The sequence below is a fragment of the Lepus europaeus genome, chromosome 20 (genome assembly GCF_033115175.1).
Source record: "Lepus europaeus isolate LE1 chromosome 20, mLepTim1.pri, whole genome shotgun sequence".
NCBI classification, from domain to species: domain Eukaryota; kingdom Metazoa; phylum Chordata; class Mammalia; order Lagomorpha; family Leporidae; genus Lepus; species Lepus europaeus.
Genome location: NC_084846.1, coordinates 2,234,267 through 2,360,075, shown reverse-complemented (window position 1 = coordinate 2,360,075; position 125,809 = coordinate 2,234,267). Strand labels below are relative to the sequence as shown.

Sequence of the window (125,809 nt, the reverse complement as noted above, 5' to 3'; positions counted from 1 at the left end):
ACAAAGTGTATTAAAATGTTGTAAATAATGTCAGACCTATGTTGTACTCATGTTTTTGCTTTCCAGCTAAAGTGGTCTTACAAGTCTTTACATGTCCTTAATATGCTTTAAACTTGTTTCTTTCACATACATGTTTTTGCAAAAACTATAGCGTCTCTTTTTAACAGTGTCCACTTAATTGGTTACTCTGCTGTTTTAAAGTTCTCTTTTTACCTCTGTTAAATAGTTCTGAGTTATGTGTGGATTTTGTGTGCTAACTCTTTTTTTTAATTAAACATTTATTTAATGAATATAAATTTCCAAAGTACAGCTTATGGGCTAAAATGGCTTCCCCCTACCAAAACTTCCCTCCCACCCACAACCCTCCCCTTTCCCGCTCCCTCGCCCCTTCCAATCACATCATGATTCATTTTCAATTCTCTTTATATACAAAAGATCAGTTTAGTATATATTAGGTAACGATTTCAACAGTTTGCCCCGATATAGCAACACAAAGTGAAAAAAAAGTACTGTTGGAGTACTAGTTATAGCATTAAATAAGAGTGTACAGCACATTAAAGACAGAGATCCTACATAATTTTTTAAAAAAATTAATTAATTTTCTATGCCATTTCCAATTTAACACCAGGTTTTTATTTTTTTCATTTCCAATTATCTTTATATACAGAAGATCGATTCAGTATATAATTAGTAAAGATCTCATCAGTTTGTCCCCACGCAGAAACACAAAGTGTAAAAATACTGTTTCAGGCTGGCGCCGTGGCTCACTAGGCTAATCCTCCGCCTTGCGGCGCCGGCACACCGGGTTCTAGTCCCGGTCGGGGCACCAGTCCTGTCCCGGTTGCCCCTCTTCCAGGCCAGCTCTCTGCTGTGGCCCGGGAGTGCAGTGGAGGATGGCCCAAGTGCTTGGGCCCTGCACCCCATGGGAGACCAGGAGAAGCACCTGGCTCCTGCCATCGGATCAGCGCGGTGCGCCGGCTGCAGCGCGCCAACTGCGGCGGCCATTGGAGGGTGAACCAACAGCAAAAGGAAGACCTTTCTCTCTGTCTCTCTCTCACTGTCCACTCTGCCTGTCAAAAACAAAAACAAAAACAAAAAAGTTAAAAAAAAATACTGTTTCAGTACTAGTTATAGCATCACTGCACATTAGACAACACATTAAGGACAGATCCCACATGGGATGTAAGTACACAGTGACTCCTGTTGCTGACTTAACAATTTGACACTCCTGTTCATGGCGTCAGTAATCTCCCTAGGCTCTAGTCATGAGTTGCCAGGGCTATGGAAGCCTTTAGAGTTTGCTGACTTTGATCTTATTCCGATAGGGTCACAGTCAAAGTGGAAGTTCTCTCCTCCCTTCAGAGAAAGGTACCTCCTTCTTTGATGGCCCTGTTCTTTCCACTGGGATCTCACTCACAGAGATCTTTCCTTTAGGTCTTATTTTTTTTTCTTTTCCATGGTATCTTGGCTTTCCATGCCTACAATACTCTCATGGGCTCTTCAGCCAGATCCGAATGCCTTAAGGGCTGATTCTGAGGCCAGAGTGCTGTTAGGACATCTGCCATTCTATGAGTCTGCTGTGTATCTCACTTCCCATGTTGGATCCTTCTCTCCCTTTTTGATTCTATCGGTATTAGCAGACACTTGTCTTGTTTGTGTGATCCCTTTGGCTCTTAGACCTATCACAGCCATCAATTGTGAACTGAAATTGATCACTTGGACTAGTGCGATGGCATTGGTACATGCCACCTTGATGGGATTGTATTGGAATCCCCTGGCACATTTCTAACTCAACTATTTGGGGCAAGTCTGATTGAGCATGTCCCAAATTGTACATCTCCCTCTCTTTTTCCACTTTTATATTTAACAGGGACACTTTTCAGTTAAAATTTAAACACCTAAGAATAATTGTGTGTTAATTACAGAGTTCAACCACTACTACTAGAACAACAACAACAACAAAAACAACAACAAATACTAAAAAGGATAAAGTATTACATTGTACATCTAGAGTCAGGACAAGAGCTGATCAGGTCATTGTTTCTTATAGTGTCCATTACACTTCAACGTGTTTCCCCTTTGGTGTTCAGCTGTCACCAATCAGGGAAAACAAATATTTGTCTCTTTGGGACTGGCTTAATTCACTCAGCATGATGTTTTCCAGATTCCTCCATCTTGTTGTAAATGACCGTGTTTCATTGTTTCTTACTGCTGTATAGTATTCTATAGAGTACATGTCCTATAATTTCTTTATCCAGTCTACTGTTGCTGGGCATTTGGGTTGGTTCCAGGTCTCAGCTATTGTGAATTGAGCTGCAATAAACATTAATGTGCAGATGGCTTTTTTGTTTGCCAAATTAATTTCCTTTGGGTAAATTCCAAGGAGTGGGATGGCTGGGTTGAATGGTAGGGTTATGTTCAGGTTTCTGAGGAATCTCCAGACTGACTTCCATAGTGGCTTAACCAGTTTGCATTCTGGGAGGGTCTTTATTAATGTTTCAATTTCTGTCTCGGTTATGGGTCTGTTTAGATTTTCTATGTCTTCCTGGCTCAATTTAGGTAGGTTGTATGTGTCCAAGAATCTGTGCATTTCTGATAGATTTCCCTGTTTGCTGGCATACAAGTCCTTGTAGTAATTTCTGATGATTCTTTTATTTCTGTGGTGTCTGTTGTTATGTTTCCATTTTCATCTCTGATTTTATTGATATGGATCTTTTCTCTTCTTTTTTTAGTTAGTTGGGCCAATGGGGTGTCAATTTTGTTTATTTTTTCAAAAAACCAGCTCCTCGTTTGGCTGATTTTTTGTAATGTTTTTTTGGATTCAATCCTGTTGATTTCTTCTTTGATTTTAATTATTTCTCTTCTCCTACTGGGTTTGGGTTTGGTTTGCTGCAGATTTTCTAGATCCTTGAGATGACTTGAAAGCTCATCTATTTGGTGCCTTTCCAATTTCTTGATGTAGGCACCTATTGATATAAACTTTCCTCTTAACACTGCTTTTGTTGCATCCCATAGGTTTTGGTATGTTGTGCTGTTAACCTCATTTACTTCCAGAAAATTTTTGATTTCTCTTTTAATTTCTTCTATGACCCATTGTTCATTCAGGAGCATGTTGTTCAATCTCCATGTGTTTGCACGTGCTCTAGGGATTTCCGAGTTGCTAATTTCCAATTTCATTCCTTTGTGGTCTGAGAAGCTGCATGGTTTGATTCTAATTCTTTTGAATTTGCTGAGACTTGCTTTATGGCCTAGTATGTGGTCAATCCTAGAGAAGGTTCCATGTACTGCTGAGAAGAATGTAAAGTCCTTAGATGTAGGATGAAATGTTCTGTAGATATCTGTTAGATCCATTTGGGCTGTAGTGTCATTTAAATTTACTGTCTCCTTGTTGATGTTCTGTCCTGTTGATCTGTCTATCTCTGAGAGTGGAGTATTGAAGTCCCCCAGTACTATTGTATTGGGGTCTAATTCTCCCTTTAAGTCCCTTAACAAGTCTTTTAAATAAGCTGGTGCCTTGTAATTAGGTGTATATACATTGATAATCGTTATATCTTCCTGTTGAATGGATCCCTTAATCATTATATAGTGCCCCTCTTTGTCTCTCCTAACAGTTTTTGTGGTAAAGTTTATGTTGTCCGATATTAAGATGGCTATGCCCGCTCTTTTTTCATTTCTGTTGGCATGGTATATCTTTTTCCAGCCTTTCACTTTCAGCCTGTATGCATCATTGTTGGAAAGATGAGTTTCTTGTGAGCAGCAAAAAGATGGGTTTTGTTCCTTAACCCAATCAGCAAGTCGGTGTCTTTTAACTGGACAGTCAGGCCATTAACATTCAATTTGACTATTGAGAAGGAGTAACTTTGCCCTGTCGTTTGCCAAAGATAGTTTCTAATATATGGTTTGAGATTCCTGTGATCTTTTGCTGTGAGGTTTCCTTCCTTTACCTTCTTTCATATTGGTGACTGTGTTTCTGCGTTTCTGTGTAAACACATCTTCAAGCATCTTTGCAGGGCTGGACAAGTGGCAACAAATTCTTTCAATTTCTGTTTGCTGTGAAAGGTCTTTATTTCACATTCATTCACAAATGAGAGCTTTGTAGGATATAATATTCTGGGCTGGCAGTTTTTCTCTCTTAGTACCTGGGCTATATCTCGCCATTCTCTCCTAGCTTGTAGGGTTTCTGATGAGAAGACAGCTGTGAGTGTATTTGGAGATCCTCTGAGAGTAATCTGGCGTTTCTCTCTGGCACATTTTAGGATCTTTTCTTTATGTTTCACTGTGGTGAGTTTGATTACGACGTGTCATGGTGAAGATCTCTTTTGATCATGTTTATTAGGGGTTCTATGAGCTTCCTGTACTAGGATGTCTCTTTCTCCATACCTGGGAAATTTTCTGCTAGTATCTCACTGAAAATGCCTTCTAATCCTTTCTCCCTCTCCATGCCTTCAGGAACTCCTAGAACCTGAATGTTGGGTTTTTAATAGTATCCTGTAGATTCCTGACAGTATTTTTTAGATTTCTGATTTCTTCTTCTTTTCTTTGATTTGACTGTTTCCTTTCCTGTTCTCTGTCTTCTAATTCTGATATTCTCTCTTCTGCTTCACCCATTCTGTTTTTAGGCTTTCTAATGTGTTTGTCATTTGATCTATTGAGTTCTTCATTTATTGTGGTTTTTGTCACTATCACAGTTTCCTGTTCTACTAGTTGTTTCATTTCATTTTGATTCCTCCTTAATGTTTCATTTTCACGAGAGAGATTTTCTATCTTGTCCATTAAGGATTTCTGTAGTTCAAGAATTTGTTTTTGAGAACTTCTTAATGTTCTTATCAATTTTTTGAGATCCGCTTCTTGCATTTCCTCTACCTCTTCATCTTCATAATCTTGCATTGGGGTGTCTTGTTCATTTGGGGGCCTCATAGTGTCTTCCTTGCTCTTGTTACCTCAGTTTCTACGTTTGTTGTTTGGCATGTTGGAGATAATTTATTTATTTATTTTATTTTATTTTATTTTTTTTTGCTGTGGTGTTTTTTCTCGTTATACTATGCCTCTACATGGGATGTCTGCTTTGATGGATCCTTAGAGGCTGTGATGGGTGTGGCCAGAGAGCTCTGCTTGATTCTTCAGATTTAAGACTGTGCAAAAAGTGACTCACCCAGATTTTTCTCTCCCTTACTCCTTGCTCGATCTCTCTCTCTCTCTCTCTCTCTCTCTCTCTCTCTTTTTTTTACTCAGTTGGGAAGTAATTCCACACAGCTGAGTGGAATTGAGGGTAGTTGAAATCTGGCCTCTGTGAGTATTCGTTTGATCTACCCCTGGGACCACACAAAGAGTTTATGCAGCCCTCAATGTGTTCTCAAGTTTCGCCACAGTCTCAAGGTTACTGAGTTTGTGTACTCGGTGAGTTCGCTCACCCCCGCTCGGATTTTCACAGAGGCAGATAGTTAGCTTCAGCTGTTTTCACTATTTCTAACCTCCTGTTATTTCTCCTGACCAGAATCAAGTTTTACTGCCTGGCTACTCGCGGTTGCCACTTTACATATGTAAAAAGGCGCCTGCTCTTTGCTTTGCTCGGCTTTGTTAGGTGAGTGGAGAGAGAGTCTATTGTCCGAGCTGGTTCCCCTGATTTATTCGTGTTTTTTTTTTTCTCTCCTCCAGTCAGCCTGGTGATCTTTTCCCAGTGGGGCCTCAGGCCTCTGCCTTTCCCCACCAATATCTCAGGTTTCTGAGGTTTTTGTCTTACCTCCCGTTCTCGCGCCGGCGACATTCTGTGGCTTGAATCCCGCGGCTGGGCTTCCACATGGTGGGTTCCCTGTAGGTCCTCTGTGTCACATCCACTAGATCCGGAAGCGTTTACTCTGCGGTTTTTTTTCTTGAGTCTTTTCCTGAGGCTACAGTAATTCCACTTTTATTAAACTAAATTTTCCCAGACTATCGGTGCACATCCTCACTATCCGCCATATTGGCTCAGCCCCAATTTATTTTTCAATTATATTTTTGTTGACAATTTGGGTTACTTCCAGTCTTTGGCTATTCTGTATACTGCTTTATGAAAATGTCTTTTGTAGGACATAAAGACATTCCTGTTGGGTATATATATCTAGGAAAGAGATTACTGGCATATAAAGTACATATTTAGTTTCTAGTAGCTGACAGCAATTTTTCTAGGGTATCTGTAAAGCATTGTAGTTTATATTCCTACAAACAGTTTATAGGAGTTGCAGTTGTTTAGCCTTCTTACCAACAGTAGGAATTACTTGTCTTTCTTCTTTCAGATGTTTTCTTGGTTGTGCAGTGGAATCACATCCTGTTTTAAATTTGCATATCTGGAGCGGCTTCTGCAGCTCAAGGCGAACTCTAGAGGTCCTGAGAGCCCCGAGGAACACCAGAATGGCAGTTTCCTAAACAGCACTCTAGCCTCAGAATCAAACCTAAGGCATTCAGATCTGGCTAAAAATCCCATGAGAGTATTTCAGGCATGGAAAGCCAAGACACTCTGGCAAAAAAAAATGAGCTAAATGAAAGATCTCTGTGAGTGAGATCCCAGCGGAAAGAATGGGCCATCAAAGAAGGAGGTAACTATCTCTGAAGGGAGGACAGAACTTCCACTTTGACTATGGCCTTGTCTAAATAAGATAGGAGTTCGTGAACTCATGAGGCTTCAATAGCCTTGGCAGCTCATGACAAGAGCCTTGGGTGATTACTGACATCATAATTAAGAGTGTCAATTGTTAAATCGACAACAGGAGTCACTGTGCACATATTCCCCAAGTAGGATCTCTGTCCTTAATATGTTATACTATGTGAATTAATGGTATAACTAGTACTCAAACTGTGCTTTATACTTTGTGTTCCTGTGTGGGTGCAAAGTGTTCAAATCTTTACTTAGTATATACTAAATTGATCTTCTGTATATAAAGAGAATTGAAAATGAATCTTTTTTTTTTTACTTTTCTTTTTTTTTCTATTAAACTTTTATTTAATGAATATAAATTTCCAAAGAATAGCTTATGGGTTACAATGGCTTCCCCCCTCCCATAACTTCCCTCCCGCCCGCAACCCTCCCCTTTCCCGCTCCCTTTCCCCTTCCATTCATGTAAAGATTCATTTTCAATCCTCTTTGTATACAGAAGATCAGTTTAGTATATATTAGGTAAAGATTTCAACATTTTGCCCATATAGCAACATCAAGTGAAAAAACTACCATTGGATTACTAATTATAGCATTAAATAGCAATGTACAGCACATTAAAGACAGAGATCCTACATAATTTTTTTTTCAAATTAATTAATTTTCTATGCCATTTCCATTTTAACACCAGGTTGTTTTCTTTTCATTTCCAATTCTCTTTATATACAGAAGATCAATTCAGTATATAATTAGTAAAGACCTCATCAGTTTGTGCCCACACAGAAACGCAAAGTATAAAAATACTGTTTCAGTACTAGTTATAGCATCACTTCGCTTTAGACGACACATTAGGGACAGATCCCACATGGGGTGTAAGTACACAGTGACTGCTTGATGTGATTGGGATGGGAGAGGGAGTGGGAGATGGGATGGTTGTGGGTTGGAGGCTGGTTATGGGGGGAAAAAGCCAATCTAATCCAAAAGTTGTATTTTGGAAATTTATATTTGTTAAATAAAAGTTAAAAAAATTAGCACCCACATAGATTCATCATTTTTTGCTTAAGTGTTTCTCTCATATTTACCACTTTTACCTTCTACATTCTTAATGCTGAACTTGATGGTTTCTTATAGCTTGTTGTGAATTCCCCAAATGTAGAACTTCAGTCTTATTATAGGGAAGTATATATTATATTTACACAAAAGTATATAGAATCTGAGGTTATACATTTCTGTCTTAATTGAATTTTACCAACACACTCTTCTATTTGAGATTTTTTATAATTCTATTAAAGTCCAATAACATCTAGCTTACTGTAAAGCAATTTCAAAAAATAAAAACATGTGGATATTTGAGTTGGTATGTACAGAGTTCTCTGTGTGTACAAGGAACACACACAAACACTTACACTCAGTCTGCATTGAGAACACTGTCTCCAATGGATTCTGTCCTGGACTGTCTTCTCAGGCTCAACACACTTTAAATGAAATGTAGAAATAAATATAAGTGTGTTGTAGGATTAATGTCATAGCAAGCAGAAAAAAGCTAAGGAAATCCACAACACAGAGGTGATCTAGCATGTCAGCCCTCACCATATCAATTCTCAGTAACTCCAAATTAAATACGCTGGTATGTAAAGTCTACAATAGCACATTTTTATTATCCTTCCTGTATTTTGTCCCACCCAAGAAGCTCCACATCATCCATCTTCCAGCCATACAGAATCTTATGTAGCTTGTCTGAATATAATAGAACATGAGCTTTGCTAGTTTTGCCACATATGGTAATGTACCAATAATCTGTTTCTACCATTATCCATCTAACCTAGGACTAATACTGCTGATTACTGGGAAGAATCCAAGATGGTTGAATAGGGAAGGGCTTACTGTTCCAGGCTAGGTGTAAACAGTAAAAGTGGAAGGAATACATTCCCAGGGGAGAATTAGAGTGAAAATTGCAGGGGGGATTCTATGGATGGAAGAAGAATGCTGTGAATCGGCGTGGAAGGTGCAGACACGCAGTATGATCAAGGACACATCACAATCCCAGCAGCCAAGAGCCGGAGAAAGCATCAGCTTGGGAAGGGAGGGGAGACTACAGTGGCCTGGGCCACTGGTTACATAACTGGAAGGAGAGCTCTCAAGAGTCAAACACCTGATAGAAAATGGGAGAATATGGCTACATATCCTTCCAGATACATTTTACAACTTACATTTTAAAAAGCAGAAGGAAAAATAAAAATATCATCAAGAATGGGTATAGAAATTAAACAGACATTCCTGTACAAGTAGATGATGAAAAGGCCTTACCAAGGGTGCTAATCCACAATGAACTTGGAATAGTATTCAAAGCCACACAGAGATAGCACCTCACATCTGCTCCATTGGCTACAATAGTTTTTGTTTTTAAAGATTTCATTTGAAAGGCAGAGTAACAGAGTGAGAGAGTGAGTGAGAGAGAGAGAGAGAGAGGCAGAGAGAGAAAGAGAGAGAGAGAGAGAGAGAGAAATTGTCTTCCATCCCCTGGATCACTCTCCAAATGGCCACAATGGCCAGAGTTGAACCAAACAAGTGCAGGAGCCAGGAGCTTCTTCCAGGTCTCCAATGAGGTGCAGGGTCCCAAGTTTTTGGGCCATCTTCTACTGCTTACCAAGACCATAGCAGACCTAGATTGGAAATGGAACAGCCAGGACTGGAACCAGTGCCCATATGGGAGGCTGGCACTAGAGGCAGAGGCTTTACCTGTTAAGCCACAACACCAGCCCAATAATAGTTTTTACATGAAGTCTGTATACCTTAAACTAAAAGATAAATAACAGAAAGTGAAAAAAGTAAAAAATTTTTAAACTTTAAGGGTACACGTCACGCAATGGAAACAGTTACCTGCCAGGAAGAAAACACCACCTTTGCCCCATTGCTCATGGCTGCATTTCTAATTCTTGTAGAAGCATCTCACCTACAGTGTGGGCCACAGCATACACAGCATTGTCTATCCTGTAACCCCCATCACTCATGGTCATGTCAAAATCATGCCAAAGCATTCATTCCAAGGAGGCATTCAGTGGACAGTATTGCAAGGTGTTGCAGGATACCCCCAGAAACTGAGCAATGAAAAACATCAACCAGAATCTAGTGAGGTAAATGTATTCTGGATATTTGGAAGGGTTAGCTTTCTATAAAGTTTCAAAACCAGCAAATGAGTGGAACAGGAAATGGAATGGCATGAGCAGGAAATGGAATGAGTGGAGCAGGAAATGTGTTTCACTAGTGTCAAAATCCCACTGGGAAATGGGGACCCAGATTTTCCATGCCATTACATATTCTCATGTTTGAAAGCTCACGACTATCAGACATTTGCTGTCAACTCAAGATTAACCACATTTGATGATGAAGTCCTGATCAGTATATGACATGGCCAGGCTGTTGCATAATTTGTCTTTCTTTGAGGCAGGAAAATGTTTTTGACAGACACTAACCTCATGTATCTTGATCCTAGTCCCTCAGCTTCAGCAATTCTGAAAAATAAATTCCTGTTGCTAAGTCACAAAGTCATGGTATGGTGTTATATGGAAACTGACTAACAACAATGACATGGGGATGAATGCTAGTTAATTTCATTTGTGTCAACAGCTGGTTCTCCAAAGTCCTTGGATTTTGTATTTGTAGCAAATGCCAGAAGAAGCTCTGGAATGTTCTGTCTAAATTTTATGCACCATGAGGAAAAGAAACTGATTTTCCAAGGAAAGCATGATGAAGTAAATACAAATCACTCTTGGTGAGTTTTTGCACACGTTCCATTCATGGGCCAAAAATGGTTATTTATATTAGAAAACATTAAATGACACCCTGAACAGCATCAACATGAACATGACTCAGAGCAAGGTCACAAGAATGAATAATAACTCATCCGAAGGCTATGTGGCCAGCAAAGGCAGGATATCTAAGTGTGGAGAATGGTGGAACACAAGGCTTGGCATTTATAACAGTTAAGGCTCTCCTTTATCAAACCTGGGCATCAGCTCCCATCCCGAATCAGGAAACTAACTCAAATTCAGAGCCGGAAAGTAGGAGAATGATGAAAATGCAAAACATTTAGAAGACTTCAGAATCACAAACTGGGGAGCTTCGAAGCACTATAGATCAAAAGGTACTGCACTAGTGAAGTTGAATGGCTGCCATCTATTTTAAATGGAAATCTGAAAAGTATGTTCAAATAAATAATTACTATTAGTGGCAGTTTTAAAACCAAATAGGTCTTATTCTTTGAATATTTCCTCCAGACCTGCATGCAACTCATCTTGAAGGCCAAGGAAAAACATCATGCATTTTTTTGACAGGCAGAGTGAACAGTGAGAGGGAGAGACAGAGAGAAAGGTCTTTCTTTTGTGTTGGTTCACCCCCCCTCCAATGACTGCTACGGCCGGCGTGCTGTGGCTGGTGCACCATGCTGATCCATAGCCAGAAGCCAGGTGCTTCTCCTGGTCTCCCACGTGGGCACAGGGCCCAAGGACTTGGGCCATCCTCCACTGCACTCCTGGGCCACAGCAGAGAGCTGGACAGGAAGAGGAGTGACTGGGACAGAATCCGGCACCCTGACTGGGACTAGCACCTGGTGTGCCGCCACCACAGGCGGAGGATTAGCCTATTGAGCCATGGCGCCGGCCAACATCATGCATTTCTACAGGCACTGACTCAAAAGTTCCTCAATGTTAGAACACAGGTGTCCCTTGTATTTCAGGTGTCCTGTGTATTCAGTTGTGATGAACAGTCTACTTCATGTTGACGGCTTGTTCGTGATCTCTTTGTGCCTGACAGGAAGGTGCATCTTTCAATTGTTGGCACAGGATTTTAAATGTTTCCAACATATCAAATGGTAAACTTGTCTTTCCAAGTATCTTTTTATTATTTATGTTGCTTTCTGGGTGAGAGAAGTTGAAAATTCTCCTTCTAAGCAAAAATGTACTTTATGCTCTATATTCTTCCTCTTCTTTGTCATTCGTCCAGTTTTCCTCTGTTTGCTCTGTCCTCTTCATCTCCTCCTCCTCCTCTTCTCTAGACAGCTGAATATGATCTCTACCAAACAGGCTTTTGCTGACAGTTTCCATGTGCATATGATATATCATTCCATCCTATATCTCTTCGAACAGGTAATCAGTAGTAAGAAGGTATTCTGACACTGTGAATTCCAACAGTTGGGGGTTTAGTGTCTAAAGCAGTTATTTTAAACTTAATATTGTTTTATTCTGCTGTCATCAACAATGGTTTATTTTGCTGCACGAGTCTAATGAGGCTGCTTTTTAAGGCCCTTCTTGCATGGTTTTTCACCTGTGAAGTACCTGTGTTCTTATCATGGTGTTTTCCTACAATTAAGAACTCTGTGAGCTGGCGCCACATCTCACTTGGCTAACCCTCCATCTGCAGCACCAGCACCTCAGGTTAGATTCCTGGTTGGGGTGCCGGATTCTGTCCTGGTTGCTCCTCTTTCAGTTCAGCTCTCTGCTGTGGCCTGGGAAGGCAGTGGAGGATGGCCCAAGTGTTTAGGCCCTGCACCCACATGGGAGACTAGCAGGAAGCACCTGGTTCCTGGCTTCAGATCAGCATAACATGCCAGCCACTGTGTGCCAGCTATAGCGGCCATTTGGGGGGTGAACCAATGGAAAAGGAAGACCTTTCTCTCTCTCTGTCTCACTAACTCTGCCTTTCAAAAAAAAAAAAAAGCGTCCTCAGTTTCTCCTGGTCATAGGATGATCCCATGTTGAGGGAATTCATTTTTTTCTCCATGACTCAGAGTTTATCTGTGATTCCAACTTTAAATTGCCAAAGTTTGATGGGAACCTACAGACCAATCTTCTCCTTTTAGGATAGCTCTTGGGCTTTGTCTGTTGTTGGTTCATGCAAAAATGTTCAAGTGTTTGCAGTCCACTCCCTTTCTTCCCGGTATTTTCTTCTCAATCAAATTCAGCAAAGTAATCCAAATTATACTTTTTTAAAAGACCTTGAGGTTTTGTGGTAGAAACTCTCATGCTTTCTTTGAGAAGAGAGAGAAAGGTATTACAAATCAAAGAACTTGGATTTTTAGTAAATTAAGAATGGAAATCTGATAACACAAGGAAGCAGAATTGGGCAGAGGCTCCTACTTAGCACATATGGAGCTGAATGCCATGGCCACCCCCAGGTCTACTATATAAGACCTCACAGAGTGCATCCCAACAGTCTCCCTGTTTCATGAAGTGCTCAAGGTGATTCTGAGGGTTGAAGAAACAAGGAAAACAAAGTAACTTTCTTGAAATGCTAGAGTCTCCGTGAGGTAAGACTTCCTATTCCAGAGTAAAAAAATTCCACAATATACTGCACGACTGAAGATGTAAATTTCCAGCCCAAGGGAGACAAGGTGCATTACATTACAGGATTACTAGGTTTCACCAAAATGGTGGGGAAGAAGCTGGAAGGACTCTCCCTACTTATGATACCTCAGGGGACCCCACACTCAACCATCCCACTCCTCCCCAGGTCTCACAACTTGGGACAGAGTCTAGGAGGGCCTGTTGAGCTGCAGAGCAGTGAGGAGCCCACAGTGGGCAGTGGCATGAACACACTTTGCTCCTCTGCAGCTCAGCCCTCGGGGGCAGCACACATAAAGCCCCATATCCTCATATTCTGCACCAAAGAAGGAAGGTGGGGGGGGCTCTTCTCATTCCTCATGCCATGTGACCCATATTCCTGTACAGGACATGTTTCCTGCCTCTGTCCTCTCATGAGAAACCTGTGCTCACAGTGCTGAGGCTCCTGACTTTGGCTGCAGATCAATGTGGGGATATTTAATGGCTGAGGTGTGGATCTCTGTGAACTTCAGCTTTCACTCTGGAGGAGCTGACCTGAGAGGTTCCACAAGACAGAGCCCTTGGGACCACTCCCAACCCCCTTAGGTGCATTCACTGCAGTCTTGCAGGCAAGGACACATCCATCCTCTGCCTCGGGCACCCTCTAGTGCCTGAGGGTGGTATTGACCCTGACTGAAAGGAAGGAAGACCTGGGCATTCAGAGCATCTCCAAGTCAAGAGTGGGTGAACTGAGACATCCAAGAATAATGGAAGGGATCTCCATGGGAACACGAGATGGTCCTGCAGAAATAAATGTGTGTGTACAAAAAGTCCCAAAGACAAATTAGATAGGAGTTGCCTGTAAGCAATGGGAAGGCAGTTGGTTTTCCTTTATCCTTTTTTTTTTTTTGTACAGGCAGCGTTAGACAGTGAGAAAGAGACACAGAGAGAAAGGTCTTCTTTCTGTTGGTTCACTCCCCAAATGGCCACTACTGCTGGTGCAATGCGCTGATCCAAATCCTGGACAAAACTGGCACCCCAACTGGGACTAGAACCCGGAGTTCCAGTCCCGCAGGCGGAGGATTAGCCTAGTGAGCCAGGGCATTGGCTGGTTTTACTTTATCCTTTATAAATACTTGGATTTATTTGCCTTGAGGATACTACTGAACAATAACTGGGAACAGGCCAATTTCACATTGACTGGAAAAATCAATGCAAATCCGTTTCTTTTTAATCAAATGAACAAGCCTATCATGCAACAGACAACTCATGAAAGGCAAGTAAGGAAATAATATACTATTCAGATAATACATAAACATATGTTCTAGCTATGAATGATAGAAATTATAATCAGAGACATCATTGGCATATTAACTCAGGACATAGTTTTTGCATGTAAAAATAAAAACTTCAGTTCTACTGATTTTGCCTTTACACACACACATACACACAATTGTTTTAAAATGCAAGGACTCAGTTACCAATTGACATGCATATTAGAAGACACACATGCTGGGACCGGTGCCATGGCTCACTTGGTTAATCCTCTACCTGTGGCACCAGCATCCCATATGGGTGCTGGGTTCTAGTCCTGGTTGCTCCTCTTCCAGTCCAGCTCTCTGCTGTGGCCTGGGAAGGCAGTGGAGGATGGCCCAAGTCCTTGGGCCCCTGAACCCACATGGGAAATCAGGAAGAAGAACCTGGATCCTGGCTTCAGATCGGCGCAGCGCCGGCCATGATGGCCATTTGGGGAGTGAATCAATGGAAGGAAGATCTTTCTCTCTGTTTCTCTCTCTCACTGTCTATAACTCTACCTGTCAAAAATAATAAAAAAGAAGACACACATGCTAATGGCTATTCATACACAATTGAGTATGACTCAGGAAGTGTTCCTATGTTCTGAGACAACCACATAAAGTTATGATATCTCCCACCCAAGTGCTTCTCAGGCTAAAGACCCTGTTGGAGGCTTTGGGGAGAAATAAGTAATTCTATGAGTAACTTACTACTGAGTTCAAGAGGATGGCGACATTTAATTTAAGATGCCTCAACTGGGGACATGGCTCTCAAAAGGTGGTTGGAATCAGCGTGATCTGGTGCTTCTCCACTTATCTTTAAGAATACTGGAACCTGGAGCAGGTATGTTAAGTTTCCACCTTGAGTGTTGGCATCCCACATGTCGATGGTTTGAGTCCTGGCTGCTCCTATCCAATCCAGTTCCCTATAAGAGCTAAAGGAACTGAACAACAAACTAAACATCCGGTTAAGAAATGGGAAATGACTTCAACACGATTTTTCAAAAAGAAGAAACTGAAATGGCTGGCCAAAGGCACTTGAAAAATTCTCAGGATCATTAGCCTTCAGGGAAATGAAATCAAAACCACAATCAGGTTTCACTTCACCTGTCAGTATGGCTCTCATACAGAAATCAGCTAACAACCTGTGCTGGAGAGGATTTGGGGGAAAAGGCACCCTAATCTACAGGTGGTGAGAATGTAAACTGATGCAGCACTGTGGAAGACAGTATGGAAATCTCTGAGAGCTGAAAATAGATCTGCCATATGATCCAGCCAACTGACTCCTGGGAATTTACACAAACAAAACGAAATCAGCATTAAGAAGGGTGATCTGTATCCCCATGTTCATTGCAGCTCAATTCAAAATAGCTAAAATATGGAATCAACCCAGATGTCCATCAACTGATGACTGGATATAGAAACCATGGTATATATACTAGGAATATTAATCAGTAGTTAAAAAAAAAAGAAATCCTGTATTTTGCAACAACCTTGGTGGAACTGAAAACCATGATACTTAGAGAAAAGAGCCAGTATCATAAAAGTCATATACCATATGTGTTCTCTTATCTATCCTAACATGTGCCCAAAATGTATCGTATTGGAGCGAAATTGATAATTTGCGAGTCCATGTTTACTTATAGCCTTTGTATACATTTTTGTAGAATAGTGTTGGTTTCTTCATACCCTTTGTAGAATATGTTACATACAGTAGGGTTAATCTCATGAGTATAAAGTAAACTAGAAAATAGTTGCTTGAGGGGCTGGCACCGTGGCTCACTTGGTGAATCTTCCACCTGCAGCACTTGCATCCCATATGGGTGTCGGGTTCCAGTCCCAGTTGCTCCCCTTCCAGTCTAGCTCTCTGTTGTGGCCCGGGAGGGCAGTGGAGGATGGCCCAAGTGCTTGGGCCCCTGCAATCACATGGGAGACCAGGAAGAAGCACATGGCTCCTGGCTTCAGATCGGTGCAGCACCAGCTGTAGCAGTCATTTGGGGAGTGAACCAATGGAAGGAAGACATTTCTGTCTCTCTCTCTCACTGTCTGTAACTCTACCTGTCAAATAAGAAAAAAATAGTTCCTTGCAAAAATTAAGAGTGGGAATAAGAGAGGGGGTTGGAAGAAGTGAGAGATTGTGAACACAAGGGAGTGTTAGGTGGGAGGCATTGCTATGCTACTACATCTGCATATATGTAATTCATGAGACTTGTACACCTTAACTAAAATTTGAAATATAAACACATTGAGTAACTTACAAACAAGAAAATATATTTTAAAATGCAGATGTACCAACAAAATATAAGTAATTCATGAAAAATGCAGATAGGATATAAGGGGCATTTCTGCACAGATAAATATATGACCAGAGGGCATTACAAAGGATGCTAATCAGCAATAAGCATGGACAAACTATTCCACACCAGAAGGAGCCACCACTTCACATCCACTCCGTGGCTCAAATACATTTCAAACTTTTCAAAGTGATGGAGAAGCCATAGAGAATTTGGAACCTTCAACCATGATAGTGTTACTGTTACAACACATACGGTATGGAAGACAGTTGTCACCTCCTTAGCAAATTCAACATAAAGTTCATTTATGACCAAAACATTTCATACCTAATAGTGCATTCACAAATTATAAAATACATAAAAATCTTTGTACATCAGTGCTTGTCTCCACACAGCCAAGGTTGGAAACAACACACAAGTGAGTATATGGTTAACTGGAGACACAAAATTCAATGAATTACTACAAGGAATTATCAGCTTGTCATGAAAAATGTAGATACCTGCAATAATGTGGATTCCCCTTGAAAAGGCCATGCAAAATGAAAGGTTGCCTAAAACCACAGAATCCATTACTTAATTTATAAAAATCCCGCAGGACCATAAAACCTATAGAAACAGAAACAGATTGGGGGTTGTGTGACTGGCAAGAGAAGGAACCGCGAGTAGCCATAAATGGATAAGGAATTTGATTTGTAGTGATAAAAATATTTTAAAATATGACATAGATGATTGTCACACAAAAGAGTGAAATGTCTAAATGAAATTAGTTCGGTTTAAAACTGTTACTTTGTTGAATTATTTTCTGCTCAAGATTAAAAATCGTTTTCTTATGTTTGGTATTGGCAAAAGTAAACCTAAAGCCAAAATCAATAATAAACAGAAATGAACAGGTGGAAAAGAAGTTTGCAGAATCCTTCTACCTACATATAATGAAAACTTGGTGTGTGATTATCACATCATTTCAAATCAATATGAAATGATATATAATTAAGGAATGTCTGGACAATGTGTTATACACATTAAAATGATTTAACATGTCTAATGGTTGCACTGAAAATATTCCAACTCTATTATAAAGCCCACATGAATATAGACTCTAGTGAATGAAAACAGTAAACAAACTTATAATTCATTTTATTAAAATATGAATATTACAGTGTTGACTAGCTGACAATGCAAATAAAGAAATACAATTTTCAAGGAGAGCCTTTATCTGAGCTGTGCTTGTGTTTGTGAACATAAAACCCAGGCTAAGAAATTTGTACACAGTATTATTTTGAAGAAGAGAGGAGGAATGGGGCCAGCATGGGGGTGTAGTGGATATAACCATCACCTGTAACCCCGACATCCCATGTGGGTGCCAGTTCATATCCTGGCAGCTCCACTTGCAATCCAGCTCCCTGTTGATGGTCAAGAGAAAGCAGTGGAAGATGGCCTAGACCTTTCCATCCCTGACACTCACAGGGACACCTGAATTGATCTACGTGCTTTGGCATGAACCATCACTAGGCCACTGTAGATATCTTCAGAGTCTATCACCACATGGAAGGTTTCTCCCACTCTCCCTTTCTTGTCTGTGAATTGGTGTTTCAGAACAAAAATATTTTAAGAGAAGTATAAATTGTTCATAAGGATGTTACATTCTGCAAGTTATTTTATAACATCAAAATGCAAAATCGGTTTTATAAATCTTAATTTCTCTCCATTGAAAACTTCGAGAGCCTTAAGAGCTACTCTTCAGAACATCTGATTCCTTGGGAACTATTCTGTCCCTTAATCCTTTCAAAGCATTCTGCTCAGGTCTGCAGAGAATAACGTAGCACTTGGGGACAAAGATGCAGAACAGGAGCCCTGCACTGGAGGCCAAGATGGAGAAGACCTCCACAGCCACCATGACCTTCCCCTTGGTGCTGTGGTAGACAGGCAGGAAGGTCACCCAGACACTGCAGAACACCAGCATGCTGAACGTCAGGAACTTGGCTTCATTGAACGTGTCAGGCAGATTCCTGGCTAGGAAAGCCACAGTGAAGCTGGCCAGGGCCAAGGAGCCCAGGTAGCCCAGCACACAGTAGAAGGCAGTGACTGAGCCCTTGTTGCACACCAGGATGATGTGGCCATGCTCAGAGTGTGCATCTGTGTCAACAAAGGGAGGAGAAGTCCCAAGCCAGATGGCACAGAGAGCCAGTTGGATCAGGGAGCAGATGGGAATAATGGAGTTAGGTGCCCCTGATAGCAGCCACTGTCTCATCCTTCTCCCTGGGGCAGTGACCTTGAAGGCCAGAACCACAGTGATAGTTTTGGCCAAGACAGTGGAAACAGCCCCGGTGAACACCACTCCAAACGTGGTCTGCTGGAGGACACAGGTGATTGTGTTGGGACGACCAATGAACAGTAAGGAACAGAGGAAGCAGAAGATGAGGGTGATGAGCAGGATGTAGCTGAGACAGCGATTGTTGGCCTTGACTATGGGAGTGTCTCGGTGCTTCACAAAGACCCCAAGAACAACAGCGGTGAGGACAGAGAAGCACAGAGCTGTGCAGACCAGAGTCATTCCTAAGGGGTCATCATAAGCCAGGAAGGCCACAGCTTTGTGCAGGCAGCGGTCTCGCTCTGTGTTGGCATACTGATGATCCAGACACTTCACACACTGGTGCATATCTGGTGAGAAATGTATAATAACATCATCCCAAGTTCAGTTATTTCTGATTCACAAGGTCCTTCTGGAATTCCCAACTAGCTATTTTATTTTTATTTTTTTCAACTTTATTTAAGAAATACAAATTTCCAAAGTACAACTCTTGGATTACAGTGGCTTTTCCCCCCATAACCTCCCTCCCTCCTTCAACCATCACATCTCCCACTCCCTTTCCCATCATATTCTTCTTCAAGATTCATTTTTCAATTATCTTTACATACAGAAGATCAATTTAGTATAGTTTAGGCGGATAGTCCTTATTTGATGTTTAAAACAGCCTCAAAAATGACATCTAGGACATTATCGGCCATTATTAATGCCCATCTTCCTCCTGTGAGCCAGAGTTATTACTTCCTCTCCCGAAGTGCCTTCCACACTGATGAGTACATGCTGTTTTTGTCTTAACAAAGAGCTAAGGCCTACTCCCTGAACTTACTCATGGTGCTTTAAAAACATACCTTAACATGTGATATATTAACACCACAAATTCCTTCTTCATGGTTTCTTCAGATTGGGAAGTAGTGATCAAGATGCCAGGGGATTCCATGTGTGGTGAGTGCTACTCTGCCCTTATACATGGCACATTCTTGCTGCATCCTCACTTTGAACAAGAGCAAGCTGTAGACCGTGTTTTTTATTTTTAAATTTTTATTTAACATATGCATTTTTTCATAGATAGAATGTTAGGAATATAGTGATTCTTCCCCCCCCCATAACTTCCCTCCCACCCACAACCCTCCCCTTTCCCGCTTGCTCTCCCCCTCCATTCACATCAAGATTATCTTTATATACAGAAAATCAGTTTAGTATATATAAAGATTTCAACAGTTTGCCCTCACATAGCAACACAAAGTGAAAAATACTGTTGGAGTACTAGTTATAGCATTAAATAACAGTGTACAGCACATTAATGATGGAGATCCTACATGATATTTTTTTAAAAAATTGATTAATTTTCTATGTAATTTCCAATTTAACACCAAGTTTTTTTTTTTCATTTCCAATTATCTTTATATACAGAAGATCGATTCAGTATATACTAAGTAAAGATTTCATCAGTTTGCACCCACACATAAACACAAAGTGTAAAAATATTGTTTCAGTACTATCTATATCATTACTTCATTTTGGACAACCTATTAAGGACAGATCCCACATGGGACGTAAGTACACAGTGACTCTTGATGTTGATTTCACAATTTAACACTCCTGTTTATGGTGTCAATAATCTCCCTAGGCTCTAGTCATGAGTTGCCGAGGCTACGGAAGCCTTTAAGGTTCGCTGACTTCGATCTTATTGCGACAGGGTCATAGTCAAAGTGGAAGTTCTCTTCCCTTCAGAGAAAGGTACCTCCTACCTTGATGGCCCGATTCTTTCCACTGGGATCACACTCAATGAAATCCTTCATTTAGGTCTTCTTCTTTTTTTTTCCAGAATGTCTTGGCTTTCCATGCCTAACATACTCTCATAAGCTCTTCAGCCACATCCAAATGCCTTAAGGGCTGATTCTGAGGCCAGAGTGTTGTTTAGGACATCTGCCATTCTATGAGTCTGCTGTGTCTCCCCCTTCCCATGTTGGATCGTTATTTCCCTTTTTCATTTTTTTTAACTTTTATTTAATGAATATAAATTTCCAGTGTACAGCTTATGGATTACAATGGCTTCCCCCGCCCATAACTTCCCTCCCACCCGCAACCCTCCCCTCTCCCGCTCCCTCTCCCCTTCCATTCACATCAAGATTCATTTTCAATTCTCTTTATATACAGAAGATCAATTTAGTATAAAGATTTCAACAGTTTGCACCCACATAGACACACAAAGTGAAACATACTGTTGGAGTACAAGTTATAGCATTAAATCAAAATGTACAGCACATTAAGGACAGAGATCCCACATGAGGAGCAAGTGCACAGTGGCTCCTGTTGTTGACCCAACAAATTGACACTCTAGTTTATGGCGCCAGTAACCACCCTAGGCTGTCGTCATGAGTTGCCAAGGCTATGGAAGCCTTCCAAGTTTGCCAACTCTGATCATATTTAGACAAGGTCATAAAAGATAGAGTGAGGATAGTAACCAATGATCCTAAGAGTGGCATTTACCAGGTTTGAACAATTATATAGCATTAAGTGGGGAAGAGGACCATCAGTACACACAGGTTGGGAGTAGAGCCATTGGTGGTAGAGTAGAGGTTATGATTACAAAGGAATGAGGCCCAAGCGCACTAGACAGGGCCTAGAACAAAGGACAGAGTCATTATTAGAGGAGCTAAGAAAGGTGCTGTCTAAGCTACAAGTAATTTTTCTGATTGAGAGGCAAATAGAACCTGATAGAAGGGGCTTGATAATAATCTGGTGGGCTTTAGGCCTTGTAAATTCAGAGGCCCAGACCTATCTATCTCTTCACATGGGGTATATCCTAAGGGAGGTGTGAACCTCCTAGGGGAAGGCACTCTGTTGACTTTCATTACTTGGCTGGGCTGGGAGGAGAGCTGGCCCGGTAAAGGCAGGTGGCATCTCTAACAAGAAATTTACAGTTCTGCCTGCAATCTTGCTGACCCTACTTGGCCGTCCCCTCAGCTGCAGTGGTCACTTTGGAAGTTGGGCTGAGTGAAGGGCTTTTCAGCTTAGAGCCAATAAGATCTGTGGCTCTGACCTGGGCATCCTTCGACTCCAGGGCAGGTCCATTTCCAGTGATCCAACTCTTGGCAGAGCTGCCAGGGCTCTTCATAGGCTGACTTCTGCTGAAGCCCAGGCTTGCCACATTGAAAGCCACTGCAGTGGACTGACCAGTTGGGTCTCCTTGAGGGCAGATCACTGTACAGATCAGCCATTAATAGGCCTGCCACCCATTGCTTCTGATGCCTAGATTTCTTTTCCTCCTGGTTTTTGTTAAAGCAGCCCAGAGGATGCAAGTCAAGGGAGTGCCCAAGTCCCATCTCTAGTCTTCGGTGGCCTGAACTACAAGTCTATAGTCACAGGCATGTTCTGTAGTACTTTTTCTAAGGCAGACAATGCCCATGAGGAAAATTATATTCTCACTTTAAAACTTTCTTTCCCTTTGGTCTGAAAGGGAGGTTTTTCTACTTACTGTATACTTCACTGATGGCGAAGTGAATCTAGCTATGAGATTATTATTTAAGTTCTTATTTTGGCTATGCTATTGCAGAAAAATGTTAGCCATCTCTTTTATAAGGTCTAAAGATTAAATTGTGCATCCTACAGATTCCTTCATAATAGAATTAGTTTCCTACCTTGAAGAGAATAGAGAAATGAAAGAACAAGTTGGGCTTAGAATAGAGAAATGAGGGAGCAAGTCCTAGATCGCTTGCTGACAATAGCAATATCACATGAATACTTAGCAAACCGTTTCAACCATTAGATAACAACTTAAGAAAACATTTACCAGAAGGTCCAATGCCTTCTATAAATTTTAAGAAACATGTATTTGAAAACACCTCTTAAATATCTAACATGGTGTAGTTTGTTTAGCCAGTAAACTTAAGCACAACCATCTAAAATGTTTTTAGTTTCTTTCTACCAACAAGTCTAAAACATATGATACACAGATTCAGGTCCCACAAATTAAAATGTATCTTTGATTGATTTTAGCAGCTTAAATTTATGGACAATCTTATCTATAAGCCATTTAAAATAAAACTCTTAATAAAATTTCCCCATGTGGACGTACAATATGTACACACATATAATATAGCATAATAGACCAATATAGCAATTTTAATAATAGCTTTTAAAATCTTTAACTCTTTTTGTAGATTGCCAATTGATTTGAATTGCTTTTTCTTTTTAGTAACCTCAGTTAACCATACTTTCTCTCAGTTGGTGCTGTTAATACATTATTGGCTTCATCTGTTTACAGAGCCATCCCAAAGTACTGAATACAATAGAAGTGGCTGGAAAATGTCCATAGGAACCTATAGGAGGACAGCTAAACACAGAACCAACAATGCTTTAGTTTTATGAGCAGCACATCATATATAACTGTGGATGACAAAAGACTTTAAGTTGCCATGTTTAAAATTATAAACTCATCAACCAACAAGAGGCACTTGCTTACTTCACAGTATTTTTGAAAGCACCTGTAGGGTTTTACAAGTATTTAACCCTTTAGGCCTCTGGGGCTTTCTCATTAAGATAACTATCATGTCTAGTAACATAAGATCCTTAGACTTTTTAATTCTCAAACATTTGTATTAATAGCATTTTCCATTATAGAAACTTAAAGTCTGGTACCACATCACATCTTGACAGTCCTTCTAATATACTCCAAATAGACTGATTAGTTGGTGTCTCTATAAGATGAGAGACATAGGTCCTTCGATTTTTTCAGTTGGGCCCAAACTGGAAAAACCAAAGTCCAGGATTTACTGGAAATTTTAGAGACCAGATTGTTTGAAACTTTTATTTTTTGAATGCCTGTCAAGAATGCCAAGATATCTTGGCTTTCCATGCCTGCTATACTCTCATGGGCTCTTCAGCCAGATCTGAATGCCTTGAGGGCTGATTCTGAGGCCAGAGTGTTGTTTAGGACATCTGCCATCCTATGAGTCTGCTGTGTATCCCACTTCCCATGTTGGATCTTTCTCTCCCTTTTTGATTCTATCAGTTAGCATTAGCAGATACTTGTCTTGTTTGTGTGATCTCTTTGACTCTTAGACCTATCAGAGCTATGAATTGTGAGCTGAAATTGATCACTTGGACTAGTGCGATGGCATTGGTACATGCCATCTTGATGGAATTGTGTTGGAATCCCCTGGCACATTTCTAACTCCACCATTTGCGGCCAGACCGATTGAGCATGTTCCAAATTGTTCATCTCCTCCCTCTCTTTTTCCACTCTTAGATTTAACAGGGATCACTTTTCAGTTAAAATTTAAACACCTATGAATAATTGTGTGTTAATTACTGAGTTCAACCAATAGTACTAGAACAACAACAACAACAACAAATACTAAAAAGGATAAAGTATTACATTGTACATCTAAAGTCAGGACAGGAGCTGATCAGTTCATTGTAGCTTATAGTGTCCATTTCACTTAGCAGGTTTCCCCTTTGGTGCTCAGTTGTCACCTATCAGGGAAAACAAATGATATTTTTCTCTTTGGGACTGGCTTAATTCACTCAGCATGATGTTTTCCAGATTCCTCCATCTTGTTGCAAATGACCGTGTTTCGTTGTTTCTTACTGCTGTATAGTATTCTATGGAGTACATGTCCCATAATTTCTTTATCCAGTCTACTGTTGATGGGCATTTGGGTTGGTTCCAGGTCTTAGCTATTGTGAATTGAGCTGCAATAAACATTAATGTGCAGATGGCTTTTTTATTAGCCAAATTAATTTCCTTTGGGTAAATTCCAAGGAGTGGGATGGCTGGGTTGTATGGTAGGGTTATGTTCAGGTTTCTGAGGAATCTCCAGACTGACTTCCATAGTGGCTTAACCAGTTTGCATTCCCACCAACAGTGGGTTAGTGTCCCTTTTTCCCCACATCCTCTCCAGCATCTGTTGTTGGTAGATTTCTGAATGTGAGCCATTCTAACCGGGGTGAGATGGAACCTCATTGTGGTTTTAATTTGCATTTCTCTGATTGCTAGTGATCTTGAACATTTTTTCATGTGTCTGTTGGCCATTTGGATTTCCTCTTTCGAAAAATGTCTATTGAGGTCCTTGGCCCATCTCTTAAGTGGGTTGTTTGTTTTGTTGTTGTGGATTTTCTTGATTTCTTTGTAGATTCTGGTTATCAATCCTTTATCTGTAGTATAGTTTGCGAATATTTTTTCCCATTCTGTTGGTTGCCTCTTCACTTTCCTGACTGTTTCTTTTGCAGTACAGAAACTTCTCAATTTGATGCAATCCCAAATGTTAATTTTGGTTTTGACTGCCTGTGCTGTTGGAGTATTTTCCAGGAAGTCTTTGCCTGTGCCTATATCTTGCAGGGTTTCTCCAATGCTCTCTAATAATTTGATGGTTTTGGGTCATAGGTTTAAGTCTTTAATCCATGTTGAGTGAATTTTTGTGTAAGGTGATAGGTATGGGTCTTGCTTCAAGCTTCTGCACATGGAAATCCAATTTTCCCAGCACCATTTATTGAATAGACTGTCCTTATTCCAGGGATTAGATTTGGATCTTTGGTCAAATATAAGTTGGTTGTAGATGTTTGGAGTGATTTCTGGTGTTTCTATTCTGTTCCATTGGTCTATCCATCTGTTTCTGTACCAGTACCATGCTGTTTTGATAACAACTGCCCTGTAGTATGTCCTGAAATCAGGTATTGTGATGCCTCCGGCTTTGTTTTTGTTGTACAGGATTGCTTTGGCTATTCGAGGTCTTCTGTGTCTCCATATGAATTTCAGCATCATTTTTTCTATATCTGAGAAGAAGGTCTTCGGGATCTTGATGGGTATTGCATTGAATGTATAAATTGCTTTTGGGTGAATAGACATTTTGATGATATTGATTCTTCCAAGCCATGAGCATGGAAGATTTCTCCATTTTTTGGTATCCTCTTCTATTTCTTTCTGTAAGGTTTTGTAGTTTTCATCGTAGAGATCTTTAACGTCTTTGTTTAAGTTTATTCCAAGGTATTTGATTGTTTTTGTAGCTATTGTGAATGGGATTGATTTTAGAAGTTCTTCCTCAGCCGTGGCATTGCCTGTGTATACAAAGGCTGTTGATTTTTGTGCACTGATTTTATATCCTGCTACTTGAGCCCATGAGAGTATAGCAGGCATGGAAAGCCAAGATATCATGGAAAAAAAAGACCTAAATGAATGATCTCTGTGAGTGAGATCCCAGTGGAAAGAACGGGGCCATCAAAGAAGGAGGTACCCTTCTCCGAAGGCGGGAGAGAACCTCCACTTTGACTATGACCCTATCGGAATAAGATCAAAGTCAGCGAACTCTAAAGGCTTCCATAGCCCTGGCAACTCATGACTAGAGCCTAGGGAGATTACTGATGCCATGAATAGGAGTGTCAAATCGTTAAGTCAGCAACAGGAGTCACTGTGTACTTACACCCCATGTGGGATCTGTCCCTAATGTGTCGTCTAAAGCCAAGTGATTAATGACTGGTACTGAAACAGTATTTTTATACTTTGCGCTTCTGTGAGGGCGCAGAATGATGAGGTCTTTGCTAATTATATACTGAAGTGATCTTTTGTATAGAAAGAGAATTGGAAATGAAAAAAAAAAACAACCTGGTGTTAAAATGGAAATGGCATAGAAAATTAATTAATTTGAAAAAAAATTATGTAGGATCTCTGTCTTTAATGGGCTGTACATTGCTATTTAATGCTATAATTAGTAATCCAATGGTAGTTTTTTCACTTGATGTTGCTATATGGGCAAAATGTTGAAATCTTTACCTAATATACACTAAACTGATCTTCTGTATACAAAGAGAATTGAAAATGAATCTTTACATGAATGGAAGGGGAAAGGGAGTGGTAAAGGGGAGGGTTGCGGGCGGGAGGGAAGTTATGGGAGGGGGGAAGCCATTGTAACCCATAAGCTATATTTTGGAAATTTATATTCATTAAATAAAAGTTTAATAAAAAAAAAGAATGCCAAGAAGGCTCAAAATCCAAAAATCTGGTTGAAATAAGATTCCTTAAAATCATGACATAACATAGACCAAATTTGATCATTGTTACAAGGTGATTATTCAAATTTTTGAAAATAAGAGTGGATAGCAAGAGAGAGAGAGAGACAGAGAGAGAGGTCTTCCTTCTTGCCATTGGTTCACCTTCCAATGGCCGCTGCGGCTGGTGCATCTCGCTGATCTGAAGCCAGGAGCCAGGTGCTTCTCCTGGTCTCCCATGCGGGTGCAGGGCCCAAGGACTTGGGCCATCCTCCACTGCCTTCCCGGGCCCTAGCAGAGAGCTGGCCTGGAAGAGGGGCAACTAGGATAGAATCCAGCACCCCAACCATGACTAGAAACTGGTGTGCTGGCGCCGCAAGGTGGAGGATTAGCCTGTTAAGCCACGGCGCCGGCCCCTTTTTGATTTTATCAGTTAGTATTAGCAAACATTATTCTTGTTTGTGTGATCCCTTTGACTCGTAGACCCTATCAGAGCCATCAATTGTGAACTGAAATTGATCACTTGGACTAGTGAGATGGCATTGGTACATGCCACCTTAATGGGATTGTATTGGAATCCCCTGGCATGTTTCTAACTCCATCATTTGGGGCAAGTCTGATTTTGCATGTCCCCAATTGTATATCTCCTCCCTCTCTTTTTCTCATTCTTACATTTAACCAGGATCACTTTTCAGTTAAGAGTTAAACACCTAGGAATAATTGTGTGTTAATTACAGAGTTCAACCACTAGTACTAGAACAAAAAATACTAAAATGGATAAAGTATTACATCGTACATAAACAGTCAGCACAAGAGCTGATTAAGTTACTGTTTCTCATAGTGTGCATTTCACTTCCACAGGTTTCCCCTTTGGTGCTCAATTGTCACTGATCAGGGAAAACAAATGATATTTGTCTCTTTGGGACTGCCTTAATTCACTCAGCATGATGCTTTCCAGATTGCTCCATCTTGTTGCAAATGACGGGGTTTCATTGTTTTTTTTACTGCTGTATAGTATTCCATAGAGTACATATCCCATAATTTCTTTACCCAGTCTACTGTTGCTGGGCATTTGGGTTGGTTCCAGGTCTTAGCTATTGTGAATTGAGCTGCAATAAACATTAATGTGCAGATGGCTTTTTTGTTTGCCAATTTAATTTCCTTTGGGTAAATTCCAAGGAGTGGGATGGCTGGGTTGAATGGTAGGATTATGTTCAGGTTTCTGAGGAATCTCCAGACTGACTTCCACATGGCTTTAGCAGTTCGCATTCCCACCAACAGTGGATTAGTGTCCCTTTTTCCCCACATCCTCTCCAGCATCTGTTGTGGGTAGATTTCTGAATGTGAGCCATTCTAACTGGGGTGAAGTGAAACCTCATTGTGGTTTTGATTTGCATTTCCCTGATTGCTAGTGATCTTGAACATTTTTTCATGTGTCTGTTGGCCATTTGGATTTCCTCTTTGGAAAGATGTCTGTTGAGGTCCTTTCCCATCTCTTAAGTGGGTCGTTTGTTTTGATTTTGTGGAGTTTCTTGATTTCTTTGTAGATTCTGGTTATCAACCCTTTATCTGTAGTATAGTTTGCAAATATTTTTTCCCATTCTGTCAGTTTCCAGGAATATGTGATTCTTTCCCCTAAACCATCCTCGTTCATCCCAACTCCCATCCCATCTACCTCTACCTCTCCCAACTCCTTCTTCCTTATGGTTCATTGTTGGTTTGATTTTATATACAGAGGACCAACTCCATAGTAAGCAAAGATTTCAACAGTTTGTATCCATGCAGACACAGAACATATAGAGTACAGTTTAGGGAAAAATTTGCAGTCGATTCTCATAGTACAACTCATTAGGGATGGAGGTTCTACATGGGGAGTAAGTGCACAGTGACTTCTGTTGTTCCTTTAACAATTAACACTCTTATGTATGACATCAGTTACCACCCGAGGATCTTGCCATGCACTGCAAAAGCCATGGAAGCCTTTTGTGAACATAGACTAAGTCAGTATTTTGACATGGCCATAAGCAAAGTGGATGCTCTCTCTGCCCTTCAGAGAAGAGAATATCTTTCTTAGATGACACTTTCTTTCCTTTGAGGTCTCACAGAGATCCTCAGCATAGGCTTTTTTGTTGTTGTTGCAGTCTTGGCTTTCCTTGCCCGCAATGAGTCCTTATGTTAATGGTGCTATTCACTCTGTGCTCTCATGGCCTCATCAACCACCCAAGCGTCCCAGGCTTTGCTTTCAATAAGTGTTTATTTATTTCTTTATAATTTACTTGAATGGCTGAGTCCCAAAAGAGGAGAAGTAGGACTGAGGGAGAGGGAGAAGGACAGAGGACAGGGGAAAAGAGGGAGGGAGAAAGGGTGAGATGGAAAAGGAGAAACGGGGAGACCTTCTACCTGGTGATTCACACCCCAGATGGCTGCAATAGCTGGAACTGAGCCACTTTGAAGCCAGAAACTGGGACCTTCTTCTGGGTCTCCTACCTGGGTGTGCACTCAAAAACTTGGGCCATCTTATGCTGCTTTCCCGAGCATCAGCAGAGAGTTGGACTGGAAGTGAAGCAGCTGGGACTGGACCTGGTGCCCAGTTGGGATGCTGGCATCCCAGCCAGAGGCTTAACCTACTATGCCACAGTACCAGCCCCAGGTTCCCACTCTTAGTAACATGGACTGGGAGATTTACTTTGTGAATTTTGGGTGCACAGAAAGCACACAACCATCTCACTAAAGCACATCTCTCTTAGATAGCATCTGTATTAAGTTATTCTAGGCACCAGCACTGATTGAGAGAACACCATTAGAAGGCAGGTTTTCAAGTTCCAGAGAAACACAGAAGAGCTGTGCACTTGATACCAGTTGGATTAGTTGCCACCCTTGAGCATGTTTCCATCAAGGAACACCCTAGGACGCTGCCTGTAATCAAAGTCAGTCTGTAGTTCACCTTGAACCCTACTGGCATATTTCTACTTTCTTGCCATTTTATCCTTGAACATGAATTTTCTCTCCAGGTCTCTCAGGATTCTCTTCTTTTCTATATATTACTCCATTGTTGCCTGATGTCTCAACTTGTAGATGTCTTCCAACATTTAGTTAGTTTTACCTTTGGATATTTCATACTTTTGAGACATTACATGTCTCGTCTTTCATTGCTTCATTTTCCATAACTGGTAATAAAAATATCTGTTCCCTGTGTTTAATCATGTATTCCAGCTCTACTTAACTCAATTATTGATTCACTAATGTCATTATACGATCCCTGTATCAGCTGAAAATGATGCCACTTGTATATCTTCTTTTTACGTAAGTTGCATGTCTTTCTTTTTTGATAATGTGCACAGAGTAGTCTCCTAGGTAATTTCCTGCAGAAGTTACATTCTTTCTTCAACTTTATATCTAATCTCCAACCATAAGTTCCATGTTTTTTAGCATTCTAAAATACTCTTTTTTAAAAACATTTATTTAATGAATATAAATTTCCAAAGTTCAGCTTATGGATTACAATGGCTTCCCCCCACAACTTCCCTCCCACCCGCAACCCTCCCCTTACCCGCTCCCTCTCCCCTTCCATTCACATCAAGATTCATTTTCATTTCTCTTATATACAGAAGATCAGTTTAGTATATATTAAGTAAAGATTTCAACAGTTTGCACCCACATAGAAACACAAAGTGAAAAATACTGTTTCAGTATTAGTTATAGCATTAAATCACAATGTACAGTGCATTAAGGACAGAGATCATACATGGGGAGTAAGTGCACAGTGACTCCTCTTGTTGACTTAACAATTTGACATTCTTGTTTATGGCATCAGTAATCTCCCTAGGCTCCAGTCATGAGTTATCAAGGCTATGGGAGCCTTTTGATTTCATCGACTCTTATCATATTTAGCCAAGGCCATAGTCAAAGTAGAAGTTCTCTCCTCCCTTCAGAGAAAGGTACCTCCTTCTTTGATGACCAATTCTTTCCACTGGGATCTCACTCGCGGATATCTTTCATTTAGGTCATAAAATACTCTTTAGTATTGAAAACTGATCCTTCTTTTTGGCATTTTTGAGTTGTTTTGTTCTTTCTTTACAATTCTTAGATCACTTAGATTTTATTAAATGTTTTTCTTCAGTTATGCTAATTCTTATTACTATTTGTCAGGGACTATAAACTGAATTACATTGCATGCAAGGCTTGGGAATGAAGTAACCCATTTAAAAAAATACTGGGGGGCAGAGCCAAGATGGAGGATAGTGAGGACGTGCGTCAATAGTTTGGGAAAATAAAGTTTCATAAAAGTGGAATTACTGTAGACTCAGGAAAAGTCTCAAGAAAAAACTGCCGAGGAAACACTTCCAAATCTAGTGGATGTGACACAGAGGACCTACCGGGAGCCCACCGTGTGGAAGCCCAACCGCGGGAGCCCAGCCACAGAATCTTGCCAGTGCGGGAACGAACAGCAGGAAAGACAAAAACCTCAGAAACCTTACATTGGTGGGGAAAGGAAGAGGCCTCTCTCTACACTCACTGTGCAAAACAAAGAGCAGGCACCAGTTTACATATGCAAAGCACCAACAAGTACACAAACTCAGTAACTTTGGAACTATGGTGAAACTTGAGAACACACTGAGGGCTGCATAAACTCTTTGTGTGGTCCCAGGGGTAGATCAAACGAATACTCACACAGGCCAGATTTCACTACCCTACCCTCAATTCCACTCAGCTGTGCGGAATTACTTCCCAACTGAGTCAAATAAAGAGAGAGAGAGAGATCCAGCAAGGAGCAAGGGAGAGAACAATCTGGGTGAGTCACTTTTTGCACAGCCTTAAACCTGAAGAATCAAGCAGAGGTCTCTGACCACACCCATCACAGCCTCTAAGAATTCATCAAAGCAGACAGCCCACTTAGAGGCATAGTATAACGAGAAGAAAACACCACAGCCAAAAAAAAATTATCTCCAACATGCCAAACAACAAACGTAGAAACCAAGGTAACAAGAGCAAGGAAGACACTATGATGTCCCCAAATGAACAAGACACCCCAATGCAAGATTATGAAGATGAAGAGATGGAGGAAATGCAAGAAGCGGATCTCAAAAAATTGATAAGAACATTAAGAAGTTCTCAAAAACAATTTCTTGAACTACAGAAATCCTTCATGGACAAGATAGAAAATCTCTCTCGTGAAAATGAAACATTAAGGAGGAATCAAAATGAAATGAAAAAACTAGTAGAACATGAAACTGTGATAGTGCCAAGAAACCATAATGAAATGAAGAACTCAATAGATCAAATGACAAACACATTAGAGAGCCTAAAAAACAGAATGGGTGAAGCAGAAGAGAGAATATCAGACTTAGAAGACAGAGCACAGGAAAGGAAAGAGTCAAATCAAAGAAAAGAAGAAGAAATCAGAAATCTAAAAAATACTGTTAGGAATCTACAGGATACTATTAAAAAACCCAACATTCGGGTTCTAGGAGTTCCTGAAGGCATGGAGAGGAAGAAAGGATTAGAAGGCCTTTTTAGTGAGATACTAGCAGAAAATTTCCCAGGTTTGGAGAAGGACAGAGGCATCCTAGTACAGGAAGCTCATAGAACCCCTAATAAACATGATCAAAAGAGATCCTCACCACGACATGTCGTAATCAAACTCACCACAGTGAAACATAAAGAAAAGAATCTAAAATGTGCAAGAGAGAAACGCCAGATTACTCTCAGAGGATCTCCAATTAGACTCACAGCAGACTTCTCATCAGAAACCCTACAAGCTAGGAGAGAATGGCGAGATATAGCCCAGGTACTAAGAGACAAAAACTGCCAGCCCAGAATATTATATCCTGAAAAGCTCTCATTTGTGAATGAAGGTGAAATAAAGACCTTTCACAGCAAACAGAAACTGAAAGAATTTGTCGCCACTCGTCCAGCCCTGCAAGATGCTTAAAGATGAAACACAGAAAAATGGTCATCAATATGAAAGAAGCACTATATAATGATTAGGGATCCATTCAACAGGAAGATATAACGATTATCAATGTATATGCACCTAACTACAGGGCACCGGTTTATTTAAAAGACTTGTTAAGGGACTTAAAGGGAGAATTAGACCCCAATACAATAGTACTGGGGGACTTCAATACTCCACTCACAGAGATAGACAGATATTCAGGACAGAAGATCAACAAGAAGACAGTAGATTTAAATGACACTATAGCCCAAATGGATCTAACAGATAACTACAGAACTTTTCATCCTACACATAAAGAATTTACATTCTTCTCAGCAGTACATGGAACCTTCTCTAGGATTGACCACATACTAGGCCATAAAGCAAGTCTCAGCAAATTCAAAAGAATTAGAATCATACCATGCAGCTTCTCAGACCACAAAGGAATGAAATTGGAAATTAGCAACTCAGGAATCCCTACAGCACGTGCAAACACATGGAGATTGAACAACATGCTCCTGAATGAACAATGGGTCATAGAAGAAATTAAAAGAGAAATCAAAAATTTTCTGGAAGTAAATGAGGATAAAGCACAACATACCAAAACCTATGGAATACAACAAAAGCAGTGTTAAGAGGAAAGTTTATATCAATAGGTGCCTACATCAAGAAATTGGAAAGGCACCAAATAGATGAGCTTTCAAGTCATCTCAAGGATCTAGAAAATCTGCAGCAAACCAAACCCAAACCCAGTAGGAGAAGAGAAATAATTAAAATCAAATAAGAAATCAACAGGATTGAATCCAAAAAAATTACAAAAAAACAGCCAAACAAGGAGCTGGTTTTTTGAAAAAATAAACAAAATTGACACCCCATTGGCCCAACTAACTAAAAAAAGAAGAGAAAAGACACAAATCAATAGGATTAGAGATGAAAATGGAAACATAACAACAGACACCACAGAAATAAAAAAGATTCATCAGAAATTACTACAAGGACTTGTATGCCAGCAAACAGGGAAATCTATGAGAAATGGACAGATTCTTGGACACATATAACCTACCTAAATTGAGCCAGGAAGACATAGAAAACCTAAACAGACCAATAACTGACACAGAAATTGAAACAGTAATAAAGGCCCTCCCAACAAAGAAAAGCCCAGGGCCAGATGGATTCACTGCTGAGTTCTACCAGACATTTACAGAAGAACTAACTCCAATTCTTCTCAAACTTTTCAAAACAATCGAAAATGAGGGAATCCTCCCAAATTCTTTCTATGAAGCCAGCATCACCTTAATTGCTAAGCCGGAAAAAGATGCAGCATTGAAAGAGAATTACAGACCAATATCCCTGATGAACATAGACGCAAAAATACTCAATAACATTCTGGCCAATAGAATGCAACAACACATCAGAAAGATCATCCACCCAGACCAAGTGGGATTTATCCCTGGTATGCAGGGATGGTTCAATGTTCGCAAAACAATCAACGTGATACACCACATTAACAGACTGCAGAAGAAAAACCATATGATTCTCTCAATAGACGCAGAGAAAGCATTTGATAAAATACAACACCCTTTCATGATGACAACTCTAAGCAAACTGGGTATAGAAGGAACATTCCTCAATACAATCAAAGCAATATATGAAAAACCCATGGCCAACATCCTATTGAATGAGGAAAAGTTGGAAGCATTTCCTCTGAGATCTGGTACCAGACAGGGATGCCCACTCTCACCACTGCTATTCAATATAGTCCTGGAAGTTTTAGCCAGAGCTATTAGGCAAGAAAAAGAAATTAAAGGGATACAAATTGGGAAGGAAGGACTCAAACTATCCCTCTTTGAAGGCGATATGATTCTTTATTTAGGGGACCCAAAGAACTCTACTAAGAGATTACTGGAACTCATCGAAGAGTTTGGCAAAGTAGCAGGATACAAAATCAATGCACAAAAATCAACAGCCTTTGTATACACAGGCAATGCCACGGCTGAAGAAGAACTTCTAAGATCAATCCCATTCACAATAGCTACAAAAACAATCAAATACCTTGGAATAAACTTAACCAAGGACGTTAAAGATCTGAGCACCAAAGGGGAAACCTGCTGAAGTGAAATGGACACTATAAGAAACAATGACCTGATCAGCTTTTGTCCTGACTCTAGATATACAATGTAATACTTTATCCTTATACTTTGCGTTTCTGTGTGGGCACAAACTGATGAGGTCTTTACTAATTATATATTGAAGTGATCTTCTGTATATAAAGAGAATTGGAAATGAAAAAAAAAACAAAAAAACAACCTGGTGTTAAAATGGAAATGGCATAGAAAATTAATTAATTTGAAAAAAAATTATGTAGGTTCTCTGTCTTTAATGTGCTGTACATTGCTATTTAATGCTATAATTAGTAATCCAATGGTAGTTTTTTCACTTTATGTTGCTATATGGGCAAAATGTTGAAATCTTTACCTAATATATACTAAACTGATCTTCTGTATACAAAGAGAATTGAAAATGAATCTTTACATGAATGGAAGGGGAAAGGGAGCGGGAAAGGGGAGGGTTGCGGGCGGGAGGGAAGTTATGGGAGGGGGGAAGCCATTGTAACCCATAAGCTGTACTTTGGAAATTTATATTTATTTAATAAAAGTTTAATAAAAAAAAATAAAGAGGAGAGGCGGCAAGATGGCGGAATAGGCAGGGAGCACACTTAGTCCGGGGAGAGAGAAAGTTTAATATAAGTGGAGATACTGCAGGGTCAAGGAAGAGTAGGGGATGAAACAGCAGAGGAAACTCTTCTGGAACTAGTGATTCACAGTGGACCTGCGTGGAGAGCGTGGGAGCCCAAGTTCGGGACACCAGCGGCAGACTCAACGCACCAGCGCTGGAACGCGAGGTGAGCCGAACCTCCATAGCCCGAGATACCAGCAGGCAAGCAGAAAGAGGAGGCTAGAGGGAACGAGGCTTGAAACTCCGTGGGGAAAAGTTCACCAGGCTAACTAGAAGAGAGAGAAAAAAAATAAAAAAAGTGACTGATACGGACACAAGTTTCTCTCTCTCCGCTCACCTCTCAAAGGCGAGCAAGACAGAGCAGGCGCCATTTTGGACATACGTCATAAGCAGGGCGACCTCAGGTCTGCACCAGCCCTGAGCCTAGCAGAAAAACCTGACTCTGTGGGGAGGGGTGAAATAACAGGAGATTAGCATCTAACTTGGCAACCCAGTGGGAGACTGCAGGAGAATTGGAGCCCACACTGAGGGCAGCAGAGATTCCCTGTGTGGCCCTTGGGAAAGAGCTTCCGATCTCTGGCTCCTGTGGGTATATCATTTGCCTGCTAACTACCTCCAATTACATTCAGCTGTGCGGAATTACTTCCCTTTTAAATCAAAAAAAGAAAGAGAGATTTACCACACCTAACCTGGGAGTGTCTTCTTTGACACACCCTCAACCCTGAGGAACCAAACCACTGAAAGCAGACAGTCCACTTAATATAGAGCCATAGTGTAACAAGAAAAAACACCACAGTGAAGAAACCAAATATCTCCAACATGCCAAACAACAAACACAAAAACCAAGCTAACAAGAACAAGGAAGACACTATGACGCCCCAAAATGAAAAAGACAACCCAATTCAAGATTATGAAGATGATGAGATCGAAGAAATGCAAGAAGCGGATCTCAAAAAATTGATAAGAACATTAAGAAGTTCTCAAAAACAAATTCTTGAACTACAGAAATCCTTCATGGACAAGATAGAAAATCTCTCTCGTGAAAGTGAAATATTAAGGAGGAATCAAAATGAAATGAAACAACTAGTGGAACAAGAAACTCTGATAGTGCCAAGAAATCATAATGAAATGAAGAGTTCAATAGATCAAATGACAAACACATTAGAGAGCCTTAAAAACAGAATGGGCGAAGCAGAAGAGAGAATATCGGACTTAGAAGACAGAGAACAGGAAAGGAAACAGGCAAACCAAAGAAAAGAAGAAGAAATTAGAAATCTAAAAAATATTGTCAGGAATCTACAGGATACTCTTAAAAAACCCAACATTCGGGTTCTAGGAGTTCCTGAAGGCATGGAGAGGGAGAAAGGATTAGAAGGCCTTTTTAGTGAGATACTAGCAGAAAATTTCCCAGGTTTGGAGAAGGACAGAGGCATCTTAGTACAGGAAGCTCATAGAACCCCTAATAAACATGATCAAAAGAGATCCTCAACACGACATGTTGTAATCAAACTCACCACAGTGAAACACAAAGAAAAGATCCTAAAATGTGCAAGAGAGAAACGTCAGATTACTCTTAGAGGATCTCCAATTAGACTCACAGCAGACTTCTCATCAGAAACCCTACAAGCTAGAAGGAATGGCGAGACATAGCCCAGGTACTAAGAGAGAAAAACTGCCAGCTCAGAATATTATATCCTGAAAAGCTCTCATTTGTGAATGAAGGTGAAATTAAGACTTTTCATAGCAAACAGAAACTGACAGAATTTGTTGCCACTCATCCTGCCCTGCAAAAGATGCTTAAAGATGTGTTACACACAGAAACACAGAAACATGGTCACCAATATGAAAGAAGGTAAAGGAAGGAAACCTCACAGCAAAAGATCACAGGAAGCTCAATTTCTCTTTGACATAGAATTAAAATCTGATGCTCTGTTAAAGCAATGTGTTAAAGTAATCTATTATGTTCTCTTGATGTCTGTTAAATTCTAATTGTTCAAAAACAGCTGAATTTTTATTACGAGCTATGGGTTATTTAAATATGTGCTTTTTTCAAAAATTTGAATAATCACCTTGTAACAATGATCAAATTTGGTCTATGTTATGTCATGATTTTAAGAAATCTTATTTCAACCAGATATTTTGGATTTTGAGCCTTCTTGGCATTCTTGACAGGCATTCAAAAAATAAAAGTTTCAAACAATCTGGTCTCTAAAATTTCCAGTAAATCCTGGACTTTGGTTTTTCCAGTTTGGGCCCAACTGAAAAAAATCGAAGGACCTATGTCTCTCATCTTATAGAGACACCAACTAATCAGTCTATTTGGAGTATATTAGAAGGACTGTCAAGATGTGATGTGGTACCAGACTTTAAGTTTCTATAATGGAAAATGCTATTAATACAAATGTTTAGAATTAAAAAGTCTAAGGATCTTATGTTACTAGACATGATAGTTATCTTAATGAGAAAGCCCCAGAGGCTTAAAGGGTTAAATACTTGTAAAATCCTACAGGTGCTTTCAAAAATACTGTGAAGTAAGCAAGTGCCTCTTGTTGGTTGATGAGTTTATAATTTAAACATGGCGACTTAAAGTCTTTTGTCATCCACAGTTATATATGATGTGCTGCTCATAAAACTAAAGCGTTGTTGGTTCTGTGTTTAGCTGTCCTCCTATAGGTTCCTATGGACTTTTTCCAGTCACTTTTATTGTATTCAGTACTTTGGGATGGCTCTGTAAACAGATGAAGCCAATAATGTATTAACAGTACCAACTGAGAGAAAGTATGGTTAACTGAGGTTACTAAAAAGAAAAAGCAATTCAAATCAATTGGCAATCTACAAAAAGAGTTAAAGATTTTAAAAGCTATTATTAAAATTGCTATATTGGTCTATTATGCTATATTATATGTGTGTACATATTGTATGTCCACATGGGGAAATTTTATTAAGAGTTTTATTTTAAATGGCTTATAGATAAGATTGTCCATAAATTGAAGCTGCTAAAATCAATCAAAGATACATTTTAATTTGTGTGACCTGAATCTGTGTATCATATGCTTTAGACTTGTTGGTAGAAAGAAACTAAAAACATTTTAGATGGTTGTGCTTAAGTTTACTGGCTAAACAAACTACACCATGTTAGATATTTAAGAGGTGTTTTCAAATACATGATTCTTAAAATTTATAGAAGGCATTGGACCTTCTGGTAAATGTTTTCTTAAGTTGTTATCTAATGGTTGAAACGGTTTGCTAAGTATTCATGTGATATTGCTATTGTCAGCAAGCGATCTAGGACTTGCTCCCTCATTTCTCTATTCTAAGCCCAACTTGTTCTTTCATTTCTCTATTCTCTTCAAGGTAGGAAACTAATTCTATTATGAAGGAATCTGTAGGACACACAATTTAATCTTTAGACCTTATAAAAGAGATGGCTAACATTTTTCTGCAATAGCATAGCCAAAATAAGAACTTAAATAATAATCTCATAGCTAGATTCACTTCGCCATCAGCGAAGTATACAGTAAGTAGAAAAAACCTCCCTTTCAGACCAAAGGGAAAGAAAGTTTTAAAGTGAGAATATAATTTTCCTCATGGGCATTGTCTACCTTAGAAAAACTACTACAGAACATGCCTGTGACTATAGACTTGTAGTTCAGGCCACCGAAGATTAGTGATGGGAAACAGGCACTCCCTTGACTTGCATCCTCTGGGCTGCTTTAACAAAAACCAGGAGGAAAAGAAAGCTAGGCATCAGAAGCAATGGGTGGCAGGCCTATTAATGGCTGATCTGTACAGTGATCTGCCCTCAAGGAGACCCAACAGGCCAGTCCACTGCAGTGGCTTTCAATGTGGTAAGCCTGGGCTTCAGCAGAAGTCAGCTTGTGAAGAGCCCTGGCAGCTCTGCCAAGAGTTGGATCACTGGAAATGGACCTGCCCTGGAGTTGAAGGATGCCCAGGTCAGAGCCACAGATCTTATTGGCTCTAAGCTGAAAAGCCCTTCACTCAGCCCAACTTCCAAAGTGACCACTGCAGCTGAGGGGATGGTCAAGTAGGGTCAGCAACATTGCAGGCAGAACTGTAAATTTCTTGTTAGAGATGCCACCTGCCTTTACCGGGCCAGCTCTCCTCCCAGCCCAGCCAAGTAATGAAAGTCAACAGAGTGCCTTCCCCTAGGAGGTTCACACCTCCCTTAGGATATACCCCATGTGAAGAGATAGATAGGTCTGGGCCTCTGAATTTACAAGGCCTAAAGCCCACCAGATTATTATCAAGCCCCTTCTATCAGGTTCTATTTGCCTCTCAATCAGAAAAATTACTTGTAGCTTAGACAGCACCTTTCTTAGCTCCTCTAATAATGACTCTGTCCTTTGTTCTAGGCCCTGTCTAGTGCACTTGGGCCTCATTCCTTTGTAATCATAACCTCTACTGTACCACCAATGGCTCTACTCCCAACATGTGTGTACTGATGGTCCTCTTCCCCACTTAATGCTGTATAATTGTTCAAACCTGGTAAATGCCACTCTTAGGATCATTGGTTACTATCCTCACTCTGTCTTTTATGACCTTGTCTAAATATGATCAGAGTTGGCAAACTCGGAAGGCTTCCATAGCCTTGGCAACTCATGACGACAACCTAGGATGGTTACTGGCGCCATAAACTAGAGTGTCAATTTGTTGGGTCAACAACAGGAGCCACTGTGCACTTGCTCCTCATGTGGGATCTCTGTCCTTAATGTGCTGTACATTGTGATTTAATGCTATAACTTGTACTCAAACAGTATGTTTCACTTTGTGTTTCTATGTGGGTGCAAACTGTTGAAATCTTTATACTAAATTGATCTTCTGTATATAAAGAGAATTGAAAATGAATCTTGATGCAAATGGAAGGGGAGAGGGAGCGGGAGAGGGGAGGGTTGCGGGTGGGAGGGAAGTTATGGGGGGGGGAAGCCATTGTAATCCATAATCTGTACACTGGAAATTTATATTCATTAAATAAATGTTAAAAAAAATAAATAAAGAGAATTGAAAAAAAAAAGATCTCTACAATGAAAACTACAAAACCTTAGAGAAAGAAATAGAAGAGGATGCCAAAATGGAGAAATCTTCCATGCTCATGGATTGGAAGAATCAACATCATCAAAATGTTTATTCTCCCAAAAGCAATTTATACATTCAATGCAATACCAATCAAGATACCAAAGACATTCTTCTCAGATCTGAAAAAAATTATGCTGAAATTCATATGGAGACACAGTAGACTTCAAATAGCTAAAGCAATCTTATACAACAAAAACAAAGCCGGAGGCATCACAATGCCAGATTTCAGGACATACTACAGGGCAGTAGTTATCAAAACAGCATGGTACTGGTACAGAAACAGATGGATAGACCAATGGAACAGAATAGAAATACCAGTAATGACCCAAACATCCACAGCCAACTCATATTTGATCAAGGATCCAAAACCAATCCCTGGAGTAAGGACAGTCTATTCAATAAATGGTCCTGGGAAAACTGGATTTCCATGTGCAGAATCATGAAGCAAGATTCCTACCTTTCACCTTACACAAAAATTCACTCAACATGGATCAAAAACTTAAATCTACAACCAGACACCATTAAATTATTAGAGAGCATTGGAGAAACCCTGCAAGATATAGGCACAGGTAAAGACTTCTTGGAAAATATCCCAGGAGCACAGGCAGTCAAAGCCAAAATTAACTATTGGGATTGCATCAAACTGAGAAGTTTCTGTACTGCAAAAGAAACAGTCAGGAAAGTGCATAGGAAACCAACAGAATGGGAAAAAATATTTGCAAACTATTCTACAGATAAAGGGTTGATAACCAGAATCTACAAAGAAATCAAGAAACTCCACAACATCAAAACAAACAATCCAATAAAGAGATGGGCCAAAGACCTCAACAGACATCTCTCCAAAGAGGAAATCCAAATGGCCAACAGACACATGAAAAAATGTTCAAGATCACTAGCAATCAGGGAAATGCAAATCAAAACCACAATGAGGTTTCACCTCACCCCGGTAGAATGGCCCACATTCAGAAATCAACCAACAATAGATGCTGGAGAGGATGTGGGGAAAAAGGGACACTAACCCACTGTTGGTGGGACTGCAAACTGGTGAAGCCACTATGGAAGTCAGTCTGGAGATTCCTCAGAAACCTGAATATAACCCTACCATTCAACCCAGCCATCCCACTCCTTGGAATTTACCCAAAGGAAATTAAATTGGCAAACAAAAAAGCCATCTGCACATTAATGTTTATTGCAGCTCAATTCACAGTAGCTAAGACCTGGAACCAACCCAAATGCCCATCAACAGTAGACTGGATAAAGAAACTATGGGACATGTACTCCGTAGAATACTATACAGCAGTCAAAAACAATGAAACCCAGTCATTTGCAACAAGATGGAGCAATCTGGAAAGCATCATGCTGAGTGAATTAAGCCAGTCCCAAAGAGACAAATATCATTTGTTTTCCCTGATCGGCGACAACTAACTGAGCACCAAAGGGTAACCTGTGGAAGTGTAATGGACACTATGAGAAATAGTGACTTGATCAGCTATGGTGCTGACTTCGATGTACAATGTAACAGTTTATCCATTTTAGTATTTTTTTGTAAACTCTGTAATTAACACACAATTATTCTTAGGGGTTTAAATTTTAACTGAAACGTGATCCCCGTTAAATATAAGAATGAGAAAAGGAGTGGGAGGAGATGTATAATAGGGGGCATGCTCATTTGCATTTGCCCCAAATGTTGAAGTTAGAAAAGTTCCAGGGGATCCCGATACAATCCCATCAAGGTGGAATGTACCAATGCCATCTCACCAGCCCAGGTGATCAATTTCAGTCACAACTGATCACACTGATAGGCCTAAGAGTCAAAGGGATCACACAAACAAGATTAATGTCTCCTAATACTAACTGATTAAAAAAAAAGCGAGAGAATGATCCAACATGGGAAGGGGTAGACATAGCAGACTCATAGAATGACAGATGTCCTAATAGCACTCTGGCCTCAGAATCAGCCCTTAAGGCAATTGGATCTGGTTGAAGAGCCTATGAGAGTATTTTAGGCATGGAGAGCCAAGACACGCTGGGGGAAAAAAAAAGATGATGAAGAAGAAGAAGACCTAAATGAAGGATCTCAGCGAGTGTGATCCCAGTGGAAAGAACGGGGCCATCAAAGAAGGAGGTACCTTTCTCTGAAGGGAGGAGAGAACTTCCACTTTGACTATGGCCTTGTCGGAATAGGATCGAAGACTGCGAACCCTAAGGGCTTCCATAGCCTCGGCAACTCACTGCTAGAGCCTAGGGAGATTACTGATGCCATAAACAAGAGTGTTGAATTGTTAAATCAACATCAGAAGTCACTGTGTACTTACGTCCCATGTGGGATCTGTCCTTAATAGGTTGTTGAAGGTGAAGTAATGATATAGCTAGTACTGAAACAGTATTTTTACACTTTGTGGTTATGTGTGGGTGCAAACTGATGAAATCTTTACTTAGTATATACTGAAGTGATCTTCTGTATATAAAGATAATTGAAAATAAAAAAAAAACCCTTGGTTTTAAATTGGAAATTACATAGAAAAATAATCAATCTTTTTCGTAAAAAAATATCTTGCAGAATCTCGGTCATTGATGTGATGTACACTGTTATTTAATGCTATAACTAGTACTCCAACAGTATTTTTTCAATTTGTGTGGCTATGGGAGGACAAACTGTTGAAATCTATATATATACTAAACTGATTTTCTATATATAAAGAGAATTGAAAATGAATCTTGATGGGAATGGAAGGGGAGAGCGAGTGGTAAGGGGAGGGCTGCGGGTGGGGAGGAAGTTGTGGGTGGGGAAGCCTTTGTAATCCATAAGCTGTACTTTGGAAATTTATATTCACTAAATAAAAAAAAATTAAAAAATATCTATTCTCCCAAAAGCAATTTATACATTCAATGCAATACCAATCAAGATACCAAAGACATTCTTCTCAGATCTGAAAAAAATTATGCTGAAATTCATATGGAGACACAGAAGACCTCAAATAGCCAAAGCAATCTTGTACAACATAAACAAAGCCAGAGGCATCACAATACCAGATTTCAGGATGTACTACAGGGCAGTTATTATCAAAACAGAATGGTACTGGTACAGAAACAGATGGATAGACCAATGGAACAGAATAGAAATACCAGTAATGACCCAAACATCCACAGCCAACTCATATTTGATCAAGGATCCAAAACCAATCCCTGGAATAAGGACAGCCTATTCAATAAATGGTGCTGGGAAAATTGGATTTCCATGTGCAGAAGCTTGAAGCAAGACCCATACCTTTCATCTTACACAAAAATCCACTCAACATGGGTTAAAGACTTAAATCTATGACCCAAAACCATCAAATTATTAGAGAGCATTGGAGAAACCCTGTAAGATACAGGCACAGGTAAAGACTTCTTGGAAAATATCCCAGGAGCACAGGCAGTCAAAGCCAAAATTAACTATTGGGATTGCATCAAATTGAGAAGTTTATGTACTTCAAAAGAAACAGTCAGGAAAGTGAAGAGGCAACCGACAGAATGGGAAAAAATATTTGCAAACTATTCTACAGATAAAGGGTTGATAACCAGAATCTACAAAGAAATCAAGAAACTCCACAACAACAAAACAAACAACCCACTTAAGAGATGGGCCAAGGACCTCAATAGATATTTTTCGAAAGAGGAAATCCAAATGGCCAACAGACACATGAAAAAATGTTCAAGATCACTAGCAATCAGGGAAATGCAAATCAAAACCACAATGATGTTTCACCTCACCCCGGTAGAATGGCCCACATTCAGAAATTAACCAACAATAGATGCTGGAGAGGATGTGGGGAAAAAGGGACACTAACCCACTGTTGGTGGGACTGCAAACTGGTGAAGCCACTATGGAAGTCAGTCTGGAGATTCCTCAGAAACCTGAATATAACCCTACCATTCAACCCAGCCATCCCACTCCTTGGAACTTACCCAAAGGAAATTAATTTGGCTAATAAAAAAGCCATCTGCACATTAATGTTTAATGCAGCTCAATTCACAATAGCTAAGACATGGAACCAACCCAAATGCCCATCAACAGTAGACTGGATAAAGAAACTATGGGACATGTACTCCGTAGAATACTATACAGCAGTAAGAAACAATGAAACCCGGTCATTTGCAACAAGATGGAGGAATCTGGAAAGCATCATGCTGAGTGAATTAAGCCAGTCCCAAAGAGACAAATATCATTTGTTTTCCCTGATCGGCGACAACTGAGCACCAAAGGGGAAACCTGTTGAAGTGAAATGGACACTATAAGAAACAATGACCTGATCAGCTTTTGTCCTGACTCTAGATGCACAATGTAATACTTTATCCTTTTTAGTATTTGTTGTTGTTGTTCTAGTAGTAGTGGTTGAACTCTGTAATTAACACACAATTATTCTTAGGGGTTTAAATTTTAACTGAAAAGTGATCCCTGTTAAATATAAAAGTGGAAAAAGAGAGGGAGGAGATGTACAATTTGGGACATGCTCAATCGGACTTGCCACAAATGGTGGAGTTAGAAATGTACCAGGGGATCCAATGCAATCCCATCAAGGTGGCATGTAGCAATGCATTCTCACTAGTCCAAGTGATCAATTTCAGTTCACAATTGATGGCTCTGATAGGTCTAAGAGTCAAAGGCATCACACAAACAAGACAAGTGTCTGCTAATACTAACTGATAGAATCAAAAAGGGAGAGAAGGATCCAGCATGGGAAGCAGGATACACAGCAGACTCATAGAATGGCAGATGTCCTAATAGCACTCTGGTCTCAGAATCAGCCCTTAAGGCATTCAGATCTGGCTGAAGAGCCCATGAGAGTATTGTAGGCATAGAAAGCCAAGATACCATGGAAAAGAAAATAAAAGAAGAAGACCTAAATGAAAGATCTCTGTGAGTGAGATCCCAGTGGAAAGAACGGGGCTATCAAAGAAGGAGGTACCTTTCTCTGAAGGGAGGAGAGAACTTCCACTTTGACTGTGACCCTATCGGAATAAGATCAAAGTCAGCGAACTCTAAAGGCTTCCATAGCCCTGGCAACTCATGACTAGAGCCTAGGGAGATTACTGATGCCATGAACAGGAGTGTCAAATCGTTAAGTCAGCAACAGGAGTCACTGTGTACTTACACCCCATGTGGGATCTGTCCTTAATGTGTTGTCTAATGTGCAGTGATGCTATAACTAGTACTGAAACAGTATTTTTACACATTGTGTTTTTGTGTGGGTACAAACTGATGAGATCTTTACTAAGTATATACTGAATCGATGTTCTGTTTATAAAGATAATTGTAAATGAAAAAAAAAACCTGGTGTTAAATTGGAAACGGCATAGAAAACTAAATAATTTTCTAAAAAAATATTATGTAGGATCTCTGTCTTTAATGTGCTGTACTCTGTTATTTAATGCTCTAACTAGTACTCCAACAGTATTTTTTTCAGTTTGTGTTGCTATATGGGGGCAAGCTGTTGAAATCTTTACTTAATATATACTAAACTGATCTTCTGTATATAAAGAGAATTAAAAATGAATCTTGATGTGATTGGAAGGGGAGAGGGAGTGGGAAAGGGGAGGGTTGTGGGTGGGAGGGAAGTTATGGGAGGGGGGAAGCCATTGTAACCCATAAGCTGTACTTTGGAAATTTATATTCATTAAATAAAAGTTTAATAAATGAAAAAAGCTAGAAATAGACAAAGCATATGATCTTTTTTGTAGATTACACTTTTATTATCAGTTGTTCATGTCTCTGATCATTGAATACTAGAGATTTAAAAAATAAGTATTGGCAATTGTTAGTGTATTTTTGTACAAGGGAAAGAATGCATGTCTCATGTGGGATCTGTCCTTAATGTGTTGTCCAATGTGAAGTAATGCTATAACTAGTACTGAAACAGTATTTTTACACCTTGTGGTTCTGTATGGGTGCAAACTGATGAAATCTTTACTTAGTATATACTGAATTGATCTGTATATAAAGATAATTGAAAATAAAAAAAAAACTTGGGGTTAAATTGGAAAAAAATACTGTCAAATTTACCTTGTTTGAGATTTCAAATTTGTGAATTTATTTCAACAATAGTGTCTTACAATTTCATTTTGCTCAACTATCTGGCAGTATTTGATCAAACAAGTTAAGATGATGCTGTAGAAAAAACAGAATTTTTGCACTCACCTGTTCCCTACAGGAATTCAAACCAGATTTCCTTTCCTATGTGAATATTTGGTAAAGTCATCTGAAATTTTTTTATCACAATAAAAGTATTGGGAATTATTTTAATAACTGTGAGGATATTTGGATTTTTCAAATATTTCTGAATATATTTCATAATATTTCTACCTGGAAATTTCTGAATTTCTTTGGTATTCTTCAATGTATCACCATTAAATAATTAATATGTTCTAATATTAGTATTTTTTACATCTGCAGAGACCTCCTCAGCTCTCTTTGTTCATACATACAACACAAACACACACACACACAGTGTAATCTTGTTTTTCGTACTGTTCCTTCTTGCTGAGGTTCATAAAATTTGCTTGTTTTTTGATTACCAACTTTAAATTCTTCCAATTTTTATTTACTTCAGTTTCCTATAATGTCCACATCCTATCTTTAAGGACTCGTGTTGAATTTGCTGTCATGGACCTATCTTGCTATGCATACTTTTTACCATGGATGTCAGCCTGTGTTATTTTGAAATAGATTTTATACATGTGTATATGTCTGTAAGCATATGAATGTTCTTGAGGATTCATATTTTGAGCAGCAATGGTTTTTCTCAAAGGCTAAGGGTAGCCCCATTTAGGATATTTTATGAGTATTGTCCCTTGTGACATAATGTCTGATTTCTAAGATCATTCTGCACATAACACATAGTACATTAGAGTTGTGCTTTCTCACTCCAAGCATGCTGCACCTCAATTTGGTGAAAGCACTTTTATCTATACATGAACAAGGAACACAGACATGAATTTACCTATACTGAATTAGCACATACACCACACTACTGCCAGGGATCGTACTCTGTTGACAGAATCTGTCACTTTCACCAGCAAGTTTAAAAAAATTAGAATGATACTAAAAATGTGGTGAAAATAACCACACATGCAACACAAGCAAAAATTGAAAATCTTCATGATACATGTGATGATAGCCTATTCCTGCTTCATGGAACAAATCTGAGAAATCCTACACTGCTTTATGGGGTGAATATTCTCCAACATTGGTTTCATTCATTTTGTACTATACGTATCATCCTGAACTCCAACATGGTCAGCCTTCCAGGGACACTTAGTCTTTCATATGATTTCACAAACACTACATGAAGTAGAGTGTAGTGTGGGAAGTTTTATTCTTTTGAGGATTATTACTGATTATAAGGATTAATTTCTGCTGAAAGAGGGAAGGATTTTCTCAGCAGTCATATTCCACATTTTATATTTCCATGGAGAATTGGAAAGTCTAAGAAACAGGTGTTAACTTCTCCACGAGGCTGGCTCTGACTTACCTGTCTGATTGGAAATCTCATTCTCAGGACAAGGTGTGCAATCAAAACAACAGGTAGGCTTTCCCTCCAGAGGGGCTTTCCTGAATCCAGGGCTGCAACTCACACTGCATACTGAGCGTGGAGTCTGAGCAAAATCAGATGAGCATTGGTCAGAGTTGGGAGTGTTTCTTAAGTTCCAAGCAGAGGGTTTTCAAGTCCTGCACAAACTATTCACTTAAACTGTAAACACCTATTTCTGACACAATGACAGCATGCAATTTGATTTTCTAAAATAAATGCAATCAAAATATGTGGAGGAATAAGTGTGTGTACTGCCCATCCTTAGACATAAGAAAGTATTTAGATTGGAAGAGGAGTGGTTAATGTCTCTAAATGTCTTATTAATAAGCCATGTTGCATAAATCCGCATACCAGTTTGGCGGTAACAATGTGCATTGTGAACCTTATGATCAGGTCCAACTTACCTCTGTAATTCCTGTGGCCCACTCTATCAAATTCTCAGAGAGAGACAACTGTTGGCTCCGTGGAACATATGGGGAAAACTTTCCTACTGTAACCTTATGTCCAACACCATACGGAAAATTCCAAAAGTTGAGAATGTCGTATTCAGCTTTCAAATTTCTCTTTTGATTCAAATTTACTAGGTCACCAGCAGGATTGGTAAATTGGAGGTTCTTGAGAAATGGGTGCAACTGAAAAAATGCATCATATTCTCATGAAGACTGCCCAAGTGAGAACACACCAACCCAGGTTAGAGAAAGCCTCTCTTTGTCTGTGATCACAAATAAACAAAGGAACCTTTTTAGAGCCTCCCAACAAAATAAAATAAAATAAACCTGATGAGAACTACATCAAAGTAAGTATCACTTCACTCATTTTCATCCAAAAACAAGGGCAATCAAAAATATCGAGCTGTGAAATTCAGACCATTTCCAACTGTGGAGTCCAAGCTACCAACACTCACTTATTTTCTCAGTGTACCTAGGACAACCATCTGTAATAAAGTTAGCAGAATAAAAAATTGTGCAAATTATATGAGATCTATTCATTGTAGATGAACATCCTCAGCAACAATGGACACTAAAATATAATTATTATACTGCTGAGATTGAAAACAGAATGACGCTGTCTAGGTATTTCAAATCCAAAATTAAATTGACAGGATGGGTGAGTACTCTTTAACACAGCATTAATGCTTATCCAAGTTACTTTCCCACTTGTCAAGGGAACCCTGTCTTTAATGACATATAACAGGCACAGGCTCATTTATATCTTGTGACTGTAGAAAGGATCCTAAGCTACTTGGTTTGAGCACCTGAAGAAGCTCTTAAGGGGTCACTTCAGGAGTACATGTCATGCAATGGAAAAAACTTACCTGCCAGGGAGAAAATGCCACCTTTGCCCCCTTGTTCCCTGGCTGTAATTCTAACTCTTGTAGAAGCATCTCATGTATGCTGTGGGCCACAGCATACACAGCATTGTATATGTTGTAACTCCCATCACTCATGGTCATATCAAAATGACGAAGAGGCAATGATTCCAAGGAGGCATTCAGTGGACAGTTCTGCAAAGTTTTGCAGGATGGCCCAGTAACTTTGCAACCAAAACCCAATGACCAGAATCTAGAGAGGTAAATGTCTTCTGGGTATTTGGAAGGGTTAACTGTCCGAAGAAAGTTTTTGAAACCAGAGATCTTGCTATGGTGGTGTGAAAAGATCAGAGTCCCATGGAATGAGTGGAGCAGGAAATGTCCCTCAGAAGTGGCAAAATCCCACTGTGAGGTCGTGACCCAAACTTTCCATGTCATTAAACGTTCCCATGTATGAAAGCTGATGCCTATGGCTGAATCAATGTCACAGAAAAGAATCACCACATTTGCTGATGATTTTAGGATCTGGATATGAAACCTATTCTGGAGTGAAACACGAGACTCCTCAGTGGCTGGGATCAATTCCACAAAGTCTACACAGATGCCATTCTTCTGCATCTCGACTTTCAAATCGGACATAAACTGAATACCTTTTGGGAGGTCTGAGATGGCCAAGCCCACCCAGGTCCAGCTGAAATGAAGCATCAAGGAGACCATGCCAAGGGCCAGAGAAGTGTCTTTGGGTGCCATCTGATAGACGGAAGGAAACTGACCACTGTCACTCAGAAGCGGTTCAAAAGACCCAAGAGTCAGCTAACGGAAAATGCAAGAAATCTGTGTAAGGTTATTGCCATAGTGTGCAATTTTATTCCTGAAAAATTAAGCAGATGATGGGAGTGTAGAAGATTTTAGAATATTTCATTTTTCTCATCCCTCCTGCATGATAACTTCCTAGTTCCTAAGACAGTAGATTCACGGCTTGAGGGAAACATTTCTCCTTTTCACTCACCCACACCTCTGCTTCAGAATAAATGTGGCTAATCCATCTATCCTCTGCATTCCTTCTCTTTAGATCACCCACTGTGGCAAATGTATAAGGTCACTGTCGCTTAAATGTTTGGGTTAAATAAGGCACCTTAGTTGAGGTTCTTTTTCCCTCTCCCTTACACACTCACCTGTGGAATTTTGTAGAGTTCCAGCAGTGTCCCCATTTGGACAGCAATGCTTGTTCCTGATATTATGGCTGCAGACTTGCTCTGTTTCCTACATGTGTAATTAGGAACATGCTTTTCCAGGCCCGCAAGACAGATGAAGGGATTCTCCAACACCCCAATGTCACTGTGCATGACATTATAGAGGTCAAATCCCAAGGTCATGTTGGGTAAAAGATGGGGATTTTTGTTGATCTCCTCAATAGCAAAAACCAAGGCCAGAACATACTGGTAGTTTTTGGACTGAAACCTGCATGACGGGCACAAGGATCTTTAAGGGAGAAGCCTCAAATCCAGATTCTCATCAATTCTACTACATTTAATGTGACCGATGGATTGGTCATGGCAAAACATTCATATCTTCTAATCCTTATCCATACATTTGCTGAGGACAGCGTGTTAAGAGTGTTGTATTTGCAGGACACATGTCCTCACCAGAACCAAAGCTGCTACTCCGTTGATCCCGGTCTCCCAGCCTAAACAATTCTGAAAAATAAGATTTGCTTTTACACTATAATGCCTTTGGCATGATATCACATGGCTGTCCATGCAGCCAAAAAATATGATCTTATTTTTTAATACAAACCTCATCAATTTAAATCATCTCTGGCAACACATACCTCTTCTAAGTTTGATATTTGATATCTAAAGTAAATACTATAATAGGCTCTGAATGTTCTTTTCAAAGTTCATGCACTCCCAGAAAGAACATTCAAGTTGTCAAAGAAAGCTTGACAAGTAAAGGCACATCATCTTTAGCACTGCCTCTACAAATATTCCTATGTTCACAAACTACAATGCTGCTTCATCTTATCACATCATTAAATGCTTCTTCAAATAGGAATCCTAAGATCATAAGGCTGCAGATTGTAATGGGAAAAGAGAGTAACTCAACTGAAGGCTATGTGATCAGAAAGAGGAAGAATGTCAGAGTACTGAGAATGGTAGGTGGAAATCTGGATTTTATCCTGAAACATCTCTTTCCCATGAAACTCACCCATCAACCACCATCACAAGCCAGGAAAATGAAATCAGATTCAGAGCTTGAAAGAAGGAAAACAGTGGAAAGGGAGGAGCACTTTAGAGAAGCCAGAAACACTCCCTGGGTGGATTTGAAAGGCTTTACAATTAAGACAGTCATGCATTTATTTAGAACACTAGGTATATATTAAAGTAGATCATTATCAGTGGTATAAGTATGTACTCCAAACTGGCCTTATTCACCCAATTTTCCCTACAGAACCAAACATAAATAGCCTTCCATGCAAAGAACATAATGCATTTCTATTTTCTGGGATCTGACATTTCACAAAGAATGTAAATGAGGAGCCCCTTGTATGTATTTCAGATGTCCTGCGTGTTGAGTCTCCATGAACAGACTGGGTCATGTACACTGCTTGTTAAGGGTCACTGGGCGCTCCAGAGGAAGTGACAGTTTTTCATTCCTTGGTTCATGTTGCAACATAATATATATGTATGCATGCATATTATATATATATTCTCTCCATATATTTATATATAGGTGTTCCATTACCGTGTAAAGAGTAGCTCGATATCTATTGTTTTATATATGTATATCTAATGTCTTACAATATTTGTTATCCAAATGTCATTCATACTTTGTATGTAGAATGAAGAAATTTAAAAATTCTTGCTGAAAGTATCAAATAATATCTGTTTTGTATTTAATATTTCTCTATTCCTCTCCTCATTCTTCTACATTGCCATCAATTCCTCTTCCTCTCATTTCTTTCTCCAGCTCTCATTGGTAACAGAAGGTCTAAAAGGTTTTTTGAGACACTGGGCATTTGTGAGAGTTGCCCTTTCAATGTGTTTTATGTTGTGTTCCTTATCTTTAAGAACAGTTTATCAGAAAGTATTATATATTTAAAGTCGCTGAATCTTTTATTGGAGGGTATAGTGTCTAAATCTATTGATAGCTAAATACTACTTGTATTCCCAAGTTTCATTAACACAGGTATTTTCTCCTGGGTTTGCTAAGATTTGATTATGATCTCTGGTTTGCATAGTATACATCTTGGAGGAACCTGGGCTCTATTCATAAAATCTATTCCTGCTACTGGGAATTTACATTCTTCTGGTCTCCATCATTTAGGGTACACTTAAAGGATGTACTGCATGAATAACCATGTATACCACTACTAATAATAAATAAATATTTCATGATTGGGATGCCATGTGCACATATCAAATTAGGCAAATGTATAAAAATCATGTGAAGTGAATAATATCATTATAGCAAGCTAGTATCCATTAGATTTTTTCTGGATAGAACTTAGGTCAAATGCCTAAAATACTTGATCAGTTGCCTCACCTTTGTGGCACCAACTATACTTCTCAAATCCATTAGCTTTAATGATACTGCAATGATCTATGTCCTAATATCTACCTTCTATCAAAGATCTATGTATCATCAACCTGCATCTTGTAGCATTACAGTAGAAAGCAATTAGAAATTACCACCAAAATAAACAGATGTCAGGAAAACAATTTCACTGTCCTACAAGATACTAAACTGATCTTCTGTATATAAAGAGAATTGAAAATGAATCTTTACATGAATGGAAGGGGAGAGGGAGCGGGAAAGGGGAGGGTTGCGGGCGGGAGGGAAGTTATGGGAGGGGGAAAGCCATTGTAACCCACAAGCTATACTTTGGAAATTTATATTCATTAAATAAAAGTTTAATAATAATAATAAAAAAGAAAGCAAAAGGTCCCAAGAAAGCAACTGAAAGTACGGAAGAGAAGCTTTTGAGATCTTAACTGGTGTCGTGAAGAGCCACTGTTCAAGGTTAGCTATGATGAGATCAAGAGGAGAGGATGTTTTTTCTCCCACTGGTCTATGTGATTCATCCTGAACAGGCTACTTAATCTACTTGAGAAGAGCTACCTCATCTGTTTTGTTGCTGTTTCAAAATACACATGGTTTGACTACATAGGTTTTGTTCTTTAACTCAAGCAAACCTCTCTTATTCTTTTTCCATAACGACTGACGCATATCTCTAATCTCAGAATTTCCAACTGAATATCTTCTAGAACACTAGTTCTGCCAGGCAAACAAACAAAAGGATTATGTGGTAATATAAATTTTTGACATAATTGGCTAAACAAGGAGCTATAAGATTTTTCACAGCACTAATATACTAATACATGCAATTCACATCTCTAAGGAAAAATATGAAGTATTTTGCAACATTCTTGACCAAGGAACAAGTTTTTAATGAAATATATTTCTGAAAAAATAACTGTCCTGGGTTATACAGCCAGACATATTATCAGACTGTATTAAGGTCACTGATTAGGACAAGGTTACTTGAAGACACCCTCATATCTTTTACTAATGCATGATTGCTTCTTTTTGAGAAACGTCATGAAGCACTACTACAAAGAGTCTTCAAAAAGTTCACAGAAATGTGTATTAGGAAAAACCTATTCATGTATTTCAAAAAAATGTGTTCAAATAAACTTAGCTTTAAACTCAAAAAAAAAAGAAAAGAAAGCAATTAGAAATTACCACCAAAATAAACAGATGTCAGGAAAACAATTTCACTGTCCTACAAGATACTATATTCTATAGGCATGACATTTTCATATATAAATATATATTAAACATTTATATTTAGCTACAGGTAGAAAGAATGTTAAAGAGTGGCAGAAGCAGAATAATCCCCCTTCTGAAATATATTTTCCCAGAAAAAGAATGAGGGGCACATCCTCAGTGTTGTAGATTCAATCCATTAACATTCTTATGGGTATATTCATCATTAAAATATAATTATTATTATTATACTTGTGGCCTGAGATTACTTTTACTTAGCAAAATCTTACTTTCTTGAATATCTTTTCTCCATTTTGACTGTAGAAGAAATGAAGTGAGCTCATGGCCCCAAATCTAATACAGAGCAGAAAAGTTTGTGAGCACATGTGGAAGAGCTCATGTAACTCAGGTTTGTTCATTACAGTGCATGGGTTCTGTAAGAACCTGCTACTGAAGCACAACAGGGCCCTGAGCTGACGAACGTGGACAGGGAAGGACAGGAAGATCCTAACCAGACTCTCCTTGCTCCTATGATGAGATAGCATTTCCCTGAACACTGCAATGTGCCAAGCAGAAAGCAATGTCTTCCACATGCCCCGAATTAATTACAAGAACTTTTTAGGTGGGACAGAAATGGAAAGGGCAGGGATACACAATGCATATGTTTATCCACCTGTAGACCCAATAATAAGCATCTATTATGTAAATCAAGGAAAATGATTATTGCAAAGAGAACTTACTCTTTGAATGTGAAATATTTTTTGATAACATTCATGAATCTTTCAACGAGGTGTATGTAAATAGGGAAAAAGGCAGTGATCTCAATATCTCCATCCTTGTAATAACTCCGTTCCATCTGGAATAAGCAGAGCCGATCATCATGACAAGTCACAAGGAGATACAGCTGCAAAAAGAGCAACAGAAAAATCAAAGGAAACATCTTCAAAGTCTGTGAAAACCCTAAGACACAACCACAATGCAACATGAAGGGTCATGCAGGTGCATACATATAGCATGTGTGTGTGTGTGATTCCTTGAATTAAGCCAGTTTAATACTGCTCGATCTGATTTCTTTCCACTAGCTGTCCATTCATCCACATGGGAATCTGGAACCCTTTCTGCCCTGAGGCTCTGCAGCTCAGGGCTTCTGACCTGATGAAAAACACAAGAAGGAAAACATGTTTGTGAATCATCCTCTTCACCCCAGGTGCCAGTATTTCCTCCAAGTCCAGGGATACAAAGACTCAAGGGCATAACTCCTATTAGTTACTTTTGGCCCATGGGCTTTGTCAATAAACTTCTCCATGAACTTTTGGCAAATATGCACCTGGATTGCATCAGAGTGCACGAAGGAAGGCATCAGGTGAGTTTCCCAGTAAGGTTTCAGACCAGAAAAATCCAGTGTAACACACTTCCAAGACCCAAAGAACAATGAGGCAGCCTCCACACTCCGTGTTCTGGGGAGCCACACATCACCTTGATGCCACACAGACCCAAAGCAAATCCTGTTTACAGCGACACCCAATAGGCCTTGTGGGTCTCAATCACTGTGGAACCAGTAATCACCCTGAATTCAGGAGTTTCATTCTGTATGTCAAATCATCACATCTTCAGTTGTAAAATATGAAATCCTCCTACATTGCTGTTAACCATGGTAATCTCATGGCAATCTGTTTCCACACCTACAACCTTGGTTAATGGTCTCATGAGAACTAGGGACTATTTGAGGATTTCTCACTTTTTACTATAAGGCAGACAGTATCAGCCAGAAGTCACCACTTTACTCCCACCACAACAAACACCAAGGGCAGGATGATGCATGCAGACACTTGTACTTCTTGAACACAAGTGACTTTAAGGACTCATGTAGGACACCATCAGAGCAGCTATGGACCTTTAACACTTTGCAAAACCAACAGGCTGCACAACACGACTGATCAAAATGCAATGCATGTTTGTAAGCAATAATGATGATCAACACTGACTAATCATTTGTGCTTGCGTATCAGTGTGAGGTATTGCTAATGGAGTAAATCTAATGAGGAAGGAAATAAGAGAACACAGAAGAGAACTCTATTATTCCACTCAGAAGTTTTCTAAACTCAAACTGCTATCAATGAGATGCCTACTATTTTAAGCAAAACACATTTTCCATTGCCTAGTCTGATGCCGTTAGTGAGATTTTGAATGGTGGCTCCTGCAAATTGAGATGAAGTATCCGCACAAAACACACAGAATTCACTGACTTGCATAAAAATGAAATATAATGTCTTGATGAGTTAGATTTATTACCAGTGCAATGATGAAACTCGTTGTCTATTCAGTTAAGCAAGAAAAGTAAATCTAAGTCAGAGAGCAAACATCTCCTGTTCTCTCTAATGTGTAGAAAGTAAAAGTAGAGTCAATCTGAATGCACAAGAATCACTGAACAAAGGTTGGGAATGGAAAGGATAAACTCCATGCAATGAGAAGTCTTTGAAAATTTATTGAAAATGTGTGTTATGAAACATTATGCATGAATTTCAAAAAAATTTGCATCCAGATCTATTCATCATTTTTTTGCTTAAATGTTTCTCTCATATTTATCATTTATTTTCTATGTTCTTTTTTTCACAGAAAACTTTTATTTAATAAATGTAACTTTCAAGAGTACAACTTTTGGATTACAGTGGTTCTTCCTCCCATAACAAACCTCCCACCCCCAAACCATCCCATTTCTTACTCCTTCTCTCATCCCATTCTTCATTCAGATTCATTTTATTACCTTTGTATACAGAAGATCAACTCTATACTAAGTAAAACTTCAACAGTTGGCATCCACACAGACACACAAAGTATAAAGTACTGTTTGAAGATTAGTTTTACTGTTAATTCTCATAGTACAACACATTAAGGACAGAGGTCCTATATGGGAGCAAGTGTACAGTGACTACTGTTGTTGATTTAACAATTGACACTTATTTATGATGTCAGTAATTACCTGAGGCATTTGGCATGAGCTGCCAAGGCTATGGAAGGCTCTTGAGTTCACAAACTCCAGCCTTATTTAGACAAGGCCATAATCAAAGTGGGAGATGTCTCCTTGCTTCAGAAAAAGGTACTTCCTTCTTTGATGGCCCATTCTTTCCGATTGGATTTCACTCACAGAGATCTTCCTATCAGGCATTTTTTTTGCTACAGTGTCTTGGCTTTCCATCCTCCATTCCTCTGATGGGCTTTTCAGCCAAATCCAAACGCCTTAAGGGCTGATTGATTCTGAGGCAAAAGTGCTTTTTAGGACATTTAGAATTCTATGAGTCTGCTGTGTATCCAGCATCTTATGTTGGATTGTTCTCTCCTTTATAATTCTATAATTAGAAGACACTGGTTTTATTTATGTGATCCCCTTGACTCTTAATCCTATATTCATGATCAATTATGAACTTAAACTGATCACTTTAACTAGTAAGATGGTGTTTGTACCTGCCAACTTAATGGGATTTGGAGTCTCATGGCACGTTTTTAGCTTTACCAGTAGGGACAAGTCCGAGAGAGTGTGTGCCGAACTGTGCATCTCCTCCCTCTCTTATCTCACTCTTATTTTTTTTGAAAGACGTATTTTATTTATTTGAAAGACAGAGTTACAGAGAGAGGTAGAGAGAGAGAAAGGCTTTCCACCCACTGGTTTACTCCCCAGATAGCTGCAATTGCCAGAGCTGCACCAATCAGAAGCCAGGAGCCAGGAGCTTCTTCCAGGTCTCCCACATGGGTTTAGGGGCCCAATGACTTGGGCCATCTTCTACTGCTATCCAAGGACATAGCATAGAGCTGGATCCAAAGAGGAACAACCGGGACTCAAACTGGTGTCCATATGGGATGCCGGCACTTCAGGCCATGGCTTTAACCTGCTGTGCCACAGAGCTGGCCCCTCCCACTCTTATTTTTAACAGGGATCAATTTTCAGTTAACTTTTTTTTAAACTTCTATTTAATGAATATAAATTTCCAAAGTACAGCTTATGGATTACAATGGCTCACCCCCCCCCCATAACTTCCCTTCCACCTGCAACCCTCCCCTTTCCCGCTCCCTCTCCCCTTCCATTCACATCAAGATTCATTTTCAATTCTCTTTATATACAGAAGATCAGTTTAGTATATATTAAGTAAAGATTTCAACAGTTTGCCCTCACATAGCAACACCAAGAATTTTCAGTTAACTTTAAACACCTAAGGATAATTCAATGTTAATTCAAGAGTTCAACCAATGGTATTAAATAGAAAAAGAAAATACTAAAAAGATAAAATAGTAAACTGTTCCTCAAAGGTCAGGACAAGCACTGATCAAGTCATTGCTTCTCATAGTGTCAGTTTCACTTCTACCGGTTTTCTTTTAGGTGCTCAGTTAGTTGTGACAGATCAGGGAGAACATAGGATATTTGTCCCTTTTGGACTGCCTTATTTCACTCAGCATGATGTTTTCCAGATTCCTCCATTTTGTTGCAAATAACCGGATTTCATTTTTTTTACCACTGTGTATTATTCTAAAGAACTCATATCCATGGTTTCTTTATCCAGTCTTCCATTGATGGGCATTTAGGTTGATTTCACCTCATCTGTCAGAATGGCTCTCCTACAGAAATCAACAAACAACCTGTGCTCGAGAGGATTTGGGGGAAAATGTACCCCAATACACAGGTTGTGGGAATGCAAACTGATTCAGTCATTGTGGAAGACAGTATAGAAATCTCTGAGAGCTGAAAGTAGATCTGCCATATGACCCATCCAAATGACTCCTAGGAATCTATCCAAACAAAATGAAATCAGCATGAAAAAGGGTCATCTATACCCCCATGTTCATTGCAGCTCAATTCAAAATAGCTAAGAAATGGGATAGCTGACTGGATAAAGAAACCATGGTATATATACTCTAAGAACAGCAATCAGCAGTAAAGAAAGAAGAGAAATCCTGTCTATTGCAACAAAATCGATGCAGCTGGAAACCATGATACTTAAATCAGCCAGTATCAAAAACAGACATAAACCATATGTATTCTCTTATCCATATAACAAGTGCCTGAAAGCAACGTTGGAGTAAAATTGACAATTTGAGATTCCATGTTTTTTTATAGCCTTTGTCTTTATTTTGAAGAATAGTTTGGTTTCTTCATACCATTTGTAGAACACATTACATACGGTAAGGTTAATCTCTTGAGTATAAACTAAACTAGAAAACAGTTCTTTGCAAAAATTAAGAGTGGGAATAGGAGAGGGAGGAGGAAGAAGCATAAGTTTGTGGCTGGTGCTGTGGAGCAGTGGTTTAATGCCCTGGTCTGAAGTGCCGGCATCCCATACGGGCACCAGTTCAAGACCCAGCTGTTCCAATTCATGTCTTGCTCTCTGCTGTGGCCTGGGAAGGCAGTGCAGGATGGCCCAAGTCATGGGAGATCTGGAAGGAGCTCCTGGTTTTGGATCGGCATAGCTGTAGCCATTGCGGCCAATTGGGGAGTGAATCATCAGATGTAAAACCTCTCTCTCTCTCTCTCTCTCGCTCTCTCTCTCGCTCTCTGCCTCTCCTCTCTCTGTTTAACTCTGACTTTCAAATAAAATAAATAAGTCTTTAAAAAAAAGAAGCTTAAGATTGTGGACAGGATGAATGGTTAGGTGGGAAGTATCTCTGTGTTCCTAAAACTGTATATATGAAATTCATGAAACTTATATACATCAACAAAATTTGAAATATAAACACGTTGAGTAACTTACAAACAAGAAAATATATTTTTTAAAAAGCAGAAGTAACAACAAAATATAATTCATGAACAATGGGAATATAATATGATGGATATTTCTGTACAGAAAAATATATGACCAAAGGCATTACAAACAATGCTAATCAGAAATAAGCATGGACAAACCATTCCACACCAGAAGGAGCCTCTACTTCACAAACACTAACTGGCTACAAAAAATTTCAAAGTTCTTAGGTGTCGGAGATGCCATAGGGAATTTGGAACCTTCAAACCATGCTAGAAAGTTACAACACACACAGTATGGAAGATAGTTGTCACCTCCTTAGCAAATTCAACATAAAATTCATTTATGACCAAAATGTTCTACACCTAATAGTACACTCCAAAATTAGAAAATATGCAAAAATCTCTTGTACATCAGTGTGTGTCTCCAAATACCCAAAGTGGGAAATAACACACAAGTCAGTGTATGGTGAACTGGAGACACAAAACTCAATGACTTACTACAAGGAATTATCAGTTTGTCATGAAAAATGTAGATACCCGCAATAATGTGGATGCCCATTGAAAACACCACGCAGAATGAAAGGTCACCTAAATCCACAGAGTCCAATGTTTCATTTATACAAAACACTCAGGACCGTTAAATCCATGGAAACAGAAACAGACTGGTGGTTGTGTGACCGGCAAGAGAAGGGACTGAGAGTGACCATTAATGGATAAGGAACTTGATTTGTAGCAATGAAAATATTTTTAAAATATGACAGAGGTAACAGTTGCACAAGAGAGTGAATGGTCCAAATGCCATTACTTCACTTTAAAATTGTTACTTTTTGTTGAATTATTTTCAGGTTGAGATGTAAAATCACTTTCTTATATCTGGTGTTGGCAAAAGTCAATCTAAAGCCAAATTGATAATAAACAGAAATGAGCAGATGGAAAAGAAGTTTGCAGAATCAGTTCTACATATAATGAAAACTTGGTGTGTGATTATCACATCATTTCAAATCTATATGAAATGATATATAATAAAGGATTTCCTGGGTAATGCATATACATATTAAAATGATTTAACATGTCCAATGATTGCATGAAAACATTCCAACTATATTACAAAGCCGAAATTAATACTCTAGTGAATGAATGAAAACAGCAAACATGTAATTCATTTTATTAAAATACAAATATTACAACGTTGACAAGTTGACAATGAAAATGCAGAAATGAAAAGTTTCAAGCAGAGCCGTAATCTGAGATGGGTTTTATTTGTGAACATAAAATCCAGGCTAAGAAATTTGTACACAGTATTATTTTGAAGAGAGGAGGATTGCAGCCTGTGTTGGGGTGTAGTGGATATAACCAACACCTGCAACCCCGACATCCTATGTCGGTGCCAGGCCATGTACCGGCTGTCCACTTGCAATCCAGCTCCCTGCTAATGAACCAGAAAAAGCAGTGGAAGATGGCTTCTTGCCATCCCTGACACCACATGGAAACCTAACTGAGCTCCTTTCTTTGGCCTGAACTAGCATTGCACCACTGTGGATATCTTCAGAGTATATCACCAGATGGATGCTTTTTCCCATGCTAGCTGTTTTGTTGATCGGTATTAGAGAATTAAAAAAGTTTTTAATTATTTTTTAATTTTTTGAACTTTTATTTAATGAATATAAATTTCCAAAGTACAGCTTATGGGTTACAATGGCTTCCCCCCTCCCATAACATCCCTCCCACCCACAACCCTCCCCTTTCCTGCTCCCTCTCCCCTTCCAATCACATCAAGATTCATTTTCAATTCTCTTTATATACAGAAGATCAGTTTAGTATATATTAAGTAAAGATTTCAACAGTTTGCACCCACATAGCAACACAAAGTGAAAAAAAATACTGTTGGAGTACTAGTTATAGCATTAAATAACAGTGTACAGGACATTAAAGACAGAGATCCTACATAATATTTTTTTAAAAAATTAATTTTCTATGCCATTTCCAATTTAACACCAGGTTTTTTTTTCATTTCCAATTATCTTTATATACAGAAGATCGATTCAGTATATAATTAGTAAAGATCTCATCAGTTTGTACCCACGCAGAAACACAATGTGTAAAAATACTGTTTCAGTACTAGTTATAGCATCACTGCACATTAGACAACACATTGAGGACAGATCCCACATAGGATGTAAGCACACAGTGACTCCTGTTGCTGACTTAACAATTTGACACTCCTGTCATGGCGTCAGTATTCTCCCTAGGCTCTAGTCATGAGTTGCCAGGGCTATGGAAGCCTTTAGAGTTCGCTCACTTTGATCTTATTCTGATAGGGTCATAGTCAAAGTGGAAGTTCTCTCCTCCCTTCAGAGAAAGGTACCTCCTTCTTTGATGGCCCTGTTCTTTCCACTGGGATCTCACTCACAGAGATCTTTCATTTAGGTCTTCTTCTTTTTTTCTTTTCCATGGTATCTTGGCTTTCCATGTTGTTCATAAGGAGATTAAATTGTTCAAGTTATTTTATAGCATCAGAATGCAAAATTCAGTTTTGTAAATACTAGTTTCAAACCCTTGAAACTGCGAGAGCCTCAAGAGCTTCTCTTCAGAACCAAAGCTGGACCACTGTAGGTATCTTCAGCATCTATCACCAAATAGAAGGTTTCTCTCCCCTCCCTTTCTTTTCTGTGAATTGGTGCTTCAGAATGAAAACATTTTTTTTTGACAGGCAGAGTGGACAGTGAGAGAGAAAGACAGAGAGAAAGGTCTTCCTTTGCCGTTGGTTCACCCTCCAATGGCCACCACGGTTGGTGCGCTGCAGCCGGCGCACCGCGCTGATCTGATGGCAGGAGCCAGGTGCTTCTCCTGGTCTCCCATGGAGTGCAGGGCCCAAGGACTTGGCCCATCCTCCACTGCACTCCCTGGCCACAGCAGAGAGCTGGCCTGGAAGAGGGGCATCCGGGACAGGACCGGTGCCCCGACCGGGACTAGAACCCGGTGTGCTGGCACCACAAGGCTGAGGATTAGCCTAGTGAGCTGCAGCTCCGGTCTGAGAATGAAAATATTTTAAGACAAATATAAATTGTTCATAAGGCAGTTATATTGTGCAAGTTATTTTATAACATCAGAATGCAAAACCATTGTTTGAATTTTAGTTTCTAACTATGGAAAACTGAGAGAGCCTTAAGAGCTACTCTTCAGAACATCTGATACCTTGGGAACTATTCTATCCCTTAATCCTTTCAAAGCATTGTTCTCAGGTCTGAAGAGAATAATGTAGCACTTGGGGACAAAGATGCAGCTCAGGAGCCCTGTGCTGAAGGCCAAGATGGAGAAGACCTCCACGGCCACCATGATCTTCCCCTTGGTGCTGTGGTAGACAGGCAGGAAGGTCACCCAGACACTGCAGAACACCAGCATGCTGAAGGTCAGGAACTTGGCTTCATTGAACGTGTCAGGCAGATTCCTGGCTAGGAAAGCCACAGTGAAGCTCGCCAGGGCCAAGGAGTCCAGGTAGCCCAGCACAGAGTAGAAGGCAGTGACTGAGCCCTTGTTGCACACCAGGATGATGTGGCCATGCTCAGAGTGTTCATCTGTGTCAACAAAGGGAGGAGAAGTCCCAAGCCAGATGGCACAGAGAGCCAGTTGGATCAGGGAGCAGATGGGAATAATGGAGTAAGGTGCCCTTGATAGCAGCCAGTGTCTCATCCTTCTCCCTGGGGCAGTGACCTTGAAGGCCAGAACCACAGTGATAGTTTTGGTCAAGACAGTGGAAATAGCCATGGTGAACACCACTCCAAACATGGTCTGCCCTAGGACACAGGTGGCTGTACTTGGACGACAAATGAACAGTAAGGAGCAGAGGAAGCAGAAGATGAGGGCGATCAGCAGGATGTAGCTGAGACAATGATTGTTGGCCTTGACTATGGGAGTTTCTCGGTGCTTCACAAAGACCCCAAGAACCACAGCGGTGAGGACAGAAAAGCACAGATCTGTGCAGACCAGAGTCATTCCTAAGGGGTCATCATAAGCCAGGAAGGCTACAGCTTTGTGCAGGCAGTGGTCTCGCTCTGTGTTGGCATACCGCTGCTCCGGACACTTCACACACTGGTCCATATCTGGTGAGAATCGTACAGTAGCATCATCCCACATTCAGTTATTTCTGACTCACAAGGACCTTCTAGAATACCTGACTGAGTCCATGTAAGTAAATACTCCTTATTTTTTGTTGAAGAGAACATATAAAAATGACATCTAGGACATTTTTGGCAATTATTCATGCTCTTCAGGGACTGGCTAGTGGCTCAGTAGGTTAATCCCTTGTGGGTGCTGGTTCTAGTCCCGGCTGCTCTTCCAATCCAGCTCCCTGTTATGGCCTGGGAAAGCAGCAGAGTATGGTCCCAGCCCTTGAACCCCTGAACCACTGTGGAGATGGGAAGAAGTGCCTAGCCCCTGGCTTTGAATTGGCACAGCTCCAGCCATTGTGGCGTTTGGGGCATAAACCAACAGATGGAAGAACTTTGTTTCTAACCTTCTCACTGTCTGTTACTCCATCTCTCAATTAAATAATTTTTTAAAAATAAAAAAATAAAATTTCATGCCCATCTACCTCATGTTAGTCAGTTATTTACTCTCCCTAAGTACCTTTCATACTGATGAGTACATTCTCTTTTTCTAAGAACAGAGCCCTAAGACCTACTCTCTGAACCTATTTATGCTGCTTTAAAAACATCTTAACCTGTGTCATTTTAACACCACAAACTCATTCTTCATGGCTTCTTAGGATTGAGAAGTGATGATCAAGGTACCAGAGGATTCCATGTGTGGTGAGGACTACTCTGCCCTTATACATGACACATTCTTGCTGTGTTCTCACTTTGAACAAGAGCAAGCAGCAGCCCTTGTTTTCAGGGTTCTATTCACTCAATAATATCATGACTAATCAACCAGTCAAGGTTCCTTGTGTTTGTTTCTAATGAAAGTTATTTTTAATTATTTTTAATTACTTGAAAGCAGAGTTACAGAAATAGGAGAAGTAGAAAAAGGAAAGAAGAGGGAGAGTGACAGGGGGAGGAGGAGGAGAAGGGAGAAAGAGAGAGAGGAAGAGAGAGAAAGGGAGAGAAAATCTTTTACCTGGTGGTTCATACCCCAAATGACTGCAATGGCTAGAGCTGGGCCAATCTGAAACCAGTAACCAGGAGTTTCTTCTGGATTTCCCAAGTCGGTGTGGGCCCAAAAACTTGGGCCATCTTCTGCTGCTTTCCCAAGCATCAGCAGAGAACAGGACTGGAAGTGAAGCAGCTGGGACTGAAACTGGTGCCATTTGTGATGCCTGCATCACAGGTAGAGGCTTAACCTGCTATGCCACAGTGCCAGCCCCAGGTTCCCACTCTTAATATCATGGACTGGAAATTTGCGAATTCTGGGTGTATAGAAAGCACCCGATGATCTCCCTGAAGCATAACTCTCTGTGGTAGGATCTGGAAGTCATTCTAAAGGCAAGCTTGATTGAGAGACTACCATTAGCAAGGCTATGGGTTAAATTCTAGAGAAACATGAAGAGCTGTACACTTGATATCAGGTGGATTAGTTGCCACTCTTGAGCAACTTCCCATCAATGAACACACTGGGATGCTGCCTGTAATCCAAGTCAGTCTGGAGATCACCTTGAACCCTACTGGCATATTTCCACTTTCCTGCCTTTTTATCTTGAACATGAATTTTCTCTCCACTGTGTCAGTATCCTCTTCTTTTCTATATATTGCTCCAATGATGTCCCATGTCTCAACTTGCAGATGTCTTCCAATATTTAGTTAGTTTCACCTTTGGATATCTCATACATTTCACATATTATACATGCCATCTTTCAAAGCTTCATTTTCCAGAACTGCTAAGTGACAATAACTTTTCTGTGTGTTTAATCTTGTAGTCAAGCACTACTTAATCAATCACTGATACACTGATTTAATTACACAATCCCATTATCATTTTAAAACAAGGCCACTTTTATATCTTCATTTCCAATAAGTTCCATGTCTTTATATTTGGATAACATGCAAAGCTGAAAATTGTTTACCACAATAAAAGTATTGGGAATTATTTTAATAACCATGAGTGTATTTGTAATTTAGTATATTTCTCAATATGCTTCACAATATTTCTCTCTCAATCTTTGAATTTCATCTGTATTCTTCAATGTATCACCATTAAGTTATTATATTCTGTTTTAGTATCTGTTACATCTGTGCTGAACCCCTTCAGCTTTCTTTGTACACACACACACACACACTGTAACCATGTTTTTCTTGTTGATCAATCTTGCTGAGGTTCATAAAGTTTCCTATTTTATATGATAATCAACTTTAAATTATTCTAAATTATTCTATTTTAGTTACTTCTTTTTCCTTATAGTACCCACAACCTATCTTCGAGGGTTTATGTTGAATTTGCTTTCACTGACCTATTGCTATGCGTATTTATCACTGTAGATGTCAGCCTGTGCTCTTTCAATATAAATTATATACATGAGTGTATGCCTGGATGCATAGGGGATTTATATTTTGAGAAGCACTGATTTTTCTCTAAGGCAAAGGTTAGCCCGATTTATGATATCTGATGAGTATTATCCTCAGGTTGATATACTGAATAATTTCTAATATAGTTTTCCATATAACACACAGCTTGTTTAGAGGTGTGCTTCCTCACTTCAAGCATGCTACATGTGAATTAGGTGAAAGCACTTTTATTTACACATGCACAAGAAACACAAATACAAAGTTACCTATAATGAAGTTGCACATAGGACATCTTACTCACACAGATTGTACTCTGTTGGCAGAATCTATCACTATTATCACTAATTTTCAAATTGGAATGATACAAAATATATGGTGAAAATAACTAATCATACAACACAAACAGAAATTGGAAAATCTTCATGATACATGTGATGATAGCATATTTACTGCTAAGTGGAATAAATCAGAGAAGTCCCACATTGTTTTATAGGGTGAATATTTTCAATATTGGTTTCTATTCATATTTTACAACATACATCATCCTGAACTCCAACATGGTCAGCCTTCCAATGACAATCAGTCTTTCATACGCTTTCTCAAATAATTCATGAAGTAGAGTGTAGTGTGAAAAGTATTATCCTTGTGAGAATTATTGTTGGCTATAAGGATTAATTACTACCTGAAGGTGAGAATTTTCTCAGCAGTCATATTCCACATCTTTTATTTCTATAGAGAAGTGGAAAATTATAAGAAACTGCTGTTAAGTTCTCCATGAGGTAGGCATTGACTTACTTGTCTGATTGGAAATCTCTTTCTCTGTACAAGGTGTGCAATGAAAACAACAGGTAGGCTTTTCCTCCAGAGGGGTTTTCCTGAATCCAGGGCTGCAACTCACACTGCATACCGAGTGTGGAGTCTGAGAAAAACCAGATGAGCCTGGGTCATAGTTGGGACTATTACTTAAATTCCAAGAAGAGTGTTTTCGATTCATGGACAACCTATGCACTTAAATTGTAAATTCTAATACACTGATTGCATGCAACTTGACTGTACACCATGAAACAGATTCAAAACATGTGGAGGAACAAGTGTGTGTACTGTCCATGCTGAGACAGAAAACACAGAAAATACTTAAATTGGAAGGGGAGTAGTTTAATGTCTCTAAGTGTCTTTTTAATAAGCCATATTGCACAAATCCCCATACCACTTGGGGGTAAACATGTGTACTGTGAATCTTATGATCAGACACAACTTACCTCTGTGATTCCCGTGGCCCACTCTATCAAATTCTCAGAGAGAGACAACTGTTGGCCATGAGGAACATATGGGGAAAACTGTCCTACTTTAACCTTATATCTAACACCATCTGGAAAATTCCAAAAGTTGAGAATGTCATATTCAGCTTCCAATTTTCTCTTTTGATTCAAATTCACTAGGTCACCCACAGGATTCGTAAATTGGAGGTTCTTGAGAATTGAGTGTAGCTGAAAAAAGGCATAATATTCACATGAAGACTGCCTAAGTGATAACACATAAAACTCCTATAGAGAAAGGTTCTCATCATGTGTAAATCACAAATAAAGAAAACTTATTATAGTCAACCAATGAATTAAAACAACCTGATAGAGAATTACATCAAAGTAAGCATGATTTCAGTCATTTTCATCTAAAAACAAGGGCAATCAAAATATCTAGCTGCAAGATTCAGACAATTTTAAACTGTGAATGCAAAGCTACCAACACTCACTTATTTTTTCAGTGTACCTAGCACAACCACATGTAATACGAAGCTACCCTAAAAAAATTTGTGCAACTTATATGAGATCAATTATGTTCACTGTGGAAAAGCATCCTCAGCATATTCTGACACTAAAAAGTAATTATTGTACTGCTGAGGTTGAAAACAGGATGACACAGTTTAGGTATTTCAAATGTTAAAATTAAGTGGACAGGATGAGAGAGTGCTTTTTAACAGCAACACTGATGCTTATCCAAGTAACTTTCCCACTTGTCAATGGAATCTGGTATCTGATGACAAATTAAATGTAGGGGCTCATTTACATCTTGTATTTTGGAGGAAGGATGCCAAACTACCTGAATATTTGCAGAAGCTCTTAAGGGGATCACTTCAGGAGTACATGTCATGCAATGAAAACCAAATTACCTGCCAGGGAGAAAATGCCACCTTTGCCCCATTGTTCACTGGTTGCATTTCTACCTCTTGTAGAAGCATCTCATGTATGCTGTGGGCCACAGCATACACAGCATTGTATATGTTGTAACTCCCATCACTCATGGCCATATCAAAACGATGCAGAGGCAACGAGTCCAAGGATGCATTCAGTAGACAGTTCTGCAAAGTTTTGCAGGATGCCCCAGAAACTTTGCAACCAAAAGCCAATGACCAGAATCTAGAGAGGTAAATGTCTTCTGGGTATTTGGAAGGGTTAACTGTCCGAAGAAAGTTTTTGAAACCAGAGATCTCACTATGGTGGTGTGAAAAGATCAGAGTCCCATGGAATGAGTGGAGCAGCATATGTTTCTCTCCACTGGCAAAATCCCATTGAGAGGTGGTGACCCAGACTTTCCATGTCATTAAACGTTCCCATGTTTGAAAGCTGACGCCTATGAGTGAATCAGTGTCACAGAAAAGAATCACCACATTTGCTGATGATTTTAGGATTTGGTTGTGATATGGCCAGCGGACTGAAGAATGTGAATTCTCAGTGGCTGGGATCAATTCCACGAAGTCCACACAGATGCCATTCTTCTGCATCTCGACTTTCAAATCAGACATAAACTGAATACCTTTGGGGAGGTCTGAGATGGCCAAGCCCACCCAGGTCCAGCTGAAATGAAGCATCAAGGAGACCATGCCAAGGGCCAGAGAAGTGTCTTTGGGTGCCATCTGATAGATGGAAGGAAATTGACCACTGTCATTCAGAAGAGGTTCAAAAGACCCAAGAGTCAGCTAAGGGAAAATGCAAGAAATCTGTGTAAAAATTAAGCATATAATGGAAGTGTCCGAAGACATTAGAATATTCATTTTACTCATCTCCACTACACCAGAACTCCCTAGTTCATGAGCCATTATACTCAGAAGTCAAGGAAAACATTTCACGCTTTAACTCACCCACATCTCTACTTTAGAAGAAATGTGGCTACTCCAACAAATTTCTGCACACCTCCTCTTTACATTACACACTTTGGTAAATGCATAATGTCTTGGTCTTTTCACCTTTTCAGATATAACTAAGGCACCTAATGTGATGTTCTTTTATCCCTCTCTTTCCCTTACACACTCATCTGTGGAATTTTGTAGAGTTCCAGCAGTGTCCCCATTTGGACAGAAAAGCTTGTCCCAGATATTAATGCTACAGACTTGCTCTGTTTCCTATATGTGTAATTAGGAACATCCTTTTCCAGGCCTGCAAGCCAGATGAAGGTATTCTCCATCATCCTCACTTCACTATGCATGAAATTATAGAGATCAAATCCCAAGGTCATGTTGGGTAAAAGATGGGGGTTCTTGTTGATCTCCTCAATGGCAAAAACCAAGGCCAGAACGTACTGGTAGTTGTTGGACTGAAACCTACATGAAAGGCACAGGGATTTTTAAAGAAAAACATCCAATCCAGATTATCATCAATTCTACTCCCATACTGATATAAACTAGACTGTGAAGGACAAAAATTCATGTTCCAATCCTTCTCTGTACTATGGCTATTATATCATTGTGAGGTAATTAAGTTACACAGGTTCTTTATTATACATCTCCTATGAATAAGATTAGTGTCCAAACGGGAATGCGGACAGAGTTTGCTCCCTCTCTTCTGGTGAAGCCTGTCATATTTGCAGCAGGGCACACGCCCTCACCAAAACAAAAATTGCTACTACCTTGATCCTGGACTTTCAGTCTAAACAATTCTGAAATATAAAATCTGCTTTTACACCATAGCGTCTTGAACATATTATCACATAGGAGTCCATGCTGCCAAAGAACATAATCTTATTTTTGGATTCATAGCTCATCAATTCATCTACGGCAAAAGCTACCTCCTCTAAATTATTAGATTTAATTCTAAAGTAAATATTACAACAGGCTCTGAATGTCCTCTCTAAAATCTTCACACTTAGAAAGAAGATCCAACTTGTAAATGAAAGCATGAACAAAGGAAAGGCACACCATCTTTAGCACTGTCTCTATAAATGTTTCCTATATTCACAATCTACAATGATTCTTCATCTTATCACATCATTAAATGCTTTTTGAAATAGGAGCCATGTGATCAGAAGGCTGCAGGCTGTAATAAGAAAAGAGAATAACTATGTAATCAGAAAGGGGGATGATGTCAGAGCACTGGAATGGTAGATGGAAGTCTGCAATTTATCCAGAAAAGTCTCTTCCCCATCAAATTTACCCATCAACAACCATCACAAGCCAGAAAAATAAAATCACATTCAGAGCTTGAAAGGAGAACAGTGATAAGTGAACACTTTAGAAAAGCCTGTAATACTCACTGAGTGGACTTGAAACACTAGACAGCAAGATCCGTAACACTTTTTTTTAAAAATTTTTTTATTTATTTGAAAGACAGAGATACAGAGAGTTAGAGACAGACAGAGAGGTCTTTCATCAGCCGGTTCACTTCCCAGATGACCACAATGGCTGGAGCTGAGCTGATCTGAAGCCAGGAGCTAGGAGATTCTTCTGGGTCTCCCACACTGGTACAAGGGGCCAAGCACTTGAGCCATCTTCTGCTGCTTTCCCAGGCCGTAGCAGAGAGCTGGATCTGAAGAGGAGCATCCCAGGCTAGAACTGGCACCCATATGGGATGCCAGTGTTTCAGGCCAGGGCATTAACCCACTATGCCACAGTGATGGCCCCGAGACCCATAGCACTTTACAATTAAGACAGTCATCCATTTATTTAGAACACTAAGCATATGTTAAAATAAATCATTACCATTGGTATCAGTATTTACTTCCAACTAGCCTTTTTCACTCAATTTTCCCCATAGAATGTAACGTCATTTCCCATGCAAAGAACACGATGCATATCTATATCTGAGGTCTGACATTTCAGCAAGAACCAAGATGAGGAGCCCCTTTCAGTTTTTCAGAGGCCCTGTGTGTTGAGTATTGAAGAGTAGACTAGGGACAGATTTTAGTTTTTTAGTTCATTCATTTTGCTGTATAAGTATGTATGTATGTATATATATATATTTTATTTATAAATAGTTGTCTATAACCATATACAGTTGCTATATATAGTTATATATATAGTTACAATAAATATTTGTTATCCAAATATCTGAAGCATAGTTTTTATGTTGAATGAGAAAATTTGAAAATCCTCGCTAAAGGATCAAATAATAATCAGTTTTGTACTTCATATTTCGCAGTTCCTCTCCTCATTCTGGTACTCTTCCCTCAATTCCTCATTCTCTTTATTTCTTCCTCCAGCTCCCCTCTGGAAACAAAAGGTCTATAAGCCTTTTGGCACACTGGGTATTTGTGAGAGTTGCCCTTTTGTTCTGTTTTATAATGTCTTCCTTATATCTAGGAACAGTTTATCAGTAATTATTGTATATTCTCAAGTTGGTAATCTAACAGTGGTGGGTATAGTGTGTAAATGTATTTTTAGTTCAGTCTTATTGCTTTCTCAAATGTCATGAACACAGTTGTTTTCTCTGGGTTTGCTGAGACTTGACTATGAGCTCCAGTTTGCATGCCATTCATGTGGGAGGAACCTGGGCTCTATTCATACAAGCTTTTCCTGCTACTGGAAATTCACTATCTCCTGGTCTCCATCATTGCAGGGTACACTTAAATGATGTACTGCATGCATAACCATGGGGAATGCTACTACTACTACTAAATAAGTGTTTCATAATTGGGATGCCATGTGCACATATCAAATTAGGCCAATTTATAAAAACCAATGTGAAGAGAATAATATTGTTATATTGAGCTGGTACCCATTAGATTATTTCTGGAGAGATCTTTGGACACATGCCTCAAATACTTAATCAGCAGCATCACCTTGGTGGCACCAGCTATACTTCTCAAATCCATTGTCTTTAATGATACCACAATGATCTATTATCTAATATCTACCTCATATCTACCTTCTATCAAAGATCTACACAGGGTCAACCTGCTTACTGCATCCTATTTACTGTAACATTACAGGAGAAACAAATTAGAAAATTAGTACCTTCCAAAAAAGATGTTCAAACAACAATTACGCCATCCTACCAGATACAATATACTGTAGGCATGAAATTTTCATATGTGTGCATGTGTGTGTGTGTGCAAAACATTTATATTTAGCTACAAAAAAATCTATTAAGGAGGGCTAGAAAAAAATCCCCCTTCTGAAATGTCTATTTTTGTCGAGAAAAAGAAAGATACAGGGCCTCAACCTGAACTTTGTATTTTGAACCATTAGAGTTCACATGGGTCACGTCCACCATTAAAATATATATTTAATATTATATTTTTCCAGAGGTGTTGTCCTATGATTACTAACTAGTAAAAAATTTACTTTATTAAGTATCCTTTCTTCTTCAGGACTGTAGGAGAAATAAAGCAGTCTCATGGCCCCAAATCTAGTACATAGCAGAAAAGTTTGTGAGCACATGTGGAAGAGCTCATGTTAACCCAGGTTTCTCATTCATTTCAGTGCACTGGTTATAAAAGTCTTCTGATGAGCACAATAGGCCTGTGAACTGATGAACATGGACGGGGGGACAGGAAGAACACCAATGAGACGCTCCTCTCCTCCTCTGATGAGACAACTTTGTCTGACCCATTCATGTGCCAGGAAAGAAAGAAAATGTCTTCATCATTCCCCAAATTAATTATCAGCAGTTTTTAGGAGAGACAAAAGATGGACAAGGCAGGGACACAGAACACACTTTTCCAACCATCTGCAGACCATATAAGAGACCATATAAAAAGCTAATATGTAAATCAAGGAAAATGATTAAAACAAAGAGAACTTACCCTTCAAATATGAGATTCTTTTTGAAAACATTCATCATTGCATCAGTGAGGTAGCTGTAAATGGGGAAAAATGCAGCAATCACAGTATCCCCATCCTTGTAAAAACTGCGTTCCATCTTGAGAAAGCAGTTGGGGTCATTGTGACAAGTCACAAGGAAAAATACCAGCAGAAAGAGCAGCAGAGAAATCAAAGGAAACATCTTAGAAGTTTGTGAAAAGCCCTAGGACACAATGGCAGTGGAACATGCAGTGCTAGGCAGGAGTACACATGCAGCATCTGTCTGGGTGTGTGTGCCTGTGTGGTGTATGCTCTCATCATATGTGTGTGTGACTGAGTCAAAGCTACTTTAATACTGCTCCATCTGACTTCTTTCAACCAGCTGTCCATCCATCCATGGGGTTTCTGGAACCCTTTCTGCCCTGAGGCTCTGCAGCTGAGGTCTGCTGTCCAGGTGAAAAATAAGGAAAACATGTTTGGAAATCATCCTCTACTCCCTCAGGGGCATAATTACCTATAAGTTCATGAATACAAAGACCCAAGTCAGGAGCTCCTATTAGTTACATTTGGTCTAAAGGCATTGTCAATAAACCTCTCCAGGAAAACTTTTTCCAATTATGCACGTGGATTACCACAGAAACACTATGGGAGGCATCAGGTGAAGATCTGTGATGGCCCATCTCAGTCAGGATTCAGACAAGAAAACTCCAGTATCACACACCCCAAAGGCCCAAAGAGGAAGGCAGCCTTCTCCCACACCCAGGGTTCAGGGCAGCACACACTGCCTAAATGTACACAGACCCCAAACCAATCCTGTTTACAGAGATACAAGTACGTGTGGGTCAGCAGAGTCCTAGGATGACATTCGCAGTAAATAACACTCTGACATCAGAATTAACCTTTAAGGCTTCCTGGTCAGGCTGAAAGGCCTGCGAGAGCATTTCAGGCATGAAAAGTCAAGACTCTAAAAGCCAAGACAAAAATTATCTTGCACAGAGGATCTCTGTGAGACCTCAGAGGAAAGAAAGTGTCATCAAAGAAGGAGACACTCTTCTCTGAAGGGAGGAGAGAACATCCACTGTGCTTATGGCCGTGTCCAAAGACCAATGGAGTCTATGGTCACAGAAGGCTTCCATAGCCTTGTCAGCCCATGACAAGAGCCTCAGATGATCACTGACGTCATAAAAAAGGGTGTTAATTGTTTAAGGAACAACCGTAGTCACTGTGAACTTGCTCCCCATGTAGGACCCCTGTTCCTATTGAATTGTAATATGAGAACCAACTGCAAATTCTCTCCCCAAACTGTATTCTGTATGTTGTGTGTGTGCGTAGGTGCAAATTGTTGAAGTCTATGATTAGAATGGAGTTAGTTTTCTGTATATAAAGTCATACTAAAAATGAACCATAATGAAGAAGGAGATGGGAGAGGGAGAGGGAGATGGGATGGGAGCTGGAGGGCGGAATGGGGGAAAGAACCACTATATTCCTAAAGTTGTATCTATGTAAAAATGCATTCATTAAATAAAAATTAAAAAAAAAAACAAGTATGTGTGGGTTTTAATTACTGTGGAAACAATAATCACCCTGAATTCCACATGATTTAGATTACTAATACAATGAAGAAAAATATTATCTATGCAGTTGAATAGGAGAAGTAATTCTAAATCAGAGAGTGAGTATCACCTGTTCTTGCTAATGCATAGAAACTCTAGAGTCAGTCTGAATGTACACGATGCATTGATGGCCGGCGCTGTGGCTCACTAAGCTAATCCTCCGCCTTGCGGTACTGGCACACCGGGTTCTAGTCCCGGTCGGGGCACCGATCCTGTCCCGGTTGCTCCTCTTCCAGGCCAGCTCTCTGCTGTGGCCAGGGAGTGCAGTGGAGGATGGCCCAAGTCCTTGGGCCCTGCACCCCATGGGAGACCAGGAGAAGTACCTGGCTCCTGCCATCGGATCAGCGCAGTGCGCCGGTTGCAGCGTGCCGGTTGCAGCGTGCCTACCGCGGCGGCTATTGGAGGGTGAACCAACAGCAAAAAGGAAGACTTTTCTCTCTGTCTCTCTCTCACTGTCCACTTTGCCTCTCAAAAATAAAAAATAAAAAATCAATTGAATGTACATGATGCATTGAGCAAATGCTTGGAAGGGAGAGGACAAACTGCATGCAAATAAGGAACCCTCATAGAATCCATGGAAAAAAGTTATTATGAAAAATTATGCACAGATTTCAAAATATTTTGCACCCAGATACACTCATCATTAATATCCATTTCCATAGTTTCTGATGTCCTCTGTACACACTCTACATATTGACTGAAATATCACAGCACAATTACTGAGTGTTAATCAGAACTTAATACATGTGTTTTGAAGGGGTTGGCACTGTGGCATAGTGGGCTAGTTCTCCTCCTGTGGCACCAGCATTCCATATGGGCACCCACTCTTGCTCCAGCTGCTCCTCTTCCATTCTAGATCTCTGCTCACAGCCTGGGATGGCAGTGGAGGATGGCCCAAGTGCTTGTGCCCCTGAGCTTGTGTGGGAAACACAGGGAAGCTTCAGCTTCTGACTTTGAATCCGCTTTGCTGCAGCTACTGCAACCATTTGGGGGTGGAATCGTGGATGGAAGACCATTGTCTCTGTTTCTTCCTCTTTCTGTCTGTAACTCTGCCTCTCACATAAGTAATTGTAAAACATCTCTCTAAAACATGTGTAAGGAGATAATAATGCTAGCTTGATTTAATCATCTGCTAAATACATGCGGTCATGTTTTTCCATGACTGAAGTGGTTGTTTCTGTTCACTTAGGAAGTAAGTTCACCAATTTAGACTACAGGAACCTAATTTGGTCATGGTACATACTTTTTATGGAACATAGATAGAGATGGAATAGGATATGAATTTCATTCAGGAAACAGTCTGTCAATTTTGTCTTGTAATCATGTGGTCAGATATGGATACCAAAGTTGAGCTATTTTCATGAAAGAAATGTATTTCTTAGAAAAATATTTATTTATTTATTTGAAAGGCAGACATAGAGAGTGAGGGAATGATCTTCCATCTGCTGGATTGAAAGTAGAATAACTGAGACTTAGAGTGGCACCCACATGGGACTCTCATGTCACACACAGTGGCTTATCTCACTATGCCACAATACTCACCCATCAAAGGAATTAATTGTAACTATTTTTCCTATGAATTTTACTTTAATGAACATGATACCTCATTTAGCATGTGATAGAATTATCCAAAGGAGCTAACAATCACCATGAAAACTGTTGTAAACTTTTTAACTGGGAACTGATTTTCTTTAATTGATAAAGAAACACTGGATTTTGAGTGAGCATTACGGCACAGTGGGTATGGGCAACATCTAAGATGCTGGCATCCCATCAGGTGCCTGTTTGAGTCCAAGCTGCTCTAGGAGCACAGAAGCACACTTCTTTGATAAAAGCCATCAGAGAAAAAAATCAACTAGAATTTCCACAAATGCCTAAAAATAAATGAAAATTCAGAAACAATAAGGAAGAGAACATGTGCAACCCAAAGTAAAAACAATATTGAAACTTGAATATGAAGAGATTGAAAAAATGCATGAAATGAAATTCAAAATATAATCCATAGGGTTCCTCAGAAGCAATGAGCAAGATTCATGAATTAAATCTATAAATGACATAAATAAGTTTCCTATTAAACTGAAATTCTGAAGAGAAATAACAATGAAATCTTAGAAATGAAGAATTCAATTGTCAAAAAAATATGGTGGGTTATGGGAGGGAAAACCATTGTAATCCATAAACTGTACTTTGGAAATTCATATTTATTAAATAAATGTGAAAAAAAATACGGTGGAATGCCTTAAAAACAATCTTGATGAAGAAGTAGAACGTACACCTGATCTAGAACACAAAATTTTTAAATTTTTCGGTGAGGAAGAAAAAGGAACAAAATACAAAAATCAAAAGTGTCGCAAATTTATAAGACACTATTAAATGACTGAATACAGGTCTCAGGAGCTGAGAGGCGGCTGTGAGAGTAACGCTGCGCCCTCCCCGCGGCTGGGCCAGCCCAGCTGACCGAGGTCCTCGTGATGCAGCCTCGAGACCAGAGGAGGCCACGCCGGGCGGTGCCATTTCCCGCTGCCACAGCCACCTGCTCTGCACGCGTTTCCTGCCTCTCTTCTCTCCTGAGAAGACTTCAGCGCCTCCCAAGGCTTCTGGCGTTGGCTGAAGAACCAAATAGGGGATAGTGACGGCCGGTGTGTGGATGTCTGCTAATTCCCAGCGTGGCAGGGAGGCGCCAACTTGAGAGGCTCCACAGCAAAGAGCCCCTGGGGTTGCCCCCTTCAGGCGCGTTCCTGCAGTCGCGGGACCAGGTTCCAACCCAGCACCATGGGCGCCCTCTGGCGGCTGCGGACGGCACTGACCCCGACGGAAAGGCAGAAAGGCGGGAACAGGCCTGGCTGAGGCAGAGGTCAGAACTGCAGGAACGTTGCCCTCAGCTGGCGCCATTTGTCCCATTTCAGTCAGGTGGCTCCTCGGCACCGCTGCGGGCCCCTGACGAGGAGGTGATTCTGAGCAGGACACCTCTGACAGAGGACTGTGTTGGGAGCGCCTTAGCAGTAGGATTGTGGTGGTTTTCCTCTACAAATGCATCAATTTGGATTTAGTTGCCCTGTGCTGCTACTTGCATGACAAAGGCAGGAAAGTGAATTCCACACGGAAAACAAAATAAATGTCTGTTTTCTTTTAAAGACAGGTGCAGGCCTGTGGTAAATGTGAAAAATGATGTGACAATTACTATTAGGTGTTTAAATTTAACTGAAAAGTGATCCCTATTAAATACAAAGGTGGGAATAAGAGAGGGAGGAGATGTACAGTTCAGCACATGCTCAACTGGACTTGCCCCAAATGGTAGAGTTAGGAACGTGCCAGGGGATTCCAATTCAATCTCCTCAAGGTGGCATGTACCAATGCCATCTCTCTAGTCCAAGTGATCAGTTTCAGTTCACAATTGATCATAATGATAGGATCAAGAGTCAAAGGGGTCACATAAACAAGACTAGTGTCTGCTAATATTAACTGATAGAAGTAAAAAGGAGAGAATGATGCAACATTGGAAGTGGGAGACACAGCAGACTAATAGAATGGCAGATGTCCTAAACAGCACTATGGCCTCATAATCAGCACTTAAGGCACTCGGATCTGGCTGAAAAGCCCCTGAGAGTATTTCAGGCATGGAAAGCCAAGATACTCTGGCAAAAAAAAAAAAAATGAAGACCTAGGGAGAGTGGCAAGATGGCGGAATAGGAAGGGAGCACATTGATAGTTCAGCAAGACACAGGTTAATAAAAGTGGAGATAATGCAGGGTCAAGGAAGAGTAGGGGAAGAAACAGCAGAGGAAACTCTTCCAGAACTGGTGCTTCAAAGTAGACCTGTGTGGAGAGCGTGGGAGCCCAAGTTCGTGACACCAGCAGCAGACTCAACACACCAGCGCTGGAACGCGAAGTGAGCCGAACCTCAATAGCCCGAGACACCAGCGGGCAAGCGGAAAGAGGAGACTAGAGGGAACGAGGCTTGAAACTCTGTGGGGAGAAGAGAGAGAGGAAAAAAAAAGTGACCGATACGGACACGAGTTTCTCTCTCTCTGCTTACCCCTCAAAGGCTAGCAAGACAAAGAGCAGGCGCCATTTTGGACATACGTCATAAGCAGGGTGACCTCAGGTCTGCACCGGCCCTGAGCCTAGCAGAAAAACCTGACTCTGGGGGAGGGGTGAAATAACAGGAGATTAGCATCTAACTTGGCAACCCAGTGGGAGACTGCAGGAGAATTGGAGCCCACACTGAGGGCAGCAGAGATTCCCTGTGTGGTCCTTGGGAAAGAGCTTCTGATCTCTGGCTCCTGTGGGTATATCATTCGCATGCTAACTACCTCAAATTACGTTCAGCTGTGTGGAATTACTTCCCTTTTGAATAAAAAAAAAAGAAAGAAAGAAAGGGAGATTTACCATGCCTAACCTGGGAGTGTCATCTTTGACACACCCTCAACCCTGAGGAACCAAACATAGCTCTCAGTCCACACTCATCTCAAGCCTCTAAGGCTCCACTGAAAGCAAACAGTCCACTTAATATAGAGCCATAGTGTAACAAGAAAAAACACCACACTGAAGAAACCAAATATCTCCAACATGCCATACAACAAACACAAAAACCGAGGTAACAAGAAAAAGGAAGATACTATGACGCCACCAAATGAAAAAGACACCCCAATTCAAGATTATGAAGATGAAGAGATGGAGGAAATGCAAGAAGTGGATCTCAAAAAATTGATAAGAACATTAAGAAGTTCTCAAAAACAAATTCTTGAACTACAGAAATCCTTAATGGACAAGTTAGAAAATCTCTCTGGTGAAAATGAAATATTAAGGAGGAATCAAAATGAAATGAAACAACTAGTAGAACAAGAAACTGTGATAGTGATGAGAATCATAATGAAATGAAGAATTCAATAGATCAAATGACAAACACATTAGAGAGCCTTAAAAACAGAAGAGAGAATGTCAGACTTAGAAGACAGAGAACAGAAAAGGAAACAGGAAAAGCAAAGAAAAGAAGAGGAAATTAGAAATCTAAAAAATATTGTCAAGAATCTACAGGATACTATTAAAAAACCTAACATTCGGGTTCTAGGAGTTCCTGAATCATGAAGAGGGAGAAAGGATTAGAAGGCATTTTCAGTGACATACTAGCAGAAAATATCCCAGGTTTGGAGAAGGACAGATGCTTCTTAGTACAGGAAACTTATAGAACCCCTAATAAACATGACCAAAAGAGATCCTCACCATGACACGTTGTAATGAAACTCACCACAATGAAACATAAAGAAAAGATTCTAAAAGGTGCAAGAGAGAAACGCCAGATTACTCTTAGAGGATCTCCAATTAGACTCACAGCAGACTTCTCATCAGAAAGCCTACAAGCTAGAAGGGAGTGGCGAGATATAGCCCAGGTACTAAGAGAGAAAAACTGCCAGCCCAGAATATTATATCCTGTGAAGCTCTTATTTGTGAATGAAGGTGAAAGTAAGACTTTTCATAGAAAACAGAAACTGAAAGAATTTGTTGCCACTCATCCTGCCCTGCAAAAGATGCTTAAAGATGTGTTACACACAGAAACACAGAAACATGGTCATCAATATGAAAGAAGGTAAAGGAAGGAAACCTCACAGCATAAGATCACAGGAAGCTCAATTTCTCTTTGTCACAGAATTAAACTCTGATTCTGTGTACTCACACCCCATGTGGGATCTGTCCCTAATGTGTTGTCTAATGTGAAGTGATGCTATAACTAGTACTGAAACAGTATTTTTATACTTTGTGTTTCTGTGTGGGTACAAACTGTTGAGGTCTTCACTAATTATATACTGAATTGATCTTCTGTATATAAAGAGAATTGGAAATGAAAAAAAAAAAACAACAACCCGGTGTTAAATTGGAAATGGCATAGAAAATTAATTAATTTTTTTAAAAAAAACTATTATGTAGGATCTCTGTCTTTAATGTGCTGTACATTGTTATTTAATGCTATAATTAGTACTCCAATGGTAGTTTTTTCACTTTATGTTGCTATATGGGCAAACTGTTGAAATCTTTACCTAATATGTACTAAACTGATCTTCTGTATATAAAGAGAATTGAAAATGAATATGTGAATGGAAGGGGAAAGGGAGCGGGAAAGGGGAGGGTTGCGGGTGGGAGGGAAGTTATGGGAGGGGGGAAGCCATTGTAACCCATAAGCTGTACTTTGGAAATTTATATTCATTAAATAAAAGTTTAAAAAAAATAAACTCTGATTCTCTGTTAAAGCAATGTGTTAAAGTAATCTATTATGTTCTCTTGATGTCTGTTAAATTCTAATTGTTCAAAAACAGCTGCATTTCTATTAAGAGCTATGGGTTATTTAACTATGTGCTTATTTTGAAAGATTTGAATAATCACCTTGTTACAATGACCTGACTTGGTCTATGTTATGTCATGATTTTAAGGAATCTTATTTCAACCAGATATTTTGGATTTTGAGCCTTCTTGGCATTCTTGACAGGCATTCAAAAAATCAAAGTTTCAAACAATCTGGACTCTAAAATTTCCAGTAAATCCTGGACTTTCCTTTTTCCAGTTTGGGCCCAACTGAAAAAATCGAAGGTCCTATGTCTCTCATCTTATGGAGACACCAACTAATTGGGCTATTTGGATTATATTAGAAGTACTGTCGAGATCTTTACCAATTATATACTGAATCAATCTTCTGTATATAAAGATAATTGGAAATGAAAAAAAAACCTGGTGTTAAATTGGAAATGGCATAGAAAATTAATTTTTTTTATTTTTGACAGGCAGAGTGGACAGTGAGAGAGAGACAGAGAGAAAGGTCTTCCTTTGCCGTTGGTTCACCCTCCAATGCCACCGTGGCAGGCGCACTGCGGGCCAGTGCACCACACTGATCCGATGGCAGGAGCCAGGTGTTTCTCCTGGTCTCCCTTGGGTGCAGGGCCCAAGGACTTGGGCCATCCTCCACTGCACTCCCTGGCCACAGCAGAGAGCTGGCCTGGAAGAGGGGCGACCGGGACTGGATCAGTGCCCCAACCTGGACTAGAACCCGGTGTGCGGGCGCCGCAAGGTGGAGGATTACCCTGTTGAGCCACGGCACTGGCCCGAAAATTAATTAATTTTTAATTAATTTTTTTAAAAAAATAAACTGATCTTCTGTATATAAAGAGAATTGAAAATGAATCTTTATGTGAATGGAAGGGGAGAGGGAACAGGAAAGGGGAGGATTGCGGGCGGGAGGGAAGTTATGGGAGGGAGGAAGCCATTGTAACCCATAAGCTGTACTTTGGAAATTTATATTCATTAAATAAAAGTTTAATAAATAAAAAAAAATTACGTAGGATCTCTGTCTTTAATGTGCTGTACACTCTTATTTAATGCTATAACTAGTACTCCAACAGTAATTTTTTTCAGTTTGTGGGCTATATGGGGGCAAACTGTTGAAATCGTTACCTAATATATACTAAACAGATCTTCTGTATATAAAGAGAATTGAAAATGAATCATGATGTGATTGGAAGAGGAGAGGGAGCGGGAAAGGGGAGGGTTGTGGGTGGGAGGGAAGTTTTGGGAGGGAGAAGCCATTGTAACCCATAAGCTGTACTTTGGAAATTTATATTAAATAAAAGTTTAATAAAAATATGCTTTAAGATGCAAAAGATCCTATGCAATAAGTAAACTGTTTATCTAGAGGAGCTTAAAAAAAAGAAGTACTGTCAAGATGTTATGTGGTACCAAATTTTAAGTTTCTATAATGGAAAATGCTATTAATACAAATGTTTAGAATTAAAAAGTCTAATGATTTTGTGTTACTAGAAATGATAGTTATCTTAGTGAGAAAGCCCCAGAGGCCTAAAGGGTTAAATACTTGTAAAATCCTACAGGTGCTTTCAAAAATACTGTGAAGTAAGCAAGTGCCTCTTGTTGGTTGATGAGTTTATAATTTTAAACATGGCAACTTAAAGTCTTTTGTCATCCACAGTTATATAGGATTTGCTGCTCATAAAACTAAAGCGTTGTTGGTTCTGTGTTTAGCTGTCCTCCTACAGGTTCCTATGGACTTTTTCCAGCCACTTCTATTGTATTCAGTACTTTGGGATGGCTCTGTAAACAGATGAAGCCAATAATGTATTAACAGTATCAACTGAGAGAAAGTATGGTTAACTGAGGTTACTAAAAGCAAAAAGCAATTCAAATCAATTGGCAATCGAAAAAAGAGATAAAGATTTTAAAAGCTAGTATTAAAATTGCTATATTGGTCTATTATGCCAGCTCTCTTCCCAGGCCAGCCATGTCATGAAAGTCAACAGAGTGCCTTCCCCTAGGAGGTTCACACCTCCCTAGGATGTACCCCATGTGAAGAGAAAGATAGGTCTGGGCCTCTTAACTTACAAGGCCTAAAGCCCACCAGATTATTATCAAGCACCTTCTATCAGGTTCTATTTGCCTCTCAATCAGAAAACTTAATTGTAGCTTAGAAAGCACCTTTCTTAGCTCCTCTAATAATGACTCTGTCCTTTGTTCTAGACACTGTCTAGTGCACTTGGGCCTCATTCTTTTGTTATCATAACCTCTACTCTACCACCAATGGCTCTACTCCCAACCTGTGTGTACTGATGGTCCTCTTCCCCACTTAATGCTGTATAATTGTTCAAACCTGGTAAATGCCACTCTTAGGATCATTGGTTACTACTCTCACTCTGTCTTTTATGACCTTGTCTAAGTATGAGCAGAGTCGGCAAACTTGGAAGGCTTCCATAGCCTTGGTAACTCATGATGACAGCCTAGGGTGGTTACTGGCGCCATAAACTAGAGTGTCAATTTGTTGGGTCAACAACAGGAGCCACTGTGCACTTGCTCCTCATGTGGGATCTCTGTCCTTAATGTGCTGTACATTTTGATTTAATGCTATATCTAGTACTCAAACAGTATGTTTCACTTTGTGTTTCTATGTGGGTGCAAACTGTTGAAATCTTTATACTAAATTGATCTTCTGTATATAAAAAGAATTGAAAAGGAATCTTGATGTGAATGGAAGGGGAGAGGGAGCGGGAGAGGGGAGGGTTGCGGGTGGGAGGGAAGTTATGGGATGGGGAAGCCATTGTAATGCATAAGCTGTACACTGGAAATTTATATTCATTAAATAAAAGTAAATAAAAAGAAGACCTAAATGAAAGATCTCAGTGAGTGAGATCCCAGTGGAAAGAATGGGGCCATCAAAGAAGGAGGTACCTTTCTCTGAAGGGAGGAGAGAACTTCCACTTTGACTATGACTTTGTCTAAATAAGATCAGAGTAGGCAAACTCAAAAGCCTTCCATAGCCTTGGCGACTCATGACAAGAGCCTAGGGTGATTACTGACGCCATAAACAAGAGTGTCAATTTGCTAAGTCAACAACAGGAGTCACTGTGCACTTACTCCTCATGTAGGAGCTCTGTCCTTAATGTGTTGTATAATGTGAATTAATGCTATAACTAGTACTCAAACAGTACTTTACACGTTGTGTTTCTGTGTGGGTGCAAACTGTTGAAATCTTTACTTAATATACACTAAACTGATCTTCTGTATATAAAGATAATTGAAAATGAATCTTGATATGAATGGAATGGGAGGGGGAGTGGGAGATGGGAGGGTTGCGGATGGGAGGGAAGTTATGGGGGGAAAAGCCACTGTAATCCAAAAGCTGTACTTTCAAAGTTTATATTTACTAAATAAAAGTTATAAAAATAAAAATGATATGAGGCAAAGCACTGAAGAATATATTCAGATAATGCATAAACACCAACAACCCAACTAACAATACTAAATAATATATCATCAAGGAGATACCATTTGCATGTCAAGTCAGGATATTGTTTAGAAAGATCAATGTGAAGGGAATAATAGTTATCCCCAGGTAGTATCAATTTCCAGTATATTTCCAGAAGGTTCTATAAACATTGCACCTAAAAACTGTTATCATATACATTGCCTTACATCCACACATTGTATTTCTTAGGATCCATTTGCTTTAATGCTGATGCAAATATCTATATACTACTATGTATCTTCCATCAAGATCTATATACTCGGGGCCAGCGCTGTGGTGTAGTGAGTAAAACCACCAGCTATACTGCCAGCATCCCATATGGGTGCTGGTTTGAGACAGCTGCTCCTCTTCCAATCCAGCTCTCTGCTATGGCCTCTGAAAGTAATCAAAGATGACTCAAGTGTGTGGGTCCCTGCACCTGTGTGGGAGACCCAGAACAATCTCCTGGCTCCTGGCTTTGGATCAGCACAACTCCAGCCATTTTGGCCATTTTGGGAGTTAACCAGCAGATGGTTAACACTCTCTCTCTCTCACTCCCATTCTCTCACTGCCTCTGCCTTTCTGTAACTCAGCATTTCAAATAAATAATAAATAAATCTTTTTTAAAAAGATTTAGTTGTATGCTTTTGCAGACTTAAATTTTTTAAAAAATCTGTATACTCTGCTCCTACTTCATGTACCCTGCAAGGAGAAGCCAATCTGAAAATTGGCATCCTTGAAAAATTGATGTATGCATCAAATTATACTAGACCTACAGGATATACTACTCCGTAGGCCTGAAATCATCATATACCTATTTACATAGACAAGTATTTAGGATGTTTTGTTATGGAAGGGAAATATGTTAAAGAGGGTTGGAAAGAGGATAATTCTACTTTTGAAATATTTTTGTAATTATGTGTAGAAAAAGATACGGTATACAACTTGAAATTTGTACATGTGAACCATTAATGTGCACCTGGGCTACACTCGTCATAAAAATCTATTGAGCATTAGATTTTTGCACAGGGGTGGTACAAAGACATGTATTAGCCTTATTCAGTAACACATCTTTTTGGGAAATTCTTTTATTTCTATATGATTTTAGAAGATATAAAGAATTCTCACATAGCACTGTACTTTGCAGAAAGTAGGGCAGCACATGTAGAAGAGCTTACCTAACTGCACCTGTTTCAGTGCATAGGCTTGGAGAGAGCCCTTTGCTAAGGCACGGGAGACTACTGTGCTTAAGAACAAGGAGATTGAGGCTGCAATTGTTGTGTAGTGGGTAAAGATGATGCCCATGATGCCAACATTCCAAATGGGCACCAGTCTGTGTGCCAGCTGTGCCACTTCCAATTAAGCTCCCTACTAGTGGCCTGGAAAAAGCAGTGAAGGATGGGCTAAATGTTTCAGCCCCTGCCATCCATATGTCAGACTCAGATGAAGTCCTTGGCATTAGTCTGGCCCAGTGCTGGCCACTGCAGACAGCTCAGGAGTGAACTAGCAGATACAACTCTCCCTCTCTGTCTCTCTCTCTTTCTCATTAACTCAGACTTTCAAATAAAATTTAAGAACTTACTGAAACAGTATTTTTGACTTTGTGTTTCTGTGTGGATGCAAACTGATGAAATCTTTACTAATTATATACAGAATCGATCTTCTGTATATAAAGATAATTGGAAATAAAAAAAACCTGGTGTTAATTTGGAAATGGCATAGAAAATTAATTTTTAAAAAATACCATGTAGGATCTCTGTCTTTAATGTGCTGTACACTGTTATTTAATGCTATAACCAGTATTCCAACAGTATTTTTTCACTTTGTGTTGCTATATGGGGGCAAACTATTGAAATCTTTACGTAATATATACTAAACTGATCTTCTGTATATAAAGAGAATTGAAAATGAATCTTGATGTGAATGGAAGGGGAGAGGGAGTGGGAAAGGGGAGGGTTGCGGGTGGGAGGGAAGTGATGGGAGGGGGGAAGCCATTGTAATCCATAAGCTGTACTTTGGAAATTTATATTCATTAAATAAAAGTTTAAAAAAAATATATTTAGTTATTTATTTGAAAGTCAGCGTTACACAGAGAAAGGAGAGGCAGAGAGAAAGGTCTTCCATCTGCTGGTTCATTCCCCAATTGATGACAATGGCCAGTGCTCTGCTGATCTGAAGCCAGGAGCCAGGAGCCTCCTTCAGGTCTCCCATGTGAGCGCTAATCCAAAGCCACGAGCCGGGACTCCCATGTGGGTGCAGGAGCCCAAGGACCTGGGCCATCTTCTACTGCTTTCCCAGGCTGCACCAGAGAGCTGGATTGAAGTAGAGCAGAAAACAGGACATGAACCGGCATCCATATGGGATGCCAGCTCTGCAGGCAGCAGCTTTACCTGCTACATCACAGTGCATGCCCCAAGAACTTTTTTTTAAATAATACGGAGATTGAAAGACAAGAAGAGAGCAGACAGACTGTCCTCTCATGAGAGTTAATAACTCACTCCACCTTTGAGAGAGTGAGGGTGAAAGCCCATGAGAGTATTCAGGCATGGAAAGCCAAGACACTGTGGCAAAAAATGACCTACATGAAAGCTCTCTGTGAGTGAGATCCTCAGGGAAAGAATGGGCCATCAAAGAAGGAAGTACCTTTCTATTTAAGATACACTGTAAAATTATTCCTATTATATTTGTAAGGTTAAAGTATTTCTTTTTTAAACATGTATTTATTTATTTATTTATTTGAGAGTCAGAGTTACAGAGTAACAGAGACAGGGAGAGACAGAAAAAGTGAACTGGTTCACGCCCAAATGGCCACAATAGCCATAGGTGGGCCAATCTGAAGCCAGCAGCCAGGAGCTTCTTTCAGGTCACCCATGTGGGTGCAGGGGCCCAAGGATTTGAGCCAACTTCCACTGCTTTCTCGGGCCATTAGAAGGGAGCTAGATAAGAAGTGAAGCAGCCATGATTCAAATCAATACCCATATGGGATACCAGCACCACAGGCAGAGACTTAACCTACTACACCAGAGCCAGCACCAATGTTAAAGTACACAAGACAAATTGTCCTTTGATTTGAAGTTATTTTCTCTTTATTTCTGTCCAATCTTATTAGAGATTATCAATTTTGATTTTTACTACAATCAACATTAGCTTTATTCATCCTTTTGTTACATTTCTTCTCACATTTATCACTTTATCCTCTGGTTTGTGTTGAATCTGATGTTTTTATAGCTTGTGATGAATGCTTCAAGTACAGAATTTCGTCGTCTCAGTGAAATATAAATCTTTTAATTGTATGAAAGTATATACAATCTGGAATCATACATTTCTGTCTGTATTGAATTGCAGCAACATCCCCACAAAATTTGATAATGTTTTTCTATTTGAGACTCCTTAGGATTTCTGTTGAAGTCCAATGACCTCTAAGTTATTGTAAAGATTGTAAAGCAATTTCCTAAAATCAAATCATGTGGACACTGAAGTTGGTAGGTGCAGAGTTCTTTATCTGTGCATAGGGAACATACACAGAACTTACACTCAGTGTGCATGGAGAACACTATCATTCACAGAACTTACACTCAGTGTGCATGGAGAACACTATCTCCAACTGACTCCCGGACTATCTTGTCAGGCTCAATACATTTCAAAGCAAAGTAGAAATCATGGTTTTAAAATCCATGCTGTTTATCATGTTTAAAATCCATTTGTAAAATCAAAATCATATGTAACAGAAAAACAACCTAAGCAAATTCACAACACAGAGGTGATCCAGCATGTCACCATTCACAGTTACTAATCTCAGTAACTCCAAATTAGCCATGCTGGTATGCAAAGTCTACAATATTGCTTTTCTGCTAACTCTTCTGTATCATGCCACACTCAATAAGGCCCACATTTTCCATCTTCCAGTCATACTGAATCTTATTTAGATTCTCCGAATAAAAAAGAACACAATACTTAGTGATTTTTGCCATTTTGAGTATTCTACCAGGAATCTGTTATACCATGGTCCATCTACCCTAGGACTAACACTGCTGATTACCGAGGAAATTATAAGGTGGCTGAACAGGGAAGGGCACGCTGCTCTAGGCTAGGTGTAACTAGTAAAAATGAAAGTGGATTAAGTATATTCCTAGGGGAGAGTTAGAGAGAAAACTGCAGTGGAAATTCTATGGAAAGAAGAGGAACGCCATACATCAGTGTGGAATTTGCGGACATGCAGCACGAACATGGGCACAACACATGAGCCCAGTAGCCAAGAGCCTGAAAGTGCCAGCTTTGGACAGTGAGGTGAGATTAGACCTTAGTGGCCTGTGCCACTGGTGATACAGGGTTTGGCATGAGCCCAGCCTGGAGTACAAAGGGGGAGAAGGAAACCATTGACCCATATGAAAAAAAATGCTCAGGATCACTAGGCAAATCAAAACCAAAATGAAGTTTCACCTCACCCCCATTAGAATGGCTTTCATATAGAAATCAACAAACAATAACTGCTGGCAAGTATGGGAGGGGAAAGGTACCCTAATCCATTGTTGTTAGGACTGTAAGCTGGTGAGGCCATCATGGAAGATGGCACAGATAACCTCAGAAATCTGAAAAATGATCTACTATATGATCCAGCAATCCCACTCCTAGGAATGTATCCAAACAAAACAAAATTGGCAGATGAAAGTTATCTGTACCTCCATGTTTCCTGAAGCTCAATTCACAATAGGTAATATGTAGAATCAACCCAAATATCCACTAACTGATGACTGAACAAATTCATTACAGTATATACACTATGGAATACTAGTCAACAGTTAAAAAAATGAAATTCTGTGTTTTGCAACAAAATGGATGCAACTGGAAACCATTGTGATTAGTGAAATAAGCCAGTCCCAGAAAGGCAGATAACATGTTTTCCCTGATCTGTGATAACTAACAGAAAATAACATTTTGATATTTGATAATTATACCCCTTGTCTCTACTTTTGAGGAACAGTGTTTTTTCTTCTCTTTGCAGAACTCTTTACTTAGAGAAGCATTAATCTTATGAGTATAAAGTAAACTGAAAATAGATCTTTGTAAATTAAGTGTGGGAATAGGAAGAAGTGTTGGAGTATGGGCAGGAGGGAGGGTAGAGTGGGAAGAATCACTGTATTACTAAATCTGAATATGAAAACATGAAAGATGTGGACCCTAAATAGAATTTTAGAAAAAGAAAAAAAAAGAGATATTGCTGATTACTGAAGATATCACTAACATCCACTTAAAATGTAGGTCTTCTAAAAAAAGTAGAGCCGGTCCATCTGATATACTTACTGTAAACAATGAGCTTGACCCTATCTCTTGCCCACAGAAAATATTAACTCAAATGATAGTACATCCTGAATGAAAGTGGCAAAATTTTAAAACCCCCTTAGAACCTTTCCTTGGACCTAGTCCATCCTTGTACAGGTGGACTAAGACCCTGCACTTACTATTTTATTCCTTTTAGTATTTTTTTGTCTTCTTATTACCATTGGTTGAACTCTTTAATTAATACACAATATTTCTTAGGTGTTTAAAATTAACTGAAAAGTGATCTCTGTTAAAAATAAGAGTGGGAATAACAGAGAGAGGAGATACACAGTTCGGCACATGCCTACTCAAACTTATCTCCAAGGGTAAGGCTAGAAATGTGGCAGGGGATTCCAATACAATCCCATCAAGATTGAATGTACCAATGCCATCTTACTTGTTAAAGTGAACAGTTTAAGTACATAATTGATCAAAAATAGGATAAGTATCAAAAAGATTCCACAAATAAGACCAGTGTCTGCAAATAATGAATGACAGAATTAAAAGGGAGAGAATGATCCTACTGGGGAAACAGGATACACAGCAGACTCATAGAATGGCAAATCCCTAAACAGTACTCCGACCTCAGAATCAGCCCTTAAGGCATTCAGATCTGGCTAAAAGGCCCAAGTCACAAGTATGGAAAACCAAGACACTATGGCAAAAAAAAAAAAAAGACTTGAATGAAAGATCTTGGTGAATGCGATCCCAGCAGAAAGAACAGGCCATCAGAGAAGGAGGCACCTTTCTCTGAAGGGAAGAAGGAACTTCCACTTTGATATGGCCTTGTCTAAATAAGATCAGAACTGGTGAACTCAAGAGGCTTCCATAGCCTTGGCAGCTCATGACAAGAGCCTCCAATGATTACTGATGTCATAAATCAGAGTGTCAATTCTTAAATCAACAACAAGAGTCACTGTGCACCTGTTTCCCATGTAGGATCTCTGTTCTTAATGTGTTGTACTATGAGAATTAATGGTAAAACTACTACTCGAACAGTACTCTATATCTTGTGTGTCTGTGTGGGTACAGTCTGTTGAAATCTTTACTTAGTATATACTAAGATGATCTTCTGTATATAAAGGTAATTGAAAATGAATCTTGATGAAGAATGTGATGGGAGAGGGAGTGAGAGATGGGAAATTTATGGGTGGGAGGGAGGCTATGGGGGGGGAAACTGCTATAATTCAAAAGTTGTGCTTTGTAAATTTATATTTATTAAATTAAGAAAAAAAGTATCATTCCACTTCAAAACTGGATATCAACAGAGATCTGAATACACTCCTAAATCAAATATAGATGAACCTTTCAATTTTGTAGTAAACCCACTTTTCACATGTTGTCTTTGTACTCTGTGGTATTTCTTATATATATTCTGATTAACTGCCTGTTAAAAGATCAAGTTTGATTGGGGAAACTCTGAAAGACACTGGCATAGGCAAAAATAACTTGGAAAAGACACCAGAAGCAAGGCAAGGAAAGCCGAAATTGACAAATGGGATTATATACATCAAGCTGAGAAGACTCTGCACTGCAAAAGAAACACTTGGCAAAGTGAAAAGGCAACTGACAGAATGGGAGAAAACATTTACAAACTATGAAACTGATAAAGGATTAATATCCAAGATCTATAAAGAGCTCAAGAAACTCTACAACAAAACAAAGAATTCAGTTAAGAAATAAGCAAGGGATCTTAACAGGCATTTTCCAAAGAGAAAATTCAAATGGCCAACAGACACATGAGAAAATATTCAGGGTTACTAGCCATCAGGGAAATGCAAATCAAAACCACAATGAGGTTTCACCTCACCTGTTAGAATGGCTTTCATACAGAAATCAACATACAATAAACGCTGGCAAGGATGTGGAGGAAAACATATCCTAATCCACCATTGGTGAGAATGTAATCTGGTATATCCATTGTGAAAGACAGTATGGAAATATCTCAGAAAGTTGAAAACAGATATACCACACGACCCAGTAATCCCACTCCTGGGAATTTACCCAAGGGAAATGAAATCAGCCTATGAAAGAATTATCTATACCCTATGTTCACTGCAGCTCAATTCACAGTAGCTAAGACAGGTAATCAATCCAGATGTCCATCAACTGATGACTGGATAAAAAAAAATTATGGTATATATACACTGCAGAACACTACCCAGCCATAAAAAGAATGAAGTCCTGTCTTTTGCTAACAAAATAGACACAACTGGAAACCATTATACTTAGTAAAATAAGCCAGTTCCAAAAAGACAAATACCATGTTTTCCCTGATATGTGGTTAACTAATAGAGCACCAAAAATGTAATGTATAGGAGTGAAATTGTCATTTTGAGATTTAATGATTGTTTAGAACACTTACCACTACTGTTGAGGAACAGTGTTTTTTTTTTTTTCTTCTTACTATTTGTTGGACTCTTTTCTGAGCGTAGGGTTAATCTTATGAGTATAAAGTTAACTAAAATTAGATCATTGTAAAAATTAAGAGGGAATAGGAGAGGAAGGAGGATGAAAGGTGGGAGCCTAGGCAGGAGGGAGTGTGGGAGAGAAAGTATCACTATGTTCCTAAGTTCGTATACATGAAATACATGAAATAAAATTTTTTAAAAGATCAAGTTTGAATAAGCCATTGTTTTCCACTCTGGTCTATTTAGTCTTGCAGCACTTGAGTGAATAAAATGAACAAAGTTAATGAATACATAGAGTTCCAAACATACATATAAATACCAAACATATCTCTCCATGTGCACTGAAACTCTTAGCCATGCATGCTAAGAATCCTTCTTATGTACTGATGCACTATAAACACAAGTAGATTATGAACTGACACACCACGCACTTCTTTGTTGACACAATTTCCATTGTCCTGGAAATTGTTCACACCATTCAGTCCTCAACCTTCGTCAACTAAGAATCTCTAAGCAATAATTTATGCCATCCTAGGCATAACTTGGACCATCCTAGGTAATCTGTAGGCCATTTATATAACAAGTGAACTTGCAGCCCTAATGTGTTAATTTATGGAAGAAAGTGCTCTACACAGCCTCTGAAGCCCAGAAATGGATTAAACACAATCCACAGCTCATAAAACACATTTCATTTCAGTACTGGCCTACATATTTTATGCAGTCACATTTGGTGGTATGAAGACTTACCACAACCTTAGGTTCTTTTACCTACTCTTAAATAAGTCTTATACCCAAGCAAGGATGAGGACATGGTAAAAAGATGAAGACAATTCACAAAGTTAGGAGGAGTTTTAATGGCAGAATAGAGAGGTACCTTACTCCTCTAGTCTAGAGGAATATAGTTTTAAAAAGAGGAAGACAGCAATCTCAGAGAACCCTTAGTTTTTTAGGATGGATTAGATGGTTATTAACATCACTTATAAAAGTGTCTTGAACTTAATGGGTCTTATGTTGAGAGAGTATATTTATTTTTTTAACTTTTTCTCTTTTAGTTCCATTTTGCCATAAACATTGTGATGTCTCCAACTCTTGTAGAATTTGCTGATTTTTCACCTTCAATTATGTCAACATTTGCTTACTTCTAGGCAGGGTGGTTTACTGAGAATATTTCCATAGTTGTTCCTTCTGATAAACTGACACACTCATCAACATAAAATAACTTTTCTGATTCCTTACAACCATTTCTGACTAAAGTCTGTTATATCTGAAATTAGAACAGCTGTCTCAGCTCTTCCAAGAATATTCAGGATAGTTTCTAGTTATTTTCTTAGTTCATACCGGACACATAATCTAAGACACAACATAACACAACACAGGAAATCTAGTGTGATTTGATACCAAATAAACTCCAAAAGCAGCAGTAGGGAGGGTGCACCAAGGGGTGGTTGCCAGTGGCCAGGCCATGCTGAGAGGGGCAGATGGCATGCTTACCTCAGTGCTGTGGGTGTCTGGGGTGCCTGCATGAGACAAGGTCACGGCGCCCAGCAGATCGGAGCAAGAGGGCAGGGCAGATGCCCAGCATTTTTCCACACAACCTTGCTGGAGTTTCTGGTGTGCCCCCTCTCCAAGAAGCCGCTCAGATATGAAGCATTAATCAATGACCTGAGTAATGAAATGCTGAGAAAAGCCTATCCAACCACTGACAGGATTCCTACCATCATGCCAAAGGCTGAAAGGACAACCCAAAAAATAAAGAAACAGAGCAGCAATAGATCATAATTTTTAAAAAACACAACTACATTTTCTCAATACCATATTTCTTTTAAAACAATGTAACAGGTAATAAGTGCAAGAGAATGTTTCTGTCTCTTTCTATGCTGATAGTCCTTGTTCCACTGACTTCTCCAGTTGGACTTAGGGGGAAGAAAACGTCCCACAGGGTATCCCAGCACCACCAGCCTCTACTTCTACAGTTTGTTCCTGTCAATTCCCACAGCAGTCCATGTGTTCTTGCACCTTTAGACTTGGATGGACATTAAACTCTTCAGGCCTAGCTAAGGCAACCAGAGTCAAGGTGGTATATGAATTCATAATATGTTGGGCATTCATCTCTGAAAGTTCTACTTGGTAGAAATACTGGCGATCACTAATTGAGAAAACCAATTATCATGTTCATTTTGATGCAATGAGAAGAACACACACAATTTCTCTGACACTGTGGTTAAAAAATAAAAAAAAAAAAACCAATCTTCTATCATAGCAATCTGAAGAACATTCTACAAAATTCTATGAACTAATGACTTCACCTTCAAAGATGTCAAGGTCATGAAAAACAAAGGCTGAGAAACCATTCCGTTCAGTATTAAAGAAACATGTTTTCTAGGAAAGCAAACAAAAACAACTAAGTATACACAATGTCTGGGAGTAAACCGAACCCATCACATTTCATGATAATGAAAATTCTAATAGCCTGAAGAAAGAACCAACCCATGGGGGGCTATGCCACTTTGAAAGAGGAAGAATTAACTTGAACAACATGCCGATTTTCCCTACATTAACTTCGGAATCAGCGTAGTTTAAGTCAGCCGCCCCTACCTTCCTGGACGTCCCTTCTTGACGCATGCGCACGGGAAGGTGTCCAAGGCAGAGCACAAGCAGGAGCTGGCCACTGGACAGGGAGCAGCCACTCGCACCTGGAGCTGCTGTGCTTCCCGGAGCTCCGCCCTGGAGCCGAGAAAAGCCCCACCTGTGGAACGGGCCTCCCCCTCCAGTCCTGTCCTCTGAGCCCCGGAGCTCAGCCCCAGGCCCGACCCCACCACACAGCCGTGGTCGGCCGCACCCCCGGGCCAGGCGCTGCTCACACGCAGGCTCCCGCTCACTGCCAGGGAGTGACATGGTCCGGCATCACGGCCCGGGCCCCGGCCCTCAGCTCGCCACAGCACCGCCCAGCAGCCAGCTCCCCGGCCCTGGGGCTGCCTCCCAGTCCTCCCCTGACCCAGGCCAAGCCCTTCCCCTACTCACGAAGACCTCTGCCGGGGCTGTAGGGACCGGTAGAGACCGCCTCAGACCAGAACTTTGCCACAGAGACCGCCCTCCACCACCTCCCACACAGACCGGAAACGGAAGCTCTGCCTGCCTGCTCACTATGGCCGGAAGCGGAAATGCGGGGCAGATGCGGGGCAGCCCTCCCAGGGCCGGAAATGCAGCCACAGTGCATGCACTTTCCCCTGCCGCCAGGGGTGCAGTGGGTGAGCAGGTGTGGGAGGCGGGGCCAGTGCTTGCGTGCGACCCTCTGGGGCCCTTTCTTCCCCCAGACCGGCCGCAGACATGTTTTGATTGTTACCAGCTGTGGGAGGGTGGGCAGGACAGCTCCTGGCTTCCCCAACGAAGAATTATCAGTAGCTCCGCGGTTGGGAAAGACTGGGGAGAGGCCTTTGGGGCCGTTAAGTCTCCGACATTCTGAATAAAGTGGAATTTGTTCAGAAGTCAAAAGAAACAAGACGTGTTCATGGGGTCTGGGGTCACCCCGAAGTGAAATGCGCACAGTGTTAAGTCGCTTTTTCCTATTTTAGGGAGTAGATGACTGGACAAAATCAGGTGAATCCAGTCACAGCCAATGAGCGGATTCCTGCTACCCATCTTTAAAAGGGAGTGGTGTGAGGGGCCGGCAATGGAGGGTAGTAGACTGAGCCTCCGCATGCAGTGCCGGCATCCCACATGGGTGCCGGTTTGAGTCCCGGCTGCTCCTCTTCTGATCAAGCTCCCCGCTATGGCCTGGGAAAGCATTGGAAGATGGCCCAGGCCTTTCACCCACGTGGGAGACTTGAAGAGCTCCTGGCTCCTGGCTGCAGATCAGCCCATCTCTGGCTGTTGCGGCCAAGTGGGGAGTGAACCAGTGGGTGAAAGACTCTCACTCTCTTCTCTCCCTCTCTCTCTCTCTCTGCCTCTCTGTAACTCTGCCATTCAAATAAATCAATATATCTTTTTAAAAATAGTTCATGAAATAATTGAATTATACGTTTAGGGGCAGATGTTGTGGTGCAGCAGGTTGCACCACTGATTACAGCTGCATCCCATATGGAGAGGGCCAGTTCCAGTTCCACAACCTTCACTCCCAATGCAGCCTTCTGCTAATGCGTCCAGGGAGCAGCAAATGATGGCCCTAGTGCTTGGGCCCCTGCCGCCCACATGGGAGAACTGGAGGGAGTTCCTTGCTCCCAGCTTTGCCTCAGCCACTTTTGGCGGTTGCAGACATTTGGAGAGTAAACCAGAAGGTGGGAGTTATTCTCTCTCTCTCTCTCTCTCTCTCTCTCTCTCTGTGTGTGTGTGTCTTGCTCTCAGTCTCTTTCTTCTTCAAGTAGAGGAAAATAAACATTGTTAGAAAAGAGAAAAAAAGAAAATAAACATTCTTTAAAATATAGTAAATTTAGATTTTCTATATAGTAATACACTTGGATTCCTGCCTCTGCTGACCACCACCATTTACCATCTTCTTGCAACTACCATTCCCTCTCACTGAGATCATCCCAGGTATCCCAAGGGCCTCCAAACTTCCCCCTTTGCCTCTCTTCAGTCTGTTCTCAGCACAACACACCAAGAGGTTCTTTAAAAGCTTGTAAATCACATTTCATTCTATGGCAAAGCCATGTTAGAGTGGCCAGTGACACCTTCCATTTCGCAGCCTGGGATTCGAACTCCTTACTGGTCTATGGCTTCTCACACTTCTCCCCATCTCCTTACCTCTCCTTGAACAAGCCAAGCAGACACACACATCCAGACTTCTGTTTGTACTTGGAATTCCTGTCAGGAATGCTCTTCTATCAGAAATATCCACGGAGGGTCGGTGCTGTGGTGTAGTGGGTTAAGCTGCTGCCTGTGACCCCAGCATCCCATGTGGGTATCAGTTCAAGTCCCAGTTGCTCTACTTCCAATCCAGCTCCCTTCTAATGGCCAGGGAAAGCAGTAGAAAACAACCCAAATGCTTGGGTCCCACCAACCACATGGGAGACCTGGAAGAAGCTCCTGGCTCCTGGCTTTGGATTGGCACAGCTCTGGCCATTGCGGCCATCTGGGGAGTGAACCAGTGGATAGAAGACTTCTCTTTCTGTCTCCAGGATCTGAAATTGGAAAGACAAAATTTCCCAGCAAAACATAACTTACTGAAACCACCAGGTGGCGCTGCAACATCAGCTTCCAGGTGCCTCACGTCTCTCCAGGAATTTTTTGTATCTTCATCTGGAAGAGCTCAGGTATGTACAAGGAGCATCCTGCACCTCTAGGTCACTCTTCAGGGAGAGGAAGAATACAGGTGGAGGTGCCTTCCACTAGGACTGCAGGAAATATGTCGATGTTATTGATGAACAGAAAAGATACAATGTGTGGCACACATTTGAGGGCTTAAAACAATGCACACACTTAATTATCTTGCCATTTCTGTGAACTGGGAACCGGGGCACAACTTTGCTGGGTCTTGGGCTCTCACAAGCCTGGAACCGATAGAAGCTGTGGTTTCATCTTAAGTCTCAACAGCTGAAGAACCCCCCCCCCCCGCCCCCCGAAGCTTGATCAAGTTGTCACCAGAATTCTTTTCCTTGTTGTGATAGGAATGAGGAAGATAGCTATTCACCAGCTCTTGGCAGGGGGTGGGGGTAGGCTGCCTCCAGCCTTGGGGACTGTTGTAGTGCCCTGGTGTTTTGCCTTTTCCATAGACAATCCACAGGATTGATTTGCAAGGCCACTGGGATAATCTTTCACTCCCATCTGCCAAGACCAAGTGTTACATGAAGGTACTTCAAAAAGTTCGTGGAAAAGGAAATTAGATGACACGTTAGGGGTGAATATTTGGCTCAGCCATTAAGATACTGCTTAGAATGACCATATTCCATGTCAGAGTGCCTGGTTCAAATCCTGGCTCCGCCATTTCCTCTCCAGCTTCCTGCTAATGCACACTCTAAGAGGCAGCAGGTGATGGCCCTGTGTGGGAGAACATCTGGGCTTCTCACTTCAGCTTGCTGTTGTGGCATTTGGTGAGTGAACCAGCAGATGGAAGCTCTTAGTCTGTCTCTCTCCCCTCCCCCATCACTCTTTCTAACACATCAGTCTTTAAAGAACGATGATGGTAATGTCAGTGACAGTGATGACATGATGATGATAATGATGATGGTAATGGTGATGAGATGATGGTGAAGGTGATGCTGCTACTGATGATGATCATGATGGCAATGGTAATGGTGACAATAATACCAATGATGGTGATGATGATAATGCCGATGCTGGTGGCAAACAAACATTTATGGAGTACTTACTGTTTGCCTGGCATAGTTTTATTTCTTTCATATGTAACTCTTTTAACCGAAGTATAACTTATATACAACAAAAGGCATGAATTTTAAGTACACAGGCAAGCGGCAGGAAGACCTCTCTCTCTCTCTCTCTCTCTTTGCCTCTCCTACTCTCTCTGTGTAACTCTTTCAAGTAAGTAAACGAATCTTTGAAAAAAAGTGTATCAAGTTCCCTTGGCCTTCATGCCCCATCTCTGATGTTAGCAAGGCACCAAGAGGACCCTTGCCAGGGGGTTCCATTTGCTGATCTCAGAAAGAAAAGGGCCAGCACCTGCTATTTTTCAAAGCATCTTTAACTCAAAGTAAGCCAAATGCCAAAATGGCATATTTTGGAGTGACCAATGTCAACCCCCTTTACAGACAGAGGCCAAATGGAAGCAGCCTTAAACTCCTATACCTGAACCAGTTGGAGCCACTGAGATCAAGGTAGGTCATTAGAATATAGGTTCCCACACTTCTTTTGTCTTATCACACTTTCACAGTTGATTATACTTTATTGTACCTAGTACATGAAGGTAACTCAGTAGGTTCAGGAGAAAATGGAATGTAAAATTGTTTATTTTGATGCAAATTTTTAAAAAAATCTGTACATAGATTTTTGTTTTCCATAATCCATGCCCCTTGGTTTGGACATTGTTTATCCCCCACAAGAGCTCATGTGTTGGGACTTGGGTCCCCAGTATGGTGCTGGGGCCTTTAAGAGGCTGTAGTCATATCAATGATGGCATCACTCACAGAGGAAACAAACACTCCTCTGAAGGACTGAGTTGGTTCCTGCAAGAGTGAGTTGCTACAGAGACCAAGGTTGCTCCTTCCTGGCCCAGTCTCTGGCTTCCTGTCTGGTCTTATGATCCTTCTCACACATATTCCCACCATGTTGTCATCCACTAGGCTGTGGTGCAGCCAAGGGGCCCTCACCAGAGGCAGAAACCTCAGGGCCTCCAAGTCTTGCACTTTCAGCCTCCAAAACCGTGAGCTAAATCTCCCTCTTTCCTTTTCTGACAAAAGTGCCCAGGTATTTTGTTATAGCAACAGAAAATGGACTAATGCAAGTGCCTTCTGAGAGGGGTAGACACTCTACTGTGAGTGCTCTCAGCTGTACTGAGACTCAAGGCCCAGGAGGCAGATCCAGGAATTCAATGGCAGGCACCCCACCCTCCAGGCTGGGGCTCCGGGGACTCTGCTAAACTGCAGTGTGGCCACTTGGAAGGTGCTTTGAGGAGCTCCAAGAGGTCCCTCTGGGAAAAAAGGCCACACCCCCACTTGCTCACCCTGACACTGAAGCATGCCTTGAGACTTCTCTTAGAAAACCCTTCATTTCCCAAGAGGTTCCTGTTAAAAGTCCTGAAACCAGGAGGCACCACTCCAGCTGCCACTCCTGCCAGTTAGCAGTGGCATCCATTTCCCCAAGAACTGGGGAGCTTGCAGGGCTGGAGAGTGTGGGGAAAGCCATCTGGAAGGAGCATGGGGGACAGGGATTACTTCAGTGGATGCTCACCAGGGTCCTGTGGGTAAAATCTGCAGCAGAAATGCTCAATGCTCCCCAGCCAGTTCACGCCCTTGGGTGGTCCTCTCCCACACTGACTCAGCTTGGCCATGTGACTTACTTTGTACAAAGGGGCAGTAACAAACACTACACAGACAGACATCTGGAAATTCTGTCCACTGGGGCTTGCTCTGTCTTCCCACTGGGTACACCATGAACAGGCCCGAGCAAACCTCCTGGAAGACAAGCTGGCCCAGCTAAACAGACAGAAGTGAGACTGTGACCTGAGGATCCCTCATCTGACACATGGAACTTAAGGAATGCTGGCTGTTCTGCATTACCATGTTCCAAGGATATTTGCTCCCCAGCAAAACCTAAGCTGGAGTTTCTGACTCATTCAAAACCACACAAGAAGCTGAAAGCAGGAACTCCATCTCCTTACTCAGTATCTGTGTGTATTTAGCTCAAGGAAGCTAAATATGGACCCCAAATCAAGTGCCAGGTAGAAAAGTTGATCAGCGCATGTAGAAGAACTGAAGTAATCACAAGGATGTTCATTTCAGTGCCTGGGCAGGGAGACAGTGTTTTTTCAAACTGATCAAATTGGAGAATGGAGGACAGGAAGTATAACAAATACCCTCTCTTTTCTTCTATGAGGAGATGCAGTCTCACTCCAACATTCTGAGATAGGTCAAATGAAATGTCTTGATGATGCCATAAGCCTCTAGAGATTCACAAAAGAAGACAGTTCACTTAATCTAGAGTCGTAGTATAGCGAGAAAATCCACCAGAGTGAAAAAAACAAAAAAAGAAGAAAAATGCAAAGAATATCTCCACAATGCCAACAAGAAACAAGGAAAACATGAGGACGCTCCCAAATGAACATGACACTCCAGTACATGATTATGAAGAGGATGAAAGAGAAGATTGAAAAGTATGTAATTGAAACATTTATGATAAGAGCATTTAGAAATTATAAGAAAATGCATGAACTACAGAAACCCATGCAGGACATGACAGAAAATCTCTCTTATGAAAATGAAATATTAAGGAGGAATCAAAATGAAACAAGGAATTCAGTAGAACATGAAATTGAGATACTGAAGAGAAATCAAATGAAATGAAGAATTCAATAGAACAAACAAACACATTTGAGAGCCTTAAAAATAGAATCAGTGAGTCAGAAGAGAGCATATCGGACTTAGAAGACAGAGCACAGGAAAGTATACAGTCAAACCAAAGAAAAGAAGAGGAAATTAGAAATCTAAAAAATATTGATATAGGATACTATTAAAAACCCAACATTTGGGTTCAGGGAGTTCCTGAAGGTGTGGAGAGAGAAAGGATTAGAAGGCCTTCTAGGTGAGATACTAGCAGAAAATTCCCCAGATTTGCAGAAGGAAAGAGAAATCCAAGAACAGGAAGCACATAGACGTCCCAATAAACAGACCAAAAGAGAGCTTCACTATGACACATTGTAATCAAGCTCACCACAGTGAAACATAAAGAAAAGTTTCTAAAATGGGCAAGAGAGAAACATGAGATTTCTCTCAGAAGATCTCCAATTAGACTAACAGCAGACTTGTCAGCAGAAACCCTACAGGCTAGGAGGGAATGCCGAAATATAGCCCAAGTACTAAGAGAAAAAAAATGCCAATCCACAATATTATATCCTGCAAAGCTCTCATTTGTGAATGAAGGTGAAATAAAGACCTTTCATAGCAAAAAAAAAAAAAATTGAAAGAATTTGTCACCATTCATCCAGCCCTGCAAAAGATGCTTAAAGATTTGCTACACACAGAAACACAGAAACATGGCCAGCGATACAAAAAGGTAAAAAAGGTAAAGGAAGAAAATCTCTCAGTAAAAGATCACAGGAAGCTCAAAGCATTTGTTAGAAATATCTTTGGAAAAATGACAGGGCAAAGTGACTACTTATCTATAGTCACATTGAATGTAAATGGCCTCAACTCTCTAATTAAAAGACATAAACTGGATGGATGGATTAAAAAACAAAACCCATCTATTTTCTGCTTACAAACAACACATCTTTTCCAAAAGAGCATGCAGACTAAAAGTGAAAAGTTGGAAAAAGTTATTCCATGCCAACAGAAACCAAAAAAGAACTGGCCTACCCATCTTCATATCAAACAAAATAAACTTTAACACAAAACCTGTTAAGAGAGACAAAGAGGGGCACTATATAATGCTTAAGTGTTCAATTCAACACTAATTGGAAGATGTAACTATTATAAAAGTACATGTACCTAATCACAGAACACTAGGTTATTTAAAAGATATGTTAAGGAACTTAAAAAGAAGACTTACATGCCAATACAGTAGTATTGGGGGACTTCAATACTCCACTCTCAGAAATAGACAGATCAACCGGATAGAAGATCAACAAGGAAACAGGAGATTTAATAGACACTATAGACCAACTGAATCCAACATAAATCTACATAACTTTTCATCCTACACTGAAAGAATTCATATTCTTCTCAGCTGTACATGGAACCTACTCTAGGATTGACCATGTACTAGGCCATAAAGCAAGTCTCGGAAAATTAAAAAGAATTGACATCTAACCATGCATCTTTTCAGACCCCGGTGGAATGAAGCTAGAAAATAGCAACTCAGGAATCCCTAGAGCATATGCAAACACATGGAGACTGAACAACATGCTCCAAAATGAACAGTGAGTCATAGAAGAAACAAAACAGAAATCAACAACTTTCTGGAAGTTAATGAGGATAACAACACAGTGTATAAAATTTATGGGATACAGCAAAAGCAGTGTTAAGAGGAAAGTTTATAGCAATAGGTGCCTACATCAAGGAATTGAAAAGGGACCAAATAAATGAGATGCCAATGCCTCTCAAGGATCTAGAAAAACTGGAGAAACCAGACCCAAAACTAGTAGGAGAAGATAAATAATTAAAATTAGAAAGAAATTGACAGAATTGAATCAAAAAAATACAAAAGATCAGCAAAACGAACGAATTGTTTTTTGAATAAAAACAAAATTGACACACGATTGGACCAACTAACTAAAAAAAAAGAAGAGAAAAGACCCAAATCAATAAAATCAGAGATTAAAAAAGAAACGTAACAACAGACACCACAGGAATAAAAAGAGTCATCAGTAGTTACTACAAAGAGTTGTATGTCAACAAACAGGCAAATCTATCAGAAATGGATAGATTCCTGGACACATACAACCTACCTAAATTGAACCAGGAAGACATAGAAAACCTAAACAGACCCATAACAGAGACAGAAATTGAAACAGTAATAAAGGCCCTCCCAACAAAGAAAAGCCTAGGACCAGATGGATTCACTGCTAAATTCTACCAGACATTTAAAGAAGAACTACTCCAATTCCTCTCAAACTATTAAGAGCAATCAAAAAAGAGGAATCCTCCCAAATCTCCCAAATTCTTTCTATGAAGCCAGCATCACCTTAATTCCTAAGCCAGAAAAAGATGCAGCATTGAAAGAGAATTACAGAGCAATATCCCTGATGAACATAGATGCAAAAATACTCAATAAAATTCTGGCCAATAGAATTCAACAACACATCAGAAAGATCATCCACCCAGACCAAGTGGGATTCATCCCCGGTATGCAGGGATGGTTCAACGTTTGCAGATAAATCAATGTGATACATCATAGTAGCAAACTGCAAAAAAACACATGATTCTCTCAATAGATGCAGAGAAAGCATTTGATAAAATACAACACCCTTTCATGATGAAAACCCTAAGCAAACTGAGTATGGAAGGAATATTCCTCAATACAATGAAAACAATTTATGAGAAACTCACGGCCAACATCCTATTGAATGGGGAAAAGTTGGAAGCATTTCCGCTGAGATCTGGTACCAGACAGGGATGCCCACTCTCACCACTGCTATTCAATATAGTTCTGGAAGTTTTAGCCAGAGCCATCAGGCAAGACAAAGAAATTAAAGGAATACAAATTGGGAAGGAAGAACTCAAACTATCCCTCTTTGCAGATGATATGATTCTTTAGGGGACCCAACGAACTCTACTAAGAGACTATTGGAACTCATAGAAGAGTTTGGCAAAGTAGCAGGATATAAAATCAATGCACAAAAATCAACAGCCTTTGTCTACACAGGCAATGCCACAGCTGAGGAAGAACTTCTAAGATCAATCCCATTCACAATCGCTACAAAAACAATCAAATACCTTGGAATAAACTTAACCAAGGATGTTAAAGATCTCTGCAATGAGAATTATAAAATCTTAAAGAAAGAAATAGAAGAGGACACCAAAAAATGGAGAAATCTTCCATGCTCATGGATTGGAAAAATCAATATCATCAAAATGTCCATTCTCCCCAAAGCAATTTATAGATTCAATGCCATACCAATCAAGATACCAAAGGCATTCTTCTAAGATCTGGAAAAAATGATGCTGAAATTCATATGAGACACAGAATATCTTGAATAGCTAAAGCAATCTTGTACAACAAAACACAGCCATAGGCATCACAATACCAGATTTCAAGACATACTACAATGCAGTTATAAACAAAACAGCATGGTACTGGTACAGAAACAGATGGATAGACCAATGGAAGTGAATAGGAACACCAGAAATCAATCCAAACATCTATAGCTAACTTATATTTGATCAAGGATCTAAAATCAATTCCTGGAGTGTCGGGGCTAGAGCTCAGGCCCGACATGAGCTGCAGCAAACTGAGGCTGCCCTTTGCCTGACCCTGTTTCCTGTAGTTGTCGTTTAGAGGCACATGCAGGTGATTTAGACCTCTAACTGCATAACAGGATGTTACTGAGGTTATCGGTTGTTTGAATTCTATGTAGCCTTCTGTTTGTTAGGCCATACTGATTCTGTGTAACTATCTTAGAGCTTGTGGGGCTGTGGGTATATATACTCATTTTTTGCTGTGTTCGGGGCCGGTGGTTGAAGAGCCTCTTGAGGAGGTGGCTGCTGGTCCCTGTAGCCAAGCTCCCTCCCTGCCTTGGCTTGAGAGCTTCAAGGCATTAAATGTTGGTGAACGGACAGAGTACTGTGTCTCCGCTTAGTTTGTCGGGTGGCCGCCGACACTGGAGCAAGGATAGTCTATTCAACAAATGGTGCTGGGAAAACTGGATTTCCATGTGCAGTAGCATGAAGCAAGACCACTAACTTACACCTTACACAAAAATCCACTCAACATGTATTAAAGACCTAAATCTATGACCCGACACCATCAAATTATTAGAGAACATTGGAGAAACCCTGCAATATATAGGCGCAGGCAAAGAATTCTTGGAAAAGAGCCCAGAGTCACAGGCATTCAAAGCCAAAATTAACAATTGGGATTACATCAAATATCAATTTCTTATGACTGGTATTGGCAAAAGAAAATCAAAGCAACATTTATAATAAACAAAATGAACAGTTGGAAAAGTTTGCAGAATCACTTCTACATATAATGAAAACTTGGTGTGTATCACATCATTTAAAATTCATATGAAATGATATATAATTAAGGAGTTTCTGGACAATGAATTATACACATTATAATGATTTCACATGTCTAATGATTGCACTGAAATATTTCAACTGTATTACTAAGCTGATTTTAGTATAGAGTCCAATGAATGATTAAAAATAGCAAACAAATGTGTAACTCATTTTATCAAAATATGAATATAAGAAGATCAATGAGTTGGCAATGAAAATACAGGATTGAAAAGAAAGGAGATGGGTTTGTATTCATGAATATAAAACCCAGGCTAGGCCGGCACCGCGGCTCACTAGGCTAATCCTCCACCTTGCGGCGCCAGCACACCGGGTTCTAGTCCCGGTCAGGGTACCGGATTCTGTCCCAGTTGCCCCTCTTCCAGGCCAGCTCTCTGCTGTGGCCAGGGAGTGCAGTGGAGGATGGCCCAAGTCCATGGGTCCTGCACCCCATGGGAGACCAGGAGAAGTACCTGGCTCCTGCCATCGGATCAGTGCGGTGCGCCGGCCACAGTGCGCCAACCGTGGCGGCCATTGCAGGGTGAACCAACGGCAAAATGAAGACCTTTCTCTCTGTCTCTCTCTCTCACTGTCCACTCTGCCTGTCAAAAATAATAATAATAATAAAAAAAAACCCAGGCTAAGAAATTAGTACACATTATTATTTCGAAGGAGGAGGCTTGGGTCCACCAGGGGGTGTAGTGGATATAACCACCACCTGTAACCTTAACATCCCATGTTGGTGCCAGTTCATGGCCTGTCTGCTCCACTTGGAACTCAGCTCCTTGTTAAGATCTAGAAAATGCTTTGGAAGATGGCCTAAGCCTTTCCGTCCCTGACACTCACATGGACACCTGAATTAATCTCCTTGCTTTGGCATGAACCAGCACTGGCCCACTATAGATATCTTCAGATTCCACCACAAGATGGAAGGTTTCTCCCACTCTCTCTTAATTTTTTGTGGATTGGTCTTTCAGAACAAAAACATTTTTAAGAAAAGTATAAATTGTTCATAAGGAGGTCACATGCTGCAAATTATTTTATAACATTAGAATGCAAAATCGGTTTTATAAATTTTAATTTCTAACCATTGAAAACTGAGAGAGCCTAAGAGCTGCTACTCTTTTATTTATTTATTTGTTTGTTTATTTTTAAATTTTTGACAGGCAGAGTGGACAGTGAGAGAGAGAGACAGAGAGAAAGGTCTTGGTTTTGCCATTGGTTCACCCTCCAATGATCACTGTGGCTGGCGCGCTGTGGCCAGCACACCACGCTGATCTGAAGGCAGGAGCCAGGTGCTGCTCCTGGTCTCCCATGGGGTTCAGGGCCCAAGCACTTGGGCCATCCTCCACTGCACTCCCGGGCTACAGCAGCGAGCTGGCCTGGAATAGGGGCAACTGGGACAGAATCCAGCTCCCCGACCAGGACTAGAACATGGTGTGCCAGTGCCACAAGGTGGAGGAATCGCCTATTGAGCCACTGCGCCGGCTAAGAGCTACTCTTGAGAACATGTGATTCCTTGGAAATTATTCTATCCCTTAATCCTTTCAAAGCATTCTGCTCAGGTCTTAAGAGAATAATGTAGCACTTGGGAACAAAGATGCAGCCCAGGAGCCCTGCACTGGAGGCCAAGATGGAGAAGACCTCCACAGCCACCATGACCTTCCCCTTGGTGCTGTGGTAGACAGGCAGGAAGGTCACCCAGACACTGCAGAACACCAGCATGCTGAAGGTCAGGAACTTGGCTTCATTGAAGGTGTCAGGCAGATTCCTGGCTAGGAAAGCCACAGTGAAGCTGGCCAGGGCCAAGGAACCCAGGTAGCCCAGGACACAGTAGAAGGCAGTGACTGAGCCCTTGTTGCACACCAGGATGATGTGTCCATGCTCAGAGTGTGCATCTGTGTCAACAAAGGGAGGAGAAGTTCCAAGCCAGATGGCACAGAGAGCCAGTTGGATCAGGGAGCAGATGGGAATAATGGAGTTAGGTGCCCCTGATATCAGCCAGTGTCTCATTCTTCTCCCTGGGGCAGTGACCTTGAAGGCCAGAACCACAGTGATAGTTTTGGCCAGGACAGTGGAAACAGCCACGGTGAACGCCACTCCAAACGTGGTCTGCTGGAGGACACAGGTGGTTGTGTTGGGATGACCAATGAACAGTAAGGAGCAGAGGAAGCAGAAGATGAGGGCAATCAGCAGGATGTAGCTGAGACAACGATTGTTTGCCTTGACTATGGGAGTGTCTTGGTGCTTCACAAAGACCCCAAGAACAACAGTGGTGAGGACAGAGAAGCACAGAGCTGTGCAGACCAGGGTCATCCCCAGGGGATCTTCAAAAGACAGAAAGGTCACTTTTTTGTGGAAGCACTGGTCTCGCTCTGTGTTGGCATACTGAAGATCTGGACACTTCACACACTGGTCCATATCTAGTGAGAAACATACGATAACATCATCCCAAGTTCCTGATTCACAAGGACCCAACTTAGCTATTTTAGGCCAGTAGTCCTTATTTGATGTTGAAATGGCATATAATATGACATCTACAAATTATTGGCCATTATTCATGCCCATCGTCCTCATGTTAGCAAGTTATTACTTCATCTCCCAAAGTACCTTACATGCTCATGAGTACATGCTCTTTTTGTACTAACAAAGTCCTAAGGGCTACTCTCTGAACCTACTCATGGTACTTTAAAAACCTACCTTTTTGCCTGTTTCATTTTAACACCACAAATTCATTCTTCATGGTTCCTTCAGATTGGGAAGTGATGGTCAAGATGCCAGGGGTTTCTATGTGTGGTAAAGACTACTCTGACCTTTATACATGGCACATGCTTGCTGCATCCTCACTTTGAACAGGAGCAAGCAGCAGTCCTTGTTTTCTTAAGTTTTCTTAATGAACACATTCTTTCATACATTCAACTTTTTAAAGTTTTTATTTAACAAATGCATTTTTTCATAGATAGAATTTTGGGAATATAGTGGTTCTTTCTCCTAAACCCACCTTCCCATCTTAACTCTCATCCCACCTCCCTCCCCCTCTCCCATCTCCTTCTTTATTATGGTTCATTTTTTAGTTTGATTTTAAATATAGAGGTCCAACTCCATATTAAGCATAGATTTGAACAGTTTGTATCCATGCAGACAAACTACATACAGAATACAGTTTGGGAAAAATGTTGCAGTCAATTCTCATAGTACAACTCATTATGGATGGAGTTCCTACATGGGGAGTAAGTGCACGGTGAATTCTGTTATTCCTTTAACAATTAACACTCATTTGTATGACATCAGTGATCATCTGAGGCTCTTGCCATGGGCTGCCAAGGCTATGGAAGCCTGCTGTAACCATAGACTCCATCAGTATTTGGACACTGCCATAAGCAGTTGGATATTCTATCCTCCTTTCTGATAAGAATATACTGTTTGATGACCATTTCTTTCCATTGAGGTCTCATGGAGATCCTCCATGTAGGCTATTTTTTTGCCAGAGTCTTGGCTTTCCATGCCTGCAGTAAGCCCTTGTTTTAATGGTGTTATTCCCTCTGGATTCTCATGGCCCTCTCAATGACCAGAGGATCCCAGTTTTATTTCTAATGAGTGTTCATTTAATTATTTATTTATAATTTAATGGAAAGGCAGAGTTTCAAAAGGAGGAGGAGAAGTACTAGGGAGGGAGAGGGAGAGGGAGAGGGAGAGGGAGAGGGAGAGGGAGAGTGAGAGGGAGAGAGAGAAGGACAGGAGGACAGGGAGAAAAGAGAAGGGGAAAGAGAAAGAGGGAAAAAGAGAAAGGAAGAAATCTTCCACCAGTGATTCACACCCCAAATGATGGCAATAGCTGGAACTAGGCTGTCTTAAGGCAATAAATGGGAGCTTCTTCCTGGTCTCCTACATGGGTGTAGGCTCAGAAACTTGGGCTGTCTTCTGCTGCTTTCTCAAGCATCAGCAGAGAGCTGCAATGGAAGTGAAGCAGCTGAGACTGGAACTGCAGCCCAACTGGGATGCTGGCATTCCAGCCAGAGGCTTCAACTCCTAGCCACAGTACTGGCCCCAGGTTGCCACTCTTAATATCGTGCACTGGGATATTTACTTTGTGAATTTTGGGTGCACAGAAAGCACCCAATGATCTCACTAAACCACATCTCTCTAAGGTACGATCTGGGTAGTCATTCTATGGGCAAGCACTGATTGAGAGATCAGCATTAGAAAGCAGATGATCAAGCTCTAGAGAAACACAGAAGAGCTGTACACTTGATACCTTCTGGATAAGATGCCATTCTTGAGCAGATTTCCATCAAGGAACACACTGGGATGCTGCCTGTAATCAAAGTCAGTCTGGAGATCACCTTGAACCCTACTGGCATATTTCCACTTTGCTGCCTTTTTATCCTTGAACATGAATTTTCTATCTATCTCTGTCAGTATCCCCTTCTTTTTCTATACATTGCTCCGTCGATGTCAGATACCACAACTTGAAGATGTCTTCCAAAATTTAGGTGGTCTTATCTTTGGATAGTTCATACTTTTGAGACATTACATGCGCTCATCTTTCAGAGCTTTGTTTTGCAGAATTTGGAAGCAAAAATAACTGTTTTTTTGTATTTAATCTAGTATTCCAGCACTACTTAACTCAATTACTGATTTTTGATTGTATTACACCATCCCAAGATCAGTTGAAAATGGTGCCACTTTTGTATCTTCCTTTATAATAAGTTGCATAGCTTTCATTTCTATTATATGCACAAAGCAGACCATCCTGGGTAATTTCCTGCAGAAGTTGCATTCTTTCTTCAACTTTGTATCCAATCTTCAGCCATAACTTCCATGATTTTAGCATTCTGAAACACACTTTAGGATTGAAAACTGATTCTTCTTTTTGGCATTTTTGAGTTGTTTTGTTGTTGTTTTTTTTTTATAATTCTTAGATCACTTAGATCTATTAAATGTTTTTCTTCAGTTATGCTATTCTTATTACTATCTTTTCAGGGACTATAAACTGAATTACATTGTATGCAAGGCATTGGGCATGATGTAACCTATTTAAAAATACTGTAGGATTTACGTTGTTTCAAATTTCAAATGTGTGAATTTATTTCAACAACAGTGTCTTACAATTTCATTTTACTGAAATATCTGGCAGTATTTGACCAAACGAGTTAAGATGTTCCTGTAGAAAAACAGAATTTTTCCATTTTTCCTGTTCTGTACAGGAGTTGAGAAAAGAGTTCCTTTCCTATGTGAAAGTGTCTAGCACAATAAAAGTACTGAGAATTATTTTAATAATCATGAAGATATTTGGATTTTTCAAAAATTCTCAATGTATTTCATAATATTTCTATTTGGAAATTTCTGAATTTCTTCTATATTCTTCTATCTATCACCATTAAATGATTAAAAAGTTCTAATATTAGTATTTTTATATCTGTGTAGAGATCTCTTAAGCTCTATTTCTGTAACACACAGACATTGTAATCTTGTTTTTAGTACTGTTCCAACTTGCTGAGGTTCATAAATTTTGCTTGTTTAATGAGCACCAACTATAAGCTCTTCCAATTTTTATTTACTTCAGTTTCCTTATAATATCCACATGCTATCTTCAAGGGCTTGTGTTGAATTTGATGTCATTGACCTACCTTGCTATGCATACTTTTTACCATGGATGTCAGCCTGTATTATTTTGACATAAATTTTACTCATGAGTGTATGTGTGTAAGCATATGAATGTTCCTGAAGATTTATATTTTGATAGGCAATGATTTTTCAAAGGCTAAGATTAGTCCTGTTTATGATATCTGATGAGTATTATCCTCAGCATGATATACTGTATAATTTCTAATACAGGTTTTCATCTTATACACAGTTTGATGAGAGTTGTGCTTTCTCACTCCAAGCATGCTATACTTGAATTTGGTGAAAGCATTTTATCTAAACATGCACAAGGAACACAGAGATGAATTTACCTAAATGATTTTGCAAATACTACATGTAGTAAAGTATAGTGTGCCAAGTTTTATCCTTTTAAGGATTATTACTGAATTTAAGGTTTAACTTCCACCAGAAGGTGAAAAGAATCTTCTCATAAGTCATAATCCACATCTTTTTCTTTTCATGGAGAATAGGAAAATTCTAAGAAACAGGTGTTAATTTCTCCATGAGGCTGGCACTGACTTACCTGTCTGATTGGAAATCTCATTTTCAGAACAAGGTGTGCAATCAAAACAACAGGTAGGCTTTCCCTCCAGAGGGGTTTTCCTGAATCCAGGGCTGCAACTCTCACTGCATACCGAACGTGGAGTCTGAGAAAAATCAGATGAGTATTGGTCAGAGCTGGGACTATTGCTTATGTTCCAAGTAGAGGGTTTTCAAGTCCTGCACAACCTATTCACTTAAACTGTAAACACCTATTTCTGACACAATAATGGCATGCAAGTTTATTTCCTAAATAAATAGATTCAACACATGTGGAGTAACAAGTATGTGTACTGTCCATCCTCAGACAATAAAAACATAACAAAGTATTTAGATTGGGAGGGGTGTGGTTTAATGTCTCTAAGTATGTTTTAATAAGCCAAGTTGCACAAATCCCCATATGAATTGGGGAGTAACAATGTGTACTCTGAATCCTATGATCAGACACAACTTACCTCTGTAATTCCTGTGGCCCACTCTATCAAATTCTCAGAGAGAGACAACTGTTGGCTCTGTGGAACATACGGGGAAAACTTTCCTACTGTAACCTTATGTCCAACACCATATGGAAAATTCAGAAAGTTGAGAATGTCATATTCAGCTTCCAAATTCCTCATGTGATTCAAATTCACGAGGTCACCCGCAGGATTGGTAAGTTGGAGGTTCTTGAGAAATGGGTGCAACTGAAAAAATGCATCATATTCGCATGAAGACTGCCCAAGTGATAACACATGAAACCCAGGTTAGAGAAAACCTTTTGTCTGTAATCACAAATAAACAAAGGGAACTTTTTATATCCACCCAACATATTAAAGCTAAAAACCTGATGAAGACTACATCAAAATAAGTGTGATTTCACTCACTTTCAACAAAAAATAAGGGCAATCAAAAATATCTAACTGTGAAATTACGAACATTTCAAACGGTGGAGTCCACGCTACCAACACTCACTTATTTTCTCAGCGTCCCTAGGACAACTATCTGTAATGCAGTTACCAGAATAAAAAAGTATGCAATTTAATGAGATGTCTTATGTACATTGTGGATGAACATATTCAGTAACATTTGACACTAAAAAGTAATAATTTTTTACTGCTGAGATTGAAAATGGAATGACACAGTCTAGGTATTCACAAGTCATAATTAAATTGACAGGATGGGAGAGTAATTTTTAAGACATAGCACTGATGCTTATCCAAGTTACCTTCCCACTTGAAAATGGAACCCTGTTTCTAATCACAAATTATAAGCAAAGGCTCATTTATATATTGTGATTGAAGAAAGGACCCCAAGTTACTGGTTTGAAAACCCACAGAAGCTTTTAAGGGGATCATTCCAATAATACATGTCATGTAAAGGAAACCAAATTACCTGCCAGGGAGAAAATGCCACCCTTGCCCCATTGTTCACTGGCTGCATTTCTAACTCTTGTAGAAGCATCTCATGTACGCTGTGGGCCACAGCATACACAGCATTGTATATGTTGTAACTCCCATCACTCATGGTCATATCAAAACGATGTGGAGGCAATGATTCCAAGGAGGCATTCAGTGGACAATTCTGCAAGGTTTTACAGGACGCCCCAGAAACTTTGCAACCAAAAGCCAATAACCAGAATGTAGAGAGGTAAATGTCTTCTGGGTATTTGGAAGGGTTAGCTGTCCGAAGAAAGTTTCTGAAACCAGAGATCTCACTACGGTGGTGTGAAAAAATGAGAGTCCCATGGAATGAGTGGAGCAGGATGTGTTTCTCACCACTGGCAAAATCCCATTGTGAGGTGGTGACCCAGACTTTCCATGTCATTAAACGTTCCCATGTTGGGAAGCTGACACCTATGAGTGAATCAGTGTCACAGAAAAGAATCACCACATTTGCTGATGATTTTAGGATCTGGATATGAAACCTATTCTGGAGTGAAATACGAGACTCCTCAGTGGCTGGGATCAATTCCACAAAGTCCACACAGATGCCATTCTTCTGCATCTCGACTTTCAAATCGGACATAAACTGAATACCTTTTGGGAGGTCTGAGACGGCCAAACCCACCCAGGTCCAGCTGAAATGAAGCATCAAAGAGACCATGCCAAGGGCCAGAGAAGTGTCTTTGGGTGCCATCTGATAGACAGAAGGAAACTGACCACTGTCACTCAGAAGCGGTTCAAAAGACCCAAGAGTCAGCTATGGGAAAATGCGAGAAATCTGTGTAAGGTTATTGCTGTAGTGAACAATCTTATTCCTGAAGAAATTAAGCAAATGATGGATGTATCAGAAGATTTTAGAATATTTCATTTTTCTCATCTCCTACTACATATAAACTTCCTAGTTCATGAGTCATTAGACTCACAGGTTGAGGAAAACATTTCTCATATCCCTCACCCACATCACTTCAGAACAAATGTGGCTACTCCACCAAATCTTGCAACCTTCTCCTTAGAATATACACTGTGTGAAATATATAAGGTCTCTGTTACTTAAACTTTTGATCTAAGTAAGGCACCTAAGGTGATGTGCTTTTTCCCTCTCTTTCCCTTACACACTCACCTGTGGAATTTTGTAGAGTTCCAGCAGTGTCCCCATTTGGACAGCAATGCTTGTTCCTGATATTATGGCTACAGACTTGCTCTGTTTCCTACACATGTAATTGGGAATGTCCTTTTCCAGTCCCGCAAACCAGATGAAGGGATTCTTCATCACCATCATGTCACTGTGCATGACATTATAGAGATCAAATCCCAACGTCACATTGGGTAAAAGATGGGGGTTTTTGTTGATCTCCTCAATAGCAAAAACCAAGGCCAGAACATATTGGTAGTTTTTGGACTGAAACCTGCATGAAAGGCACAAGGATCTTTAAGGGAAAAGCCTGCAATCCAGATTATCATCAATTCTACTGTGATTACTCTGACAGATGGATTGTTCATGGTCAAAAATTCAAATGTTCTAATCCTTATATGTATATTTGATTAGGACAGAGTGTCAAGAGCATCGCATTTGCAGGACAGTTGTCCTCACCAGAACCAAAGCTGCTAGTATCTTTCTCCTGACCACCCAGCCTAAAAGATTCTAAAAAATAAGATCTGCTTTTACACCATAATGTCACATCATTAAATGCTTCTTGAAATAAGAGTCATATGATCATAAGGCTGCAGAATACAATGGGAAAAGAGAATAACTCAGCTGAAGGCTGTGTGATCAGAAATTTGGATGACATCAAAGCATGGAGAATTGTAGATGGAATTCTGGAGTTTATTGAGAAAAATCTCTTCCCCATCAAATGTACCGATCAACCACCATCCCAAGCCAGGAAAATGAAATCAGATTCAGAGCTTGAAAGAAAGGAAACAGTGAAAAGGGAGGAGCATTTTAGAGAAGCCGGAAACACTCCCTGGGTGGACTTGAATCTATCTATCTATCTATCTATCTATCTATCTATCTATCTAGAAAACATTTATATTTAGCTATAAAAATGTATCTTAAAGAGGGGCAGAAGCAGAATAATCCCCCTTCTGAAATTTATATTTCCCAGAAATGGAAAGAATCAGGGTCACATCATGAGTGTTGTAGATTCCAAACATTAAATTTCCTATGATCATCATTAAAATATAATTATTATTATTATATTTGTGCAAAGGTGTTGAGCTGAGATTGCTTTTAAGTAGTGAAAACTTACTCTCTTGAATATCTTTTCTTCTTTACAATGTAGAAAAAATGAAGTGTTCTCATGACCCAAATCTAGCACGTACCAGAAAAGTTTGTGAGCACATGTGGAAGAGCTCATGTAATCAGTTCGTTCATTACAGTGCATGGGTTTGGTAAGAATCTGCTACTGAGACACAATAGCCCCCTGAGCTGATGAACGGGGACAGGGAAGGACAGGAAGATCCCAACCAGACTCTCCTTCCTCCTATGATTAGAAAACCTTTCCCTGAACCGTGCACGAACACAGGAAAGAAAATATCACCTCATGCCTCAAATTAATTATGAGCACTTTTTAGAAGAGACAGAGAATGGAAAGAGTAGGAAACCACATATGTCTATCCATCTGCAGACCCAATAACAAGTAGCTATTATGTAAATCAAGAGAAAATGATTATGGCAAAGAGAACTTACCCTTTGAATGTGAGATCTCTTTGGAAAATATTCATGATTCTGTCAACGAGGTATATGTAAATGGGGAAAAAGGCAGCAATCTCAATATCTCCATCCTTGTAAAAACTCCGTTCCATCTGGGAATAGCACTTGGGACCATCCTGACAAATCACAAGGAGATACAGCTGCAGAAAGAGCAACAGAAAAGTCAAAGGAAACATCTTCAAAGTCTGTGAAAAACCCTAGGACACAACCACAGTGGAACGCGCAGGGTCATGCACATATAGCGTGTGTGTGTGTGTGTGTGTTTCCTTGAGTCAAGCCACTTTAATACTGCTCCATCAGACTTTTTCCACCAGCTGTCCATTCATCCATGGGAAATCTTTGCAGCTCAGGTCTTCTGCTCTAGTGAAAAATACAGGAAAGAAAACATGTTTGTGATTCATCTCTTCACCCCAGGTGCCAGAGTTTCCTCCAAGTCCATGGATACAAAGACTCAAGGGAGAAACTCCTTTCAGTTACATTTGGTCCATGGGCTTTGTCAATAAACCTCTCCATGAACTTTTGCAATTATGTACCTGGATTACATCAGATGGCATGAAGGACAGATTCAGGCGAGGTTCTCAGAAAGGTTTCAGACCAGAAAACTCCTGTGTCACACACTTTAAAGATAAAGAGCAACAGGGCAGCCTCCCACACTGCATTTTTGGGCAGGCACATATCATCTTGATGCCACCCAGACCCCTAACCAATCCTGTTTAGAGAGATGCTCATTAGGATTGTGGTTTTCAATCACTGTGGAACCAGTAATCACCCTGAATTCAGAATTTCCAATTGTGTATGTCAAATCACCACATCTTCAGTTGTAAAACAAGAAACCCTTCCTCTACTGTTAACCACGATAATCTCATGTTGATCTGTTTTTGCACCTTCAACCTTGGTTGATGCTCTCATGAGAACTAGGAACTATTTGAGTACTTTTTGCTTTTTGCTGTAAGGCAGACAACAGCAGCCAGAAGTCACCTCTTTATTCCCACCACCACAAACACCAAAGTCAGGATGATGTCTGCAGACATCTGTACTGCTTGAATGCAAGTGACTTTCAGAAATGTTATGTTGGACAGGGCTCTACGTACCTTTAATCTTTTGCAAAATCCCCATACTACACAACATGGGAGTGAACACAGTGGATAGTATGTCCTGTAGGTAATAATGATGATCAACACTGACTAAGCATTTGTGCTTGCATACCAGTGTGATGTATTGCTAATTGAGTAAATCTAATAAGGATGGGACAAGAGGGCAATAAGAGAACTCTATTATCCCACTCAGAAGTTTTCTAAACTCACACTGCTAAAAATGAGATGCCTTGTATTTTTTTTATCTTTTATTTAATGAATATAAATTTCCAAAGTACAGCTTATGGATTACAATGGCTTAACCCCCCACATAACTTCCCTCCCACGCACAACCCTCCCCTTTCCCACTCATGCTCCCCTTCCATTCACATCGATTCATTTTCAATTCTCTTTATATACAGAAGATCGATTCAGTATATACTAAGTAAAGATTTCATCAGTTTGCACCCACACAGAAACACAAAGTGTAAAAATACTGTTTCGGTACTAGCTATATCACTACTTCACATTGGACAACCCATTAAGGACAGATCCCACATGGGATGTAAGTACACAGTGACTCTTGATGTTGATTTAACAATTTAACACTCTTGTTTATGGCATCAGTAATCTCCCTAGGCTCTAGTCATGGGTTGCCAAGGCTATGGAAGCCTTTAGGGTTCACCGATTTCTATCTTATTCCGACAGGGTCATAGTCAAAGTGGAAGTTCTCTCCTCCCTTCAGAGAAAGGTACCTCCTACCTTGATGGCCCTGTTCTTTCCACTGGGATCACACTCGCTGAGATCCTTCATTTAGATCTTCTTCTTCTTCTTCTTTTTTTTTCCAGAGTGTCTTGGCTTTCCATGCCTAAAATACTCTCATAGGGTATTCAGCCATATCCAAATGCCTAAAGGGCTGATTCTGAGGCCAGAGTGCTATTTAGGATATCTGCCATTCTATGAGTCTGCTGTGTCTCCCCCTTCCCATGTTGGATCCTTCTCTCCCTTTTTGGTTTTATCAGTTAGTATTAGCAGACATTAGTCTTGTTTGTGTGATCCCTTTGACTCTTAGGCCTATCAGTGTGATCAATTGTGAACTGAAATTGATCACCTGGACTAGTGAGATGGCATTGGTACTTGCCACCTTGATGGGATTGTATTGGAATCCCCTGGCACGATTCTAACTCCATCATTCGGGGCAAGTCCAATTTTGCATGTCACCAATTGTACATCTCCTCCCTCTCTTTTTCTCATTCTTATATTTAACCAGGATCACTTTTCAGTTAAGATTTAAACACCTAAGAATAATTGTGTGTTAATTACAGAGTTCAACCACTAGTACTAGAACAAAAAAATACTAAAATGGATAAAGTATTACATTGTACATCAACAGTCAGCACAAGATCTGATCAAGTCCCTGTTTCTCGTAGTGTCCATTCCACTTCCACAGGTTTCCCTTTGGTGCTCAGTTAGTTGTCACTGATCAAGAAAAACAAATGATATTTGTCTCTTTGGGACTGGCTTAATTCACTCAGCATGATGTTTTCCAGATTCCTCCATCTTGTTGCAAATGACCGGATTTCATTGTTTTTGACTGCTGTATAGTATTCTATAGAGTACACGTCCCATAATTTCTTTATCCAGTCTACTGTTGATGGGCATTTGGGTTGGTTCCAGATCTTAGCTATTGTGAATTGAGCTGCAATAAACATTAATGTGCATATGGCTTTTTGGTTTGCCAATTTAATTTCCTTTGGGTAAATTCCAAGGAGTGGGATGGCTGGGTTGTATGGTAGGGTTATGTTCAGGTTTCTGAGGAATCTCCAGACTGACTTCCATAGTGGCTTAACCAGTTTGCATTCCCACCAACAGTGGGTTAGTTTCCCTTTTCCCCACATCCTCTCCAGCATCTGTTGTGGGTAGATTTCTGAATGTGAGCCATTCTAACCGGGGTGAGGTGAAACCTCATTGTGGTTTTGATTTGCATTTCTCTGATTGCTAGTGATCTTGAACATTTTTTCATGTGTCTGTTGGCCACTTGGATTTCCTCTTTGGAAAGATGTCTATTGAGGTCCTTGGCTCATCTCTTAAGTGGGTTGTTTGTTCTGTTGTTGTGGATTTTCTTGATTTCTTTGTAGATTCTGGTTATCAATCCTTTATCTGTTGCATAGTCTGCAAATATTTTTTCCCATTCTGTGGGTTTCCTACTCACTTTCCTGATTGTTTCTTTTGAAGTACAGAAACTTCTCAATTTGATGCAATCCCAATAGTTAATTTTGGATTTGACTCCCTGTGCTCCTGGGGTATTTTCCAAGAAGTCTTTGCCAGTACCTATATCTTGCAGGGTTTCTCCAATGCTCTCTAATAATTTGATGGTGTTGGGTCATAGTTTTAAGTCCTTAATCCATGTTGAGTGAATTTTTGTGTAAAGTGAAAGGTGGGGATCTTGCTTCATGATTCGGCATGTGGAAATCCAGTTTTCCCAGCACCATTTATTGAATAGACTGTCCTTACTCCAGGAATTGGTTTTGGATCCTTGATCAAATATGAGTTGGCTCTAGATGTTTGGATGGTTTCTGGTGTTTGTATTCCGTTCCGTTTGTCTATCCACCTGTTTCTGTACCAGTACCATGCTGTTTTGATAACAACTGCCCTGTAGTGTGTCCTGAAATGTGGTATTGTGATGCCTCCGGCTTTGTTTTTGTTGTACAAGGTTGCTTTAGCTATTTCAGGTCTCCTGTGTCTCATATGAATTTATTGAATAGACTGTCCTTATTCTAGGGATTAGTTTTGGATCTTTGATGAAATATAAGTTGGCTGTAGATGTTTGGATTGATATCTGGTGTTTCTATTCTGTTCCATTGGTCTATCCATCTGTTTCTGTACCAGTACCATGCTGTTTTGATAACAACTGCCCTGTAGTATGTCCTGAAATCTGGTATTGTGATGCCTCCGGCTTTGTTTTTGTTGTACAAGATTGCTTTGGCTATTCGAGGTCTTCTGTGTCTCCATATGAATTTCAGCATCATTTTTTCCAGGTCTGAGAAGAAGGTCTTCGGTATCTTGATTGGTATTGCATTGAATGTATAAATTGCTTTTGGGAGAATCGACATTTTGATCATATTGATTCTTCCAATCCATGAGCATGGAAGATTTCTCCATTTTTTGGTATCCTCTTCTATTTCTTTCTTAAAGGTTTTGTAATTTTCATCGTAGAGATTTTTAATGCCCTTGTTAAGTTTATTCCAAGGTATTTGATTGTTTTTATAGCTATTGAGAATGGGATTGAACTTAGAAGTTCTTCCTCAGCCACGGCATTGTCTGTGTATACAAAGGCTGTTGATTTTTGTGCATTGATTTTATATCCTGCTACTTTGCCAAACTTTTATATGAGTTCCAATCGTCTGTTAGTAGAGTTCTCTAGGTCCCTTAAATAAAGAATCATATCATCTGCAAAGAGGGTAGTTTGACTTCTTCCTTTCCAATTTGTATCCCTTTAATTTCTTTTTCTTGCCTAATAGCTCTGGCTAAGACTTCCAGAACTATATTGAATAGCAGTGGTGAGAGTGGGCATCCCTGTCTGGCACCAGATCTCAGTGGAAATGCTTCTAACTATTCCACATTCAATAGGATACTGGCTGTGGGTTTTTCATATATTGCTTTGATTGTATTGAGGAATATTCCTTCCATACCCAGTTTGCTTAGGGTTTTCATCATGAAAGGGTGTTGTATTTTATCAAATGCTTTCTCTGCATCTATTGAGAGAATCATATGGTTTTTCTTCTGCAGTCTGTTAATGTGGTGTATTACGTTGATTGTTTTGCGAACATTGAACCATCCCTGCATACCAGGGATAAATCCCACTTGGTCTGGGTTGATGATCTTATTAATGTGATGCTGCATTCTATTGGCCAGAATTTTATTATTTTTGCATCTATGTTAATCAGGAATATTGCTCTGTAACTCTCTTTCAATGCTGCATCTTTTTCTGGCTTAGGAATTAAGGTGATGCTGGCTTCATAGAAAGAATTTGGGAGGATTCCCCCTTTTTCGGTTGTTCTGAATAGTTTGAGAAGAATTGGAGTTAGTTCTTCTCTAAATGCCTGGTAGAACTCAGCAGTGAATCCATCTGGTCCTGGGCTTTTCTTTGTTGGGAGGGCCTTTATTACTGTTTCAATTTCTGTCTCTGTTATGGGTCTGTTTAGGTTTTCTATGTCTTCCTGGCTCAATTTAGGTAGGTTGTATGTGTCCAAGAATCTGTCCATTTCTGATAGATTTCCCTGTTTGCTGGCATACAAGTCCTTGTATTAATTTCTGATGATTCTTTTTTATTTCTGTGGTGTCTGTCGTTACGTTTCCATTTTCATCTCTGATCCTATTGATTTGGGTCCTTTCTCTTCTTTTTTTTAGTTAATTGGGGCAATGGGGTGTCAATTTTGTTTATTTTTTCAAAAAACCAGCTCCTCGTTTGGCTGATTTTTTGTAATTTTTTTTTTTTGGATTTAATCCTGTTGATTTCTTCTTTGATTTTAATTATTTCTCTTCTCCTACTGGGTTTGTGTTTGGTTTGCTGCAGATTTTCCAGATCCTTGAGATGATTTGAAAGCTCATCTATTTGGTGCCTTTCCAATTTCTTGATGTAGGCACCTATTGATATAAACTTTCCTCTTAACACTGCTTTTGTTGTATCCCATAGGTTGTGGTATGTTGTGCTTTTATCCTCATTTACTTCCAGAAAACATTTGATTTCTCTTTAATTTCTTCTATGACCCATTGTTCATTCAGGAGCATATTATTCAGTCTCCATGTGTTTGCACGTGCTCTAGGGATTCCCAAGTTGCTAATTTTCAACTTCATTCCTTTATGGTCTGAGAAGCTGCATGGTATGATTCTAATTCTTTTGAATTCGCTGAGACTTGCTTTATGGCCTAGTATGTGGTCAATCCTAGAGAAGCTTCCATGTACTGCTAAGAATGTAAAGTCATTAGATGTAGGATGAAATGTTCTGTAGATATCTGTTAGATCCATTTGGGCTATAGTGTCATTTAAATCTACTGTCTCCTTATTGATCTTCTGTCCTGTTGATCTGTCTATCTCTGAGAGTGGAGTATTGAAGTCCCCCAGAACTATTGTATTGGGGTCTAAGTCTCCCTTTAAGTCCCTTAACAAGTCTTTTAAATAAACCGGTGCCCTGTAATTAGGTACATATACATTGATAATCGTTATATCTTCCTGTTGAATGGATCCCTTAATCATTATATAGTGCCCCTCTTTGTCTCTCCTAATAGTTTTTGTGGTAAAATTTATGTTATCTGATTTTTTTAATTAAACTTTTATTTAATGAATATAAATTTCCAAAGTACAGCTTATGGGTTACAATGGGTTCCCCCTCCCAAAACTTCCCTCCCACCCACAACCCTCCCCTTTCCCGCTCCCTCTCCCCTTCCAATCACATCATGATTCATTTTCAATTCTCTTTATATACAGAAGATAAGTTTAGTATATATTAGGTAACGATTTCAACAGTTTGCCCCCATATAGCAACACAAAGTGAAAAAAAAACACTGTTGGAGTACTAGTTATAGCATTAAATGAGAGTGTGTAGCACATTAAAGACAGAGATCCTACATAATATGTTTTCAAAATTAATTAATTTTGTATGCCATTTCCAATTTAACACCAGGTTTTTTTTTTCATTTCCAATTCTCTTTATATACAGAAGATCGACTCAGTATATAATTAGTAAAGATATCATCAGTTTGTACCCACGCAGAAACACAAAGAGTAAAAATATTGTTTCAGTACTAGTTATAGCATCACTGCACATTAGACAACACATTAATGACAGATCACACATGGGATGTAAGTACACAGTGACTTCTGTTGCTGACTTAACAATTTGACACTCCTGTTCATGGAATCAGTAATCTCCCTAGGCTCTGGTCATGAGTTGTCAGGGCTATGGAAGCCTTTAGAGTTCGCTGACTTTGATCTTATTCTGATAGGGTCATAGTCAAAGTGGAAGTTTTCTCCTCCCTTCAGAGAAAGGTACCTCCTTCTTTGATGGCCCCGTTCTTTCCACTGGGATCTCACTCATAGAGATCTTTCATTTAGGTCTTCTTCTTTTATTCTTTCCATGGTATCTTGGCTTTCCATGCCTACAATACTCTCATGGGCTCTTCAGCCAGATCCGAATGCCTTAAGCGCTGATTCTGAGGCCAGAGTGTTGTTTAGGACATCTGCCATTCTATGAGTCTGCTGTGTATCCCACTTCCCATGTTGAATCTTTCTCTCCCTTTTTGATTCTATCAGTTAGTATTAGCAGACACTTGTGTTGTTTTTGTGATCCCTTTGACTCTTAGACCTATCAGAGCCATCAATTGTAAACTGAAATTAATCAGTTGGACTAGTGCGATGGCATTGGTACATGCCACCTTGATGGGATTGTATTGGAATCCCCTGGCACATTTCTAACTCCACCATTTGGGGCAAGTCTGATTGTGCATGTCCCAAATTGTACATCTCCTCCCTCTCTTTTTCCACTCTTAAATTTAACAGGGATCACCTTTCAGTTAAAATTTAAACACCTAAGAATAATTGTGTGTTAATTACAGAGTTCAACCACTAGTACTAGAACAACAACAACAACAATAACAACAACAGATACTAAAAAGTATAAAGTATTACATTGTGCATCTAGAGTCAGGACAAGAGCTGATCAGGTCATTGTTTCTTATAGTGTCTATTTCACTTCACAGGTTTCCCCTTTGGTGCTCAGTTGTCCCCAATCAGGGAAAAAAATGATATTTGTCTCTTTGGGACTGGCTTAATTCACTCAGCATGATGTTTTCCAAATTCCTCCATCTTGTTGTAAATGACCGTGTTTCATTGTTTCTTACTGCTGTATAGTATTCTATGGAGTACATGTCCCATAATTTCTTTATCCAGTCTACTGTTGATGGGCATTTGGGTTGGTTCCAGGTCTTAGCTATTGTGAATTGAGCTGCAATAAACATTAATGTGCAGATGGCTTTTTTATTTGCCAATTTAATTTCCTTTGGGTAGATTCCAAGGAGTGGGATGGCTGGGTTGTATGGTAGGGCTATGTTCAGGTTTCTGAGGAATCTCCAGACTGACTTCCATAGTGGCTTAACCAGTTTGCATTCCCACCAACAGTGGGTTAGTGTCCCTTTTTCCCCACATCCTCTCCAGCATCTCTTGTTGGTAGATTTCTGAATGTGAGCCATTCTAACCGGGGTGAGGTGAAACCTCCTTGTGGTTTTGATTTGCATTTCTCTGATTGCTAGTGGTCTTGAACATTTTTTTATGTGTCTGTTGGCCATTTGGATTTCTTCTTTTGAAAAATGTCTATTGAGGTCCTTGGCTCATCTCTTAAGTGGGTTGTATTGGTATGTTGTGCTTTTATCCTCATTTACTTCCATAAAATTTTTGATTTCTCTTTTAATTTCTTCTATGACCCATTGTTCATTCAGGAGCATGTTGTTCAATCTCCATGTGTTTGTACGTGCTCTAGGGATTCCTGAGTTGCTAATTTCCAACTTCATTCCTTTGTGGTCTGAGAAGCTGCATGGGATGATCTAATTCTTTTGAATTCGCTGAGACTTGCTTTATGGCCTAGTATGTGGTCAATCCTAGAGAAGGTTCCATGTACTGCTGAGAAGAATGTAAAGTCCTTAGATGTATGGTGAAATGTTCTGTAGATATCTGTTAGATCCATTTGGGCTATAGTGTCATTTAAATCTACTGTCTCCTTATTGATCTTCTGTCCTGTTGATCTGTCTATCTCTGAGAGTGGAGTATTGAAGTCCCCCAGTACTATTGTATTGGGGTCTAAGTCTCCCTTTAAGTCCCTTAACAAGTCTTTTAAATAAACCGGTGCCCTGTAATTAGGTACATATACATTGATAATCGTTATATCTTCCTGTTGAATGGATCCCTTAATCATTAAATTGTGTCCCTCTTTGTCTCTCCTGACAATTTTTGGGGTAAAGTTTATGTTGTCCGATATTAAGATGGCTACGCCCGTTCTTTTTTCATTTCTGTTGGCGTGGTATATATTTTTCCAGCCTTTCACTTTCAGTCTGTGTGCCTCTTTGATAGAAAGATGTGTTTCTGGTAAGCAGCAAATAGATGGGTTTTGTTCCTTAATCCAATCAGCCATTCGGTGTCTTTTTACAGGACTGTTCAGGCCTTTAACATTTAATGTGACTATCGATAAGTAGTAACTTTGCCCTACCTATTTGGGTCCTGTGATGTTTTGCTGTGAGGTTTCCTTCCTTTACCTTCTTTCATATTGGTGACCATGTTTCTGTGTTTCTGTATGTAACACATCTTTAAGTATCTTTTGCAGGGCTGGACGATGGCGACAAATTCTTTCAATTTCTGTTTGCTGTGAAAGGTCTTTGTTTCACCTTCATTCACAAACGAGAGCTTTGCAGGATATACTATTCTGGGCTGGCAGTTTTTCTCTCT

The 125,809-nt window shown here is 40.0% G+C and overlaps 3 protein-coding genes across 3 annotated transcripts; all 3 read right to left on the bottom strand.

Moving 5' to 3' along the window:
• Positions 1–18,257: 18,257 nt before the first annotated feature.
• On the bottom strand, positions 18,258–55,600 carry LOC133750000 (vomeronasal type-2 receptor 116-like). The gene is made up of 9 exons (XM_062179376.1): positions 55,511–55,600; positions 55,297–55,392; positions 54,981–55,144; positions 50,646–50,931; positions 49,477–50,283; positions 48,566–48,793; positions 48,102–48,225; positions 34,866–34,868; positions 18,258–19,192 (listed from the first exon to the last, which is right to left on the bottom strand). Exons 1-9 carry the CDS (start codon positions 55,598–55,600, stop codon positions 18,258–18,260), a joined length of 2,733 nt encoding a protein of 910 aa, XP_062035360.1.
• A 7,536-nt stretch (positions 55,601–63,136) lies between these two features.
• On the bottom strand, positions 63,137–95,220 carry LOC133749997 (vomeronasal type-2 receptor 116-like). The gene is made up of 9 exons (XM_062179370.1): positions 95,194–95,220; positions 77,479–78,117; positions 73,483–73,598; positions 69,774–70,063; positions 69,668–69,675; positions 68,636–69,442; positions 67,728–67,955; positions 67,264–67,387; positions 63,137–64,071 (listed from the first exon to the last, which is right to left on the bottom strand). Exons 1-9 carry the CDS (start codon positions 95,218–95,220, stop codon positions 63,137–63,139), a joined length of 3,174 nt encoding a protein of 1,057 aa, XP_062035354.1.
• Positions 95,221–107,411: 12,191 nt separating this feature from the next.
• LOC133749996 (vomeronasal type-2 receptor 116-like) lies at positions 107,412–116,335 on the bottom strand. Its single transcript, XM_062179369.1, has 6 exons — positions 116,220–116,335; positions 114,651–114,936; positions 113,481–114,287; positions 112,565–112,792; positions 112,093–112,216; positions 107,412–108,346 (listed from the first exon to the last, which is right to left on the bottom strand). Exons 1-6 carry the CDS (start codon positions 116,333–116,335, stop codon positions 107,412–107,414), a joined length of 2,496 nt encoding a protein of 831 aa, XP_062035353.1.
• Positions 116,336–125,809: the final 9,474 nt, after the last annotated feature.

Bases quoted from the DNA above. Each gene is read 5' to 3' on its own strand.
- LOC133750000 (XM_062179376.1), bottom strand. From the start codon at position 55,600: ATGCCTTCCTTCGTGCACTCTGATGCAATCCAGGTGCATATTTGCCAA. The intron at 55,393-55,510 runs GTAACTAATAGG...GTTTTTCATCAG, and splicing joins ACAAAGCCCATGGGCCAAAA to GTCAGAAGCCCTGAGCTGCA. The intron at 55,145-55,296 runs GTATTAAACTGG...CTCTTTTTGCAG, and splicing joins GAAAGAAATCAGATCGAGCA to CTGTATCTCCTTGTGACTTG.
- LOC133749997 (XM_062179370.1), bottom strand. From the start codon at position 95,220: ATGCGTCAAGAAGGGACGTCCAGGAAG. The intron at 70,064-73,482 runs GTAAGTTCTCTT...CCTTTCATGTAG, and splicing joins AAGAATCTCATATTTGAAGG to GTTTCAGTCCAACAACTACC. The intron at 67,388-67,727 runs GTAAGTTGTGTC...GGTTTTTCTCAG, and splicing joins GGGCCACGGGAATCACAGAG to ACTCCACACTCGGTATGCAG.
- LOC133749996 (XM_062179369.1), bottom strand. From the start codon at position 116,335: ATGGAACGGAGTTTTTACAAGGATGGAGATATTGAGATTGCTGCCTTT. The intron at 114,288-114,650 runs GTGAGTGTGTAA...ATTTTCCCATAG, and splicing joins AACTCTACAAAATTCCACAG to CTGACTCTTGGGTCTTTTGA. The intron at 112,793-113,480 runs GTAATTTGGTTT...GCATTTTTTCAG, and splicing joins TGGCATTTTCTCCCTGGCAG to TTGCACCCATTTCTCAAGAA.